This window comes from Drosophila miranda, assembly GCF_003369915.1.
Source record: "Drosophila miranda strain MSH22 chromosome Y unlocalized genomic scaffold, D.miranda_PacBio2.1 Contig_Y2_pilon, whole genome shotgun sequence".
NCBI lineage: Eukaryota > Metazoa > Arthropoda > Insecta > Diptera > Drosophilidae > Drosophila > Drosophila miranda.
Genome location: NW_022881614.1, coordinates 1,230,410 through 1,374,588, shown reverse-complemented (window position 1 = coordinate 1,374,588; position 144,179 = coordinate 1,230,410). Strand labels below are relative to the sequence as shown.

Here is a 144,179-nt window from a genome sequence, read left to right as displayed (position 1 = left end):
CGAAAAATTCTTCGATCCATCGCCATCTTAAACCGACACCACGCGTCTTCAATATGACCCCTTCTTGAATCGAGCTAGTCATCCAGCAGACTCGTCCTGCTCCCAACTAAACCCAACTAGAACCTTTCGCTATCCCTTCGACTTTGTATCGCTTTATATAACATCCCCTTCAATAAAACATATTAAACCGAACAATCGTCGACTTTTCATAAATCGATCGCACCCATACACTGCTGAAAAAGCTCAGTAGTTCCACATGCACTGTTGGTATATGCGTAGATAAAAGCCAGAACAGAAGAGCTCCAGGTTCCCGTTGATTAAGTAGTCCCCGTATCATTGAATGGCTTGTTTAAGGCAATCTTGTAATGTGTAGGATACTCGTACACTATCTTACAGAGTAGAGACGTGCAACACACTCCCCTATAAAACGCAAATCGCACAGGATAAAAAAAGCACATCTAAGTAAAGCACATAAAAGGCCATTATGATACATTCGAGGTACGAGTATTTTTAGCTCGTGAATGGATTAAATACACAGCACACACATACAGATGCAGATGCAGAAACTAATGCAAATACAGATACAGATAAAATTACACATACGAACAGATAGAGAGATAGAGTCGTAAGGGGAGAGCGAGAGATAGATTTTTGATGCTTGGTTAGTTGGTTAGTTATTATTATGTTATAATGGTTATTATTATGCGGATGGGGTTGGGATATTGATGATTGGATGATTGCAGGATTTGAGAATTGGTGACACAACAGGGAATGCACGAGAACATTGATAGGTATCATTAAAATGGATTATCAAATAGAACAGTATGCAAAATACAAATGTATTCTAAAATAATGTTACAAAAGAAATATCGAAAAGTTCATCCAAAAATAAACCCACGAGTATTCAATGATGCACACAGTCGCGCCACAGCAGTCCCCAGCAAAATGCAAAATCGCATCACACACACGCACACACACGAGAAGTACTCACTCCTTTTAGAGACCCAGTGTCGCCCCAGGGTAATCGATTATGAATGAATACAGATGCACAGACACATACTCGTACATACATACATCATACATACATACATTCATACGTACATACATGGATGCTGGTGCTTATACGAACCTGTTGTGCGGCATTCTGTAGATTCAATAGCGGCTCCGAGGAACGCTTGAGGAAGAGCCGCAGCTTGTTTTCCTTTGTGGAGGTCTCCCGCTTACGCTGCGGCGATGGCGCTGCATAAAGCATTTTTGCAAACACTCGGGAACGGGAGGCCAGCACGGCCTGTTATAGAGAGAGGAAGAAATGAGTTGTAGGTGATTAGAGACAGTAAAACTTCTTGAAAAAGAATATAGTACGAGTATATGTGTGGGTGTTTTCAGAGTTTCCCCGACTTTAATTACTTCCAAACTCAAGCCAAGAGTCAAAGTTACTTAGTTTTCGTTAAGGAAGCTCCACTGTAATATATAGGGTCGAGGCTGTGTAATGATTACGCAGTGACCTGATTTCAATACTCGGACATACAGACACGAACATAAAGGTGGTTGGGGGGGTTAGGGGATGATTATTATGATGATGATGATGTTTGGGGCATGCTACATACCTTAACGGCACAGACGGGCTCTCGGGTGTCGCCCACCAGGAAGGTTACATCACACAGCTCCGGCATGGAGGCGAGGAACTTCATGTCCTCGGCCAGTCCCGTTTTGTTCTCGAACGTCGATAGGTCCGGCATCAGCGCCTCTGGCATTTGGGTTTACTGCAATCACACAATCACAAGAGGCACACACACACGCACAGACACAGAGGATGTGCGTGCGAGAGGCAGGCTTTAGCATCATCGGCGGAAAGTACTAATTGAAAAATTCTATAAATAATTCCTCATTATATTCTCATACAGGGGGGCAGCGAGGTACTTAGATGAAAGCCCTATTGATCCTTTGAGACCAGGCCAGGCCAGGAACGGTGGCGTGGCTTGGCAGGTAATTAAATTGTAATTCTCTTCCACTTCCAAAAGTCCCCACAAATATCCGGCCTCAACACAGACACGCGTCTGCGCCCGCCATGCTCCAGCTCCTGGTCCTGGTCCTGCTCCTGGCACTTCTGCCATCGCTATTCCATCGCGCCAGCCGTTCGTGTGGCACCTGCACCGTGTGCGTCCTTGAGCATAGCTAACTCGCAAATAAAATGCAGTTACCATAAAGGCAAAAGGCAATAGGCGCCCTGCCCCCTCCCAGGCAAACGGCATGGCATCCGGAAATTCCATCGGAGAAGGACAACACCACAACAGGCCAACACAAGCTCTTGCACGAGTAAGTATTCTTCACAAAACAACATCAAATATAGGGTATGGATGGCAGCAGCAGCAGCCTTGCAAAAGATTGTTGCATACTTCGGGAAAAGTTGTTCTATATAGGGAGATGGTGCCGGTTGGTGGTGGGGCATGGCATGCACATTGAAAGGGCAAAAGTGGAATTCAAAAGGGAGAAATGTAATCAATGTCGTACCTGAATTGTCGCAATAGAAATGTTTGTTAAAGCTAAGTGGACCCTGGGCCCTGCCACATCGCCATCATCGTGTTGTACTTACCTGTTGCAATGTAAATATTCGTCTACGGGCCCCTCTCGCTCTTTTAGATAGTTATTCACAGATACATATTACAGTATATGTATCTCAGAGCGGATTGGTCATATATTGGTCCATATCCGATGCTAAATATTATACCATTACGAGAGTAGCATTACTGCAATCCCAAAATGAGCAAAGTAGGAATAAAGTACGAGTATTTACACCGAAATTGTATTTACACCAAAAATGAAGTGCCTCAAAAGTATACACTGTACAGCATGCCAATAAAGTTAAGTTTGAAAAGGAGTGGGTGGTGTCCGGATTAGTCCAAAAATTGTGCTGTGTATAGTATTTGTGTAGGTGCCCAAAAAAAAGGAAAAGGGAAAGTTGTATTAATATGTGCCACGCATAAATTTGAGAGCAAAAAGTTAGTTGGAGAAGGAGAGAGATGGAGAGGTGGAGAGATGGAGAGATGGAAAGTTGGAGAGGCAATAAATTGAATTTTATTTAGAATCCGTTTAGATTGTGGAAATTATTGGTATGAGTAAGCGAGTATTTCGCTTGGATATCCGCCAACAAAACTAACTTTTTTCTCTGCTTTTCACAAGCCGAACGCCGGCTGCCTCCGTATAGTGTTTCGCTGGGGCGTCACTTTCACTTTCACCACCCCAGAAGCGTGCTTGTACGAGTATGTGTGGGTGTACAAATGTGTGGCAACAAAGACAACAAAAGCAACACCACTTCGTGCCACGCTCTAGCACTCTATCTATCACTCTATCTTTCACTCTATCCCTCTGCCACTTTCACACAGAAATCAAATGTTTCGATGCTGACGCTGATGCTAATGCTAATGCTGATGCTAATGCTGATATTCCAGTTGCAGTGGTCGCTATTTAATTCAATGATTCAATTTTTCTCTATCTATGGCACATTCCAACATACACACACACACACTCGTTCACACACACAGAGGACAGGACCACTCGACTTGGCGAATGTCGAAACGGACACACAGGACAGCGACGGCAGAAAGCTTCTCGTTCGGCGGAAGCGAGTTTTGAAGTGAAATGAACCGTTTCGCACGAGGCACAGGAGCGTTCTGACTCGAGTCCCTGCCTCAAATATTGTGTCTACATCGAAATCGACATCGAATCCATGCACAGAGCATAGGGGATGCCTCTGCGCATGTCCTCGACCAATCGATATGTGTCCTCCGGGTGTGTGGGTGCTGTCGCCTAGCCTGGCCAGGCAACAGTTTGTCCGTTGTGGGGTGGGAGGCCCTGGGGAGGCTCGGACAACGTGGCCACGACCGTCGTCGTCGTCGTTCGACCAGACCACTTGTTTGCTTCATTCTCGGGGCACACGTCTCGTGTTGTGTTTATTTCTCCATGGCGCAGGTGCCGTGTGAGTGGCAAACGTAAACAATGTGCCTTCCCGGCTCGATAGAGATGACAGGTGCGTCCCAGAGTCCAGTTTCACAGCTAAAAAACCCAATTGAAATGCGGTGGCAACCCCGCTCATCGGCACATCGGCAGTCCACTTGAGAAGGCAAGGAAAGGGACCCGGCCACCGATGCAGGCACAGTGGGACGCGAGGCTACAGTTTGGGATTATTCATTTTTTGCTTTTTTTGTTAGTGTTGATAGCATGATGATTCTTAGGAATGATACTGGTAGATAATAAGATAATGACTGATGTTTATGGGTATACATATATGAAGAATACCTACCTATATCGTAAAGATGGCTGATGATGGATGATGGATCTTCAAACGTTTTACTATCTTAAACTCACAAAAAGGTAGATATTGTTAATTTCGTTATATTCTCAGATGTTTTTCTTCCACTGTGATCAGGAGAGATTGCCAACGTCCACTTTGACTGTTGCTGTTTCTGACTCTGGTTCCCCGTTCCCCTTTTTCTCTTGCCATGCCCCTTTCCCTTCCCATAACCGTTCCCCGCTCCGGACGACTGCCCTGTCACAGAACCATGCCATTAATTACTTTCGCAGCTTCCCTTTCCCCACATCACCAACCACAACCGAAGGAGAAACTGTCGCACTGTCTAACTGCTGCTAAAAATAGTTCTCCCTTCAGCAGAACCAGAACCACAACCAGACATCCATAGATCTTCTGGCTGATCGGTTGAGAACTCCAGGTAGTTCGGTGTTCTGTCCTGACGCCGCCATCCCGCTGTGACCCATTGAGACCCGCTGTGACCTGTGACCTGTGACCTGTGGCTAGTCAACGGTTCCAATTGTATTAGCACTTGACACAGCGCAAAGAAATCAAACGAACAAATAAACAAACGACAGAGAGAGAGAGAGAGAGTCAAGGATGCAGGCGGCAGCCGTGAGAAGCAGCAGGCCAGCAATCCCAGAGAGGTGATGGGAGCGGGAATGAGATGAGAGTTGCGCAGACCAAGACGCCTCCGCAACACTTGTGTCCGATTGTGCCCGATCACAGCTGCTGCGATTCGCATCCGCATCTCTATTCAGTCGTCGGCGAGCGGTCGTCTCTTTCAGTTCTCTGTTGCTCCGTGGAATCTCAAGAGTCGACAGTCGAGAATCTTTATCCATCTATCTAGACACTCGTGCCGTAGCAGAGCAGTACATGTGCGCGAACTTAAGTGAATTAGCCCGCAATTGAGGCTCAATTGATATCTACTATATATGTACATTTATTCGGTTCTATAGTGAGATAAACTCTTTAAAAGATACACCAAGACACGTGCCCGGCACTCTTCGATGTGACAGCTTGAGTTCCGTTCCGTTCCCTTTCGTTTCCCCCCTCTTTACTGATCTATAAATATAACGCACCCTGAGGAAAAGTTCCTCCAAATTCTTGTGTACATCTACCATATACAAGGTGCATCTAGTGATGCTTTTATGCGCCATTTTGGAATAGTTTCGGTAATTTGCGCATCTCTAAACATTTTACGACCGCGTTTACCGTCGGGTTGCAAAAAATCAGAAGAATCCGAGAGAACCGCAGAGGAATAGAGAGTGCCAGAGAGATGATACTCGGATTTTATAAATACTCGTATAGTAGATATCAAGATTTTATTTCGATCGGAACGGTCTTTCCCGAGACGTTTTGACCTCGCTTCCTAATGGTTTCACCCGAGAACTTCTTGTCTGCCGCATTCTCCTGCAGCCGCCGTCGTCTTTTACATATATATATTTATATTCATATATGTATATTCTATGGATATATATATAGTTAAATATCCGTAACTCGAAATTTAGTTTTTAAAAAAGATTTTATTTTTAATACTTAATTTCTTTGTCACAAGATTGGTTGAATTCCCCGACTTAACTTTACGTCTGCTTGTCTCAAACGGAACTGATCTCTCTGCTGCTGGCTAGTTTCCATGAGCCCTTCTCTTGGACCCCCCGACTCTGGCTTCGGGCGTTGCTTTCCTCGGCTGCATCTTCGTGTCGGTGGCGTACGTGCCTGGATCGATATTTGGGGATGCGTCGGCTGTGATGAAAGGCATCCACTGCTGGCGATCGGTGTTGCATTACATGACGGAGCTAGGAATGTGATACTCCTTGGTTTTATGTCTAGCTTTGATTGGTCCTCATGAGTGGCGTGATTCTAAAGAATCGATATCTCGAGAGTGGCGTGATTCTAATGTTGATGAAACAATGTGGTCCATTGTTTATATTATGGGGGGCCCTAGCTTGGGGTATGGGAAGAAACAGTTATTGATTCTTGAGTGGGGTCCTGTTACTTGTGTGGATGGGGTGGATGAATTGTACATAAACATAATGTGTATGGGATGTGGGGAATTATGGATATGTCACTCCCCAACGTTTGTTATTAGCCTGTCCCTAGGCGATTACCCTCGGGTATAGTGACGGGGTGTCAAGTGCGGTGGCTGAGGTTGGTTCCTCTTCTGCTTCTATTATAGGGTTAATACATTTAACCGTGACTCTTTTAGAAGTTTTCTTAAATTTAACAGCTACATAACTTAGTAGTACTAATATAATTATGACAAATGAAATTAGTAGACTTATTTGTAATAGGTTACTATATTTGGTGTATTGCATAATTATTTCATTAGTTTGGACATACGACAGTGGTTTTATTTTAGTTATGTTGTTGTTGACATAAACATTCTGGGCAAAATCTAACATTGTGTTTGATATTGTAAATTCATTTAATTGGATTGAACAGTTGTTGATTTTTATAATGGTATTTCCTTCAGCTATGATTTCTTGGCTTACACAATTCTGGTTTAGCGTTGTTTTTGGAAGATTCCATGTGATTATTGGGTTCAATAAAGTTTATTTGAAAGTTTTGAAAAGTATTGGAATATGGACATTTAGTGTGAATTTGCATTAAAATTCCTTTTATACAATTGTCATTGGTTTTCAATCTAGTTTCTTTAACAAATACTTCTTCATTTTTTATGTAGTACTTGTCGTATGTCATATCTGTTAACATGTTATTTAATTCGTCTGGATACGGAACGATTTTATAGATTGGTACTTTTGTAATGTCTTTGGGAATGTTGGAAATTATTAGAATTTCGTTGGTATCGGATTTTAGCCATGTGGAGGTTTTTATATTTAGTATTTTCTCAGAATTTATTTGTTCCAGGTAGTCTTGTTTTAATAATTTTGGATTAAATATACCGAGCCTAGTTAATTGCATACCTAGTTCTATATCTTCGATATATTCTGTGAAATGTTGTAGATTGAATATCAAAATTTCTATTTGTTGATTCCTGTCTTTTTCTTCATTTAGTTTGTTTATAACGTTTATTCCGCTATTAACTGCATCTATTACCAAATTTAGTTCATTCATTTGAATGCTATGGCTGGCTAAATTTTCTATTTTTTGTTCCAAATCGACTTTATCTTCCTGATCTAGTGTTCCAAAGAGATATTTGTAGGCTGTTCCTACTATATTGATTAGGCCTCTTTTATTTCTTTTGGTTATTTTTAGCCCGTTCATTTCTCTTTGCAATTTGTCTACTAGATATTTTATTTGGATTATGTCCTGGAATTTAGTGGCTTGCATTAATAAATTTTGGTATAGTTCTTCGGTTTTAGTTACATTAACAGTTAGATAATGGTATTGTTAAAGTTATTTTATTTGTAAGACAGCAGAAGATTAGTATACAGAATTATATGTGCTTCCGAGTAACATACGCAAGAGACAGACGCCGAAAGAAGAATATCGATATGAGAACATCGATATGAGAACATCGATATGCAGCAGGTCACATGCGCAGTGTTGTTAGAGATCAATATCTAATTATCGTGGCGGTCACTTTGAACACTCCTCCTCAACACAACGCATGTTTACAAACTTTAAATATACTTAACTAATATTCAATAACATGTCAAGCACTTATAAACGATCTTTTAAACCAAATGCGAATACAAATTTATGGTGCTTAACCTTGGCTAAGATCTTTGTGAGGACATCTGCTATCTTCTCATCGGTTGGCAGATACGCAATGTTGACTTCACCTCTCTTGAGAACCTCTCGAATATGATGTATCTTGACGTCGATGTGCTTTGTACGTGCATGAAACATGGGGTTTCTAGCAAGCTGCTGTGCTCCAATGTTGTCGCCGTACATCTGAATAGCTGACTCCTTGGACATCAGCTTCAAGTCAATCAGTAGGCTGCGAAAGTATATCGCCTCTTTTGCTGCAGATGATAAGGCTATGTACTCTGCCTCCGTGGAACTGAGGGCAACCGTCGATTGCTTTCTTGACTCCCAAGAAACCGCTCCTCCTGCCAACATGCATACATAGCCAGTGAATGACTATGCCCAATCTGCATCAACAAAACACTCAATTGCCTTTCCTTGCTTTGTGTAGCATATCTCCCAGTCGATAGTTTTGCCAAATATCGAAGGATGTGCTTGGCTGCCGCTTCATGCTCGGAATGAGGATCCTTGTTACGTTGTGCTAATTTGTTCACCGAATGCGCAATGTCCGGACGAGTCATAACGATAAGATAAGATAAGATAACTCTCCAATTAGCTTTTGGAACGATGTGATGTCGACCCTGCGGCAGTCCTCTTTGTTTCATGCCACCTGGTAACCAGCTTCAAGAGGCGTGGACGTCTGTCGACAATCTTTCAAATTGTACTGTTCGAGCAACTCTCTAATATACTTCCGTTGGCTGATTGAAATCGCACCCGTACTGCCTTCACGTTTTACCTCAATACCTAAAAAGTATTGCATAGGCCCGATGTCAACCACATCAAATTCTGCTGCGATCTTTATCTTGATATCAGATATATCATCTAGGTCCTTACACGCCAAAATAATGTCATCTACGTAGACAGCTATTAGACACATATTTTTACCTGGCTTACAATACAGACAGGGTTCGTTGACAGTCGGTATAAAACCAATGCGTTTCAGCGTTGCATCCAACGTAGAGTTCCACACTCTTCCTGATTGTTTTAGGCCATATATACTTTTGTGAAGCCTCAAAACGTGATTTGGGTGAACTTCGCTGATGAAGCCCTCAGGTTGTCTCATAAAAACCTCATTTTCCAATTCGCCGTTGAGATACGCAGTGACAACATCCATTTGATGAAGGTGGAGACCATGTTCGACTGCAAGTGCAATTATCAACCTGATAGTTGCGTGGCGTACAACTGGTGCAAATGTTTCCTTGTAGTCGATCCCGTAGCGTTGGCTACAACCTTTCGTCACCAGACGTGATTTGAGCCTGTTCACGCTTCCATCCGGATTGGACTTAACTGCATAAACCCATCTGCATCCAATGGACTTTTTCCCGCTAGGCAATTTAGTAAGCGACCACGTGCCGTTCTTCACGAGATGCTTCATGCTTCATTGATGCTTTCCATATCTCGCCTTCAGTAGACCGTTCAGCTTGTGCGTAGTTTTGTGGAACTTGTACGTCTGCTGCCAGTATCGCATTGAGCATATGATACTGCTTCCTTGGTCGTCCTAGTTTGCCCGTCCGTACTATGGTTGGGCGTCCTGGTCCTCTTATTGGTTCTGGAATTACAAGAATGTCATTACTAGACCTAATCTCCTCCTGATTTTCTGGCTCATTTTCTGGATCTTTAAATTGCTCGCTATCCATTTCGGGTTCAGAGTCCTGGTTTTGTTGAACCTCAATTGATGCCATGTCATTGGAACATGATGCATCTAGTTTGCCCCCTTCAGGCTCTACAAAAATGACATCCCTACTCTCTACGAGTTTCCTGGTTTCTTTACTGACCAAACGATATGCTTTGGCCGTATCCGAGAGCCCACCATTATATACTCTAAGCCTTTCTGTGCGAACTTTGATTTCTTTGTTTTATCTAGAGCTATCGCTACTGAGCCAAAAACTCTTAAATGCGATACCACTGGCTTTCTACCTGTACATATTTCAAAAGATGTCACCCCGCTCAAGCAGCTGCTTCCACTCTATTTCGCAAATACGTGGCAGTTCGAATCGCTTCTGCCCAATAGCATTCACTTAACCCAGCATGCAGCAGCATACTTCTTGCCATTTCTACCAGTGTTCTGTTGGCCCTTTCTGCAACTCCGTTTTGTTAAGGTGTATATGGCACTGTTAAGTTTTGCTTTATTCCATTTTGGTTTAGGTAATTATCAAAAACGTTTGATATGTATTCTCGGCCATTGTCGCTTCGTAAAACCTTGACTTTTCTCCCAGTTTGGCACTCAACTTGACTTTTAAATTCTTTAAAAGCCTCGAAAACCTGATCTTTGGTTTTTAGGAAACTTACTGATACATATCTTGAACAATCATCAATAAATGTGGCGAAATATCGATTGCCTCCCATTGACTGCTTTTGCATTGGACCGCATACATCAGTATGTATTAAGTCTAGAACGCCCTTTGACCTGTTTGTGCTCGATTGAAATGGTTGCACGCAAATTTTACTTTTTGCGCATGTTGCACACACTTCTTTTGGCTTGTATATGCCCTTGAGACCTATTACCATCTCCTTGTTAACCATTTCCTTTAATGCGTCAAAATGTACATGGCCGAACCTATTGTGCCATTTGAATGCATCTGCCTCAACATTTACAATGTTCATACACTTTTCCTGATTGTCCTGAACCATAAACAATCCATTTTCCAGATGTGCCTTTATAACTATTTTTCCGTTTTCAAAAATCATCGCTTGATTTTTCTCAAACATGTTTTAATAGTTTTGTGACCGATATAAAATTGTACTGCAAATCTGGTACCAAGATAACCTTTTCCAGCGTAACGGATCTATCACCGAACTTTACTTGAACAGTTCCATGCCCTTCAGCAATAAGTGATTTACCGCCGGCTAAAAATACTTTTTGATTATCTTCCGTGAACGACACAAAGCGTTCCTTGTCACAACATAGATGCGCCGTTGCGCCACTGTCTATGCACCATGCATTTAACATCTGGTCATTTGGCTTAGCTAAACTTAGGATTGGTACATATTTTTCTGGTTCCACTTTGGCATATTCGGTTACGCAAAGCATTGTACCCAATCTTTCCCCGCTTTTACTGTTTGCGCCCTTGTTGTTTGCTCCTTCCTGCTTGCTTTTAGCACGGCATTCCGATTTAAAATGCCCTTCCTTTCCGCACTTAAAACACTTTTTGCCCTTCTTAAAGTTTTTCTTAAAATTGTTGTTGTCATAACTGACGTGTAGTTCCGCGCTACTTGTAATTTCCTTGCTAATGCTATCTTCCTGCCTATTCGCTTCTTCAGAAATTTTTATTTTTAGCATGCTCAAGCTCGGCAAATCATCTCGCGTCTCAATCGCAACAACAAAACTTTCATACGATTTAGGCAAACCATTTAGCAACACAACTGATAAGATCTTTTCATCAACCTTTATGTTGACCTCTTCTAAAGCCTCGTGTACCACCTGGAATTTCCGCAAATATTCCTGTGCACTTATACCATCCGACATTTTTAACGTCAACAATTGTTTAATTAAAAGCACTACCCTTGCTGGTCCGCTTGGCCTGTGAATTTTATTTAGCTTTTGCCATGCCTGTGACGACGATACACAATTTTTAATATTGTTTAGTTGGGTCGATTTAACACAAAGTAAAATTGACGCCAACGCCTTTTGATCCTTTAGTTCAAAAGCTGCACGCTGCTCATTTGTTGCACTTTCACTAAGCTCAATTTTACCACTGACGATTGGCCACAAATCATTTTGTATGAGAACACTTCTCATCAAAACTTCCCATGTGCTATAATTGTTTTCGTCCAGTTTCTCAATATTGAAATTCATATTTCCACTCATTTTTTATACTTATTGTCCCACAGTGCAAAATTTGTAACTGTCGATCGTCTCATGCACAAAGCAACTACGACGACAATACTGTTGTCCGTGTCTTTCTTTTGTTTTTTCGTTTTCTTTTAAGTATCCCTCCGAGTTGCTATTTACACACACACACTCGCGATTTTCTATGCCTTGGTATACACACTTTTGGGTATACACACTCGCGGTTTTGTGCGGCTTGGCATACGCACTTTTTGGTATACACACTTGAGTCTCCGTTCGCTTTTGTGTTTCTTGATCCGTTGGGACTGCTTTATTTTGGACTTTAAACCACGGCAACGGTCCGATTCGCTGCAAAAATCTAATCAAAAAAACACAATGCGAATTTGTTCAACTTGTTCTTTTGCCTTTCTATGTACACACATACACTAATGAGTCTATGCCATTTTTTTAGCACTGCTTTTCACTAAGTACCAAACAATGTTTATTGTTTCTCACTGTTTCTGTTTTATACTGTTTCTGGGTGAATTGGTGTCTGGGCCCATAACCTGTTAAAGTTATTTTATTTGTAAGACAGCAGAAGATTAGTATACAGAATTATATGTGCTTCCGAGTAACATACGCAAGAGACAGACGCCGAAAGAAGAATATCGATATGAGTACATCGATATGCAGCAGGGCACATGCGCAGTGTTGTTAGAGATCTATATCTAATTATCGTGGCGGTCACTTTGAACAGGTATTCGTAATTGATAGGTATGTTAATCGATCCAGTTTTGAATATCATATATCCGTTTTGGGATTTTATAGGATTTATTTCTATGTTTTAGAAGAAGTTGAAGTTCGCCGATTCCATTAACTTCCTCGGTTTCTCTGGAATTATTATATTTGCTTCTATTAAATTTCTTCTTTTTCTTGAATTTTGATTTATAATGAGTTATTTTCCTACCCCTATTCTTTTCTTCATAATGTTTTTCGTCTACCTGTCTAATTTCGCCCGTCCTTTTGAAAGGATTTGTTACCTTAGACTTAACTAGAGGTGATAGTTTATAGCGGGTATCTACTTCATACTCTATGCGGTTTTTATTTAATTGAGTGATTTTATTCACTTTATTTAGTTGGGTGTCATAATCAGGTGAGCCTGCATAAATGAATATATCAGCTGGTGTCCTATTTGTGGTATTATGTTTGGTTTTATGATTATAAGTATAAAGAATTAATTCAAACTGCATGAATCTATCTTCTGGGTTATCTTCTGGTGGCAAACTTCGAGTATACGTCAATACATGATAGGAACTGTTGGTTACCAACCATATAGAAATCTATGACGTATTTCTCTCTGATGTTCAGTATTTCCGGTGTAGTTTCGAATGCCAACTTCGTATTTTTATGCTCTGTTTTGGCAATATTACAAGTAGGACATTCGTTTATGATGTTTTGGATTAGTTTTTGATAATCCGGGTAATAGTATTTTCCCCTAAACCAATTGACGGTTTTCTCTATCCCTGGATGGAGTAAGCCTTTATGATTCTTTAATATGGTTTCTTTAAATTCAGCGTAATTCTGAATATCTAGGAGTATCGTGCTTGATTTAATAGCTTTGGTTATATTGTTAGAATTAATGATTTCTAAATAGGCTTTTTGGAATGGAGGAAAATCTATTTCGTTATGGAAATATAATGCGCTCTTTTTGGTGCATAGATATTCCTTTATTATATCCTTCGCTAAGGTGTTAGTCATTTCCTTATACGTGATCTTGATGATTAGCTTGTGAAAATAACGAATTGTTTCTACCTTATCTTCATTGCCTTTTATTAGCTCAATTTGCCGATTGTAATAGTTAATTGGTCTTTCCGTGATAGCAATGTGATTTAGATTGTCTTCCTGTGCGCTATGTACAGTTGCACCAACGCTATTGGAAGCTTCTCCAAGGAGATTTTCATTAATCTTTACCCTTGATAAGGCATCAGCTACATGATTTTCTTTGCCTGGTAGATATTTCATTTTGAAATCAAACTCATTCAGTTTTATTTTCCACCTTTGTAATTTCATATTTGGCTCCTTGAGGTTGTTCAACCAAATCAAGGGTTTATGATCGCTTTGTATCTCGAATGTTCTACCGAACAGGTATGAACGGAAATACTTGGTTGCCCATACGATCGCTAATAATTCCTTTTCGATGGCTGAATAGTTTATTTCATGTTCATTTAGGGTTCTGCTAGCGTAGCAGATCGGTTTGTGTTCTTGTGACAAAACCGCTCCCAATGCTATGTTACTAGCGTCGGTTGTTACCGTGAACATTTTGTCAAAGTCTGGGAACGCAAGGATAGGGTCTGAGGTGATGAGTACTTTTAGTCTCTCAAATGCCTCGACGTACTTTTCTTCCTTGGGGTCTATGACAGCTCCTTTCTTTAGTTTGAGTGTCATGGGTTTTGCTATGTTTGCAAAATTAGGAATGAATTTCCTGTAGAACCCGCACAGACCTAAGAATGACTTTATTTGTTTAGTCGTTTCTGGTATTGGAAATTTGACAATGGCAGAGATTTTGCCTGGATTTGGTACTATTCCTTCAGTAGTGACTACATGACCTAGGAATTCAGTTTCCTTTTTCATGAATTCACATTTATCCATTTGTAGCTTCAAGTTGGCGTCTCTCAACTTTCCAAATACTCTCCTTAGTGACAACAAGTGTTCTTCCAATGAAGTGGAAAATATAATGATGTCATCTAAGTATACAAAGCAATCTTTGGAGATTAACTCTTCTAGCAGATTGTTGATACATCTTTGGAAGGTAGCTGGGGCAGTGGTTAGCCCAAAGGGCATACGAGTGAGCTCGTAATGTCCATGCTTAGTGGAGAACGCAGTTTTGGGGATTGAGCTAGGTTCCATGGGTATTTGATGGAAACCTTTTGCTAAATCGATTGTCGTAAAATACTGACATTTACCTAGTTTGTCTAGGATTTCATCCATTCGTGGAGTTGGGAATTTGTCCTTAACTGTTATTTCATTTAGACTTCTAAAGTCTACTACCATTCGAATTATTCCCTGCCTTATCATATCTTTGATTTGCTGGTTTACCTCCTGATCATGTATCTGGGCATATTTGTATGGTCGTCTGTAGACCGGGTCTTCATGTTGAGTTTTGATCTCGTGCTTGATTGTACTTGTGAAAGTCAAATTGTCACCTTCTCTGTACTGCACATCCTTAAACTCATATAAGACCTTCTTTAACTCTTCCCTCTCTTCGTCGTTTAAGTGTTCCAATCTTAATTGATTACATTCCCTTAATTCACTGTCTAGAGCGGAAGCGAAGTATTGATCTCCCTCTGGAGATGGGTCAAGGCACTTAGGTGCGATCTTCTCTTCTTTTGTAGAGGGATCAGTGCACTTCTCTGCGGTCTTGCCGGCTTCAATAGCTTCTCCACTCTGAAAGATTGGGTACGACCTAGCTCCTAGTGTTACAGTGTCATTTCTGTAATCGATGACGGCTTTACTTGCCATCAAGTATTCTCTTCCTAATAAAATATCATAATTTTCGGATAAGTTATGTATGTAGAACTTTTGTTCGGACGGACATGTTTTGTTCGCATTCCTCATTATACTCTTAGTTAAACGGACAGGTCCATTGATGGTATGGACCGTAAGGTTATCGTCTTTTATCTCGGAATTTGTATAATTTTCTTTCATGATGTTGATCGATGATCCCGAGTCAGCGATACACCTTAATATTCTTTTATTAATGGTAATGTTTATATAGGGTCCTACTCGGTTTCTTCCGAGGCGGCTTGATGAAAATTTACGTCCATCTTCGTTTGGCCACTCTGGCTCTCCCTCCCTCTTTTAGTAGGTTGGTTGGGTCCACTCCCACTAGCTTGGTTTTGAGATATTTGCTGATTGAATGGATTCTGAGCCCTACCTTGATTCAAGGAATTTTTGAACTCATTGTATAATCCAGGATTTTGGGAATTTTGATTTTGATTTGTTCGATTAGTCTGACCTGTTCCAGATGAACTCTGAGTTTGATTGTGATAGTTAGTAGTATTATAATTTGGATAATAGTTTCCAACATTCTTTCGATTTCGATTGATCTTCCTTCTTCTTGTGCTGCCTTCTTAAGATTAGACAATGTGGTAATATCTTTTCTTGCTAAGGTCATGAACATTCTGTCAGGAAGTTTTCGAGTAATGACATCTTTAATTGTGTTGTTCAAAGCGTTTTTATAAATGACATTATTTTCTGGTATGTTTTCTAAGTTTAGCTTATTGTTTATTAATAATGCTTTTATCTCAAATTCTTCTATAAACTTACGAAGACTGCCGTTGAATCTGGTGGTGTATAGTTGTCGTAAGAGTTCTTCATATGGTGTGTGATTTTTGAACTCGTTGATCAGCGCCGTCTTCAGTTCGAGCCACGTGTTGGGTTGTATCATTTGCGATATGCGTTGTGCCTCTCCTGACAGTTGGATCTCGGTCGCTCCAAATAGGATCCTTTGTTGGCGAAGATCTTCAGTTGGATATAATCCGCATACATATTCGATTCGTTTGATAAATGAGCTTAGCTGTCCCGATGAACCGTCATAGGCAGGTATTTGTCTGATCGACAGCAGTGCCTGGTTCAAGTGGATTTCGCTCAATGATAGTGGTGGTAACGCCATGTTGTTGGTGTTGATTGGGTTTTGTTTTGTTTTCAGTAGTTTTTAACTTTATTTTGGTTCACTTGTAAGTTTTTTGATTTTGTATTTAGTGTTTCACTGTTCTTGGTGGATCACTATCTCCGCTTACTTCAGTTCACTTAATTTTAGTTTTGCAAATCGTATGTGCTCGTAACACATAGGTTCTTTGGCGGATTTCACAATTTTATTAACGATTCCGGGATTACGTGATCACAGTAATTAAAAATTACACAAGCTGTCCATTACCGAAATATAGGAGTTAATTTTAAACGAAATCCTACCGACTGCGCCAGTTAAATATCCGCAACTCGAAATTTAGTTTTTAAAAAAGATTTTATTTTTAATACTTAATTTCTTTATGTCACAAGATTGGTTGAATTCCCCGACTTAACTTTACGTCTGCTTGTCTCAAACGGAACTGATCTCTCTGCTGCTGGCTAGTTTCCATGAGCCCTTCTCTTGGAACTCCCGACTCTGGCTTCGGGCGTTGCTTTCCTCGGCTGCATCTTCGTGTCGGTGGCGTACGTGCCTGGATCGATATTTGGGGATGCGTCGGCTTTGATGAAAGGCATCCACTGCTGGCGATCGGCGTTGCATTACATGACGGAGCTAGGAATGTGATACTCCTTGGTTTTATGTCTAGCTTTGATTGGTCCTCATGAGTGGCGTGATTCTAAAGAATCGATTTCTCGAGAGTGGCGTGATTCTAATGTTGATGAAACAATGTGGTCCGTTGTTTATATTATGGGGGGCCCTAGATTGGAGTATGGGAAGAAACAGTTATTGATTCTTGAGTGGGGTCCTATTACTTGTGTGGATGGGGTGGATGAATTGTACATAAACATAATGTGTATGGGATGTGGGGAATTATGGATATGTCACTATATATATGTATCTATACATACCTACTACATATAAGTATCTTGAAGTACTTTCATCTGCGCCGGTTCTATATTCATTTTTATACCCGATACTCAAAATGAGTATTGGGGTATATTAGATTTGTGGTAAAAGTGGATGTGTGTAACCTCCAGAAGGAATCGTTCCCGACCCCATAAAGTATTGTGAGGAACCGTGGTTCCCACAGGCCGAATTCGACCAAGGCATAGCCGGATAAAGGCGGTGGGACGATCGGATAAAGGCTGATGGCTGGCTGGATAAGGCGAAGGTCAGCCCAGATACCCACGGATAGCCGGATGCGGCGAAGAGGCCAAGGGCCCCGAGAGGGGAAGTGTCCCGCTCTCGGAGCAAGAGAAACGCGAGAGGCAGAGGAGACGGCGGGATCGGGCCGGCAGCGATCCGACGCATGACCAAATAGGGGCATGGGATCACGCCACCGGCCAGGCCCCGTTACGAAGGCCGTGGAAACCAGGAGACGGCGATGGAAAACTACCAACGCCGAACCGGGGCCCGTCAAGGGGCTATAAAAGGAGGCGGCGGCAACGAAGCGGCTCTCTTTTTCCGTGGAGAAGTGATCGCGCGCGCACGTTGAAACCCCGTCGAAACGTGAGAGTAATACCCGGTACGGTTCGAAGAAGTGCAGTGAAGTGAATAACAACAGGAAGACAGGCCCCGCCTGCCCCCAGAGTGAGTCTAAGTTAAGAGGTGATCCACAGTTGCCGGCGGAAGCTAAGAGGGGAGTGCGAGACGTAGAGTGCGGATTTGCGTGGCGGGCCAAAGCAATAGCGGAGGTCAAACTGCCCCAATCAACAGCCTCAACGCTGCCACACCCGACGAGAGCCCACGCGTGGTGGAGATCCATAGATAAGCTGAATTGTAGCATCTAGCCCTAAGTCCTAATATAAGTACGAATAAAGAGAGATTCGATTAAAGAAAAGGAAGGTCTAATCATTTGTCGTTGGGGGCAACAATAAAAATACGTTGCGACGAATCGGCCGACCGCTGAGCGAGCCCAGCAAACTCAAGCGAACCAAGAAGCAGGTCCGTTACAACTGGCGCCCAACGTGGGGCCTACAACGACAAATAGTAGGACAAAGGGAGGAGAAATATAGATGAGAGAATGGGGAAGGGACAATGGATCCACCGGTTGAGAAAGGAGGAGCTTGTCCAATGCGGCCACGCCTTCGGCGTGCGGCTGGAGGGCACAGTGGACGAAATGAGAAGAACATTTAAGGAGTGGATGAGGGAACACGAAGATGAGTCGGAGTGGGCCGATCTGATTGAGGTATGGGAGTGTCGGGCGGACAGGTCCTCGCCGACACCCCGGGCGGACGACAAACAAGCCGCGTACGAGCACCCGGCACCCCCACCCGGCGCAACCGCGGCGACGCTGTGGAGGTCCCCAGTCGACATACAGAGAGAATTGATAGCGAGTCTCTCAGTGCCAATACCGGAACGCTCGCACACGGGGACGCCTAGCAGGCCCCGCCACCAAGGAAGGGATCGAAGCCGAGAGACCGAAAGAGGGAGAACCGAACCAGCCACAATACGGCCAGCACACCTGGACTACGCTAGAGTGGCGAAACAGGTGAGAGAGTGGTCGTTCCGGTTCGACGGGACGACGAAGCCTCTCGAGTTCTTGGAGCAGGTCGAGTGGTCCGCCGAGACGTACGGTCTGGATCCGGATCTGGTCCCAAGGGCGATGCCGGAGCTGCTAAAAGGGCGGGCGCTGATGTGGTTCGTGGCGAACAATCGACAGTGGAGAACGTGGAAAGAGTTCTCGTCGAGCTTCCAGGCTTACTTTCTGCCGCGGGGATACTTTGAGAAGTTGCTGCAGGAAGTGAGGATGAGGAAACAGAAATGGGGCGAGCCATTCAAAGAGTATATGGTAGAGATGCAGACACTTATGCGACCCCTGAAATGTCCCCAAGAGGAGCAGACGGAGCTGATTCGTGAGAATAGCATGCCCGATCTGAGAGCGTATATGAGGCCGCACCGGTGCAAGGACCTCGACACCATGATGGAACTGGCAGACGAGTTCGAGGCGTTGGAGAGGGACCGCCTAGAGTTCCAACGGGAGAATCCAACCGTGAAAGCCCGGGCAGCGAATCCCTTCCACAAGCCAGCCGAGACGACGGCCTGTCGGCGATGCAAGGACGGCCCGCTGGACGGAGCAGCACTTGAGGAGAGGGGAGAGCGTGTCATTAGGCCGACACCGACCAACGGCAATATCGAGAACGGATATGTCAAGAATCCGGCCCAGGCGTGCCGAAGGTGTGGGAGCGCGGATCATTGGAGCCGGGAGTGCAATGGTCGACCTCTCACCTACTGCTGGAGATGGCAGGCTGACCAGCGAGGAGGAACAGTTATCCGTATTAGTGGAGGTCGCGGGCATGGAGCTGCAAGCCACGGTGGATACAGGAGCTACCAGCAGTTTCGTGAGCCGCGAGCTGGCGGACCGACTAAAGGGTGAAGGCCGGGAGGCGGCGGCAAGGAAAAGGGTGAGGTTGGCGGATGGCCATAGCCAGGAGGTCACGTGCCAGATTGAAACGAAGGTATGCTTTGGGAACAAGGAGATCCCAATGGTGCTACTCGTATTGCCGGGTGTGATTGATGAGTTAGTGTTGGGATGGGATTTTCTCCGCGCGGTCGGGGCAGTGGTGACCTGTGCAGGGCACAGGGTGGTGATCCCTGCCCAAGATCGGGAACGAGGAGACCAGGAGGAAAGACTGTCCGTGGCGAAGGCCGAAGCTGGAGACACGGCTCCGGAGTCCGACAACGAAACGGACACGACCCTAAGAATGGCCGCCAGAGGGGTGTCAGCGGGCATGAGGCAGAATAAGGGGGCGAGGGAAGAGCCAGTGGAGGAATTCTTAGCCCGAGAGTTAGAGGCATTTTCCAGGATCAAGGGGGTGTCTAATGTGGCGGTGCACACAATCACCATGAGTGACCCGCAACCGATTAAGCAAAGATATTACCCGAAGAACCCCAAAATGCAGGCCGAGATTAACCAGAAAGTGGACGAACTAGTAGAAATGAGATGCATAGAGCCGTCAAAGAGCCCCTACAGTTCGCCTATAGTGATGGTAAAGAAGAAAAATGGCAAATGGAGATTGTGCGTGGACTTTCGTCAAGTTAACGCGAGATCAGTAAAGGACGCGTACCCAATGCCCAGGATCGATTACATCCTCGATCAACTGCGGGAAGCGAAATTCATAAGTAGCCTAGATCTGAAGGATGGATATTGGCAGATCCCCCTGGCCGAGAGCAGCCGGCCGATCACGGCGTTCACGGTGCCCGGAAAGGGGCTATACCAATGGAAGGTGATGCCGTTTGGGTTACACTCGGCGTCGGCCACCTTCCAAAGAGCGTTAGACCAGGTGATTGGGCCAGAAATGATGCCGCACGCGTTCGCATACCAGGATGACATAGTGGTCATCGGGCGAACAGAGGAAGAACACCGAAGAAACCTGAAAGAGGTGTTTCGACAGCTGCGCTTGGCGAACCTGCGGCTGAACGCAGGCAAGTGCGAGTTCTTTAGGAAAGAGCTGCGGTATCTAGGCCACAAGGTGACCGGTGAGGGGATATGTACAGACCCCGAGAAAGTCGCAGCCATAGCCGAATTGAAACCGCCGACAAATGTCAAGGAGTTGAGACAGTACTTGGGAGTGGCCTCATGGTACCGGAGGTTCGTGCCCGACTTCGCCACCCTCGTGCAGCCCCTGTCCGGGCTCCTCAAGAAGAAGACGGAATGGGTCTGGACACAAGAACGGCAAGAAGCGTTCGAGGGGGGGAAAAGACGACTAGTGGCGGACCCCGTGCTGGCGTGCCCCGACTTCTCGAAGAAGTTCATTCTGCAGACCATACTTGGAAGGATATCGCTTCAAGGTGGTCACGGACCATATGGCTCTGAAATGGCTAAATAGCATAGAAAGTCCGTCGGGAAGAGTGGCGAGATGGGCATTAGAGTTACAGCAGTACGACTTTGAAGTTGCGTACAGGAAAGGACAGCTCAACGTGGTAGCCGACGAACTCTGCCGACAACCGGTGGAGGAGCGAGGCCGTCGGATAAGAAGTGAGGAGGGAACACAGCCAGTAGGCGAGCCGCCCTGCAAGTGGTTAGAGGGCATGGTAGAAAAGATCAGAAAAGAATCCCCGAAGTACCCCGACTATGTGGAGAAGGGGGGAAACTTGTACAGGCACATTCCTCACCGGGCAGGGAGCGAAGAAGTCGCCTCGTGGAAGTTATGTGTGCCGAAATATGCCCGAGAAAGGGTCTTAAAGGAAAGCCACGATAGCCCGGAAGCAGGCCACGCCGGCGGAAGGAGAACCGCGGCACGGGTGGCGGCAAGATATTACTGGCCAGGGATGTACAGGGACGTGAGGGCCTACGTGCGGAAGTGCGAACTATGTCTTCGCTTTAAGCCAAGTCAGCTACAAGCGGCAGGAGAAATGTTGACACAGGTGCCGGAAGAACCATGGGCAACGGTATGCGCGGACTTTGTGGGTCCTCTGCCGAGGTCGAAACATGGGAACTCGATGTTGTTCTGGCTGGTGGATCGATTCTCCAAGTGGACCGAGTTGGTGCCGCTGAGGAAGGCCACAGCAGAGGCACTAATAAAGGCCTGTCGAGAGCGCATAATAGCCAGTTTTGGCACGCCCAAAGTCTTCATTACGGACAATGGGGTGCAGTTTGCAGGCAGGGCATTTACAAGATTCCTGGAGCAGCTAGGAGTTCGCCACCAGTTTACGGCGCTATACACGCCGCAAGAGAATCCGACAGAGCGAACGAACAGAACGGTAAAGACCATGATAGCTCAGTTCACCGAGGGTGATCAAAGGTGTTGGGATGAAAAATGGCCGGAGCTGATGCTGGCCATGAATTCGGGGGTGTCGGATACAACGGTATATTCACCGGCGTTCGTGGTGCAAGGAAGTGAACCCCGGCTGCCAAAGGCCCTATATGACGAGGAGACGGTAGGCACGGGACAAGGCACAGAGACGCCGGATGAAAATGCGAAGAAATTAAAGGAGCTGTTTCAGTTGGTTCGACGCAACTTCGAAAGGGCAGCCCAGGATCAGGCCAGGCATTACAACCTGAGAAGAAGACCGTGGAGACCCAAAGTGGGAGAGGTCGTGTGGGCCAAACAGCACCACCTTTCCAATGCAGCGGAGGGATTCGCCGCGAAGCTGGCACCAAGGTACGATGGGCCATACCAGATAGAGGACTTTATATCCCCGGTTATCTGCAACCTAAGAAAGGAGGGCGACAGGAAGAAGAGAACGGCACACATACGAGATCTGAAACCCCAACCCGAGGAGCGAGAGACACAGGGGTGAAGGAGAATGGCTGTAATAGGTCGCCCTAAAGGGTCACGCAGGACCAGGAACGGTAGAGTGCCACGCAGGACACTGGGGAAGGGTGCCGCGCAGGACACGCACGAGACTCGTCAGCACGCAGGGTGATGGACTTGTGCACTTAGATTAAAAAAAAAAAGTCGAACAGGAAGACTGTGGTTGGAGAAATCTGAAAAAAAAGCGAAAATTAGTAAAAAGAAAGGAAAATAAAACGAGAAGAGGAAAAGCGCAGCAAACCTGAACAGGAAACGCGTCACCCAAAGCTGGGAGGCGAATCCAGGGTCGGGGAGTGTAATCTCAGACAGCGGATGACCAGGAAAAACCCAGGGGCCAGGTTCACGCCTCAACGCGGACTCACGGGGCAACTACGAGCGTCGGGCCGGAACGACGGGTGCCGCTCATGCGTGGACTACCGGGCGAGGAGTCGGATGATCCTCGGGTCCGAGCCACTGTGTGAGGGAGACACCCGTCAAAAGAGTCCGGCCGGTGGCGCAAAGGAGTTGCCCTGGGATGTGAGCCCAAGATTCCAGCCCGGGCGGAGGGTCGGATGACCCATTGTTCACGAGCGGAATCGCGGCAAGCGGCCCGCATGGAGGGCAGAGGGCGAGCTGGAAAGGGAGAAAGGATGGAGTAAAAGTCATCCGGGTCGGGAGAACTCACCCAGGCCAAGGAGGGTCCGAGCAGCACGGGATGAAGAAGACAGGTCGGCGGTAGCATGTAAGAATAAATAGCAATTTTTTTATAACAATTAAAAGTAAATAATTAGCAATCCATCAATCCATTAAATAGCAATTAAAATAAACAAGAATAAAGGGCTGAATAAAAGTTGTGAATAAGCAAAAATAAAATGGGGGAATACAAAGCAAAATAATCATGAACGGGAAGGGGGTGGGTCCATCAAAGATGGAAAAGTTTTATCCATGAGCCAACAGAGAAACGCGGCGAGAACACAACAGTATCCAAAAAAGAAGGGATAAGGCGAAATCGGCTAGAGAGCGGAGAGCGCGCCGGCACTCGCACAACCAGGGGAAAGATGCCGTTAGAGAGCGCGGCCGGCAGAGAGACGAGGCTGAGGGCCATGAGTACAGACGCAACAACCGTTAGAACCAGGCGGGAGAGACCGAGACACGCAGCACCGGCACCGGTAGAGGGAACGATTGGCAATGCAACGCGTGTATATAGGCGGGTGGAAAACGGAACAGCGAACACTTGAAGGTAGTTATCACCAGAAAGAACGCAAGAAAGGCAGCAAAAAAAATGGAGATGAAACGCGGGCTCAACCACGAGGATGGCAGGAAAAAGATGGATGATATGAGGGCCTTCCTGGAGGAGCAACAGGCGATCGTGGGAGGAGGGGGCTATCGCGCCGGTACTTCTCGTCAGCGACAAGCGTCTCTGCTCTCGCGTAGCGACGAGGAGGATTGGTGCGATGGCTCCCAGTTCCTTCAACTGCTGGCCTCGCCGTTGGTGTCACCGGCGCCATCGGGGCACGACTCGGTGTCGCCGACGGTGTCATCGGATGAGGAGGAGGAGGAAGACGACGAGGTCATATGCACCGACGGCCCGCGCGCGCCAACCGCTCAGGAGAAGGCCAGATGGAGACGGCAGCAAAGGGCGGAGCCGGAGACGAGGAATGGAAGGCCGTTGACCCTGCGCGACAAAATTGAGGCGGTGAGGCGGAGGTTTCAGGAGACGACGCCGGAGGAGAAGCGCCGGATGCACCAAGTGCTGGAGAGGGCGCGGGCGATCAGGCGGCGGAGGGACGAGCGGATGGAGGCGCGGCGGCGACAGGCGGAAAGAGCCGCCAGTACGGAGGAGCACGGCCAAGAGAGCGACGAGGCGCCGCCACCCCCACCATTCCGGGTGGTGCTGCCGCCGATGCAGCCCCGGACCGACGAGGCGGAGACCGAGGGAACGCCGCCCCAGGCCACGGGCAAGCAGGCTACGAACCCAGAGGCCGAGTGGCAGCGGCGGCTGCAGCAGGCCGAGGAGGAGGAAGGCGAGCTGTGGCAGCCTACGCCACCGGCCGAGGATGACGAGGGCCCCGAGAGGCGGCAGCCGCAGGCCGAGGAGGAGCAGCACCAGCAGCAGCAGCACCAGCAGCAGCAGCAGCAGCACCAGCACCAGCAGCACCAGCAGCCGCATCACCAGCAGCAGGGGCAGGAGCAGTGGCAGCAGCAACCACAGTGGAGGGGACCGGAGGCGGCCGTAATGGGTCCGTATTTATCGCAGGAGGTGCGGACCGCCGTGCGCCAGGATGGTGTGGCACCACCAGACCCTGCACATCACGTGGGCCTCGGGGCCCGCCCCGAGCGAAGCCCAGCCAGAGGCCGGCGCCCGGGTGTGGGAGGAGAGTCCACGCGGCAGCAACAGCAGGGACCCGCGGAGGAGGGACCCCGGACCCGCCCCCACGACCTCAGCGGCAGCAATGGCGACGGCGGAGGCAGCGATGCGGACTGCAGAAGCGGCGAAGGTGACAGCAGAGACGCAGACCGCGGAAAAGGCGACGGCGGCCCAGACGGCGACGGCCGAGGCAGCGGCAGAAGCCGAGACGCGGGCCGCGGAAACGGCGACGGCGGTCCAGACAGCGACGGCCGAGACAGCGGCAGAGGCGGCGACGGCGGCAGCAGAGACGCAGACCGCGGAAATGGCGACGGCGGCCCAGACGGCGACGGCCGAGGCAGCGGCAGAAGCAGAGACGCGGGCCGCGGAAGCGGCGACGGCGGCGACAGCACCGACGGAGGTGGAACTCGAGGCGTGGGAGCGCGGACCGTGGGTGTGGCCCGCACCGGAGAGGTCGACGGCGGCCGAGCGCCCGGCTCTGAAGCGACAGGCCTCCTGCCCGGAGCCCTGTGCAGGACCGAAGCGACCGGCCCTGCAACAGCAGAGCTCGGCACCAGCAGCCAGGAGGGCAGGAGGGCGATCCCGCGGGAGGAGTGGCCGGCGGCGGTGATCCGCGCGCAGGCCCAGATTCGCCTCGTGGGTAGGAGGGTGAAGAAGCTGGTGAGCGAGCGGGGTACCCGGTACCGCATTGCGATGTCGGCCACGCGCACGGAGGTGTTCCGCGAGCACAAGTAAGGAAAAAAAGGGGGAAAGAAAAAAAAAAGAGAAAATGAATAAAGAGAGAAGAAAAAGAGAAAAGTGGAATACGTACGGGGGAGAGATATCGAGTGGATCGCCTAAGCGCCCCCACACCTTATCGATAGGTGGGGATTCGGCCCCAGCCAGAAAATTGCAAGGGCTGGCAGCGCCGCCCGAGCAAAGGCGCCAGAGGGCGCCAGGGCGCCCGTGATCCCAGATGCCGTAAGGAGCGCGCGTAAAATGGGGCCGTTTGAATGAGGAAAGCACACTCCGTCGCAAGGTCGCGGAAAACGGGAGTATTCCGCTGCGGGAAGAAAGAGGGGGGTGTGAGGAACCGTGGTTCCCACAGGCCGAATTCGACCAAGGCATAGCCGGATAAAGGCGGTGGGACGATCGGATAAAGGCTGATGGCTGGCTGGATAAGGCGAAGGTCAGCCCAGATACCCACGGATAGCCGGATGCGGCGAAGAGGCCAAGGGCCCCGAGAGGGGAAGTGTCCCGCTCTCGGAGCAAGAGAAACGCGAGAGGCAGAGGAGACGGCGGGATCGGGCCGGCAGCGATCCGACGCATGACCAAATAGGGGCATGGGATCACGCCACCGGCCAGGCCCCGTTACGAAGGCCGTGGAAACCAGGAGACGGCGATGGAAAACTACCAACGCCGAACCGGGGCCCGTCAAGGGGCTATAAAAGGAGGCGGCGGCAACGAAGCGGCTCTCTTTTTCCGTGGAGAAGTGATCGCGCGCGCACGTTGAAACCCCGTCGAAACGTGAGAGTAATACCCGGTACGGTTCGAAGAAGTGCAGTGAAGTGAATAACAACAGGAAGACAGGCCCCGCCTGCCCCCAGAGTGAGTCTAAGTTAAGAGGTGATCCACAGTTGCCGGCGGAAGCTAAGAGGGGAGTGCGAGACGTAGAGTGCGGATTTGCGTGGCTGGCCAAAGCAATAGCGGAGGTCAAACTGCCCCAATCAACAGCCTCAACGCTGCCACACCCGACGAGAGCCCACGCGTGGTGGAGATCCATAGATAAGCTGTATTGTAGCATCTAGCCCTAAGTCCTAATATAAGTACGAATAAAGAGAGATTCGATTAAAGAAAAGGAAGGTCTAATCATTCGTCGTTGGGGGCAACAATAAAAATACGTTGCGACGAATCGGCCGACCGCTGAGCGAGCCCAGCAAACTCAAGCGAACCAAGAAGCAGGTCCGTTACAGTATATATATTCTTGATCAGCAATAATAGCCGAGTCGATTGAGCCATGTCTGTCTGTCCGTCCCCTTCAGCGCCTAGTGCTCAAAGACTATAAGAGCTAGAGCAACGATGTTTTGGATCTAGACTTCTGTGATATGTCACTGCTACAAAAATATTTCAAAACTTCGCCCCGCACACTTCCGCCCCCACAAAGGACGAAAATCTGTGGCATCCACGATAAAACCAAAAACGCAGAATCGTAGAGAATGACTATATGTTCTAGAATGTAAAATTTCAACCAGATCGTATAATTATTATAGCCAGAATCAAGAAAACAATTTCATTCTTTCTCGCTCTGTCTCTCTCTAACACACAGGTTTCATGGTCGGTTTTGCCAATTGCAAAATATGAGCTCAAGGATCTCAGAACCTATAAGAGCCAGAGCAACCAAATTTGGTATCCACACTCCTGTGATATCGGACCTTGACCGTTTAGTATCCAAATTTCGCCACACCCCCTTCCGCCCTCGCAAAGGAAGAAAATCTGGGGCATCCACAAATCTCAGAGACTATTAAGGCTAGAGTAACCAAATTTGGTATCCGCACTTCTGTTAGATCTCACTATAAAACGTATAGCTCAGAATTTCGACCCACCCCTTTCCGCCTCCACAAAGAACGAAAATCTGTTGCATCCACAATATTGCAGATTCGAGAAAACTAAAAACGCAGAATCATAGATAACGACCATATCTATCAGATTGCCGAATCTGGATCAGATCGGATCATTTTTGTAGCCAAAAGCAAGAAATCAATTTGCAGTGGCTACGCAGCGCCCGACGTCACGCTCAGACTGATTTTCTGTCTCTCTCGCACGCACTCTTTGTCGTGTCGTTTAAGATTAGCGGCGTCTGCCGGAGGAGAGCCATACTGACTAAGTATCGGGTATAACTGTAGAGTTGCGGTGTCCGCAGCAACTCACAACGTTCCCCCTCGTTTTTGCTTATATTTGTAGTGATTGCTGTGTCGCGTCGCCCATTTCCGTTTGTTGTCGTCATTATTTGCATGTTTCATATGGATTTTGCGACTGCCAGCAAATTTATTTCTTATCCCAACATAAGCAAATATTTTCTTGGTCCACGAAAGATGAAGACTAAGTACTATATAACTTTAACAACATATTTACCGATCGGTTGTACTGAGACTTCTCGCAAAAAAAAACCCCGCCATATCCCCTAAGGATCTATCTCTGTCTTCTCTGACCAACTCTCTTGCCCTCCCTCTAAAGTGCAATGTGCTTCCCCTGCACTTCTCCTACTACGAGATGACTTTACATCCTGAAAATGGCACTCAATCGAGCTCTCGCCGAAGATTATTTACTGCTTTCTTTATAGTAAGTATTCGTCAAGGTTGATTTTAAGCAAACAGGAAATTCATTTTTGCCCATATAATTACCCACGTACCTACCTGTCTATCACATGCCTTTGAAGAGAGTGCGCTGGCTTTTAATTACCAATCTAAACGACAAGCAACAGGATGCCACCTCAACAGCAGGCGGAAATATATAGTTTATAAGTGCAGAGGCTTCTCCGGCCTCAGCGGGCTTCTCCCCCAATAGAGAAGAACGTTTCACGGACCGGCTAAAACGGCAGTGGATGGAAGAGAAGCTGATAAGTGCATTAGTATCGCATCCGTTCATGTTCTGATTAGATGAAATTACAAACGCACGCGCCTGGCACCAGGGACCGGATACACCGCCAACCAGGACCCCGGAACCCAGGACTTATCCACAGAGCCGCCGCCCCCGAGAGTAGCAGCTGCAGTGCAAAATTGATAAAGGAAGCGTGGTTCAGGCCAAAACTGACTCACAACCGAGTACTCGTATATCCCACCCCTTGGCTCCTACCCTGCTGCAACGGCTGATGGAGCCAAATTGAATTTCCAGCCGTTTGCATTAATTTCCCAGAGTCCGCATACCACCAGAGTGCGCCAGTGAGCGAAGTCTCTCCTTGGAGCTCACTCTTCCTGTCAGCCCACCGAAGACCAAGCCCACTGAGCAGCAACAGCTTTCGACCCCAGCGAGTGCTGGGGTAAGCGGCGAGTGCTAAGTGGAGGCGGAAGCGAGTGATGGGAATTTCCGAGCCCGTATTCTGTGTCGTGTCTGTATCCTGAACGCAGCTCGATTTCAGCGCAGGATATTCGTTTAAACTCCAGGAGATGGCGATGCCGATGTCGATGCCCGAGCACGATGCCGCTCTGCTCCTCTGCTTCTGATGCTGGCCGGACGATGAGAATTTCCCCATTTTCAGTCTTCGTTTGACGAGCGACGTGCGCGCAAGTATTTAGCGTAAAGACGCGGATGGACGGACCGCCAGAGAAAGAGCAACAAAACAGTACAATAAACCAAGAACAGCCAGAGCCAGAGCAAGAGCACGGGCTTGGAAAAATGTTACAACAACAGCAGCATTCACGGGTGGCAGCATTCAGAAGCAAATGAAAAGCGGAGTGAAAACGTGAACATTTTCCTAGTGTAAAACGTGCAAAGTTTTGACGATTTGATTTTCATTTCGGGCGGATAATTTTTGAGAAACTTGAATTTTGTTCTGCTACAAATTTTCACAGCAGAATTGAAAATTCTCATTCACCTCATCAAAAAACGAAAACGAGAAAAAACGAATAAAAAAGTGTGAGCTATGGTAAATGCAAATAAAATATGAAACCATCGATAGATAAATAGTTGGAAAAGTGCATGCGGAAAATCGGATAAAGAAAGCCATATCAAAGGACATGCAAAATAATACGATATCGGACAAAAATTTGATGGAAAATCTAATGAAAAATTTGTTGAGCTGCAGAGAAAATTTCATTATTCTGCGTGAGTGTGTGTGTGTGGGAGCGTGTGTGTGAGTTCGGTGTGTAGTATCTTTTGTGGCTCGGCTTCTATGTATCTGTGAGATACGCAAAACAATTTGTCTGCGCCATTAGTAGCGAAACGTTCCTCAGCTTTTGCGGAGGCATGTGCCCATGTGTGTGCGCGTCTGTGACTGTATCTGTACGAGTATCTGTGTCTGTGTGTGTGCGTGTGTGTATTCTGCGCAGTCGACAAAACCGAGGCTGCGTTTCGCATTCGATGCTGCCACACAGGACACAGCAGCAGCATCCAAGCAGTGGCAGGACCAACGGCAGCGCAATATTTGCGACGTTGACGCAGCCTGCCTGCCCCACTCGCCTCTGTTGTTGCTGTGGCTGCTGCTGTGGCGGCAGCGGGGGACCCGCCGCATGTGTATCTGCAAAATACAGATACTCGTACATCGTACATACCTCTATCCAACCATCCATGTAATGTACAAGTACAAGTGCATGTGTGTTTGTCCTGCGAAATGTGGCTAAACATTTGCACTTTGATTAAAAAGTTAACGGGAAAAATGCAGGTACTTCCCACCGCACATATTTATTTTTTGGTAAATTTGTGCCCAGATTTTCGATGAAAAAACGAACGAAACGAGCTGGGGAAAGCAAAGTAATTATCCAAGCAAATAAAAGGCACATACATAGTACTCGCTTTCGTAGAAAGATTGAGAGAACTCTGGTTCGGAATCAATTAGGGAGGCATTTTGCCATGTAGGTTTCGGGGAAATTAATTCTGGAAAAGATACAAGCAGCAGAGCAGTTTGATAATTAATGTTTCAGAGTCGACAGGACCCATAGATGCAACTAAAAGAACACTACGATTCTTAAAAAATGGTCAAATTTTCGTGTTTCATGTTTTCCTTGATACTCCTTTCCATTATATACATCATTATAGGTTGATCGAATTTGTTACTCCCTACTCCTTGAGGAAACTACTCTAAAATGTTTCGTTTTCATGTGAAGACTATCTCCAACATTTGTTTGTTGAAAGATGTAGATCGAGTCCTTCTGCTATTCATTTTCTGAAATGACATGCTATTTCTGATACTTCTGACCTCAAAGGTGAAGACACACTAGTAATTCTCCAATTATAACTATATACAAAGTAGAGTGTCCCCACATCTCCGATGATTCCAATCCACTCTTATCCAGCAGCGGAAACACACCACCCGCAGTGAGTGTCACCGTATGTCCCCTCAGTGGGACACTTGTCCGTGTCTTGAACTCCCCGGCTGCTCCACTCGAGTTTTCTTAGCTTCCTTCTCCGGCGGGGGTGGGGGGCTTCCTCCAGCGGGTAGTGTAGTTTGTATTAGTTTTCTCAACTTTTGCCGCTACTCCGCTCCGCTCCGTTCCGTTCCGTTCCGCTGCAGCTGCTTCTGTGTGCCGTTCTGTCGCAGAACTTTCAGCTTCAATTGCCGTTCCGTTCTTTACTCGCTGTGGCTGCGGCCTGAAGACGGGGGGAGTACTAAAAAAACTCTCAAGATACTCGCTGGTTATTCGATTTTTTCGCATTTCTTCTCACGAGGCGTGTTCTATCCATGTGTGTGTGACTGTGTATGTGTGTGCGATTTACAATTCCGCTTTGTTGTTGGTTTCGCCGTTGTACAACTGTGCGACAGCCATTTTGTGTAGCATACTTTGCGTACACACACACACATACAAGCAGTGTCACACAAATACACATACAGACAACTAAGAGAGTTTCCCTTTTTTTTGTCGAGAAGAGAATTTCCCAACTTTTTAGCTAGCCCAATATTAATTTTTTTCCTTTTTTTCGGTGAAGGGGGAGGAAGGGCATCACTTGGCCAAAATAATAGACTAGAAAATGCGAAAAAGCGAAAGGCAAACAACAAGAAGAGGGAAAAGGCAGACTCCATCTCTTTCGCCCTCTCTCTCTCTCGCTTTAGCTACTTCCTACCACAGCTTTCAGCCATCTTTCTCTCTCTATCTTTCTCTCATTCTTTCGGTAGTCGTCTATGCCCAAGTCTAGTATCCACAAAAAACAAGAAAACAGGCAAACGAGACGAGAAAAGAGCTAAAGAAGAAAGCGAATTCTGAAAAAATCAAATACAATAAATGCAGTTGTCATTCGGCAGGCGAACATACATAAATCCCAAAGAGAAAATGCGAAAAAATACTTGGGGACATAAGAGATTATCTGTGAGATATGGATTGTGTCTTGTGTGTGTCCGAGTATATACATATATTCATATAGGGATCTGTATATGTAGGGGTTATTGTGGCCAGGCGAAATTTTAAAAGTGATTTTGTACGACGCCCATGTACGACATCCATCTAAAAGACCACAAAAATATTATTAATATATCCATTGAAATACATCTTTTTCCAGAAATAAGTATTCTAAAAAATATTGCCTATATGTACATCTATATAAATATTGAATATGAATGACAAATTGAAAGAATTTAAAGAAATTTAAAATTTTTAAAGAATTAAATCACTAAGAATTTTTTTGGAGCTAAAAAGTAGTTTTACATCTCTTATTTCAGCTTAATCCGAAGCTCCTATTATTATTCTTAGGCAGAAACTGAGTACCCATCAGACCATATACATGAATCCCAGTTGAAGTTTATTTCTTTTCTGTTTCATAGATTCAATATAAATTCGCATTGAAACTACTCCGTACTCTGCACTACAATTATATGCTTTTCATGGAAAACTACCAGTGCGCGAATCTTCAAATTAATTTTATTGCACTTCATGGGAAATAACTTTTATATTCATGAAGTTGATATAAAATTTGTTTTCCATATATTGTTTAGAAGGAAGGACTTTTCTGCTTGATTATCTTACTCCTGGGGAATTCTGGGAAGTGAAATAATCCGATTGTGTGGCTGGTTTTCTGCGAAATTTCATCAGCCAAAAACTACCATCGATGACAGCTCTTTCGTGATAGCTCCTGCAGCACACACCTCATGTTATTGATGCAAATTCGATTCAAGGTATCTTTCTGGGAAAAAACTGGAATTGGTTGGTATTAAATTATTTCCATATCAATTCCTGCTTTGATTCCATAGAAGAGCCCATACCGTGAAATTTCCAAGCTAATGTTTCTTGTTAATGCACCTTTCGATGCACATCTGATTCGAGGAATCTGATTCAGATGCCTCGACAATTAAGGACTCACTGCACATGGAATTCCCGAGCATGCCCCCAGCCATTGTGATTATGCTTCTGGCCTTTCCAATTAGTCCCAACAGTTGACCCGAATTCCCGAGCCTTTTCCGTATCCGTATTGCATTTCAAAAAACCTGAACAGCAATAATTGAAAAGAGCAGTCGGCCTGCATCAACAGCAATTCTATTGCTGTTGGTGCTGCTGCTGCCTCTGCTGTTGGCCAGATGTCAGGCAATCTGAAAGCTGTCATCGATTTTAGCCCTTGGCTGGGGGTGGATTCGAGTGGTATGTGGTCGGTGGTAGGGGCCGTGTATAGGGCCTTTTGTATGTGCCTAATACACGTTCTCTAATAAACGAAACTTTATGGCAGTTTCGGAAGCTCCTGGCTGCTTTCCGGGGGCAGCTGTTTCCTGGAATTTGACGTGAGTCTGAAGGTCTGGGGAATGCATTCGTGAAAATTATATATAGGGGAGTGTATGCATCTAAAATATACAATTATTGAAGGTCATTACGTGGGTAGAATTGTCTGCTGAAAGATCAAATACCATTTATCTCATTAATCACAGCTCACAGTTATTGTATTCCTATTAATTACAGATTTTCCCGGAAGTCACAACTCATCATCCACATCACTTGTAGGGGAGCCACAACCAACAACAACACACGGATAAGTGCCACAGCAATGTGTTGCTTGCATTTGAAGAACTTTAAATGCGGCCATCCGCGCTCATTGAAATCCACGAAAAGTTAAAAACAGATCCATCGAACAGAGTCCGGCCAGGATCCAGCCCAGATACACTCACCCCACACTCACTCTCAATCACTCAATAGAGGACTCTCGCTTCACACAGCGCCCTACTCTCCACCCACAAGAAACAGCCCCCTCCAGTAGGCGGAAACTGACACGGACACGGTCAGAGTGGGATTTGGGGGATCTGGGATCCGATTAGGATGCCCCGGCTAAAGCAACAGGGTTGGGCCTGGCTGCTGCTGGTACTGACCATTTGGGTGGGCGTGGGCCCGGGTCCGGGTCCGGGTCCAGCTCTCGCCCAACGACCACTGCTCGCCAACCACACCTTCAACGCACTGTCCAACTACAACAACAACAACTGGGGGCCGGGCGGCAAGCAGCTGCGGAATGGGAGGGTGCACGAACAGCCCCTACCTCTGCCACAGCCACAGCCCACGGTGACGGGAATCTACGATGATTACGAGGGGGAGGCTGGCTCTCGACCACCACCGGCTGGCGGGCGACGGGAGACGCGACGCCGCCAAAATCTTGCCCGACGAGGCATGGAGTCACTGCGCAAGGAGCTGATGAAGGCATCGGTGGGTGGTCCCGGTGGGGGCCTCTCCGGCAGCAGTGCCGGATATCCCTCCTACTCCGGTACTTCTTCGATAGGCCGCATTGACGGCCTCGGTCTGGGTATGGGCTCCGCGGATCGCTATGGGGAGCAGCTGCGTCAGCCGAGCGGAGCAGCAGCCATGACAGCCGGACCCGTGGTGGGACCTTACTCCACCCGCTTTCCCCTGCTGTACGCTGGCGTGGACGAGCAGCAGCCGAAGCGTATGTACTCGCGCAAGAACTCCATCAGCGAGCTCTACAAACTGAAGAAGAGCCTCAACCAGGCGGACGAGCCCGCTGGCGGAGTCACCCATGGCAACTTTGAAGGCGATCCCGTGGTCAGCCCCCAGGGGGTGCCCGTGGATCTGATACAAGAGATCAAGGATCGCATCAGGGACACGGAACCCAATGCGGTACGAATCTAAAGCTTCTTATTCTCCGGATTCTCTAATTGCCTTTTCCGTTTAGAACACATATTCAACCCACACGGAGTCCACTCCATCCTCGGAGTACGAGTACGAGCTGGGGGTGAAGTGCAACTTGGAGACGCCCTGCAGCTGGTCCTGGGTGGACTACCCGGACGGCTTCCAGGTGATGACCGGCACGGAGCTGGCCAAGCGGAACATGACGGGTCTCCTACCAGGACCAGTGGCCGACAGCATCGACGACGCCAACGGACACTTTCTGTACGCCCGCGTTCAGCCCAGCACAAAGCCCCTGAATCTCACTTCTCCGGAGTTCAGCACTACCATGGAGAAGTGCTTCCTGGAGGTGTACATGCACCAGAGCGATATGAGCCACGGCCTGTCCCGCGTGGTGGTTGAGCCGCTCCACACGCAGGAGAGCAGCTGGGTGCCGGCCGAGATCCAGGGCGACAACTTTCGCACGTGGACGCGCAAGGTGTATCGCCTGGGGCGCATCTCCCGCGACTTCCGCATAGTGTTCGAGATCGTGCCGGACTTGAAGGCCGGCCAGAAGGGTCATGTGGCGTTGGACAATCTGCGGATGGTGAACTGCTATCCAGAGGGCACCAAGTCGGAGAAATGCAGTACGTCGCAGGTCAAGTGCACAAACAACAGAGTGCCCGTTTGCATCGATCTGCCACGCGTCTGTGACATTACACGTGACTGCGACGAAGCGGAAGACGAGCATCAGTCATGCGGTGAGCGAAAAACACTTTGGAGAACACTTTATTCGGATAGGATTGGTTCGATCTTTATCAATACAGTAACCATACAGTAAATATATGTATTACCGCATAAAAGCGAAACGTCCGCACAGCACAGAACACAATATGTTCTCGTGTTGAGGGTTTACCCTATTTGAATGTATGCGTGCACACATATGCATCACGCATTTTAGCTAAGCCAGATCTTCTCTCAAAATATCCGAAAAATACTCAATAATAATGATCGTAATCACCACAGATGATCCTACATAGATCCCAAGTCACCTTTTGCTTCCCGATTTCTTTCACAGACAAAATACCTTATGGCGGTCGCTGCGATTTCGAGGAGGACTGGTGCGGCTGGCGCGACTCGGTCAAGACCACTCTCACCTGGTCGCGCCACACGGGCTCGTCGCCCACTCACGACACGGGGCCTGATGGGGATCATACCCTGCAGCACTTGTTAAACAACACCAGCGGCTACTATATGCTGGTCAACATGAATCAGCACATGAACGATACGGAGAAGAACTCGATAATCGGCTTTGCCAGCAATGCCATCATGCTGAGCAAGACGTTCAATCCGCCGCCATCGGTGCACGGAAATCCGGACTCCCCGTACCGGAACTCCTGTGTCGTGCGGTTCTTCATCCATCAGTTCGGCAAGAATCCCGGCAGCATAAACCTCTCCGTGGTGGAGATGAAGGAGAAGGAGAACATAACCACCACGCTCTGGTGGAGCACCAAAAACCAGGGCAGCGATTGGCTGAGAGCCGAGTACGTCCTGCCCAATATTACGTCCAAGTAAGAGAGAAGGGGAGAGAGAGAGAGAGAAATAGCTTATTAATGGGATATTGATTAACCTTATTTTCATCTTTCGCAGATACTATCTTCAGTTTGAGGCCCGCATGGGCATGAGAATCTACTCGGATGTGGCCGTGGATGACTTTTCCCTGAGCCCCGAGTGCTTTGGCCTCAACATTCCCGAGGAGCACCTCAATGGCTACAACTATTGGGATGTGCGACAGAACCTCAAGAGACCCACCTACCGAGACTTTGAATATACCAATTGTAAGTGTAAATCTTAGCCTCAGTGGGGGGAACCAGGAACGGTGATTAAATCTTCATTCTCCTTCCTCAGACCTGGAGCTAACCAGCTGCGATACTCGGGGCATGATAGGGCCTACTCAATCGCAGTGCGAGAGCGCCTACAAGGAGCAGCACAAGACCCACATTCTGCGAGAGGTGCATGTGGTCGAGGATCAGAGCAGCTACAAGGGCATGCAGAAGTGGAAGGTGCCCAACGAGGGGCACTACACGTAAGAACCGATCTTCAACCGATCTCCCTAAAACAATAATGCAATCCTTCCTCCATTTCCGTCCAGAATCATTGCCAAGGGAGCCAGTGGAGGACTCGGATCGGGTGGCGTGGGCAGTTCTCGCGGATCTGTTGCCGTGGCTGTGCTGGAGCTGCACAAGAACGAGGAGCTCTACTTTCTGATTGGCCAGCAAGGCGAGAACGCCTGCATCAAGTCCATGGGCGCGCTGAAGGAGGCCGGCTGTGGCACTGACCACGACCTGGATCTTGCACAGTACAACTTCCGATCCAAACAGGACATGGTCAAGAACATTTACATCGAGAACGGCGCCGGTGGTGGTGGCGGTGGGTCCTTTGTCTTCCTGTTGAATCAGGCCAAGAATGAGGCTGTGCCGCTTCTGGTGGCTGGCGGAGGGGGAGGCCTGGGCATTGGCCAGTACATAGACGAGGACTTCCAGCACGGCCAGAAGGCGAAGCCGCTGCAGGCGCCGGAGAGTGGACAGATCAATGGCGAGCCGCTGAACAAGAAGACAGCCGGACCAGGAGGCGGCTGGCGGGCCAAGGAGGATCAGGCTCTGAGTTCCACCAATGGGGCTGCCCTACTGCAAGGCGGTCGCGGCGGACACTCCTGCTATGTAGAGCTGGCTGACAATGGCACCACTGTCCATCGCCATGGCCAGGGCGGATTCGGAGGCGGTGGAGGTGGCTGCAACACGGGCGGAGGAGGCGGCGGCTATGCCGGCGGCGATGTTTACCTGAACGAGTCAAACGGTGAGGGCGGTAGCTCGTACATAAGCGCCTCCCGCAGCCTGCGGGAGATTGGTGACGTGTATGCGGGGGCCAGTAGTGGCCCGGGATCCGTCATCATCATACCGGCAATCGAGGGCTGTGGCTGCGACTACCGATGCGTGGCCATGGACGAGTTCCGGTCGAAGGTGCGCTGCATATGTCCGGACGGCTGGAGCCTGAAAAAGGACAACAACACGGCCTGCGAGATCCGCGAGGAGGCGGGCAAGTCCTCCTTCCAACACCTGGTCTCCATCCTGATATTTTCATTGGCAGTGCTCTTTCTCTGCATAGCGGCCCTCATCTTTATGCTATGTAAGTGTGGAGTCGAGTCGGGAGAATCAAGTACTAACGAGGGGGAACGTTGTGAGTTGCTGCGGACACCGCAAATCTACGGTTATACCCGATACCAAGTCAGTATAACTCTCCTCCGGCAGACGCCGCTAATATTAAACGACACGACAAAGAGTGCGTGCGAGAGAGACAGAAAATCAGTCTGAGCGTCACGTCGGGTAGCTGCGTAGCCACTGCAAATTGATTTGTTCCTATTGGCTATACAAATTATCTGATCTGATCCAGATTCAGCAGTCTGATAGATATGGTCATTATCTATGATTCTGCGTTTTTAGTTTTCTCGAATGTGCAATATTGTGAATGCAACAGATTTTCGTCCTTTGTGTGGGCAGAAGAGGGTCGGGCGAAATTTTAAGATACACGTTTTATAGTAAGATCTAACTGGAGTGCGAATACCAAATTTGGTTACTCTAGCCTTAATAGTCTCTGAGATTTTTGAATATCCCCAGATTTTCGTCCTTTGCGGGAGCGGAAGGGGGTGTGGCGAAATTTTGAAACAAACTCGTCTCGGTCCGATATATTAGGAGTGTGGATACCAAATTTGGTTGCTCTAGCTTTTGTAGTCTCTGAGATCTAGGCGCTAATGTTTTACTCTATGCAAAGCCACCTATGCTAAATGTGTGTTAGAGAGAGACAGGGCGAGAAAAAATGAAATTGTTTTCTTGATGCTGGCTATAATAATAATACGATCCAATTCAAATTCCGCAGTCTTAAAGATATGGTCATTCTCTACAATTCTACGTTTTTGGTTTTCTCATATCTTTAAAATTGTGGATGCCACAGATTTTCGTCCTTTGTGGGGGCGGAAGTGGGCGGGGTGAAGTTTTGAAATATTTTTGTAGCAGTGACATATCACAGAAGTCTGGATCCAAAACATAGTTGCTCTAGATCTTATAGTCTTTGAGCATTAGGCGATGAAGGGGACGGACAGACGGACGGACGGACGGACGGACGGACGGACGGACAGACAGACATGGCTCAATCGACTCGGCTATTGATGCTGATCAAGAATATATATACTTTATGGGGTCGGAAACGATTCCTTCTGGACGTTACACACATCCATTTTCACCACAAATCTAATATACCCCAATACTCATTTTGAGTATCGGGTATAAAAATACTAATTCCTGATTGATACCCTCCTAGACAATCGCTATCAGCGCAAGAAGCAGACCAAGAAGCGCCACAAAATGCTCGTAGAGCAGGACCTGCAGCTGACGAGACTGCGCCACAACATCGACGACTCGAACCTGAACAACTTCAATCCGAACTACGGCTGCGACGCCATCCTCAACGGCCAGATCGATGTGAACAGCCTGCCGCAGGTGGGGCGCGACAGTCTCCAGTTGGTCAAGTTAGTTCCACCACTTCTACCTCCATTTCCAGCCTTGTGCTAATCCCTCCTCCCTTTCTGATTGCAGTGCTCTGGGCAAGGGAGCCTTTGGTGAGGTCTACATGGCTCTGTACCGCCATCGCGATGGTGATGCCGTGGAGATGGGCGTGGCGGTGAAGACCCTGCGCGAGGATCCAAAGCGCGAGAAGGAGGAGGACTTCCTCAAGGAAGCGGCCATCATGGCTAAGTTTAACCACCCTAATATGGTGCACCTGATCGGTGTCTGCTTCGACCGGCAGCCTTACTACATTGTCCTGGAGCTGCTGGCCGGTGGGGATCTGCAGAAGTTCCTGCGCGAGAATCGGAACACACCGGAGAGGCCCTCGCTCCTAACCATGAAGGACCTGCTATTCTGCGCCCTGGACGTGGCCAAGGGCTGTCGCTACATGGAGAGCACGCGGTTCATCCATCGCGACATCGCCGCCCGCAACTGTTTGCTAAGCAGCAAAGGGCCAGGTCGCGTGGTGAAGATTGCGGACTTTGGGATGTCGCGGCACATCTACAGATCGGACTACTACCGGAAGGGCGGCAAGGCGATGCTGCCGATCAAGTGGATGCCCCCGGAGGCCTTTCTCGACGGCATCTTCACCTCCAAGACGGACGTGTGGTCCTTCGGCATCCTGCTGTGGGAGGTGTTCAGCCTGGGGCGCTCCCCGTATCCGGGCCAACACAACACCCAGGTGATGGAGCTCGTGGTACGAGGCGGTCGCCTGGGTACCCCAACCGAATGTCCCATCTCTATATACAAGATCATGGCCGACTGCTGGAACCCGACGCCGGAGGACCGTCCCACATTTACCAGCCTGATGGAACACCTGCCCAGCTGCTCCCAGGATCCGAGCATCATGAACGCGCCGCTACCCAATATCCTGGGATCGACGTACTCCGACCGCGACGACACCATCTTCCGCCCCCCCAATGGCGAAGAGGTCTGCCTGGCCGTACCTGATTACCTGGTCCCGCTTCCCAGCCGTCTCGCCCAGCACTTGCCCAGCGGCTCCGCCTACATCCCGCCCCAGCGCAAGCAGGCGAGCGCCAGCTCGTGCACTCCACCGGCGGTATCCTCGCCAGCGACGCCCCATCCCAAGCCGGTCGTCCTGCATGACCAGCAGTTGGAGACCTCTTTCATCTTGCCCAACTCAAAGAGTGACCAGCCCCTACTGGCCGCTGGAGCGCCCATCACCACCACGGCGCCCATTAGCGTCCCCACCCCACCCAAAGCCGCCTCTCCACTTCTACCCCCAGCAGCGAAACAGAAACCGGCCACCGAGCAAGATGCCGCAGAAGATGTCGTCGATAGTCAAACTCCCGACCATGAGGGGAAGCTTATCAGTCTGGACACGCCGCAACCGACGCCGACGAGTATCACACCGCCACAGTGCTTCGCCTCTCAGCTAGATGGGATCACGCTGGATCCATCGACCCTGGCCAAGAGCCTACCCAATGGCCTACCGCCTGGCAAGCAGTCGTACGCCAATGTCCAGGTAAAGGGCGAGCCGGAACCGAAGGCCATGACCAGTGGCAATGGCAAAGGCGCTGTTGTTAATGGGGAAAGTCCGAATGCTGCCGGGGACCAGGAGCCCCCCTTCACCATCCAGGGCTACGCAGAGCGGTACAAGGACAACAATCATTCCGAAATCAGTTGCTAGACAAAAGGTGTCTCGCCGCCGGCCACAGGGTGAAGCTGTCCGTACCGTACCACGATATCGTACGATCCCGTACGATCCACAATTTGTTTGCGTTTCACGAAACGTATTGCTTGGTCTGATTGATTCAATCGGGGAAATCTTTAACAGAAAACAGAAAACAAATCGAGTGAGAACTTCACAAAAATATTGTATTGCAATTAAAGCGTAAATTTGTATTGTAAGAAAATGGAGAACCGCTGAGGAAACTCCGTGAAAGCAAGTAAAAATACACACATTAATTAGTTGAAAAATTAGTTTAGTTTTGTACCAGACATTAGTTTGCCAAAAAAGAGAGAAAAACAAAAAGGATTTAACATAAATTTGCGAGAGGTTGTATATATCAATTGAGTATAAATTTAGTGCATATATTGTTTGATGTACCCTTAGGTTTTTTTTCCCATCTTTTTAGTTTACCCTTAGTTTCGTTTTAAGCTGATGACTGAAATGCCAAACAATATTCCTAAAATATAACAAAGCGTGACCGAGAGAGAACGAGAAGAAAGAGTTTGATTATTTTTTATACGCAGTCCAGAGGATCGGGATCCAATACAAAGCCAACTCAAAGTAGTTCAAAGTTCAAAGCAGGACACACACCACCCACACTCTCTTATAGTCTTTGATTTCTTTATGATGTTAAGTTTTATCCGAACGAACTTGTAAATACCAAACAAAAACCAACCAACAAAAGCTTCCGTCGTAGCGAATCACGTTTATTGAATGTATTTGTATTTATATTAGATTAAGAGATAAACCAAAACCAAAACCACATAGCGTGTAAACGAGTATTTTTATGAAAATTCAGTTGTATGTTTGAAAAACAGAAAATTAGCATTAACGAGGTAACAACCCCGATCGAGGAGTTGTGCGACCTTTGGTTGTGCAACATGCTCTCAGCACGGCCCTGTATTTGTTCATTATTATAAAATGGTTCTGTTCAAGATTCGAAATTCGAGATTCGAAATTTGAGATTTTGTACATTTAGTTGGAACGTAACAAACAAGCTTTAAATTATATAATTTTTATAAAGATATATAAACAGATATACAAGTGAGGCGACATTATATTAAAAAAAAAAAAAAAAACAAACAAAAAGAAAAATTTATACAATTATTCAAGATCAAGTGACATATGGATCATCATATAGAATATGTATGTGTATATCTATACCTAGATCTAAGAAAATTGAGATAAACCGAAACAAATCGAAAAACGAGAAATACATACACACATATACATAAATATGCATATATATATATGTAAGATTAATAATAATGTATCGTTTATTAATAGTGTTTTTCGAAAAAGAGTACAATGTGTATGATTTAAGATGTGCAATTAATGAGTCTGTTCTTCCGACTTTTTGTTCAACTTTCTGCTTCTACTTCCAACAACCGACTCCCGTATCGATAACCCCTTATCGGTTAGGTCTTTTAAACATCGGTTAAGTCTGGTTATATCGGTTAGGTCTTATCGATGGTATCTTAAGTTCAAATGTTAATTTAGATGGGATAGTGCTAACTGCTTGATACACTGTCCTTTACATTCGGCCCTCCTGCTCATCTTCATCTGTCCCAGATGATAATATATCATCGTTCTCTGAGACAAAACGCCATAGCTTCATATTGTCACTGCTCGTTGCTGTGATATTTGGCCCCTCGACTTGAGCAACCTTTCTGACGTCGTAGCGACCGTTCCGCTTTACCTTGGTGACTTCATATGGGCCTAGATACTCGCTGGCCAACTTGCGTCCTGCGACGAACTGCGTCCTCTTGATCGCGACCATGTCTCCTAGTCTGTAGCCGTGCTCAGGTCGTCGTTTTTTATCATAATAGCGCTTGTACACCTCTTGCGCCTTCTGAATGTTTTGTTTCGCTTGGTCACGCAGTTCTTGGCGCTCGTTGTTAAACTGCGTAACCAACTCCTCTTTGAGCACCTCTTTTATACAACTGATACAATTAGTAATCAACTTATTTACTTTCCGTTCAAGGTGCGGAATCCAGTATTGCTGCTGAACTGAGTGCATTGTCTTCGCTGTGGAGAAATGCCCAACTTCATGCGATCCTTGAATGATTTCCCTTTCCATCAGCCTTGGAACCACCAATACGTCATTGCCATTTACAGATTTGAAGAGAAGACCTCCTTTAAGCTTGTAGTCTTGATATGGGTGCTGCCTCAGGATCTCAACTGTGGCTTTGATGAAATCGTCATCCTGCTGTGCTTTCTTTATCCGAGCTATTAGCTCCGTCGTCACGAACATGCATGTCTGCGGAAAACGACTGAGACAGTCCACGTGTCTCATTCTGTCCCCTGGGCGGTGTACTGCTTTGAATGTAAAGTCCTCCATATACAGAATCCACTGGGAAACTTCTCTGGGTATATCTACTTTCGTTGTTGTCTGCTTAAACGCCGCACAGTCAGTGGCAAGATCAAATTTGATCCCCAACAGGTAGTGACGAAACTTCTTGAGTGCGAGGTATGCAGCTTTGACCTCCAAATAGTAATTGTGACGTTTGGACTCGGCTTGTGTACTCTTTTTACTCCAATAGTAAATCGGGTGGAAATTGCCATCAGACTGCTGCAACAGAACTGCTCCGAAACCTTATTTGGATGCATCCGTGTGGAATTTCGTTGGCGCTTCTCGTGAGTATAAATGTAATACAGGTGCGATTACATGCAGATTCTTTAAGGTTTGTAGCGACTGTTGCTCTGCTTCGCCAATGTTGAAAACTGCTTCCATCCTGAGTAGATTCGTGAGCGGCCGGGCAACTTGTGCATAGCCAGGGATGAACTTTCTGAAAAAGCCTGTGAGTCCCAGAAATGCTTGAACTGCTTTAATGTCTTTGGGCGTAGCAAACCGACTGACAGCTGCTGTCTTCTCTTTGCCGGGCCAGATTCTCCCGTCCTCAATGATATGGCCCAGAAAGCTAATGCGTGGCTGCATGAAGCTACATTTCTTCCACTTGATCTTTAGGCCAAACAGCGCAGCTGTCTCCAGAACCAACTTCGTCTTCCTCATGCATACCTCGGGCGACGCGGCGTAAACAATTATGTCGTCCATATAAAGCTGCATAATGTCAGAGTTGATTAATTCTTGAAAAATATAGCTTACGAACCGAATGAACGCAGCTGGCGAGTTCTTGAATCCGAAAGGCGCTTTATTAAACTCGAATAATCCCTCCTTTGTAACAAAGGCCGTATACGACTTGCTTTGCTCTTCCATAGGCACATGGAAAAATCCGGTTTCAAGGTCCATTATGGTAAACCACTTAGCCGACTGCAGCTTTTCCAAGACTTCCTCCATGATCGGGACTGGGAAGCAGTCCAGCAATACCATGCTGTTTAACTTCCTGTAGTCTACGCAAACTCTAAGTGTACCATCTTTTTTCTTCACGACGACAACTCTGCTCGCTACATTTGAAGACGACTTGCGCACGATTCCTTGCTCGATCCATTCTTCGACTTGCTTCTTTACGGCACTGGCTTCGTCTGTTGATAAACGACTCGGTGAGTGATGAAACGGCTTGATTACTCCGTCGGGAACTATCTTCAGTTGGATTGGAGACTGCTTTGCAACTTCTGTGGGCATTTGGTAACTGTTTCTTATCATCTGTTCAACGTCTTTTCGATATTGCGGCGGAGCTACAAAGGATGACTCTTCAGTTACATTATATATAAGAGCATGCTCATCTATTGGCACAGGATCTGCGTCATGCTTCAAAAACGTGTATCCTTGCATATCAGCGACGAAACGGAACTTTTTAATGAAATCATGCCCCAAAAGTGCGTCGAAATCAATCTGGCTACTGGGGACTACTAAAAACTTCTGTGTGGTCTGCAACTTATCCACGGTAACTTCTGCATTAAAGTATCCAACAGGCTTTGTTGATATCTGACCCAGACCGCGCAACATAGTTGTGCACTTCAAAAGTTTAACGTTTTTCATGGTCTTCAACATACTCTCTTTGATTAGGGTTACATCTGACCCTGTATCCACAAGACAGTCAACAACAATGCCGTTTATTTGAATTTTTTTCATGCGACTGCGATCCAAAATGACGCGAACTTTATCAACTTTATCAGCTTCATAAGGACAGTTACGCGAAATGTGACCATTCTGATTGCACTTAAAACACTTCGTTTCGGCTTTGCAGTCTTTGCGTTTGTGTTCTCCTGATCCACAGTTATAGCAATATTCTTTTTTACCGCTTTGCCCACTTTGCTGCTTGAAACTCGTTTTATGCTGTTCGTTATTGCCCTTCTTCTCCGATTTGTTCAAACGATCATAGATATCGAACTCTTCTTTCAAGGCCCTGAAGGTCTTACAGCGATACATGGCATACTTATACTCGTTTCTTATGTCCAGACCGTTCACAATATGGCTTATAACAGCCGCGTGTTCAACATGTCCGACGGCTGCTATTTTTCTCATCTGCAGCAAGTACTCGTGCATCGACTCACTACTCTTCCTCTTTCTTTCTTGCAGCAGCTTATGAATGTCTGCACTGTTATAGCTACATGTGAATTCATCCAATAATACGTTCTTGAGTTCCTCATAGGTGCACACGCATTCAGCTTCAAGGAAAAGCTTAGCTGCACCGGTCATTTTTCCTCTGGCCTGCACATACTTTTGCTTTTCAGTAAGCTCATATGCTTCGGCATTTTTTTCGAATATCTCAAACCATTTTTCTATGGGAACCGATTTTCCATCACAATCGCTCACAACTTTTGTAAAATTATCTGGAGCGATCTTCATTTCTCGTTGCTCATCGCAAAGCAGTTTCAAACTTAGCAACTTTATCATTTGATCAATCTTGTCATCAGTATTGTTTTCTGCATTTTCTAAATCTTCCATCTCGTTTGCACTCGGGCGCGACGTTCCTGGTACAGCTTCTTCCTTCTCTCTCTCTTTCCAGTGCAACGGCGGCGGTGTTTGCATCATTTTGCGGCTCTTTTCGACTTGTGTCTGTGTACCCGAATAGTGCTTGTCTTTTCTGTTTATAAGTGTGTATCACACACAACGTGTCTGTGCGTGTTTTTTCTGCTTGTGTACGTACTGCGCACGGACAAGGCGACGCTGCGGCGCGACAATGAATTTCACAATTTTCCAACCGAATTAAACGACCGATCTTTTATTAAACTCCGTGTCTACTGTTAGGCTCACAGAATTTGGATTGTTCAACTTAATGTTTATAGCCACCAACAAAAACTTTACAACTTTATGTAGCTACAAACAACAACTTTAACAACTTTTCAACAATCCTCTTCTTGCATCAGCTTCTGCTTTCTTCTGTTTTTCTTTTTCACACACTCCGAGCTCTGTATTCGACGCGGACGAGCCCCCAAATGTAAGATTAATAATAATGTATCGTTTATTAATAGTGTTTTTCGAAAAAGAGTACAAAGTGTATGATTTAAGATGTGCAATTAATGAGTCTGTTATTCCGACTTTTTGTTCAACTTTCTGCTTCTACTTCCAACAACCGACTCCCGTATCGATAACCCCTTATCGGTTAGGTCTTTTAAACATCGGTTAAGTCTGGTTATATCGGTTAGGTCTTATCGATGGTATCTTAAGTTCAAATGTTAATTTAGATGGGATAGTGCTAACTGCTTGATACACTGTCCTTTACATATATATACATATATATAGTGACATATCTATAGTCCATGCTCCGCATACCCTTGTCTATGTCTATTACCCTGCACCCACAATACTATAAACAATACGACACCCTCAGCTTCGAACCCTCATAAACAATCTCTCGCTCGAAATGGACCACGCGCAGCCGATTGCAGGCAATGTAAACAAACACCCTAAACTGGAAGTTGAACATAAAACAATAGATGCCGCCCTAGAATCCAGCCGCACTAGAATCCAGCCGCACCAGAATCACGCCACTCTTCAGAGATCAATTACGAATCGATTCTCAAGAATCACACCATCCTAGCTGACCAATCAGAGGCCCTATTCTCAGCCACCCCCAAGTAATGCAACACCGATCATACGCAGCGGAAGCCTTTCATCAAAAGCCGCCTTTCCCACATATCGATCGAGTCACGTACTCCATCTCCGAAGCCGAAGTCGAAGCCAACGCCTCCGAATCCAAATCCGAATCCCAAACCGAGCATCATAATATAAATAGTCTGCATCTAAGAAGCCAACTCAGTTCTGTTCAAGACAAACGTCAATCGCGACACCGTCGGAGAATTCAACCAAAGTTAATTCCGTTCAAGACTTCAGACCTCAGTCATCGTCGGGGAAATAACTAATCAATGTACGCTAAAGTTTAAGTGAAGAATAAAACCTTTTTTAAAAACGTAAACTGAAGTGTCGCATATTTAATTGGCGCAGCCGGTAGGATCTCAGTTAAAAGTGAATCCCTTTTTTTAAGACGATCAATTGGCGTAGTGACAGTTACAGTGCGTAATAGCCTACAGTGATCAGAGGAAAAGTAACGCTAATACTAAAGAGATCCGCCAAAGAATCTACACACGAAACTCAATTAATATTAGAAAAAATAAATAAATAAAAAGAAATCAACATGCCGCTAACAGAAATACACCTGAACCAAGCCTTGAAGTCAATCAGGCAAATTCCACCATACGACGGATGCCAAGAACGCCTAAGCTCGTTCATAAGTAGGATCGAGTACATCTCCGAATTGTACTCAACAGAAGACATCCGGCAATAAAGCATCATGTACGGAGCCACTGAGGGTCAACTGTGCGGACGAGCACAACTTTTATCACAAAGCCTTCAACCCAACACCTGGACCGATCTAAAAGCAGCCCTAATCAGCAAATTCAACAACCACACTCCATACGAGACGCTGCTACAACAATTACACGACACCAAATTCAATGGGAATATTCGTAAGTTCGTAGAAGAACTAGAAATTAAGTCAAATGTTATAGTAAGTAAACTAAATCTGGAGACTAGCCCAGAAAATAAGATAATCTTTAAAAACGCTCTGGCAAATGCCGCCAGACATACCATAGAAGATGCTCTACCCAATAAACTATTCATCATTTTAGCAAAAAAAAGACATTTCTACTATGGCTAATGTAGAAAAATCAGCTCAAGAGTTAGGAATCTACGAAAATTTCGTAACTGATAACAAGAATCACGAACATTCAAGAAACGGAAATAACAATCGTAGGAATGTTGGAACTTATTACCCTCGCTATAGTAGTAACGATTATAACAATCAAAACCCAAGTACTTCCAGAAATAATCTTGGATCGAATCGAAATAATTCAGGAAATAATGCCGTAAATAATAAAGGGTTATTTAACGAATTTAGAAATTCCTTAAACCAGGTCAGAGTCCAGAATCCCACAAACTATCAAATCAATCAGACACAGGCAGGTAGCAGTGCACCAAATCAGCCAGTCAAACGATCTAGGGAAAGCCAAAGCGGACAAATGAAAATGGATGTAAATTTTCAGCAGAGTGCCTCGGAAGAAATCGAGGAAGACCATATATAGAAATAATCGTAAATAATAAAAAATTAAGAGGTATCGCGGACTCGGGATCGTCAATAAATATAATAAAAGAAAACTATACAGATTCCAAAGTCGATAGCGACAACCTCACCGTCCATACCATCAATGGACCCGTCCGTCTGACTCAGAGCATTACACGCGATGCAACCAAAAACTGTCCGACAAAACAAAAATTTTATATTCATAATTTTTCTGAAAATTATGACATACTATTAGGCAGAGAATATTTGATGGCTAGCAAAGCCGTCATCGATTACCGAAATGAAACGGTAACGTTAGGAGAAAGGTCATACCCAATCATCCAAAGTGGAGAAGCAATTGCCGTCGGCAAGACCGCACACAAAGGTGTTAAGCCATCTTCAAAGGAAGATATATCTACACCTAAGTGCCTTGACCCATCTCCTGAAGGAGAGCAATACTTTGCTTCCGCATTAGAGAATGAATTAAGGGAATGCAACCAGCTAAGGTTGGAACATTTAAATGACGAAGAAAAGGAGAAACTAAAGAAAGTTCTCTATGAATTTAAGGACGTGCAGTATAAAGAAGGTGACATTTTGACCTTCACTAGTACTATAAAGCACGAAATAAAAACCCATCACGAAGATCCTGTATATCGTCGACCATATAAATATGCTCAAAAACACGAACAAGAAGTGACACAACAAATCAAAGATATGATTAGACAAGGAATCATTCGTAAGTCGAACTCTCCCTATTGTGCACCCATCGCTATGATACCAAAGAAAATAGATGCTTCAGGAAAGCAGAAATATCGTATGGTAGTAGATTATAGAAGTCTAAACGAGGTGACAATAAAGGATAAATTTCCTACACCCAGAATGGACGAAATACTAGATAAACTAGGTAGGTGCCAATATTTCACAACAATCGATTTAGCTAAGGGATTCCATCAAATTCCTATGGAACCTAGCTCAATCCCAAAAACAGCTTTCTCCACGAAGCATGGTCATTACGAGTTCACTCGTATGCCCTTTGGGCTAACCACTGTCCCCGCTACCTTCCAAAGATGTATGAACAATCTGCTAGAAGAGTTAATCTTCAAAGATTGCCTCGTATACTTAGACGACATCATTATATTTTCCACTTCATTGGAAGAACACCTGTTGTCACTAAGGAGAGTATTTGGAAAGTTGAGGGACGCCAACTTAAAGCTACAAATGGATAAGTGTGAATTCCTGAAGAAAGAAACGGAATTCCTAGGCCATGTAGTAACAACTAACGGCATAGTTCCTAATCCAAAGAAAATATCTGCCATAATAAACTTCCCAATACCCAATACAACCACAAAAATAAAATCATTCATAGGTTTATGTGGATTCTATAGGAAATTCATTCCCAACTTCGCTAATATAGCAAAACCTATGACACTCAAATTAAAGAAACGAGCAGTCATAGACCCAACAGAGGAAAAATACGTCGAGGCCTTCGAAAAATTGAAAGTACTTATCACCTCAGACCCCATCCTCGCATTCCCAGATTTCAACAAAATGTTCACGGTAACAACCGATGCAAGTAACATTGCATTAGGAGCAGTGTTGTCGCAAGACCACAAACCAATCTGCTATGCAAGTAGAACCTTAAACGAACACGAAATCAATTATTCAGCAATAGAAAAGGAATTACTAGCTATAGTTTGGGCAACTAAGTATTTCAGATCATACCTGTTTGGTAGAACGTTTGAGATATTAAGTGATCACAAACCCTTGATTTGCTTGAATAACCTCAAGGAACCAAATATGAAGCTACAACGATGGAAGATCAAATTAAATGAATTTGACTTCAAAATAAAATATTTACCCGGAAAGGAGAACCATGTAGCCGATGCGCTATCAAGAGTAAAGATTAACGAAAACCTACTCGGGGAAACCATTAATAGTGATTGTGCAACGGTCCATAGTGCGCAAGAAGATAATACAAATTATATTCCACTTACAGAGACACCAATCAATTACTATAATAGGCAAAAAGAACTGATTAAAGGTAATGAGGATAAGGTAGAAACATCCCACTATTTCCACAAGATACTGATAAAAATCGCATATACCGAAATGACAGAATCATTAGCAAAAGATATAATAAAGGAATATGTGTGTACCAAAAAGAGTGCACTATATTTCCATAACGAAGTAGACTTCCCACTGTTCCAAAGGGCATTCCTGGAGATAATCAGTCCAAATCACTTCACTAAACTGATTAAATCCAGTACCAAACTCATAAATATTCCCAACTACTCCGAATTCAAAGAACATATATTGAAGAATCATAAAGAGCTACTTCACCCAGGTATCGAAAAGACCACTAATTGGTTTAAAGGAAAATTCTACTACCCCGATTATCAAAAGTTAATCCAAAATATTATCAATGAATGTCCTACGTGCAACGTTGCTAAAACTGAGCATCGTAACACCAATCTAACCTTCGAAATCACCCCTGAAATACAAAATATCAGAGAAAAGTATGTCATGGATTTCTATTTGGTAGGCAATCAACAATTCCTATCATGCATTGATGTATATTCTAAATTCGCTACCCTTGTAGAAGTTAAGAGTCGCGACTGGTTAGAAACCAAGAGAGCCATCATAAAAGTCTTTAACGAAATGGGCAAGCCACAGGGAATTAAAGCCGACAAAGATTCAGCCTTTATGTGCGCAGCATTGCAAGCATGGTTGAATGCGGAAAATGTGAAAATCGAAATCACCACCAGTAAAAACGGAGTTTCTGATGTAGAACGACTACATAAAACGATCAATGAAAAATTAAGAATCATTTCAAGTGAGGATAACATAGAAATCAAGCTCACAAAATTCGAGTTAATTCTATACACTTATAACCATAAAACGGTTCATAATACTACAAAAAGATCCCCAGCTGATATCTTCCTGTACGCCGGACTACCAGATTATAACACTCAACTGAATAAAGTTAGGAAGATCAATCATTTGAATAACGATAGAATCGACTTTGAAGTAGACACACGCTTCAAGAATGCACCCCTAGTTAAAACAAAAACAACCAACCCGTTCAAAAGAACAGGGGAAATTAGGCAGGTAGACGAAAAGCACTTTGAAGAGAAAAATAGAGGGAGGAAAATCACCCACTATAAAACGAAATTCAAAAGAAAGAAAAAATCTAATAAAAGTAAATACGATAATTGCAGAGTACCCGAAGAGAGTACTGGGAATCCGGAGCTACAACATGATTAAGATTATAATCTTACTAATGTTCACCGTCCTACAGTCTTCCGGACAGAATATAGAGATAGATCCCATCAACTCAAGGAATGGATATCTCATATTCAAAACAAATACCATTAACATACCCATTAATTATGAATACCATTATCTAACAATTAATATAACAAGAACAGATGAAACATATCAGAGTTTACTAGAACAGGCAACCCAATTTAATAACGAAATCCAAGTTCAATATTTAGTCGAGAAATTGCAACGTGAATTCAACGGCATCAAAATAGCCAAAAGAAACAAAAGAGGCCTTATAAATGCAGTAGGCACAGTATATAAATATCTATTTGGAACATTAGATCAAGATGATAAAGTCGAATTAGAAGGGAAAATAAACAATCTGGCTAGCCACAGTGTTCAAGCTAACGAATTAAACTTAGTAATCCAAGCAGTAAATTCTGGCATAGAAGTTGTCAATAAATTAAACAAGGATAATGATAGAAATAAGCAACTAGAGATATTAATATTTAACCTTCAACATTTTACAGAGTACATAGAGGATATTGAATTAGGCATGCAGCTAACAAGATTAGGGATCTTTAATCCAAAATTATTGAGGCAGGATTACCTGAAACACATCGATTCAGAGAAATTATTAAATATCAAAACATCTACCTGGTTGAAAACAGACACTAACGAAATACTAATAATTTCCAACATCCCACGAGAGATCAGAAATATTCCTATACTTAAAATTGTCCCATATCCAGATGAAGATAATAACATCCTCACTGACCTAACGCAAAACAATTATTACGTTCTAGAAAACGAGGTATATGAAAAAGAATCAAAACGAAAAATAAATGACGAATGTATTTCAGGAATAGTCAAACAAGTAGAAACAAAATGTCCATACACCAAAGCACACCAAAACTTTCAAATAAGTTTCATAGAACCCAACATATTGTTAACTTGGAAATTACCAAAAACCATATTAAACCAAGATTGCCTAAACCAAGAAATAAAAGTAGAAGGTAACGCATTAATAAAAATACATAATTGCAGTGTACAGTTAAACGAATTCTTAATATCCAACTCCATACCAGAATTTGCACAAAGCATCTACATCAACAATAACGTAACAAAAATTAAACCATTGTCTTATTTGCAAACCAAAGAAATCGTAATAGAAAATACGCGATTAAATAATGTATTACATGTAAGCTTAATACTACTATTTGTCATAATCATAATAGGATTAAGCTACAAAGTGTTTAATCTAAGTAAAAGCAATAAGCCTAAAACCGACCCGCACATAGAAACACCTTCAGACGAAGACGAGGAATCCCCAGCAGGCACAGTTTTAGACGCACCCGAACTATATCCAAAAATAATCGCCTGAGGACAGGCTTAAATCTAACAATGGGGGAGTGACATATCTATAGTCCATGCTCCGCATACCCTTGTCTATGTCTATTACCCTGCACCCACAATACTATAAACAATACGACACCCTCAGCTTCGAACCCTCATAAACAATCTCACGCTCGAAATGGACCACGCGCAGCCGATTGCAGGCAATGTAAACAAACACCCTAAACTGGAAGTTGAACATAAAACAATAGATGCCGCCCTATAATACAGCCGCACCAGAATCACGCCACTCTTCACAGATCAATTACGAATCGATTCTCAAGAATCACACCATCCTAGCTGACCAATCAGAGGCCCTATTCTCAGCCACCCCCAAGTAATGCAACACCGATCATACGCAGCCAATTCAACCAAAGTTAATCCCGTTCAAGACCTCAGTCATCGTCGGGGAAATAACTAATCAATGTACGCTAAAGTTTAAGTGAAGAATAAAACCTTTTTTAAAAACGTAAACTGAAGTGTCGCATATTTAATTATATATATATATATAATTATATATATAGAAAATATACTGCTACATATAGTACTTATGTAAGACGGATAGCGTTAACGTTATCATAATCGTTAAGATGAACATTATGTCTATGTTTCGCTTTGTGTACCAGTCTCCAGTTATATATGCGCATACATTTACATATACACATGGGAAGCATACTCTCGTACTCGTACTCGTATACATAGCTAAATTAGACTTATAATTACTATACAACAACACACACATTTTACAGGAAGGGTTACTCGAAAGGATTGAAATTCCATTCCCAGTTCCCAATTCTATTGAAAAACTGTACAAAACCAAACGGAATGGAAAGGAATATCGATACAAATTGAATATCGAAATAAAAACTTACAAAACATAAACCAAATGTATCGAAGGCTCAATGGTATATGTTGTATATGAAGGGCACTTATGCATACATATACGAGTATGTATATATAATTGATCCTCAGTATCCACATCATACACTTAGTATTTAAGTTAACCTACAACCTACGAAACGAAACGGAACAGTATTCTTTCGGTTGTTGCTCATTTATCGTATACGTTGTATCGTATCGTGTGTATCTACCATGGTTGTGCCGATTACACATCTCTGGGAGATCTTTGCTGCTCAGTGAAGGAGAGTCAGTCCGATATACAAACATACACCACAGACCGTATACCCACATTATACGCATTTTTGTACCCTGATGACCTTAAGATTACCTTGTGTACCTAACGTCCAGAACCTGACACACTCACATACAGAAGAATGCTTCTCGTACATACATACTCGTATGTATAACCACGGTGCAGAACAGATAGTTATTGATTGATTTAATCGTTAATCGATTGTTTCGAAGTTGTTTGATTCTTTAGCTGATAACATTCTTGACACCAGTTTGATTCGTTGGTTCGATTCGCCGTTGATTATTGTGGAACCAAGATTAGGATGGAAAATTCTGAGCTTAGCTCAATGTTGATTGTTGGAAGATGTTGCATTCAATAGCTCGATTAATCAGATATAGATTCTTTATTTGTTTACCTCAATACCCTGGCTGACCAAGGAACTTTTATCAATACGGATAGAAATGTTCTAGTCAGGTGCGCCAAAATATGGATGATTATTTTGATAGTTGAGGTTGCTTCTTCAGGAATCCCCAAGTTCAGATCTTAAATATTCTTATTGGCTGGATGGCAATAGCACCACTTTGATTGCTTTCACCGGAAAGATTTTCCAAACAATATATCAGTAGCTTCGAACACACACACAATATATTTCTCCACAATAAAAATTCGCAACGAAATTTAGAAAAAATAAAACAAAGAACAAAAAATAAAATATTAACCCATTAAAAACAAAAACCTATTTAGGTAATGGAGTAAGCGTATAAATGTACTCAAAAAAAATCCAATAAATAATATTTTTATATATTGAAGTAAAATCAAAAAAAACGAGGGGGAACGTTGTGAGTTGCTGCGGAGACCGCAACTCTACAGTTATACCCGATACTAAGTCAGTATGGCTCTCCTCCGGCAGACGCCGCTAATATTAAACGTCACGACAAGGAGAGAGACAGAAAATCAGCCTGAGCGTGACGTCGGGGGCTGCGTAGCCAGTGCAAATTGATTTGTTCCTTTTGGCTATAAAAATTATCTGATCTGATCCAGATTCAGCAATCTGATAGACATGGTCATTATCTATGATTCTGCGTTTTTAGTTTTCTCGAATGTGCAATATTGTGGATGCAACAGATTTTCGTTCTTTGTGGGGGCGGAAAAGGGTGGGGCGAAATTCTGAGATTTACTTTTTATAGTGAGATCTAACAGAAGTGCGGATACCAAATTTGGTTACTCTAGCCTTAATAGTCTCTGAGATCTGTGGATGCCCCAGATTTTCGTCCTTTGCGGGGGCGGAACGGGGTGTGGCGAAATTTGGACACGAAACGGTCAAGGTCCGATATCACAGGAGTGTGGATACCAAATTTGGTTGCTCTGGCTCTTATAGGTTCTGAGATCCTTGAACTCATATTTTGCAATTGGCAAAGCCGACCATGAAACCTGTGTGTTAGAGAGAGACAGAGCGAGAAAGAATGAAATTGTTTTCTTGATTCTGGCTATAATAATTATACGATCTAGTTGAGATTTTACACTCTAGAACATATAGTCATCCTCTACGATTCTGCGTTTTTGGTTTTATCGTATCTTTAAAAATGTGGATGCCACAGATTTTCGTTCTTTGTGGAGGCGGAAGTGGGCGGGGCGAAGTTTTGAAATATTTTTGTAGCAGTGACATATCACAGAAGTCTGGATCCAAAACATCGTTGCTCTAGATCTTATAGTCTTTGAGCACTAGGCGCTGAAGGGGACGGACGGACGGACGGACGGACGGACGGACAGGGCTCAATCGACTCGGCTATTGATGCTGATCAAGAATATATATACTTTATGGGGTCGGAAACGATTCCTTCTGGACGTTACACACATCCACTTTTACCACAAATCTAATATACCCCAATACTCATTTTGAGTATCGGGTATAAAAAAAAAAACAAACGATAAACTTCCAAAAAACTAACTTCTCTTTTAGTAACCTATCAGAATGTAAGAGGCTTGCGTAGTAAGCTCAGCATTCTTTTCCGGGATAGTGTTGCATTTGCTTCCCACGTTATTGTGTTTACTGAAACCTGGTTAACGCCGGACATTCTTAGTTCCGAGGTTTTGGCAGGTCGGTACACAACTTTTAGAAAGGACCGTTCGTCTCGACGGGCAGGGGGGGTTCTAATTGCAGTGGACTCTTACTTCACGTCGGAACACTTCACAGTCCAAGTTCAACAGGAACTGGAATTCCTGTGTGTAAAACTGATTCTTCCCGCTTTCGCTATATTCATTACTTGCTCGTATATCCCACCTTCTTCGGATATTTCAATTTATGAGCAGCACTTGTCCGCTTTAACCGCTGTTTCTTCCTCGCTATCTGATAAAGATCGTATGATAGTTCTTGGTGACTTCAACTTGCCAGGAACTGTTTGGTCTTCGGTAAACGAGTCTAGTATCCTAGTGCCCATGTCACGACATGACTTTGTTGACGGCTTGCTTGACCTATCCCTGTCTCAAGTCAACCATGTGAAAAATTCCTTGGGTCGATTGCTTGATCTGTGCTTTGTATTGGATCCGACCATAGTGTTGTTAACCCGAGCCCTTCCGCTCACTATACCTGAAGACGCCTACCACCCTACTTTCGAGGTGTCGCTAGATATAGGACCAACTGTATTGGATCGGTCGAGTAGGCTGCCCGAACGTGTCCGCTGCTTTCGTAAAGCCGAGTTTGCGAAGCTTAATAACCTCATTAGGGATTTTGATTGGTCCGCTTTGTACTTGTGCACTGATATCATAAAAGGCACAAACATTTTTTACAATGCTCTTGGCACATTTTTCGATTCTTGTGTCCCGCTTTCTTGTCCGACTAGATCTGGAAAACCCCCTTGGTTTACCAAAGAGTTATCCAGTCTAAAAAACTTAAAATCAAGACTTTATAAAAAATTTCAAGAAGTGGGTTCTCCTACTTCTCACTCTCGCTATGTATTAGCTCGGTCAAACTTTTCAGTTCTTAATGCTCAATGCTATAAGAACTACCTATCTCGATGCAGGATACGTTTTTCTCAGGACCCTAAACAGTTATACAGCTTCGTAAACAGTAAGCGTAGAACGTCCGCCCACCCATCCTCGCTATCATTTTGTAATACGTCGGCAAATAATGATCAGGCAATTGCCGATCTTTTTGCCCAATTCTTCCAAACCACCTATTCTGAGGAAAGCTACTCTGGTCATCCGTACCCATACGGTTTACCGAGGTCGAACGGCATTTTCAGTCCCTTGTTAAATGAATGTTCCCTACTTCATGATCTTCGACTAGTTAAGCCGGTGTTTTCACCGGGTCCAGACGGGGTTCCAGGTTGTGTACTCAGCTACTGCGCCGAGGCTCTGTGTGGACCTTTGCTCAAACTATTCACCCTATCCATTGATTCTTCTTGCTTCCCCCCGATCTGGAAGGAATCGTTTATAATTCCTCTCCATAAAAAAGGTAGCAAGTCTGATGCAAAAAATTATAGAGGTATAGCAAAGTTATCCGCTATTCCTAAAATGTTTGAGAAGGTTTTAACTCCGCACTTGCAACATCTCTGCAAGTCACTTATATCTCCAACTCCTACCACCACGAACTTGTTAGAGTTTACCTCTTTCATTATTAAAGGCTTTCAAGGTAACTTACAGACGGATGTTATTTACACCGACTTTAGTAAAGCATTCGACTCTGTAAACCATTCCCTTTTAGCTCATAAACTTGACCTTTTAGGGTTTTCGCCCAACCTCCTGAGATGGATTTCTAGCTATCTGTGTTCTAGGTCTCAAAGAGTCCTCTTCAAAAACTCCCTCTCTTTCCCAGTAAAGGTTTCTTCGGGAGTACCACAAGGCAGCCATCTAGGCCCCTTACTCTTCACACTCTTTATTAATGACTTACCTTCAGTATTAACATACTCTCGAGTACTTATGTATGCGGATGATGTTAAACTCTGTGTCCAGTACAAGGACATTTCATTTCATTCTCGCTTGCAATCCGATCTCAATAACTTTCAGTCATGGTGTTGTGCAAACTTGTTACACCTTAATGCCTCGAAATGCAAAGTTATGACATTTCATCGTTCTAGCCCTTTGTTGGCTCCCTACACCCTATTTGGTGGTTCTCTTGAGAGAATTACCCTGGTGGATGATCTGGGTGTTATGTTACACCCCAAGTTAAAGTTTTCCGAACACATTTCTACCATGGTAAATAAGGCCATGTGCGTGCTTGGGTTTATAAAGAGGTGGTCAAAGGAATTTGACGACCCCTATATAACAAAGACTCTCTATACCTCGCTTGTTCGTCCGATCTTAGAATACGGCTCCTGTGTATGGTGCATTCAGTACAAAGTACACCAGGACCGTATAGAATCAGTACAGAAAAACTTTTTACTCTTTGCTCTGCCTTAACTGCCTTAACGGCCTTAACTGGGATGCGGGTGTAAGACTCCCATCTTACTCTAGTAGACTACTATTAGTAAACCTCCCATCCTTAGTTAACCGTAGAAAAATGCTTGGTGTGATATTTATGCACAACTTGATCAGGGGTGACATAGACAGCCCGATCTGTTGAGCCGCATAAACTTCACGATTCCTATTAGACTGACTAGAAATTTTATACCGTTGTTCCTTCCACTTTGTAGATCGAATTATTCCTTGCATGAACCGTTTAGGGTCTTATGCTCGGATTATAATTCCCTCTACCATATTATATCCACCACTAATTCTCTTCCTCTTATTAAATTATTAATCCTTACACACCTTTCTATTAATTAGTAACTGTAGTGGTATTTGTACTTTGATTGCATGCTTAGTTTCTTAGTAAGTTTAGTACTAATTTTCCTCGAATGTTAGTCTAATAGCTATCTTTCTTGCATGTTCACGTTTGGTTCGGCTTTGCACCGCGCGTCATGCGGCAGCGTCCCTCGGTCGGTTGGGCGGGAGGAGGGCTGCGTTTTGCCTGGGATCCGCGCGTAACAGCCTTCTGCTGGTGTCACACGGGCCACTTGACGGTGCAGTAACTGCATCGCCTCTTGAAAGATGCAGTCATTGCATGTCAACGTCCACACAAAATAAGAATAGCAAAAAGGTTGAAATGAAATGCAAGTTTAGTGCATGCGAAACAAGCTTCAACTTAGCTCTAGATATAAATGTATTAATAAAATATTACAAACAATTGATGGTTTTCATTTAAAATCGTAAATTATTTTGTTACATTAAAATCGATATAGATACAAAAACATAGGCAAAACAAATTCAAATAAATAAAAAAAAAGAAACAGAAACGCAAAGACTAGAACACACATTTTGAAAGCTGGAAAACCGACCAGTTTTTTAGCGAAAGTAGATTTAAGGATTGAAGGATTGAATGAGTGACGGATGGATGGATGGGATGCAATGGGATGGATTATTGCTGGCAAGCTATATACACATACATATATAATACGAAACAAACCATATACAATACAGGCAACAAAAGTCCACTTAGTGATTACTAAGCAGAAGATTCCAAATCAGGCACCCAAGCCCACGCCCATGCCCACGACTCCACTCGTAATATCTTTGCTCCGATGCTCCATGCTGAACAAACGGAGAACTCTTTAAACTTATATCTTTTATAATTTTAAAGTCGACTTAAGCTATATAACGAAACACTCATGCTAAGAAGATACATACACCCATCCTCGTGAACCCTTCAACTTCTCTGGTTTTTCTTTGAGCGTTTTTTTTTTTTATGTCTCGAGAACGAGTCTATACTGCGAGTATAGAATCGTAAGCACATGTCTCACAAACCAAAAAATCGAACAAATATAGTAGGTATACATATAGAAAACATCTGTATTTGGAGCAAGTGATGGGGAAGGCATTTTAAAGTTGGTAGCGTGTAAGCAGCGCTGGTAATATGAAGTAACAGAAACTGAGAAATAATAAAAATGAAAATTCATGTGTACAAAAAAGACAAAAAGAAATGTTTTAATACAGTTTTATTTAAAACGAGGGGGAACGTTGTGAGTTGCTGCGGACACCGCAACTCTACAGTTATACCCGATACTAAGTCAGTATGGCTCTCCTCCGGCAGACGCCGCTAATATTAAACGACACGACAAGGAGTGCGTGCGAGAGAGACAGAAAATCAGTCTGAGCGTGACGTCGGGTGCTGCGTAGCCAGTGCAAATTGATTTGTTCCTTTTGGCTATAAAAATGATCTGATCTGATCCAGATTCAGCAATCTGATATATATGATCATTATCTATGATTCTGCGTTTTTAGTTTTCTCGTATCCTTAATATTGTGGATGCAACAGATTTTCGTCCTTTGTGTGGGCGGAAGGGGGTCGGGCGAAATTTTGAGATACACGTTTTATAGTGAGATCTAACAGGAGTGCGGATACCAAATTTGGTTACTCTAGCCTTAATAGTCTCTGAGATTTGTGAATATCCCCAGATTTTCATCCTTTGCGGGGGCGGAAGGGGGTGTGGCGAAATTTTGAAACAAACTCGTCTCGGTCCGATATATTAGAAGTGTGGATACCAAATTTGGTTGCTCTAGCTTTTATAGTCTCGGAGATCTAGGCGCTAATGTTTTACTCTAAGCAAAGCCGGCTATGCTACGTGTGTGTTAGAGAGAGACAGGGCGAGAAAAAATGAAATTGTTTTCTTGATTCTGGCTATAATAATTATACGATCTGGTTCAGATTTTGCACTCTAGAAGATATAGTCATCTTCTACGATTCTGCGTTTTTAGTTTTCTTGTATCGTCGAAATTGTGGATGCCACAGATTTTCGCTCTTTGTGGGGGCGGAAGTGGGCGGGGCAAAGTTTTGAAATATTCTTGTAGCAGTGACATATCACAGGTCTGGATCCAAAACATCGTTGCTCTCGCTCTTATAGTCTTTGAGCACTAGGCGTTGAAGGGGACGGACAGACGGACGGACGGACAGACGGACAGACAGACATGGCTCAATCGACTCGGCTATTGATGCTGATCAAGAATATATATACTTTATGGGGTCGGAAACGATTCCTTTTGGACGTTACACATATCCACTTTTACCACAAATCTAATATACCCCAATACTCATTTTGAGTATCGGGTATAAAAATAGATAGGGATGGGATCTAATTTCAAACACTTTTCTGTAGAATTTCCTTCATAATTCTGTTTTATTGAGTTCTTTCTGTTTTTTAGATTGATTTATTACCTGTGTGGAGATAATGTTTTTTATCCCCAATCGGCCGACTAATTATTTCGAATTAAATAAAACTCGGCGCAGAAATAAAATTACGATATGCTCTTTAATGCGTGACATCCAAATTGCAAGTGTGGCTTGCCTGCCCTTTACATTGTCGCTCCGATCGCTAAGCGCAGCTTCGCTCGGCCGACGTCGGTAGGCAGACGCAAAGCGGAGATAGCTAAGAGCGAGCTGGCAGAGAGCGTTTAGCAGGGCAAGCAAGCGCAAAGCTTTAACAAACAAATGAGTGACATAGACATAAGTAACAAACAAAATAAGCGGCTGAGGGCCAAGAATTAGGTGCTATTTGGCAAGCAGCTAATCGGCTGGGTTCTGCTCCGAACATTCACCCCCCGTTGGAAGTCTAAGGCTTTCAACAGATCCATCCTGAAGGGGCAGAACCGCTATTTTTCCAACGGCCCTCTTAAAGATGCTTGCTTGGGCGCAGCTGGCGGCTACGCTGGTATGATCGTCGAATGCAGCAATCGGCGCTTCTTTACGAAGGCGCCTTGTCGTGATTACATCTTGATCATCGGGAACCTCTGTAATTGCATAGAATGGCAGGAAATTTGGCAATGTAGAAATTGTTGAAAGTTGAATTTCATTTAGCGTGGATATGTAGGTTTTTAATGTATAGAAAAGTTCGCGCTGCAGTTCCTGATTCTCCGATCGCAGTTTTTCCACTTGCACCTGGCACTCGAGCAGCTGCTTCCTGCATTGCTGCTCTAAGTTTTGGTATTCCAGCGTTGTGGGTCGAAAATCGTCAATAGAGATGCACGAGGAATTTTCAAAAGCGGCTAAAGCTGCACGCTTATTCTCCGAGCTATCAATGCTTCCTGATACTATCCAACCAAGTTTTGTCTCCTGCAATGTTGGCAATTGTGCGGATAGTCGAATCTGTCCGACGCACATTAAATCGAAGAACAAACCAGAACCTATCAACAGATCGATAGATCGAACAGATCAATGCCTGCAAAGTCCTGACCTGCACCTCTGCAATTCATGGCCTTTGTTGAGGCAGTTCAAACACAAGCGGCTCTTCTTTGCTTCTTTGTATCGTTCAAACGCAGAGAGATTCAGGAATGCCTGACATCTAGATATGTAATGCTCGGAGGAATTGCAATGGTTACATATGGGGTTAGGATGGTCGTTACTGGAGGTGATAAGGGTGACAGGTTTGTCTTCTCCCACCTGTTGACTAGGACTTGTTGCCATGGCTGATCCCAAATTCTCCAGCATCCGACATCTCGCTTCCAAAAATGAGGCCATGCTTGACCACCGAGGCAATCCTGACGTCGGCAAGTTCTCTTCCCATTTCTCCTTTGTTTTGTGGTCCAGTTTCGTGCCTATGATGAAGATCAGCAACCCATCCGAAATCTCCTGCGGGGTCGCCAAGGTCTGAAGTGCACGCAAGTGCGAGTTGATTTTGTCGCTGAGCGCGCGCAAGCCGATAGCTGAGCCCTTCTCCACCCCTTGCAGCCCGAAAATAGCCTTGACGTGTGCCTGAAGAAAGTTCCAAGGAACGAATCGTATCCAGCGCAGCACCATCTAGACATCCACGAAGATATTGGAATTTTTCGATGATTGGTATACGATGGTCTTTGTGCACCATTGTCGAGAACATCGAGTGGAATTCTGGCCAATCCATGTAGTTCCCCCGAATCGCGGAAGCTGCAACTCGGGCATTCGAGAACGGCCTATACTTTTATAGGCGAACAACGACGAATTCCCCTCGAGAGTATGCCGAGCCGTTGAATTGGCAACATTTACCGTGCGAGCAGCCATCAACTCCCGCGACAGCCTGGACCTAACCTTCACATAAACATTCGAAAAGTCCAGTCGGGCATCATGGGCTAACTGCAGGAAATCCAGCCTTTCAAGGCTCGTTTGAGCGGCATCGAAATCCGCATTCATTCGCTCGATTTGCTCTAAGCGAGGTTGAAGTTCTGCCTCATCTAACTCGGCAAGCTCTTCCTTGGTGAGAAAGCGATCCATGGCCTTTAGTTGGCGCGCGATGGACTCGGCCTTGTGCTTGCAGAAATCTACATCACTCGGCATTGCTGCGCTCGCGACATTGGTAGGCTCAGGTGCTGCCATGTTGAGGTTTTAAAAGAGTCACTCAGCACGACCGAAAAAGACACCCTGTATACGTATAAACGTGGGAACCGAAAGCAAAGGGATTACAGCTAATGCCTTTAGCTGTTCGGCTGTGCGAGCTGTCCGATTCCGCTTTGTACTCCGCTTGTGTGTATTAGTGAGTTCGCTGCACTGCCTACCGCACTGCACTGACCGAATTGTCGCGACAGAGAAATTAATAGCCAGCAATGCGTGTATGTAGGTGTATGTAAGTGTGTTTTAGCACCGAGTTGTGCTTAACCGCCGAAAATTTGCTAGGGCTAACGAATGTCGATCGCGAATGATTATTAATTGACACTGCAACTCAGAGATCACGTCGGGGTCACCAAATTTTATGTGGAGATAATGTTTTTTATCCCCAATCGGCCGACTAATTATTTCGAATTAAATAAAACTCGGCGCAGAAATAAAATTACGATATGCTCTTTAATGCGTGACATCCAAATTGCAAGTGTGGCTTGCCTGCCCTTTACATTGCCGCTCCGATCGCTAAGCGCAGCTTCGCTCGGCCGACGTCGGTAGGCAGACGCAAAGCGGAGATAGCGAAGAGCGAGCTGGCAGAAAGCGTTTAGCAGGGCAAGCAAGCGCAAAGCTTTAACAACCTGTTTTCCACACTGCTTTGTTGTCCAATAAAAACTAAGCCCCATGCATACATACATACGTATGTATACATATGTACATATATTCGTATGTATGGCAATAGTTTTCCTCTTTTTTCGTATTAGTTTTAGTTATTATGAATTTTTTTAAGTTAGTTTTGCATTATACCTTTGCATGTCTAGAGGCTAATTTAACATTTGTATAGGTAAATAATAAAAAGAACGCGCTGGTATAACTGTATTATTATTTTGGAAGTGTATTTTATTGATGCACTGCAATTTACAAATCGATTTAGACAAAAAAAAAAAACATTTAAATTCTAGGCATAACATAAAATATTCCAAATATTCAATATTCAAAATTGCACAAAGAACGGACCCGAGAACGATACGGATACGATGCATAGAACAAATCAATCAAACGAGACGGAAAGATAGGGTCCAAAGTGGAGGAAGAGATTGGTTGATGACCCGATTTTGCCTACTAACTGGATGGAATGTTCTTACTATATGTGTATCTATCTGTTTTTGTATTCTTTCTGTATTCGGTGTGTCTGCGTGTTGTGTTGGTTTTCTATAATTTAATTTATCGCCTTTATATATAAATTTTCATAATCATGTTTTCGCTAAATTGTTTCGACTCAAAAAACTTCATTTTTTTTTGGACAAACCCTTTTTTCATTTTCTTTTTGTGGTTTTTTATAACTTTTTTTTGCGGTGGCTAACCTTAGATTTAGGCTTTAGACTGCAAAATGCTATTATGTTTCTGACGATTTTTCCTATAAATATATTTCTGGTTTTCATTTTTATTAATTTATTATTATAATTACTCGTTACTCATTATCATAATCGTTATTATTTGTATATTTTTTGTTTTTGTGACGTTTCTTCCCTTCTTTCATATATATATATTCGTATATTTATATATATATATATATAATATAATATATAATATATATATAATTATGTACATACGTACATATATATCGAACATATACATACATAAATTGAATTTTGTATATATGAATTTGTTGCTCCTGCCGTATATATTTGTCGCTTTTGTTCTTTCTGTTTTGCTTTGTTTTGTTTTGCTTCGCTTTCTTTTATATAAATTGAAAACTTAATTGTAAATGTAAAAATGTTAAAACTACATTCAATTATAAATAATGTTGGTTTTCTTTTCTCTTCAATTCGCTTCGTATTATTTATATGCAATTTTCGCTCGTTACATAGTAATATTTATATTTAATATTAATTAATTAGCATAGTTTACGTTACGTGTATGTAATTTTTAAAGCAATAACAAGCCATTTCTTTAATTTCATTTATTCTCTTTACTAATCATGTTGTGGAATTAATCGCCATTGTTTCATATATATATATATATATCTATATATATATATCTTTATAGTTTGGGATGTACTAATCATGCAAATTGCTTCTCCATCGATGAGCCGCCACTCTGATCTTATAAATTCACTCGATTTCCATTCCCAATCCCCAATCCCATTCCCTCATCTCTGCATGCAAAAAGTCGGAATTCCTTATTCCTTTCCCGCATTCTCCTTTAAATATTACACAAAAACTTTATAAACTCGCTAAGACAGGAGGCTGGTAGGGTCAGAGAGAGAGAGCGAGGGACGTCTGGGATCTTCTATCATTGCACCTTATAGATGCTGAATGCTGGACGTTGGATGACGGATAATGGCTGCTGAATGCTGGGTGCTGGATGATGGTACGACAAATGCCATTTTATTACCCCGATGTGTTATCATTATTAAATCTGTTCTCTTTTTTTGTTGTGACCATGTGGCTGTTGTTGTTTTTGGGCGTGTTTTTGTGTGTTTACTCCTTGTAACATATATGTATATAAAAATTATGATTATAATTATTCGCTAAAAACCTCTAAAATGTACGCCGTGTTAAAGCATTTAGAAATTGCAAAGAAGAAGACCCACGCATCTCATCTCATCGTATCGCATCAGACCTCCTGGCCTTCCAGATCCATCCATATCCCAATACATATATCCAGAGTTGTGGCTCAATCGCGTCAGTTTATTACAAAAAGGGAATCAAGCGCGCCATCTTCAACGCGTTGTCCAGGAAGGCTCTCCACATGTCGTTCAGGCGCTTCGAGCGCGACATCAGGAAGCGCCAGGTGAGCAGCACGGCCACCAGTTTGGTCAGCTGATGCAGATAGTAGAGTCTGTCAAGGAACAATCAAAATCTATTCGTTAAGAGTTGCTCTTTTCGTGAGTTGTTTTTGAGAGCTTACCTGACCATACGCTTTCTGCTGTCTGGCAGCGACTCGGGCCGCTGCTTAAACAGGAACTCCCTGAAGCCGAGCACATATCGCTCGACGTACTTGTCCCAGTGTATGTGGCGCACGTCGAATACAAAGATCTCCCGATCTTTGGGGCTGAGCGTGTGCAGCAGACCGTGGACGTTGTCGTCCTTGAAGCGCCATTGGCGTGTGGCAAAGTACTCTAAGCACTCCACAGCTTTGGCAATTTTATTTTGTACGTTGACAACGCTGTGCCGCAAGCGAGAGCAGAGTAGAAAATGTATTAGTGGGTTGTGTTTAGGTCTTAGAGCAAGGACTTCTGTCCGTCCGGAAGCGATACTCACAATGGCTTCTTGCCCATCAGGCGCGCCACTCCATCCACTATGTAGGCCGGTAAAAAGTGTTTGACTATACAATTCAGTGTGTTCATGGGGCGATTCATGCGCAGCTCCCCAGTTGGATACCACAGGCAGCCCTCTGTTGGTGGATTAAATAAACGAATGTTGAATATCGTGCTTTATATTTTTAGAAAGATGAGCGGACTCACCCAAGGGATGCTTGCGCACACTGCACATGGCGTACTTGACAAACTCCGACCAGATGAGGGGATTGCGCTGCCCGGTGCAGCAATTGTATATGCGTAGATCATTGGATTTATGCGTCGCTGTGCGCCAGGCGGCGGCAATCATTAGATTAATCACAATATCGACAGGTACCATATCGGCCACATAGTTCTTCTCGCACATCATCGTGCGGAACATACCCTTGGCCAGAGCCGAGACCAGACCCGTCGGCCCATTAAAGTTGTCCACCCAGCCAGCAAATGGCTCATTCAGGCTGGCAGTCACTGTGCGCGGGGGCGGGGAGGGGGAGCAAAAAACAAATTATGTGTGGAACCATTAGCATTGACAGCAGTCTGGCTGCTGATCTCATCTCGTCTCATCTCATCTCATCTCGGGCAGCACTCACCAATCGATGGCCTCACAATGGCAACGGGCAGATTACCAGCCTCCTTAAGTAACATATGCTCCGCCAAGGCTTTTGTAAAGGTGTACGTATTGGGGCGCTTGCCAATCAGACGCGGTGTAACCTGCAAAAGCCATGGGTTACAGGATAGGTTCTACTTAATAAACGTATTCGATTCGGGGGAACATACCTGATCGAGTATATCCTCCGGAAGCCAATTAATTAGTGAGATGATATCGTCGGGGTTGTAGGGTCTTTCATAGATAACCTCCTCCACATCGGTTCTATCGCAATTGCAATAAGCAGTGGAGACATGGATAAGGGCCTGTAACATGGAATGAATCAACCATTAACCATTAGAGGGATCTTCCTCTTTCTAGAACTCATTCGTTAAGGGCTTACGTCCAGCGAAATCATGCGATGACACAGCTCGACCAAACGTTTCGTGCCCAGCATATTGATTGTGACAGACAGTTTGAGCTTCTCATCGAATTTCACAGTGGCAGCCGAATGAAAGACAATGGAAACGTTGCGACATAGTAGGGTCTGAGGGGAGAAGGTAAGAAGAACAGTTAGAGCACCATTAGATAACCATAATAATAGCCCCTACCCTACCCCCTGTTACCTGGTCTTTCTCTGAGATGCCCAACTCCTCGGATGTTATATCCCCCGAAATGGGTATGACTTTGCTTAGTTCCTTGGGCTTCTCGCGACGCAGTGATTCAAAGAGCTGAAAAAAGTACAAGTACAAGTCGGGGTTAGGCGGGTTAGACAGATAGTTCTTCTTTATCGATTGGCGGTACACTTACTGGTGCATTCAGTAGTTCCGTGAGACGTGCCGACACCTCCTGGCCACGTTTCGGTTGTATCAGTAGATATATATTCCTTATGTCCGGACATGAGCGCAGCAGTTTCTCCACCAGCACCTGAAAATATTTAATTATTCATTGGATAAGTTATTAATTGTCCAATAAGCATTAACCAAATAAGCGGGCGGTCATTACGCCGCCCCCAGAAGGACGACGCACTTGACCCCCAATTCAATAATGTCTGCGGTTCGGATTGATTTTACCCTCGAACGGAGCATTGCAGTGGGAGTACTGGTGGCCTCATTGACACGCCCCAACAACGATGTGAGAATTGTAACCACACAAAAGAACGGTGATGGAGGGAGGATTGTTTGCTTGGGGGCGTGCTTTGTTCTGTTCGGACGTTACAGGTACTACTAGAAAGGTTCTCCTGCCTCCCCTGTCCTTCCAACACACAAAATCGATGCACAAGCCACTGCGAACATTGAGTTCAGAGTCTGAGCGGCGCCTGCTGCGATTTCATGTCATAATGACGCCAGTCAGGAACGGAACTCAAACGAGGACATGCGAGAGCAAGGCATATGCATATGTTTAACAATAGTTTCTACGAAAATTGGCACAACAGCCGCTGGAATTACTAGAAGGGAGCGCGAGGAGCAGGGGCCCGCATAATTAGGAGAGCCTCGCAGATGCATGCCATGCGACGATGAGTCAGGCAGCACTCGAATCTCGAGCTTTTTGGAGGGGGGGGCACCTAAGCGAATGAACCCACGCGTATTGGCCATAAGTAGCCCGGGGCCAAAGTGCATCTAAAATTCAGGCTGACTGTAGCGCCCCCTCCATTCCTCGGGCCTATCTCTTGTGTTAATCAACAAAAATATTTGTGCATATTTTATGACTGAGAGACCTTCAACTTTTCAATCAAGCCGAGCCTGGGTTCAATAGTTCGATAACGAGTCAACAAATACACGCGGCGTATGCGTGATGTGAATGGAAGGGAATAGAATGGAGGCGATTCAGGGGCCCGCAAAAGTATGCAATGGGAATGGGGGCTAAAGGGAATGCGGATCTGTGTGTGTGGTTATGTGTGTGTAAGGATTTGGACAGTACTTTGTAAAGAAACAAAGAGAAACTTTACATATGGTAAGGAAAGTACCCTTGAAGATCGTTCTATTCACCGCAACTCTACAGTTATACCCGATACTTAGTCAGTATGGCTCTCCTCCGGCAGACGCCGCCAATATTAAAAGACACGACAAAGAGTGCGTGCGAGAGAGACAGAAAATCAGTCTGAGCGTGACGTCGGGCGCTGCGTAGCCAGTTCAAATTGATTTGTTCCTTTTGGGTATAAAAATGATCCGATCTGATCCAGATTCGGCAATCTGATAGATATGGTCATTATCTATGATTCTGCGTTTTTAGTTTTCTCGAATGTGCAATATTGTGGATGCAACCGATTTTCGTCCTTTGTGTGGGCGGAAGGGGGTGGGGCGAAATTTTGAGATACACGTTTTATAGTAAGATCTAACAGGAGTGCGGATACCAAATTTGGTTACTCTAGCCTTAATAGTCTCTGAGATTTTTGAATATCCCCAGATTTTCGTCCTTTGCTGGGGCGGAAGGGGGTGTGGCGAAATTTTGAAACAAACTCGTCTCGGTCCGATATATTAGGAGTGTGGATACCAAATTTGGTTGCTCTAGCTTTTGTAGTCTCTGAGATCTAGGCGCTAATGTTTTACTCTAAGCAAAGCCGCCTATGCTACGTGTGTGTTAGAGAGAGACAGGGCGAGAAAAAATGAAATTGTTTTCTTGATGCTGGCTATAATAATAATAAGATCCAATTCAGATTCCGCAGTCTTAAAGATATGGTCATTCTCTACAATTCTACGTTTTTGGTTTTCTCATATCTTTAAAATTGTGGATGCCACAGATTTTCGTACTTTATGGGGGCGGAAGTGGGCGGGGCGAAGTTTTGAAATATTTTTGTAGCAGTGACATATCACAGAAGTCTGGATCCAAAACATCGTTGCTCTAGCTCTTATAGTCTTTGAGCACTAGGCGCTGAAGGGGACGGACAGACGGACAGACGGACGGACGGACAGACAGACAGGGCTCAATCGACTCGGCTATTGATGCTGATCAAGAATATATATACTTTATGGGGTCGGAAACGATTCCTTCTGGACGTTACACACATCCACTTTTACCACAAATCTAATATACCCCAATACTCATTTTGAGTATCGGGTATGAAAAGGGGTCCGGTTCTGGAGCCCCTACTCACCTTTCCCATAAAACCAGTGCCGCCTGTGATGAAGACGCTGCGTCCCGCAAAAAACTGTCCGACGGGCACGTAGCTGCTGTCGTCTGCGCGGTAGCGCTCGTACGACGGCGACTGCTCGCCGTTGCTGTTGGGGGGCAAGGGCAGGGCCGTCGATGCTCCCGCACCCGACAGGAGGCCAGCCATGGCTGCTGCGGGGGAGAGTCCACTGCCGCCGGAACCGGCCACAGAGGCGGCTGAGGAGGCGGCTGCATGGGTTAGTCCATTGGTGCGCGGCTGCAGCTGGTGCGAGGTCAGGCTCTCGTTGAGGAGCTTGGCATCGTGGCTCTGTGCAGGATGCAGCGACTGTTTGAGGCTGCTGTTGCAGGTGTCCGTTTCTGGTTTTTTAACGACCGCGTGTGACATGTTCGATAGCTGTTCTGTTCTGTGCTGTCCGTCTTCCGTATTGAAGTGTTATTATCCTCTTGATCCTCCGCTTAAGTTAAATTTAGGAAGCAATTTTTGTCATTTGCAGTGTGCGCTCGAGTTTCCGTTTCCTTTTTCAAATATTTGGAAGTAGCTTTGCTTTGGAAGCCTTCGTTTGGATCGTGTGCGGGGGGAAATTATGCAATTAAATCTGCGGAAAATTGTCCTGAAAATTGTCGTTCTGTCGCCTTTGAGCGCTTGTCCATTTTGTCCACACAAGTCTCGCTGCTTTCGTTTCGTCCCTTACCCAGAGGGTGGAGAGGGATTGGTTTCGGATGGGATTGGATTGGATGGGGGGTTTCTTTTTACAAAACAATTCAGCAGAAGGAAGCAGAAGCTTTTGTCCTTAGGTGTGTCCTGTGTCCTGCGGGTGGGGTGTGTGGTGCGGGCAGACAAGAAGCAATCTACCAGGGCTGTCTAACTCCAGTGGTGTTCTGCAGAGCTGCAAAAACACAAGAATTGTGTGAAAATTAAATTAGAAACTTGTTAGAAATTGCATAGAAATGAGAAAAAATTATGAAATGAACACTCAGAATACCAATTATTGTCGATTCCGATTCAATTTTCTGCACCAATTGTGAAACTACGTTGAAATCAAAATTCACAGAATTAATCGAAGACTTCAAACAACTTTGTGCATATGTTGAATTTTCTTCAAGGACCAGCCCCTCCCTTGTCAGGTTTTCTGCGCAATCCATTCCTTTGCACTTTTTATACCCGATACTCAAAATGAGTTTTGGGGTATATTAGATTTGTGGTAAAAGTGGATGTGTGTAACGTCCAAAAGGAATCGTTTCCGACCCCATAAAGTATATATATTCTTGATCAGCATCAATAGCCGAGTCGATTGAGCCATGTCTGTCTGTCCGTCTGTCCGTCTGTCCGTCCGTCCGTCTGTCCGTCTGTCCGTCCCTTTCAGCGCCTAGTGCTCAAAGACTATAAGAGCGAGAGCAACGATGTTTTGGATCCAGACTTCTGTGATATGTCACTGCTACAAGAATATTTGAAAACTTTGCCCCGCCCACTTCCGCCCCCACAAAGGGCGAAAATCTGTGGCATCCACAATTTCGACGATACGAGAAAACTAAAAAAGCAGAATCGTAGAGAATGACCATAGCTTTTAGACTGCAGAATTTGAATAAGATCGTATTATTATTATAGCCAGCATCAAGCAAACAATTTAATTTTTTCTCGCGTCGTCTCTCTCTAACACACACGTAGCATAGCCGGCTTTGCTTAGAGTAAAACATTAGCGCCTAGATCTCAGAGACTACAAAAGCTAGAGCAACCAAATTTGGTATCCACACTCCTAATATATCGGACCGAGACGAGTTTGTTTCAAAATTTCGCCACACCCCTTCCGCCCCAGCAAAGGACGAAAATCTGGGGATATTCAAAAATCTCAGAGACTATTAAGGCTAGAGTAACCAAATTTGGTATCCGCACTCCTGTTAGATCTTACTATAAAACGTGTATCTCAAAATTTCGCCCCACCTCCTTCCGCCCACACAAAGGACGAAAATCTGTTGCATCCACAATATTGCACATTCGAGAAAACTAAAAACGCAGAATCATAGATAATGACCATATCTATCAGATTGCTGAATCTGGATCAGATCAGATCATTTTTATAGCCAATAGGAACAAATCAATTTGCAGTGGCTACGCAGCGCCCGACGTCACGCTCAGACTGATTCTCTGTCTCTCTCGCACGCACTCCTTGTCGTGTCGTTTAATATTAGCGGCGTCTGCCGGCGGAGAGCCATACTGACTTAGTATCGATTTGGCAGGCAGCCCAACGTCAGGCAAATAGGATATTCAAATGACGTCGAAGGATAATCGTGCACATATACATATGTGGATGAGCCTGGGCACAGCCGTTGTTGTATAACTCACACACTGGTCGGTCTCTGTCGAACCGCAATCGAATTTAACGCACAATAGAACTAAATATGCAAAAGATTCTCCATTCCCAATCGGCTTAGAAAGCGTAGCAGGAGACAGAGACAGAGACCGAGAACGTAACGGAACAGTACGGAACGTATCCGACGCTATCGATGGCACTGACAGTTGGCGAATGCTCACTCTGCGGCAGGCAACACTTCATTCTATATTAAACGATTTTCACATGAGAGACGAGCCCCGCAGCGTCGAGAGTTGCGACAGCGGCTGCGACGGTGGCGGCGGCGGCGGCTGCGACCCGCATGATCAAGTGCCACTTAAGAGAGTGTTTCACACACGTCACCGACATCTTGGGCCTAAGGTCCCACTCCCACACATGGGCAGCCACTACTCACCCTGTGGATGCCCTACGAATGCCCCCCGACATTCAATGAGGAGATTTGTCAATTGACAGGATGGATGATGGGCAGCGCACTACTCATCTGTGTTTCTTTGTTTCTGTGTTCCTGTGTCGCTGTCTAGAGTTGTAAACGAGAGGGAACGTTGTTAGTTGCTGCGGACACCGCAACTCTACAGTTATACCCGATACTTAGTCAGTATGGCTCTCCTCCGGCAGACGCCGCTAATATTAAACGACACGACAAAGAGTGCGTGCGAGAGAGACGGAAAATCAGTCTGAGCGTGTCATCGGGCGCTGCGTAGCCCCTGCAAATTGATTTGTTGCTTTTGGCTGTAAAAATTATCTGATCTGATCCAGATTCAGCAATCGGATAGATATAGTCATTATCTATGATTCTGCGTTTTAGTTTTCTCGTATCCTCAATATTGTGGATGCAACAGATTTTCGTGTGGGGGCGGAAGGGGTGGGCAAAATTTTTGAGATATACGTTTTATAGTGAGAGCTAACAGGAGTGCGGATACCAAATTTGGTTACTATATCGTGTATAGTCTTTGAGATTTGTAAATATCCCCAGATTTTCGTCCTTTGCGGGGGCGGAAGGGGGTGTGGCGAAGTTTGGACACGAAACGGTCAAGGTCCGATATCACAAGAGTGTGGATACCAAATTTGGTTGCTCTGGCTCTTATAGGTTCTGAGATCCTTGAACTCATATTTTGCAATTGGCAAAACCGATCATGAAACCTGTGTGTTAGAGATAGACAGAGCGAGAAAGAATGTAATTGTTTTCTTGATTCTGGCTATAATAATTATACGATCTGGTTGAGATTTTACGATCTAGAACATATAGTCACCCTCTACGATTCTGCGTTTTTGGTTTTATCGTATCTTTAAAAATGTAGATGCCACAGATTTTCGTCCTTTGTGGGGGCGGAAGTGGGCGGGGCGAAGTTTTGAAATATTTTTGTAGCAGTGACATATCACAGAAGTCTGGATCCAAAACATCGTTGCTCTAGCTCTTATAGTCTTTGAGCACTAGGCGCTAAAGGGGACGGACAGACGGACAGACGGAAGGACGGACGGACAGACGGACAGACAGACAGGGCTCAATCGACTCGGCTATTGATGCTGATCCAGAATATATATACTTTATGGGGTCGGAAACGATTCCTTCTGGACGTTACACACATCCACTTTTACCACAAATCTAATATACCCCAAAACTCATTTTGAGTATCGGGTATACAAAATCTAGTTCCACCTGTGGAAGATGGGAGGAAATATCTTTTGGTCATTTGCATGATGGGTTTCTTTCTCACTCGGCAAAAAATTTCTTAATGATCCTTCCCTCTGTCTTTCCTTATCTCTCCCTCTCTTTCTATCTAGGAAATGTGTTAAGAAACTGGAACATTTGCTGGATCCGATTCGATCCGAGATGTTATCAAATCGTTTGGCTATATCCGCTGTTAAAGCTCAGAAAAAAGCAAACTAGTTGGACCAGCAGCAGCAGAAGCAGCTCTATAATTAAGGTTTTAACGGACGGAGGGACAGAAGAGAGACCGAGGGGAACGGGGAACAACCAAATCAGAGCGCTCTCATCACGTAACTGTAAACTTATCAATGAAGCTTCTTCTTCTTCGTCTTCTTCAGCGGAAAGACGGGAAACTGGAGTCCACTCCGAACTCCACGACTGACTGGTCCCTCTTCATTCTAAAGTGAAATTTCTTGAAAATCAACTTCTCTCTCTCTCTCTCTCTTTCGAATCTTTCTTTTCTCTCTCTCTTTCTCTCTGTGTCTTTCCAAGTGCAACGAAAATTTGCGCGCCACAGAGACCGAGAGGCAAATAAACCTACATATCGAACCATCGCTTTGGCCCCCACCACGCCTCTTCGAAGCCCCTCCGCCCCTCTTTCTCTCTTGGCCCCCTCGCAACCCCTCTTCCCGCTGCCCTGCCTTTCTTGGTGGTTGGCGTGTTAACCAAACATTAAGACCAAAAAATTTATATGCGTGTGTGTGCTGTTAAACGGTAAACATTCAACATGCCTTGACAAGGTGCTTGCACACGGAGCCAGTCGGAGTCGGAGTCGAGTCGAGGCGGTCTTGTTGCCCGTGTGTATTGTCTGTCCCATTTCCTATAATCGTGTGCCGCATATCATCATCATTATTAACAACGAATTCAACCTCATCATCATTATTATCTTCGTCATCTTCGTCATCGTCATCGAATGGGACAACTGTCCCTTGGCGACCGCCTCTATCTCTCGGGTATTACCAATATTACATATACCCTATGCCTTTGCCTTTGCCTTTGCCTTTGCCTTGCCTTTGCCTTTGCCTTCTCCTGAGCTGAACGTATTACAACTTTCGACCAACGGCATTGAATCTCGACTCTTTCTTGTCTTGTCCCATGGCTAAAAGACCGACACGTCTTTAGCGGTCTTTCCTCTTTGAGTTTCCCTATGCCTCTTCTCTGGGTGGTGCCCTCTGATGGTGCTGGTCGCCAGATGTTTCCTCATTTGTAGCTTGTTGCTTTCGGATTACAAGTCTTACACTTGATACGAGTACTACCTACACCTATGCCTATATAGGTGTGGACCTACATATACCTCTTCCTATATCGTATGCTTCCGCATATGCTGACTGCATAAGCGTGTGTGCATAAGAGATGTGGCGATTCTTGGGCGTGGAACAAAGGCGATGTGGAATAAGGTGCAAGGTGTAAGGTGTTTTCTTGCTTGGTTGTCAACCTGTTTGTTTTAGCAATTTGGAAGCTCATTTTATCTTTCGTCTCGTCCAGTTTCGTTTCGTTTCGAATCGAATTGGATACAAACGAAAGTTCAAATATGCATTTTCACTTTTCAACAATGGGAAGGTAGGCCGAGGCCGCCGAGCTCTACCCTCCTCTCTCATTATGTAAACCCTTTAGCAGAGCCAAATTTACGGCGGATGCTGTATACTACAGAGGCACGGCACGGCACGGCACACAGTCGCTCGGATGGCTCTGCTCATGGCTGCGGCTCATAATGGGTCTGTGCCCTCTATTCTATTGAACCTTTGAGTGAGTTTGTGGCATTCAGGCATTCCACTGGCTATCCACTGGCTATCCACTGCGGTGTCCATCGCCATCGCCATCCTCGACTACATATGTCTGCTCTTACAGTTATCGTAAGTTATCTATGCTTTGTGTGTAATTGAATAAATCTGTAGAGGGTTGTGGGGCAATCTGATGGATAGAACGGCGCTCCGCCCCTCTCCGCTTCTCTGCATTCTCCGCTCTCCTCTGTGATCCCATAATTTGTGTCTTGATTAACAAACAAAAGCGATTTCGCAGTTTACAGCATAAAAGTTAAATTTAACTGTGTATAATGGGGGCCCCCCTCACCTGATGCCCCCTTCCCTCCCTCCGCAGTCCGTGCAGTCGGTCGTCAGTCTGTCCCCCATTTGACGTAGTCACCAGATTCAGATTAGCTACCCAATTTAAGCTCTCACTGATCGAGAGAGTGACATGAGAGTGAGAGATAGGCAGAGTGAGAGAGAGCTGCCTTTCCAAACATCTCTGGATATTAAATAATTCAGTTTTAGAATATATATTTGTTGTATTTATAGGCCTGCCTGCCACATGAGCTAAGATCTAAGTGTCTACGGGTCCAATTAAGAAATTTTTCCAGCTGGGTTCCATCCTGCATGTGTGATTTGTCTAATAAGGAGTACTCTTTCTCTTGCGACTAATTTGAATAATCATCAACAATTTTGGAATCGTTGCAATTATAAGATGAAGATTTATGGTCTCAAGATAGCACTCCTCTCCTTTCCTCTTCGCAAGGTTTCTTCATTGAGATTTATGGACAACAATGTTAAAGGTCAAAGAAAGGGAATTCCTAATCAAAGACTCTTCCGAGGCGATAATCTTCATTCTTATAATCTGGCCATTTCAAATTCCATTCGAAAAACTCTCCCAAAACTTGAGTTTACGTCACAGAAGTCACTGCCAGCTTTCGGTGTGCCGCGTGTGCCCAGTGTATGTGCACAATAAACAATCGATCAGAATACCAAGTGAATAGCCGTCCAGTCGTTGGTTTAATGGCTCCATAACCCATTTCCAGCAGGAACATTAGCCCATTGGCCGAGTAGAAGTAGAATCCGATCTAGCTCCGATCTAGCGAAATGTACGCGAAAGTGAAAAAGAAATTTCTGTGTGTGTGCTCAGTGTTAATCAATAATCCAGGCACGTAATCAATAGACGATACACACTCGGCGGTATGTCCCCACAGCAACTGTGCACTGTCCCTCTATATGCAGTCCGTACTATATGTATATAGTGAATATCTGAATATACGTGTAAGTGGATGGGGAGGGGATTCGTACATTTTGGCTGAGCTCAGCGCTTGCTGTCGATGCACTTGCGCATGCGTCTGGCCTGTCTCTTGCGGCACCGCCACAACCATCGCCACCACGACTGCTCCACTCCCAAAAAAATGTGGGTCAAGTGAATGTGGGTTCGCAATTATGACACATTGTACGAGACAGATATTTACCCCATAAAAGCAAAAATCGCTGTAATGATATTTGTAAATGTAAAAATTAAATAAACAATATCTCTCGCTCATTTTTTTTTCGCTTGGTTTTTGTAGGGTATGCCATAGGGGTTTTGAATCTACATGTTTCGCGCGTCTTCTTTCCTTTGCAGGCAGTGCATTTTTGGAAAAACTCTACTGGAAACTCTACTAAAACTCTATGTGTACCAACAATACCTATGTATACCTCTAAGCATTCGGACATCTTTGATTCACTGATTTATAGACATATATTTGTCGCTGTAAATAATAAAATGTTCCTCGAACTACTAGGGTATCTAATGTTCGATGCTTTAAAGACAGATTTCATAAAATATTTTTGGCTTTTTTTTGCAGTTTGAGTATTGTTGTATCTCTGTATCTTTGTAACCGCGTGTGGCCATGATCCATGTTTATTATACCCGATACTCAAAATGAGTATTGGGGTATATTAGATTAGTGGTAAAAGTGCTTGATGCTTGATCAGCACCAATAGCCGAGTCGATTGAGCCCTGTCTGTCTGTCCGTCCGTCCGTCCGTCTGTCCGTCTGTCCGTCCCCTTCAGCGCCTAGTGCTCAAAGACTATAAGAGCTAGAGCAACGATGTTTTGGATCCAGACTTCTGTGATATGTCACTGCTACAAAAATATTTCAAAACTTCGCCCCGCCCACTTCCGCCCCCACAAAGGACGAAAATCTGTGGCATCCACAATTTTAAAGATATGAGAAAACAAACGAGGGGGAACATTGTGAGTTGCTGCGGACACCGCAACTCTACGGTTATACCCGATACTAAGCCAGTATGGCTCTCCTCCGGCAGACGCCGCTAATATTAAACGACACGACAAAGAGTGCGTGCGAGAGACAGAAAATCAGTCTGAGCGTGACGTCGGGCGCTGCGTAGCCACTGCAAATTGATTTGTTTCTATTAGCTATAAAAATGATCTGATCTGATCCAGATTCAGCAATCTGATAGATATGGTCATTATCTATGATTCTGCGTTTTTAGTTTTCTCGAATGTGCCATATTGTGGATGTAACAGATTTTCGTCCTTTGTGTGGGCGGTAGGGGGTGGGGCGAAATTTTGAGATACACGTTTTATAGTAAGATCTAACAGGAGTGCGGATACCAAATTTGGTTACTCTAGCCTTAATAGTCTCTGAGATTTTTGAATATCCACAGATTTTCGCCCTTTGCGGGGGCGGAAGGGGGTGTGGCGAAATTTTGAAACAAACTCGTCTCGGTCCGATATATTAGGAGTGTGGATACCAAATTTGGTTGCTCTAGCTTTTGTAGTCTCTGAGATCTAGGCGCTAATGTTTTACTCTAAGAAAAGCCGCCTATGCTACGTGTGTGTTAGAGAGAGACAGGGCGAGAAAAAATGAAATTGTTTTCTTGATGCTGGCTATAATAATGATACGATCCAATTCAGATTCCGCAGTCTTAAAGATATGGTCATTCTCTACAATTCTACGTTTTTGGTTTTCTCATATCTTTAAAATTGTGGATGCCACAGATTTTCGTCCTTTGTGGGGGCGGAAGTGGGCGGGGCGAAGTTTTTGTAGCAGTGACGTATCACAGAAGTCTGGATCCAAAACATCGTTGCTCTAGCTCTTATAGTCTTTGAGCACTAGGCGCTGAAAGGGACGGACAGACGGACAGACAGACAGGGCTCAATCGACTCGGTATTGATGCTGATCAAGAATATATATACTTTATGGGGTCGGAAACGATTCCTTCTGGACGTTACTACACACATCCACTTTTACCACAAATCTAATATACCCCAATACTCATTTTGAGTATCGGGTATAAAAACGTAGAATTGAAGAGAATGACCATATCTTTAAGACTGCGGAATCTGAATTGGATCGTATTATTATTATAGCCAGCATCAAGAAAACAATTTCAATGCGGTGTCCGCAGCAACTCACAACGTTCCCCCTCGTTTATTATGCTTCGTCGTCTTCATCTGCCTTTTGGCTGGCGTTTCGTCTGTGTGCAAATTTTATTTGTAAATATGCAATGATTAATATTACAAACACCAACAACAAGCAAGCGAGGAGGAGCAATTCGAAAACATTTTCTGACAAAAACTTTCTCGCACCAACAGCGAAACGAAACAACAACCTCAGACGCAGCCCTCGACTAAGCCCTGACTTGAGGATGGGACTTGAATGGTTGGTTGGTGCTGGCTGGACTTTAGTCCGGCGGTCCAAGTATTATTAGCTCGCTGTGTGGCAGGCAGGCAGGCAGGCGGAGGCATAACGGTTGCATAGCCCGTCCCAAATATTTGCGAGACTGGGCCAGGCCCAGACCTCTACTCTACCCTACCCTACCGAAGCGTGCACTTACTTGTCGGTCAAACAGAGACGCAGACGATAGGTGGCGTTGGTGCGGCTATAAACGCTGACGAGATTCCGATTTTGATATTGATTGACTTGCTTTTGATTCCAAATCGACCGTACGTATCTAGGTCAATGACACGCGCTTGCAATTCCTTCGGTTTGAGCTATTTTTCGGTTTTGATTTAGATTTAGATTTTGGATTTTACCGATTCGTTTCGGGAGCACTTTTGAGGTTGTTAAACAATTTGATTGCGAGAACTAGGCCTACACTAATCAAATCACTTCGACTACTTTTGTTAGTGATTTTTATCAATTTGTTTTCTTTTGGTTTGACACTAGAGGCAGGGCATGGGCCGATCGTAAAGATACACGCATACACGCATATGTATACGTTTGTATGTATATTTATTTTAGTGGAATATACCTATACAGCTGACACACAAAACGGGGACTGAAATTCTGCTTAAGAAAATTCTATTGGCTATAAAAATGATCTGATCTGATCCAGATTCAGCAATCTGATAGATATGGTCATTATCTATGATTCTGCGTTTTTAGTTTTCTCGAATGTGCCACATTGTGGATGTAACAGATTTTCGTCCTTTGTGTGGGCGGAAGGGGGTGGGGCGAAATTTTGAGATACACGTTTTATAGTAAGATCTAACAGGAGTGCGGATACCAAATTTGGTTACTCTAGCCTTAATAGTCTCTGAGATTTTTGAATATCCACAGATTTTCGTCCTTTGCGTGGGCGGAAGGGGGTGTGGCGAAATTTTGAAACAAACTCGTCTCGGTCCGATATATTAGGAGTGTGGATACCAAATTTGGTTGCTCTAGCTTTTGTAGTCTCTGAGATCTAGGCGCTAATGTTTTACTCTAAGAAAAGCCGCCTATGCTACGTGTGTGTTAGAGAGAGACAGGGCGAGAAAAAATGAAATTGTTTTCTTGATGCTGGCTATAATAATGATACGATCCAATTCAGATTCCGCAGTCTTAAAGATATGGTCATTCTCTACAATTCTACGTTTTTGGTTTCCTCATATCTTTAAAATTGTGGATGCCACAGATTTTTGTCCTTTGTGGGGGCGGAAGTTGGCGGGGCGAAGTTTTGAAATATTTTTGTAGCAGTGACGTATCACAGAAGTCTGGATCCAAAACATCGTTGCTCTAGCTCTTATAGTCTTTGAGCACTAGGCGCTGAAAGGGACGGACAGACGGACAGACAGACAGGGCTCAATCGACTCGGCTATTGATGCTGATCAAGAATATATATACTTTATGGGGTCGGAAACGATTCCTTCTGGACGTTACACACATCCACTTTTACCACAAATCTAATATACCCCAATACTCATTTTGAGTATCGGGTATAAAAACGTAGAATTGAAGAGAATGACCATATCTTTAAGACTGCGGAATCTGAATTGGATCGTATTATTATTATAGCCAGCATCAAGAAAACAATTTCAATGCGGTGTCCGCAGCAACTCACAACGTTCCCCCTCGTTTATTATGCTTCGTCGTCTTCATCTGCCTTTTGGCTGGCGTTTCGTCTGTGTGCAAATTTTATTTGTAAATATGCAATGATTAATATTACAAACACCAACAACAAGCAAGCGAGGAGGAGCAATTCGAAAACATTTTCTGACAAAAACTTTCTCGCACCAACAGCGAAACGAAACAACAACCTCAGACGCAGCCCTCGACTAAGCCCTGACTTGAGGATGGGACTTGAATGGTTGGTTGGTGCTGGCTGGACTTTAGTCCGGCGGTCCAAGTATTATTAGCTCGGTGTGTGGCAGGCAGGCAGGCAGGCAGGCAGGCGGAGGCATAACGGTTGCATAACCCGTCCCAAATATTTGCGAGACTGGGCCAGGCCCAGACCTCTACTCTACCCTACCCTACCGAAGCGTGCACTTACTTGACGGTCAAACAGAGACGCAGACGATAGGTGGCGTTGGTGCGGCTATAAACGCTGACGAGATTCCGATTTTGATATTGATTGACTTGCTTTTGATTCCAAATCGACCGTACGTATCTAGGTCAATGACACGCGCTTGCAATTCCTTCGGTTTGAGCTATTTTTCGGTTTTGATTTAGATTTAGATTTTGGATTTTACCGATTCGTTTCGGGAGCACTTTTGAGGTTGTTAAACAATTTGATTGCGAAAGCTAGGCCTACACTAATCAAATCACTTCGACTACTTTTGTTAGTGATTTTTATCAATTTGTTTTCTTTTGGTTTGACACTAGAGGCAGGGCATGGGCCGATCGTAAAGATACACGCATACACGCATATGTATACGTTTGTATGTATATTTATTTTAGTGGAATATACCTATACAGCTGACACACAAAACGAGGACTGAAATTCTGCTTAAGAAATTTCTCCAAATATTTTCACTTTTGCGAGCTGACGCTGCTGCTGTCGGGGTTGACGTTGACGCTGACGCTGGGGCTGCGTGAGTGAGCTGCTCTTATCTTGACCGCTGCGCCTGCGCAAAGAAATCGAACGATTGCGACTGCGACCGACAGCGACACAACGAAACCGACACCGAACCAAAGGAGGAGACAGAACGATTGAGAGCGAGGGCGACGAGCGACGAGCGAGTGGCGAGGGAGTGAGAGTCGTTGCAAGGGTGTTGGGAGAGCGACAGATAGAAAGAAGAGAGAGTTCTATGCTCGCTTCGCTTCTTCTTGCGCTTCGAGCTGCTTTGTTATACCCGATACTCAAAATGAGTATTGGGGTATATTAGATTTGTGGTAAAAGTGGATGTGTGTAACGTCCAGAAGAAATCGTTTCCGACCCCATAAAGTATATATATTCTTGATCAGCATCAATAGCCGAGTCGATTGAGCCATGTCTGTCTGTCCGTCTGTCCGTCCGTCCGTCCGTCTGTCCGTCTGTCCGTCCCCTTCAGCGCCTAGTGCTCAAAGACTATAAGAGCTAGAGAAACGATGTTTTGGATCCATAATTCTGTGGTATGTCACTGCTACAAAAATATTTCAAAACTTCGCCCCGCCCACTTCCGCCCCCACAAAGGACGAAAATCTGTGGCATCCAAAATTTTAACGATACGAGGAAACCAAAAACGCAGAATCGTAGAGAATGACCATATCTTTTAGACTACAGAATCTGAATTGGATCGTATTATTATTAGAGCCAGCATCATTAAAACAATTTCATTTTTTCTCGCCCTGTCTCTCTCTAACACACACGTAGTATAGCCGGCTTTGCTTAGAGTAAAACATTAGCGCCTAGATCTCAGAGACTATAAAAGGTAGAGCAACCAAATTTGGTATCCACACTCCTAATATATCGGACCGAGACGAGTTTGTTTCAAAATTTCGCCACACCCCCTTCCGCCCACGCAAAGGACGAAAATCTGGGGATATTCACAAATCTCAGAGACAATTAACGCTAGAGTAACCAAATTTGGTATCCGCACTCCTGTTAGATCTCACTATAAAACGTATATCTCAAAATTTCGCCCCACCCCCTTCCGCCTCCACAAAGGACGAAAATCTGTTGCATCCACAATATTGAAGATACGAAAAAACTAAAAACGCAGAATCATAGATAATGATCACATCTATCAGATTGCTGAATAGCCAATAGGAACAAATCAATTTGCAGTGGCTACGCAGCGCCCGACGTCACGCTCAGACTGATTTTCTGTCTCTCGCACGCACTCTTTGTCGTGTCGTTTAATGTTAGCGGCGTCTGCCGGAGGAGAGCCATACTGACTTAGTATCGGGTATAAACGTAGAGTTTCGTTGTCCGCAGCAGCTCACAACTTTCCCTCTCGTTGTTTTTATACCCGATACTCAAAATGAGTATTGGGGTATATTAGATTTGTGGTAAAAGTGGATGTGTGTAACGTCCAGAAGGAATCGTTTCCGACCCCATAAAGTATATATATTCTTGATCAGCATCAATAGCCGACTCGATTGAGCCATGTCTGTCTGTCCGTCTGTCCGTCCGTCCGTCTGTCCGTCTGTCCGTCCGTCCGTCCCCTTCAGCGCCTAGTGCTCAAAGACTATAAGAGCTAGAGCAACGATGTTTTGGATCCAGAATTCTGTGATATGTCACTGCTACAAAAATATTTCAAAACTTCGCCCCGCCCACTTCCGCCCCCACAAAGGACGAAAATCTGTGGCATCCAAAATTTTAACGATACGAGAAAACCAAAAACGCAGAATCGTAGAGAATGACCATATCTTTTAGACTGCAGAATTTGAATAAGATCGTATTATTATTATAGCCAGCATCAAGAAAACAATTTAATTTTTTCTCGCGTCGTCTCTCTCTAACACACACGTAGCATAGCCGGCTTTGCTTAGAGTAAAACATTAGCGCCTAGATCTCAGAGACTATAAAAGCTAGAGCGAATTGGATACAAACGAAAGTTCAAATATGCATTTTCACTTTTCAACAATGGGAAGGTAGGCCGAGGCCGCCGAGCTGTACCCTCCTCTCTCATTATGTAAACCGCTTAGCAGAGCCAAATTTACGGCGGATGCTGTATACTACAGAGGCACGGCACGGCACGGCACACAGTCGCTCGGATGGCTCTGCTCTGCTCATGGCTGCGGCTCATAATGGGTCTGTGCCCTCTATTCTATTGAACCTTTGAGTGAGTTTGTGGCATTCAGGCATTCCACTGGCTATCCACTGGCTATCCACTGCGGTGTCCATCGCCATCGCCATCCTCGACTACATATGTCTGCTCTTACAGTTATCGTAAGTTATCTATGCTTTGTGTGTAATTGAATAAATCTGTAGAGGGTTGTGGGGCAATCTGATGGATAGAACGGCGCTCCGCACCTCTCCGCTCCTCTGCACTCTCCGCTCTCCTCTGTGATCCCATAATTTGTGTCTTGATTAACAAACAAAAGCGATTTCGCAGTTTACAGCATAAAAGTTAAATTTAACTGTGTATAATGGGGGCCCCCCTCACCTGATGCCCCCTTCCCTCCCTCCGCAGACCGTGCAGTCGGTCGTCAGTCTGTCCCCCATTTGACGTAGTCACCAGATTCAGATTAGCTACCCAATTTAAGCTCACTTATCGAGAGATGATGACATGAGAGTGAGAGATAGGCAGAGTGAGAGAAAGCTGCCTTTCCAAACATCTCTGGATATTAAATAATTCAGTTTTAGAATATATATTTGTTGTATTTATAGGCCTGCCTGCCACATGAGCTAAGATCTAAGTGTCTACGGGTCCAATTAAGAAATTTTTCCAGCTGGGTTCCATCCTGCATGTGTGATTTGTCTAATTAAGAGTACTCTTTCTCTTGCGACTAATTTGAATAATCATCAACAATTTTGGAATCGTTGCAATTATAAGATGAAGATTTATGGTCTCAAGATAGCACTCCTCTCCTTTCCTCTTCGCAAGGTTTCTTCATTGAGATTTATGGACAACAATGTTAAAGGTCAAAGAAAGGGAATTCCTAATCAAAGACTCTTCCGAGGCGATAATCTTCATTCTTATAATCTGGCCATTTCAAATTCCATTCGAAAAACTCTCCCAAAACTTGAGTTTACGTCACAGAAGTCACTGCCAGCTTTCGGTGTGCCGCGTGTGCCCAGTGTATGTGCACAATAAACAATCGATCAGAATACCAAGTGAATAGCCGTCCAGTCGTTGGTTTAATGGCTCCATAACCCATTTCCAGCAGGAACATTAGCCCATTGGCCGAGTAGAAGTAGAATCCGATCTAGCTCCGATCTAGCGAAATGTACGCGAAAGTGAAAAAGAAATTTCTGTGTGTGTGCTCAGCGTTAATCAATAATCCAGGCACGTAATTAATAGACGATACACACTCGGCGGTATGTCCCCACAGCAACTGTGCACTGTCCCTCTAAATGCAGTCCGTACTATATGTATATAGTGAATATCTGAATATACGTGTAAGTGGATGGGGAGGGGATTCGTACATTTTGGCTGAGCTCATCGCTTGCTGTCGATGCACTTGAGCATGCGTCTGGCCTGTCTCTTGCGGCACCGCCACAACCATCGCCACCACGACTGCTCCACTCCCAAAAAAATGTGGGTCAAGTCAATGTGGGTTCGCAATTATGACACATTGTACGAGACAGATATTTACCCCATAAAAGCAAAAATCGCTGTACTGATATTTGTAAATGTAAAAATTAAATAAACAATATCTCTCGCTCATTTTTTTTTTCGCTTGGTTTTTGTAGGGTATTTCATAGGGGTTTTGAATCTACATGTTTCGCGCGTCTTCCTTCCTTTGCAGGCAGTGCATTTTTGGAAAAACTCTACTGGAAACTCTACTAAAACTCTATGTGTACCAACAATACCTATGTATACCTCTAAGCATTCGGACATCTTTGATTCACTGATTTATAGACATATATTTGTCGCTGTAAATAATAAAATGTTCCTCGAACTACTACGGTATCTAATGTTCGCTGCTTTAAAGACAGATTTCATTAATTTAATTTTTTTTTGCTTTTTTTTGCAATTTGAGTATTGTTGTATCTCTGTATCTTTGTAACCGCGTGTGGCCATGATCCATGTTTATTTATTATGCTTCGTCGTCTTCATCTGCCTTTTGGCTGGCGTTTCGTCTGTGTGCAAATTTTATTTGTAAATATGCAATGATTAATATTACAAACACCAACAACAAGCAAGCGAGGAGGAGCATTTCGAAAACATTTTCTGACAAAAACTTTCTCGCACCAACAGCGAAACGAAACAACCTCAGACGCAGCCCTCGACTAAGCCCTGACTTGAGGATGGGACTTGAATGGTTGGTTGGTGCTGGCTGGACTTTAGTCCGGCGGTCCAAGTATTATTAGCTCGGTGTGTGGCAGGCAGGCAGGCAGGCAGGCAGGCGGAGGCATAACGGTTGCATAACCCGTCCCAAATATTTGCGAGACTGGGCCAGGCCCAGACCTCTACTCTACCCTACCCTACCGAAGCGTGCACTTACTTGTCGGTCAAACAGAGACGCAGACGATAGGTGGCGTTGGTGCGGCTATAAACGCTGACGAGATTCCGATTTTGATATTGATTGACTTGCTTTTGATTCCAAATCGACCGTACGTATCTAGGTCAATGACACGCGCTTGCAATTCCTTCGGTTTGAGCTATTTTTCGGTTTTGATTTAGATTTAGATTTTGGATTTTACCGATTCGTTTCGGGAGCACTTTTGAGGTTGTTAAACAATTTGATTGCGAGAACTAGGCCTACACTAATCAAATCACATCGACTACTTTTGTTAGTGATTTTTATCAATTTGTTTTCTTTTGGTTTGACACTAGAGGCAGGGCATGGGCCGATCGTAAAGATACACGCATACACGCATATCTATACGTTTGTATGTATATTTATTTTAGTGGAATATACCTATACAGCTGACACACAAAACGGGGACTGAAATTCTGCTTAAGAAATTTCTCCAAATATTTTCACTTTTGCGAGCTGACGCTGCTGCTGTCGGCGTTGACGTTGACGCTGACGCTGGGGCTGCGTGAGTGAGCTGCTCTTATCTTGACCGCTGCGCCTGCGCAAAGAAATCGAACGATTGCGACTGCGACCGACAGCGACACAACGACACCGACACCGAACCAAAGGAGGAGACAGAACGATTGAGAGCGAGGGCGACGAGCGACGAGCGAGTGGCGAGGGAGTGAGAGTCGTTGCAAGGGTGTTGGGAGAGCGATAGATAGCAAGAAGAGAGAGTTCTATGCTCGCTTCGCTTCTTCTTCTGCTTCGAGCTGCTTTGTTGTTTTTCTTCTTTCTGTTGTTGTTGCCTTTCTCTGCTTTTTTCTGCGGACTACGGTGGGACGCGTGCGCTACCAACGCCGGCTGAATCTGAACTAAACTTAAACGCCAAAGAAGTGAAAGACTTTATGCAGCGACAGCGACGGCAGCAGAGACGCCGGCGTGAGGCCCAACGCCAGCGCTGAAGCTGGCTTTGGCTGGGCTCGGGCTGGGGTTTTATGGTCGGACACGAAAGGCAGCCAAAAGCCAAAAGAAAGCATCGTGGAGAGGCGGACACGTAAACGGGCTGAGATTAAGATCGGAATGGAGGCAGAGGCAGAGGCAGCGATAGCGACAGCGACCGAGACTGAGACTGAGCAGCGACTGAGACAGAGGCAGCGACAGCGACATGCAACAAGCTTTAATTGAAAAAGCCGCAAAGAACAGTTCGTCTGTGGAAAAATATGTCGGGAAAAAACAACAATGGAAAAGGCAGAGAAAGAAACCCGCAGACGGCGGCCAGTGGCCACTGGCCTGGCACTGACATTGACCACCTCGCGATGACGATGACGATGACGTTGACGTTGACGCCGGCGCTGGGTTGAGCAGACACTGACGCAGACGGAGACGTTGACAGCACCGCAAAAGAGGTCAAAGTACACGCATGAGCTTCAACAGTATCAGGTATCGCAGCGAGTGCGTGTGTGCGTGTATCGTGCGTGTGTCGTCCGTGGCTTTGTGTGCATGCATAATCTTACACTTGTCCCACAGCTGGAGAGAGACATTGCCAACTACAACAGAAATAAGAGCGGCAGAGGAAGCAGCAGTAGCAATTGAGCCAACAAATTGATGGCCTGCCAAAAGAGACCCAGAAAGAGATGTTGTGCCTAAAAAAAGTAATGCGAAGTGTACGGGAATGGGGCGTGGATGAGGGAAGGGCAGGTTGCCACGATAATCTGAATTGGTTCGCTTACAATCAAATGTGTGAATGTACCCATCCCTAAATGAGTGAGGTAACAAAACATTTTCGAGTTATTTTAAATAAATAAGTAATTAAAGATTTCACTCGGATTTGAGCAAATCAAATCAATAATATCATTTTCCTTTGAAAGTCGAACAATGAAATAATCTATATAATCGATTCAGAAACCATAAACGAAAAATTGCACTTAAGATAGATACAGATAAAATATAATTAAGTAACTGCAAACAGAATAAGTGACAAACAAATAAAAGGAAAAATAACAACATTTTCCATTTACTATATATATGTATGTACATAAATCCATATGTTAATTATAGAAAATAAAGCAAGCGAGCGGGAAAATTTACACCGAATACTCGCTAGCTCTCTCTCGGTCCCCTCCGCCAAATGTCGCAGACTGATCGAGGAAGCGTGTGTGAGAGAGGGAGAAAATAAGTAAGCGCTTGCACTGGGTAGCATAGCTCTCCCATTTCATTGCTTCTTCTGGCTATAATAATGTTCCTGTATTGAACAAATTGTGGACGCCACAGAGTATCGTCCTTTGTGTGGGCAACATTTATAAATACACTTGTAAAAGTTTAATATTACAGGAGTCTGGATACAAAATTTATTAGCTTGTTAATTCCCAACTGAAAGATCAATAAAATTTCGACGTGTATATGTAAAAGCACTAGACCCACTCCCCCTCTGTGTGGGTTGGGTTTTGGGGTGTGGCCTGTGGATCTTGGCTAATCACCGAACTATCTGTCTGCCGCGTGCCCCAACACGAAACTTGCTAATTGACACCGGTCAATATTTGAGTTTTTAATTGATTTTGCATTCATCACGTTAGAAGAGCAGAGCCACTCGCACTGCCTCCAGCCTCCCCCGAAATGCGGAAACTGCCGCATTAATCGAAGAGTCAGCCAAGCGTGTCGCTCTTGGCCATGTTTGTCCGGTCCATTGTGGCAGCCTCTTTACACACAGCAGAGCCCCAATATAAATGGTTCTCTAACTTTCCGGTGGGGGGGAAATGGTTGGTTGGCTGTGGGGTGGTAAAACCGTTTGCCTACTTTCAGGCGGCGCACATGAATTCCAATATCAACCAGACCGGATGTGGGAAATGTGGCTTAGAGGAGCGCCACAGGCTTGGGCACTATCACTCACACGCTCCCAGGGGGAAATCTTTCAGCACTTTGATAACATATTTGATAAGGAGGTGGTCTAATGGATACTCTGCTTCCATGGCCATCCCTCAAAAACTTCTTCATATTTTTTTTTAATTACACAAAGTTACGGCATTAGGCCCTGTTGACAGCAGACCCTGTCCTCATTCTCGTCCTCGTCCTCGACTGGTAAATGGCAAACACTCATCCAACATTCACAGTGCAATCATAGCACTACACACACCCACACGCTGGCTCACACGGGGAAATCCCCGATAAAGTATCTATAGTAACACAAATAAGTTCCAAGTTTGCCAAAGCTCCATTCATCTTGGGGCTCACTTTCAGGCTACTGCTGCCTGTCCCCGTCCCCGTTCCTGTCCCCTACCCCAGGCACACGGCGCCCTGGCCCAAATTTTCCCCATTTTCCGGCCGGGCTGCGGCTGAGGCTGCGGCTCGACCGACCACTACTCACTCATCATTTTTTATGCAATAGACACAAGGCGGAGGGGGTCCCAAAGCTCACTTCCTTGGGTTGTTCGAGGCCGATATTTCGTATAATTTTTCACGCATTTTGGCAAACATTTTAAATCAGAAAAAATGTGATTGTATTTTATGAATTTTCGGGAAACTATGGCTGGCAGATACTGGTGGAAATGTTTTTTGTGACCAACTCGCGTAGACCGCCTTGAAAATCAATTGGAAAATGCCTGATTCAGTTCTTTTTTTTGCGCTTCTGCTCCCCAAGATTATTCACGCGCCTGCTCTCACCCAGAGAGAGAGAGAATGAGAGAGAAAGAGAGAGTAGATGGAGGAGAGTGTGCCAGAGAGACAATGCCAAAAGAGAGCAGGGTGCCTGCTCTTTGCTACTACCTTTTCTACTACCTTTTTTCTGGGATTGGCTTGGGGTCTGCCGGCTTTTGGTTGCCGCGCCGCAAGGGTTGCTGGGTTGCTGGCTGGCTGCTTATATAATGAATGGAAGAGCGGACGATAAGATAAGTTCGTATCAGCTGGCTTATCAGCCATAAAACTCCCCATTTGGATCACCGAAAATTGATTTACTTCTGGCGTTTGTTTTTTTTTCGATTCAAAGATAATTAAAAATTTCGTGCAGCATAATTTCAGGCCGCTTTCGCGCAAGCACGACCACACTGCTGCTCTGCTCTCTCTCCCGTTTGATGTACGGACCAGACCGTACTCTGCCTCTCTCTCTCTCTGGCTCGCTCTCGCGAAAAGCTTAGCTTCTCGCTAGCGGAAGCGTGAAACGGATATTTCAGATTTTCTGCTACATTTTTTACAACCGCTGTCGTCGCTGTCGCTGCTGTCGCCAGCGTTTCCAATACCGATATTCTCCGGATGAGATAATAAACCCAGCGACATACATTCTCCACACGATAGATTGGAGGAGGCGGAGGAGACACGGCACAGGCTGCAGCAGGGGCAGCTGACGAGAGGGGTCTATAAATAAATGTTCGCTCAAAATTAACAAAATTTATACATGCTCAAACAGGGCAAAAATTATGCTACAAATATCACCAACAAAAAAAAAAATGATGAGCGCACATATGTAAGTTACAAAAAGGGGGGTGTGCGCCGTCTGGCCCCTCGAGTCATGGGCGTGTACATACCGGCACAAAATAAATGTGAGGTTGGAAGCGATGCTCCTGGATGGATGCTGCTACTCCGACGACGATTTGAACTGAAGCTGAGCCGTGCTGTGGAGAGGGCGGGAGGGGCAGCGAGGTTTTGGGGGCAGTTGTAATCACGGCACTTTTTCTTTCTTCTCCGTGTTAGTCGTCGCACAAAGAGCACAAAACGGTATAATTATCAAATAAACACACCGCCAAAATCGTTTTCTGCACTTTTCTACTGAAAAAATCATCGCATGCTTCGTTTCAAACATGCGCTGGCGCTGTTACTCTCCGCAGCTGCAGCGTTGCCACACCGCCTTAAGGCAGTTCAAATTCGAATTCAAATTGAAATCAACTCGAGATTAAAATCTGTCATCAATCTCGACTCAAACCGGAAAACCCGATCTTGTCGAGCGTCCAATCCAACCTTCGAGGACAAAATATTTGGACAATGGCCACAAGGTCGCCGCACGGCCGGACGGCCGATTGCAACGAGACGCAATATGAAAATCAAAACAAAAAGATGAACAAAAAACAGAAAATGCACTGTCATTCGGGCCCCCAAACTTGTTGGTTTTAAGAGGGGAGAGGGGAGAGTGTGGACGTGCTGCTCTCCACTCTGCATAATAATCAATTTTCATGGGGCTGATGTAAGTACATTAAGAAAAATGAGTATGGAGCTGAGGAATGACGAATGCTCTTATAATATGTGAGGGGCCTCATCCATTTACATATGTCATATTTTGAGTAAAAAGTAGGGGCAGGAAACTCCAGCACAATGGAAATCTGCAGGACTCCGAAGACCTAGTAACTATTATAGACTTAGACTTAGAATATTATAGAAACTAACCAAACCTAACCTTCGCTAATTGACCAATTACCAGCCTCAAGAAGAGTATTACATGACACAAACCAGCTAAAAACGATAACAAATAGGTTAGACATCGGCAAACACACAGCAAAAAAACAATGAAAAATGAAAAACCAGGCTCATTACTCATGCGCATACCAGTACGGGATGGGTGACGTGAGCCTCTTTGGAGCTGCGACCAAGCCCATCTGTGGAGCCCTCTTTGGACACTTTACTGCAACTCCCTGCATGATGACGGAGCATTAAAAAATGTGACCAAATGTTGAAAATTCCCACCTCGTGTCGAAAGAGAGAGAGAGAGAGAGAGAGAGACGAGCAGCCAAATGGCGGTGACTAAGTGGAAATTCGATTAACTAACAAGGGCCTCCTTCCGTTGCGGTTTAGCTTAAAGCAAATGGATTTTTGAGCATGATGCCAGGCACTGGAGTTAAAATCAATGCAAATGGCTTTGCCAATGGGGCGGATCGTTTCATTTGTGGATCTATTTTGGTTACAGATTGGGTATCCATTAAGAGAGTGTGATGCCTTTATTCCAAAACGGTTGCTTAATTAATTAAATTGGTCATCTCGAAATATGCAAATGCCTTTTTATCTGGGAAATACCAGGCTGAGACTCCTCCTCTTACCACTTTCCATTGCGTGTCACAGAAATTATTGCCAATTTTAGCATTTCCTTATGTTGTAGGGCGCCGGGGGGAGTACCTCTAATTACGGCACGGCACAGCTCTGTGTGTGTATGTTTGCGGCTGGTTAGGCCTACGGCTTGAGGTTTTTTCTGTTTGTTTGTCTCTTCCCCTCCTTTATGTAGGTCACCTGCAGTTGAAGATCGCTGGAGCTTTCTAAGCTTCCGTCAGAGAAGATCATTGAAACGGACAGTTTTGTAATGTTATTTGCTTTGGTATCATCAAGGCGTCTATCAATCAATCAATTAATCAGCAAAACAAAGCATTTTTGCATAATTAATCAACGAAAACGTGGATCTGCTCCACGTCATACGATCCCCCAGAGTTTTTTTCCTTCCCGCATTGACACCGGACTCAAATTATGAACATCAGCAGTATATATATATATGTATGTACTATACCAGATATATGTAACTGTATCGTTCTTGACCAGAATAAAGTGCAATGGTCAGCGGTAAGAGACAAAGAACAGGAAGCTAGGTGACCCGCTTGAAGACCTCAAATTATTTGGAAAACTAAAATCATTTCAAGAGAATTAACGAAAATTTGTGGGAGTACGAGTAAAGTAATTCCTTGGATTCATTTTTACGTTGTTGAGTGTATTGTCTTCTAAGTCGAATCGCTTAACTCAAGCACCAGTCGCTGTCTCGCTTTCACCCGCTGGTTGCTGGTTGCGCCAAACGGCAGCCAAAGACATTGCCAGATCCACTCAAAAGATACCACGCACTCGTAATAGATCCGACCATGAGAGGGGGGCACACAGGTGGGAGAGGTAGGGGGTGGAGAGTCAGCTTTCTCAGTTACCGAAAACATTGCCGATGTTGCTGTCTTGCTGCTTCGTTAGCCTCTCAAAAGTGCTGCTCTCTCTCTACGTGCTCCGTGCTCCGTGCTCCGTGCTGCGCTCTCCACTAGTTTTGGTGTTTCTCTGCCTTCAGAAGAGTGTGCTTATTTCGCTCGCTCTTTGCACCCAGTAATGAAGGGTATATTTGATTAGTCCGGACAATAAATATTTATGATCAGTAACATTCTCAATTATATAGATGGTACAATTTCAATATAGCACGTTTCTACAATTTATGAATATTATCTGGCCAACAAACTATAAACAAAGAAACGCAACGTTTCTGCTTAATTGTCTTTAGATATTTTTTTCTAATAGTGGGTATCTCACAGTCGGAATGTCGACTCTACTGACTCTACTGTTATTTGTTTTTGGTTATTCGGTTTCGTCGCTGACTTCTGATTGTTTTCTGTTCCGATTTTCATTACTTAGCTTTGACGATCTTTGTGAGTTGAAAGCCAGAGACGAGACAGTGCCGAGGAGCTAGAAAAAGAGAGCCACAGAGACTGTGAGTGTTTCAGATTCCGATTTTGAGTGCAAGTTTGGGTTTCAGCTTAAGCTCCGGTCGCGCCATTTCCTCGGATCAGTCTGCGTTGAGCGTGCGTTGGCATTGGCAGCAAAAGAAGAAAACCTCTTAGCCTACTCCTCTCCTCCTCCTGCACCGCGTCCCAGTGTGCTCGGCCACCCCCTCCCGCTGCAGACTTTGGTCGATATAGTTTTTCGGTTAGTTTACACTTCCACATAAACAGTTAACACCCAACACTGGCCATCACGACCGTCGTGTGTCCCGGTCGTCTACGTCTGCGTCTGCCCACCCAAAATCAAATCAAGTGCAAAGTGAAACCCCCGAATCGAACCAAACCAAACCGAACAGAACCGACGCGTGGTGCAATCAATGATAAGTCATCGAAAGTACAACCGATTGCAACAAATTTCGATCGAGTCGAGAATAGATTGCCAAACACTTGGTAATCGATGACCCAGCGGAAGTGACGAAAGACCTTTGTGCTCAGTTTATCGGATATTTGTTTGCTTTCAAGGAAAACCCATTGGAATATCTGTTTGTTTTTCAATTTTCACTCGAATGTTTGTTTTTCTTTCAGCTTTACAAGTTTTACCTCTCTCTCTCGCTCGCTCGCTCGCTCGCTACCGCTCTCTTGGTTTCCATGTGTGTTTCGGTTTTCCTATCAGTGTGTGCTGGTTAAGTTTTTCGCGACTGTTTTCCACATGTTGTTTTGCTGACTTTGCTAGAAAATTCATTGGCAAACCAAAGTAATTGTATTGCCTTTAGAAATATACATATGCTTATAAGAGCATTTTTCCTGGTCTTTTCGCAAACAATTTTTAAGTTTTCTCTGGAACTGACAGCGTGGCCAAATCCAGAAACGCTTATTTCTTTCTTCTGGTTCTGGCATGGTTCTATAATTTATTACATTTTTTTTGGATGACTGACATCGTTTTTAACGCTGCCAACCGGTTTACCAAATGTTCCAGAGGAATATAAATAAATACTAATACAGTTTTTATACCCGATACTCAAAATGAGTATTGGGGTATATTAGATTTGTGGTAAAAGTGGATGTGTGTAACGTCCAGAAGGAATCGTTTCCGACCCCATAAAGTATATATATGCTTGATCAGCATCAATAGCCGAGTCGATTGAGCCGTATCGTTTTTAACGCTGCCAACCGGTTTACCAAATGTTCCAGAAGAATATAAATAAATACTAATACAGTTTTTATACCCGATGCTCAAAATGAGTATTGGGGTATATTAGATTTGTGGTAAAACTGGATGTGTGTAACGTCCAGAAGGAATCGTTTCCGACCCCATAAAGTATATATATGCTTGATCAGCATCAATAGCCGAGTCGATTGAGCCCTGTCTGTCTGTCCGTCCGTCCGTCCGTCCGTCTGTCCGTCTGTCCGTCCCCTTCAGCGCCTAGCGCTCAAAGACTATAAGAGCTAGAGCAACGATGTTTTGGATCCAGACTTCTGTGATATGTCACTGCTACAAAAATATTTCAAAACTTCGCCCCGCCCACGTAGCATAGGCGGCTTTGCTTAGAGTAAAACATTAGCGCCTAGATCTCAGAGACTACAAAAGAGCAACCAAATTTGGTATCCACACTCCTAATATATCGGACCGAGACGAGTTTGTTTCAAAATTTCGCCACACCCACTTCCGCTCCCGCAAAGGACGAAAATCTGGGGATATTCAAAAATCTCAGAGACTATTAAGGCTAGAGTAACCAAATTTGGTATCCGCACTCCTGTTAGATCTTACTATAAAACGTGTATCTCAAAATTTCGCCCCACCCCCTTCCGCACACACAAAATCACAACCACACAGACGAAAATCTGTTGCATCCACAATATTGCACATTCGAGAAAACTTAAAACGCAGAATCATAGATTATGACCATATCTATCAGATTGCTGAATCTGGATCAGATCGGATCATTTTTGTAGCCAAAAGCAAGAAATCAATTTGCAGTGGCTACGCAGCGCCCGACGTCCCGCTCAGACTGATTTTCTGTCTCTCTCGCACGCACTCTTTGTGGTGTCGTTTAATATTATCGGCGTCTGCCGGAGGAGAGCCATACTGACTTAGTATCGGGTATAACTGTAGAGTTGCGGTGTCAGCAGCAACTCACAACGTTCCACCTCGTTTTATCTTGGACGTTGACATGCAATGACTCCATCTTTCAAGAGGCGATGCAGTTACTGCACCGTCAAGTGGTGGGTGTGAAACCAGCAGAAGGCTGTTACGCGCGGATCCCAGGCAAAACGCAGCCCTCCTCCCGCCCAACCGACCGAGGGGCGCTGCCGCATGATAGATATTAGACTAACATTCGAGGAAAATTAGCACTAAACTTACTAAGAAACTAAGCATGCAATCAAAATACAAATACCACTACAATTACTAATTACTAGAAAGGTGTGTAAGGATTAGTAATTTAATAAGAGGACGATATAATATGGTAGAGGGAATTATAATCCGAACATAAGACCCTAAACGGTTCATGCAAGGAATAATTCGATCTACAAAGGGGAAGGAACAACGGTATAAAATTTCTAGTCATTCTAATAGGAATCGTGAAGTTTATGCGGCTCAACAGATCAGGGCTGTCTATGTCACCCCTGATCAAAGTGTGCATAAATATCACACCAAACATTTTTCTACGGTTAACTAAGGATGGGAGGTTTACTAATAGTAGTCTACTAAAGGAAGATGGGAGTCTTACACCCGCATCCCAGTTAAGGCCCCGCAGAGCAAAGAGTAAAAAGTTTTTCTGTACTGATTCTATACGGTCCTGGTGTACTTTGTACTGAGGGCACCATACACAGGAGCCGTATTCTAAGATCGGACGAACAAGCGAGGTATAGAGAGTCTTTGTTATATAGGGGTCGTCAAATTCCTTTGACCACCTCTTTATAAACCCAAGCACGCCCATGGTCTTATTTACCATGGTAGAAATGTGTTCGGAAAACTTTAACTTGGGGTCCAACATAACACCCAGATCATCCACCAGGGTAATTCTCTCAAAAGAACCACCAAATAGGGTATAGGGAGCCAACAAAGGGCTAGAACGATGAAATGTCATAACTTTGCATTTCGAGGCATTAAGGTGTAACAGGTTTGCACAACACCATGACTGAAAGTTATTGAGATCGGATTGCAAGCGAGAATGAAATGAGATGTACTGGACACAGAGTATAACATCATCCGCATACATAAGTACTCGAGAGTATGTTAATACTGAAGGCAAGTCATTAATAAAGAGTGTGAAGAGTAAGGGGCCTAGATGGCTGCCTTGTGGTACTCCCGGAGAAACCTTTACTGGTAAAGAAAGGGAGTTTTTGAAGAGGACTCTTTGAGACATAGAACAAAGATAGCTAGAAATCCATCTCAGGAGGTTGGGCGGAAACCCTAAAAAGACAAGTTTATGCGCTAAAAGGGAATGGTTTACAGAGTCGAATGCTTTACTAAAGTCGGTGTAAATAACATCCGTCTGTAAGTTACATTGAAAGCCTTTAATAATGAAAGAGGTAAACTCTAACAAGTTCGTGGTGGTTGATCGCCGCCTTATAAATCCATGCTGAGTTGGAGATATAAGTGAGTTGCAGAGATGTTGCAAGTGCGGAGTTAAAACATTCTCAAACATTTTAGGAATAGCGGATAACTTTGCTATACCTCTATAATTTTTTGCATCAGACTTGCTACCTTTTTTATGGAGAGGAATTATAAACGATTCCTTCCAGATCGGGGGGAAGCAAGAAGAATCAATGGACAGGGTGAATAGTTTAAGCAAAGGTCCACACAGAGCCTCGGCGCAGTACCTGAGTACACAACCTGGAACCCCGTCTGGACCCGGTGAAAACACCGGCTTAACTAGTCGAACATCATGAAGTAGGGAACATTCATTTAACAAGGGACTGAAAATGCCGTTCGACCTCGGTAAACCGTATGGGTACGGATGACCAGAGTAGCTTTCCTCAGAATAGGTGGTTTGGAAAAATTGGGCAAAAAGATCGGCAATTGCCTGATCATTATTTGCCGACGTATTACAAAATGATAGCGAGGATGGGTGTGCGTACGTTCTACGCTTACTGTTTACGAAGCTGTAAAACTGTTTAGGGTCCTGAGAAAAACGTATCCTTCATCGAGATAGGTAGTTCTTATAGCATTGAGCATTAAGAACTGAAAAGTTTGACCGAGCTATTACATAGCGAGAGTGAGAAGTAGGAGAACGCACTTCTTGAAATTTTTTATAAAGTCTTGATTTTAAGTTTTTTAGACTGGATAACTCTTTGGTAAACCAAGGGGGTTTTCCAGATCTAGTCGGACAAGAAAGCGGGACACAAGAATCGAAAAATGTGCCAAGAGCATTGTAAAAAATGTTTGTGCCTTTTATGATATCAGTGCACAAGTACAAAGCGGACCAATCAAAATCCCTAATGAGGTTATTCAGCTTCGCAAACTCGGCTTTACGAAAGCAGCGGACACGTTCGGGCAGCCTACTCGACCGATCCAATATAGTTGGTCCTATATCTAGCGACACCTCGAAAGTAGGGTGGTAGGCGTCTTCAGGTATAGTGAGCGGAAGGGCTCGGGTTAACAACACTATGGTCGGATCCGATACAAAGCACAGATCAAGCAATCGACCCAAGGAATTTTTCACATGGTTGACTTGAGACAGGGATAGGTCAAGCAAGCCGTCCACAAAGTCATGTCGTGACATGGGCACTAGGATACTAGACTCGTTTACCGAAGACCAAACAGTTCCTGGCAAGTTGAAGTCACCAAGAACTATCATACGATCTTTATCAGATAGCGAGGAAGAAACAGCGGTTAAAGCGGACAAGTGCTGCTCATAAATTGAAATATCCGAAGAAGGTGGGATATACGAGCAAGTAATGAATATAGCGAAAGCGGGAAGAATCAGTTTTACACACAGGAATTCCAGTTCCTGTTGAACTTGGACTGTGAAGTGTTCCGACGTGAAGTAAGAGTCCACTGCAATTAGAACCCCCCCTGCCCGTCGAGACAACGGTCCTTTCTAAAAGTTGTGTACCGACCTGCCAAAACCTCGGAACTAAGAATGCCCGGCTTTAACCAGGTTTCAGTAAACACAATAACGTGGGAAGCAAATGCAACACTATCCCGGAAAAGAATGCTTACTACGCAAGCCTCTTACATTCTGATAGGTTACTAAAAGAGAAGTTAGTTTTTTGGAAAGGTGGAAGCAAGACGGGAAGTTGAGGAAGAGGAAGTTGAGGTTGAGGGTGGCACACTGGAAAGATTTGGAAGGGATGCATAAACCGTTTCTGTCCCTCGCAGGGGGGGCTTGGTGAGACGTAGCAAAATTATGCAAATCTTAGGGCATATACTCGTGCAGTTAAAGCTATCTCTCAATAGCCAATAGACAATGTAGATAGCTATCAGGTATATACACCAGTATATAATAGATTCCACGTTTTTCTCAACTCAAAATACATAAAAAAATATTGTTGGTAAACATCAACAATAGAGAGGATCGGTGCAAGAAAAAAGAATTCATCTCTTGATTTCTGACCTCTACAGACACGAATCGAAAGATCATCTGTCTCCGATTATTCAAGGTTTTTCGCCTAACAAAATGTCAAGTTCAACGATCCCCCAACCTTCTCTTATACCCCATCCCCATCCATACATCAATCTGTCTGTTTCAAAGCCAACCCACGAAGAACTTTACAGAGTTCAAAAAACAAAAACTATTTCAAATACGAGATGGAGATGGAAATATGACAAAAATATGCCTCGAACGAAACTCAAATGGCGTTGGGTTGGAGCCTGTGAAGATTTTATGCAAATCATTGGTCGAGACCTCTAAAACTGTTTAGAGTAGGTGGCATTGTCTCTCGCAGATATCCCTCCATCCCATCCCATCGCAGCCACCAGCTACCAGCCACCGGCCCGTCGACCCATTTCCATCTTCTAATCCAAAATTTGCATAATTCTATCGCACGGAATCGGACCATGTGGTTGTGGCTATGGCATTTGAAAGCGAAATGCCTTGAGCAAGCGAATGTAAAGAAATAGGCAAGTCATCTGGCCAATTGGCCAAGCACAAATGTGTTGAGTCACCATTTGGAAATGGAAAAGCAAGCGAAGGTCAGTGAAGGTTAGCAAAGTGGGCCTGATCTGTCAGTTGGTCAATTATCAGGCGAATCAATTAGCGATCAGGTGATAAACCCCCAAAAAATATGTGCAACTGTAGCAGCAGCTATCGGACAAGAGCTGGAGTGTATCCATGTGATGGGATTGGATTCGAATCATCTGCATGCCCAGACATCAGAGACTTTGGAGATCAACACGACGCATGCGATGCGACCGTGACCGTGCATTTTGATTAAGTTGTTTGTCTTCGAAGTTCGAACAGAAACTCTAGCTACAAACATCTTTGGGGCCCAACTCTGGCCCAACCCAGACAGACCAGACGCTGCTTGGGCTCTGGGATCTCTGGCAGCGCGGCGGCCTTGACACAAATTTGTGTTAGCGTCAAACACGAATCCCACGAAAATGCTCAAAAAATTAATCTCTCCGCTGAAGAAATTGTTACGCATTTTGTTCATTATCTCTTCCACTTGCACAGACCTTAGCAGACCTTAGGCAATGGAAAACCCCAACCCTCCGCGTGAGTGCTAACTACAGCGGTTATACCTTGATTTGATTTCTCTGATTTTCTCATTCGCGTCTCTTTCTGTATCGCGTATATACGCCTCATTTGCCATTAATTAGTGAAGCTATTGATGGCCTCATGAGGCGAGGCGAACAAAGGCAGGCAGTGTGCCACCGATCACCGATCGGCCGTGGGAAACGGCCTTGGCTTCAATGTTTCACTTAATTGAAAGCATTGAGAATTGGAAATCGATTGAGAGTGTTGTGTCGGATACATTCCGATTACAGCGGAATGCTTAAAATGTGCGAAAGTACAGTTAATAGTGTTGAAAAGAAGACATAAAAGTCCAACAAAAATTATGTTTGAGCTCTATTTAAATACTGTATAATTCTGTGGATTGCTTTTTTGCGTCCGCTGCGAAGAAAGATTGGCTGCCGCTCGGCGGTGGGTTGGTCAGCTGTTCGAAGTAGCTGCACACGGGAGCTGGGGCGCGTTCCATCCTCGTGATGGTCATGTCAAAGGGCGGTGTCTTCCCCACATTCTCCGGTCGCTTGCGCAGAGCGGCTTGCGGCGGTTTCTCCTCCAGGACGGAATCATCCTCCAGCCTGGCATCCTCTGGGTGCTTCTGCATGAGCAGGTGGAAGCCGACAGGCTTGCGTCTGCACGTCAGGCGATCGATTACTTTCTGGTAGTTTGAGGACCTGATCGAGGGCAGCTGCAGGTGGTGAAAGCTGCGGCGACTGTCGTAGTAGCCCCCGGGGTGTCTCCCCAGGCCACTGTGACTGCCGTCGCTGGGATTGAAATCGTCGCCGGGCTCTAGATCCTCGCTGCACCGCTGACTGGGGCAAGTGTGCCAGGTGTGCCAGTGATTTGCCTCCTCAGCCTCTGCGCGCTTGCGCAGCCACTCCTTGCTGGCGCCAGAGTAATCGTCCTGATTTTGTGCCTCGTCGCGACGGCTCATGGTCACGTCCCCGTCTTGGGCCTCGGCGCGAGAATCATCCGGCCTGGGCAGATTGTAGCCCCTGCGCGACTTTTGTAGCTCGTAAGCTTGGCGCTTGACCTCCTTCTGGCGCTGGTACCGCCGCCTCTTGCTGTAGTCCTTGGCCGCTCTGTTAGGGTCCTTAGCCCTACGGCGGGGTCGACTCGACTCTCGATTCCGCCTGTCGTCGGCATCGTAGATAACGTCGGACTTGGAGATACCTGGAGCCTGTGCATCGCGTCTCGCAGGTCCCCGGGTCCACCTTCGCCTGTTTTCTTCAATGATCAGCTGCTGGCGCCGCATGTGCTCCTCGGGGTTCTGCAGGATGGTGCGCCGACCCACCTCCCACACGGACCCACTTCGCTGGCTGCTGGCCATCGGCAGCTCCATGAGCTCCCCACTGGCCACAGGGCCATCATCGAACCGGTGCAACTGGGAATGCACCCCGGAGGGCGAGTCGGGGTTGTAGTTCCGCCAGTCGAAGCGCCTGTGGCTCAGGAGCCGCACCTGCTGCAGCTTTCCCCAGCAATGGTTCAGTCCCCGAGCCACTTTCAGCGTGCAATTCATTCTAAATATTGTTACAGAAAATTTTGATTACTACCAACACGAGGCTGAATATTTCTGAAATGATTGTTTGGTTTTTTTCTGAGAACTAAATTTTGTGTAGAAATCCAAGCGGAACAAATGTATTGTTTTGTTTGGAAAACGTTGAAAATGGATGACCGAAATTTTTGTGAACTGAATACTTGGGAGGTTATGATGATTTCTTATCAAACAATTCGATTTGACAGAAAATGCCGGACTCCTACATTGGGGTGTTGTGAAGGCATTTGAAGCATTATCTGAACAGACTAAAGGTTTTTTGTAAGCGTGAATATCTTTTTCGTTGTTCATCAATCATTCATCATTGCTCATCAGAGAAAACTCTGAAGAATGGATAGTGCTGAAGTCCAAGAACCATCAAATTCCGGTCATCACTTCTTCACTTCCTCTGTATCTACTTATCATTGAATGGCCTTTGACTCGACTGCACTTCTGCCGGCAAGCGGATTTTGATCTCGCAGACAGACGGAAGCTGCCTTGAGTGGGGGACTTTTTATACCCGATACTCAAAACGAGTATTGGGGTATATTAGATTTGTGGTAAAAGTGGATGTGTGTAACGTCCAGAAGGAATCGTTTCCGACCCCATAAAGTATATATATTCTTGATCAGCATCAATAGCCGAGTCGATTGAGCCCTGTCTGTCTGTCTGTCTGTCCGTCTGTCCGTCGGTCCGTCTGTCCGTCCGTCCGTCTGTCCGTCCCCTTCAGCGCCTAGTGCTCAAAGACTATAAGAGCTAGAGCAACGACGTTTTATATGAGGACTTCTGTGATATGTCACTGCTACAAAAATATTTCAAAACTTCGCCCCGCCCACTTCCGCCCCCACAAAGGACGAAAATCTGTGGCATCCACATTTTCAAAGATACGATAAAACCATAAACGCAGAATCGTAGAGTAGAGTAGTAGTATGTTCTAGAGTGTAAAATCGTATAATTATTATAGCCAGAATCAAGAAAACAATTTCATTCTTTCTCGCTCTGTCTCTCTCTAACACACAGGTTTCATGGTCGGTTTTGCCAATTGCAAAATATGAGTTCAAGGATCTCAGAACCTATAAGAGCCAGAGCAACCAAATTTGGTATCCACACTCCTGTGATATCGGACCTTGACCGTTTCGTGTCCAATTTTCGCCACACCACCTACCGCCCCTGCAAAGGACGAAAATCTGGGGCATCCACAAATCTCAGAGACTATTAAGGCTAGAGTAACCAAATTTGGTATCCGCACTTCTGTTAGATCTCACTATAAAACGTACATATATCTCAGAATTTCGCCTCACCCCCTTCCGCCCACACAAAGGACGAAAATCTGTTGCATCCACAATATTGCACATTCGAGAAAACTAAAAACGCAGAATCATAGATAATGACCATATCTATCAGATTGCTGAATCTGGATCAGATCGGATCATTTTTGTAGCCAAAAGCAAGAAATCAATTCGCAGTGGCTACGCAGCGCCCGACGTCACGCTCAGACTGATTTTCTGTCTCTCTCGCACGCACTCTTTGTCGTGTCGTTTAATATTAGCGGCGTCTGCCGGAGGAGAGCCATACTGACTAAGTATCGGGTATAAATGTAGAGTTGCGGTGTCCGCAGCAACTCACAACGTTCCCCCTCGTTTCAATCTGTTTTATCTGCTACACCTTTTATCTAATAAACCAAGACTCGAGACTAAGTAGGTTAGGTTAGGTTATGGCGGTAGCCGGGAGGGGGGGATGCGACCCTCCCGCCACCGAGCTCACTTGGACCTATAGAAGGTCCGTTGTGTTGCCGCGTGGGCATGTGCCCCTTCTCGTTGCCTGAACCGTGAGAGCAGACTACTGCAGGATTAAGGGCAGTCCCATCCGGTAGCTTGGATGTATTTGGACAAGGTCCCTGGTTTGATTTCGGACAGGTCCAAAATGTCCGTGAGGAAAGCGGCCCCGAGAATACGAAGACGACGATTTCCAAGGGCTGGGCAATGGCAGAAGAAGTGGAGGACCGATTCCTCCTCCTCCTCGTCGCGACAACTCCTGCAGAAGTCGTTATGAGGGATTGACAGTCTGGAGGCATGAGTGCCGATCTGCCAGTGTCCCGTAATGGCTCGAGTAACTGAGTCTATACAGCTCTGCTGAGCGCTTCTTCGATCGATATGGCCATATCAATCTTGAGACTTTACAGGAGACGGTTTGCTGCCATCTCCTATTGGCATTTTGCTCGAACAATTCGTGCGTTAGGAGCCTGCACGTAGCTAAGGGCATCGCTACCTGCTCCCTCTCCGATAGGAGAGGGATCGTAGTACCCTGCCTGGCTAGCTCGTCGGCGGCGGCGTCGGCCGGGGACCCATATAAGGAAGAGATCCAACTGCTCTGCGATCTCGTGCAGAGACCTTTGCAGTCATTTACAGTCGCTGAATTCGACGATATTGAGCCTAGAGCTTTAATAGCCGCTTGGCTGTCCGAGAAGACGCACACTAAGTGCGTGTCTAGACTTAGTTTGGAGACTATAGAAATGGCCTCCTTGATGGCTTCAATCTCCGCTTCATGGAGATGGCTTCACTACAGTGGTCCGGGAGCCTGAAGCAATGACTGATTTTCAGCTCGCTGCAGTAGACTCCGCCTCCCACGCGGCCGTCTAGCTTTGAGCCATCAGTGTAGAAGTGGACCGCATTTGCAGGTCCTGGTTCGCCCATCTCCCAGTACTCCCTAGGTGGGATTGATACCTGGAAGGGCGTCGAGAGGTGATCACTAGGAATACAGTAATCTGTCCTCTCTGGTAATTGCGGGAGTCTCATCAGGAGTCCCCAGTGCCCAACCGCGGACGCCTTCCACAGTCTGGCTTCTCTCATTCTGAGGGCAGAAAGTGTTGCCACCTTCTTTCCCATGAGATTTACAGGGAGGAGGTCCAGCACAGTATCCAGGGCTACCCCTGGAGTAGTGCGTAGCCCGCCAGTGATGCATAGCTTTGCCATGCGTTGAACTCTGCTGAGTTTATTGAGGCATGTCCTTCTGTCTAAGGCTGGCCACCATACCACCACTGCATAGAGCATGATCGGTCGTATGATGGCGGTGTAGAGCCACCGGACTATATAGGGGGTCATTCCCCATTTTAGTCCGATGGCTTTCCTGCAAGTATAGAGGGCCACTGTGGCTTTCTTTACTCTGTCTCTCTATGCTCAATTTCCAGTCGAGCTTTCTGTCGAGGATTAGGCCAAGATACTTGGCGTTGCTGCTGAAAACTAGCGCTTCCCCACATAGTCTAGGAGGAATCAGTACCGGAACCTTGTACTTCCTAGTGAAAAGCACCAGTTCCGTTTTAGACGGGTTGACGCCTAACCACATTTGTCTGCCCATTTCGACATTTTCGTGAGAATACTTGTCAGAGTGCTATAGCAACATCGTCCGCATACGCCACCACACGGCAGCCACCCCCCTCTATCTCCCGCAGCAGTGTGTTCACTGCCACGTTCCATAGGAGGGGCGAGAGGACTCCGCCCTGCGGTGTGCCTCTGCAGACGAATCTGGTGCATGTTGACATCCCCAGTGATGCCTCAACCGTCCTGCATTGCAGTATCTGATCGATCAGGCTCACCGTCCTGGAGTCCTGGGCCCGCGGATTTGTAAGGTTTAAAACTTCTGATCGCCCAGGAGATGTTCTCCCGGCTTAGCAGGCTCAGGAGGGCATTTGAGACGACAGAAGGAGGCGCGAAGTAGTTGGGTCTGTTTTCATCGCAGCCAGGGAAGTGAGTATTAAGGAGAAGATTTAGCGATTCATCGCTGGACGTAGTCCACGACTGGTCGGTGTTCTTCAAGTAGCCCAGGGTGGGTGTTGTCTTCGAGAGAACTCTGCGCAAGCGCGAGGCTTCTGAGTTACTCACGATTTCGCTGCAGAACTTACGCCAGGAGGCGCGTTTGGCTTTGTTGTAGATTGACAGACTGGCATTGTATTCGGCCCAGTTTTGCTCAACGTTCTCAGCCTTAGCTTTATTGAAGAGTCTCCGGGAGGAGAATCCAGTTTCGGATTCCACCATTCAGGTTTCCTCCGGCCTCTGTTCTTGAAAGAGGGGCATGCTTTGTCGAGCGCCTTATTACAGGCGTCGGTAAAGATCTTAAGAAGACGGGTCGTTGCCTCCGTGGAGAACTCCTCCTCAGATGGGGGCTCGGGGAGAACACGACAGAGGTAATCAGAGTATCGAGACCAGTTTGTCCGCCTGATGTTCCGGAAACGAACTGGCTTCGGTACTGAGAAGGAGAAAACAGTTTCCACGTACCTGTGGTCCGAGAAGGAGTGATCTTCCAGGACCCTCCAGGAAACAATGTTACTCTGTATCTCATGAGAGGCAAGCGTGAGGTCCAGGACTTCCTTGCGGTTTTTAATAATAAAGGTGGGATCACTATCCCGGTTTAATAAGACCATCTGAGTGGTCAATAAGTAACTGAAATGGTACTCACCCCTTTCGTTTGTGTCAGTGCTTCCCCACTGACAGTGATGTGCATTGGCGTCGCACCCCACAATTAGACCGATGTCGATACCCATGCTCTGGCTCTCGGGCGGCTGGGAACATCCTCCCATCTCACGGCCTGTTTCGCCCCTGGGTAGACCTCTTTCAGAGCAGCCACCGCCTTCATGTAGAGGGCCGCAGAGCGAGCGTCTTGGCAGGCGATGGCTTTCACCTTGCCTTGATGCCACCCTGCGTCCTCACACTTTGGCGGTGGTCCGCCGTTCTCCTCCAGTTCCTGTAGGAACCGGTCCTGGAGCTCGTTCTCCACCAGGTGCCACTTATCGCGAGGGACATGGCCGTCCTCGGCGCCCCTGTCCAGGACGCCGATCAGGGTCTTGGCTTTTCTAAGTTCTTTGTTGTAGATTGACAGACTGGCATTGTATTCGGCCCAGTTTTGCTCAACGTTCTCAGCCTTAGCTTTATTGAAGAGTCTCCGGGAGGCTTTCCGGAGTTCATCCAGTTTCGGATTCCACCATTCCGGTTTCCTCCGGCCACTGTTCTTGAAAGAGGGGCATGCTTTGTCGAGCGCCTTATTACAGGCGTCGGTAAAGATCTTAAGAAGACGGGTCGTTGCCTCCGTGGAGAACTCCTCCTTAGATGGGGGCTCGGGGAGAACACGACAGAGGTAATCAGAGTATCGAGACCAGTTTGTCCGCCTGATGTTCCGGAAACGAACTGGCTTCGGTACTGAGAAGGAGAAAACAGTTTCCACGTACCTGTGGTCCGAGAAGGAGTGATCTTCCAGGACCCTCCAGGATACAATGTTACTCTGTATCTCATGAGAGGCAAGCGTGAGGGCCCGGACCTCCTTGCGGTTTTTAATAATAAAGGTGGGATCACTACCCCGGTTTAATAAGACCATCTGAGTGGTCAATAAGTAACTGAAAAGGTACTCACCCCTTTCGTTTGTGTCAGTGCGGCCCCACTGACAGTGATGTGCATTGGCGTCGCACCCCACAATTAGGCCGATGTCCTTGGCCGAACATTCTGCGATTAGAGCCCGAAGAGGCGCGTGTGGAGGGGGGTCTGGTTGATCATGCCCCATGTATGCGGAGCAGATCCTCAGAGAGCGCTCCTGGCCTTCGAGGTTCACTGCGGTGTGGTCTTCATTGCTGAAATTTGGGAGCAAAAATAAGTGCAACTCTCTTTTTGCAACGACGGCTTTCCTCCCCGTGGTGCAGAGACGCTGCTCGCCGGGGCCCCCATGGGTTCCTCGGTCCCGGTGCGCTTACCAGCCGCGATTACGCTCTGCTTGGCAGCCACCCCGGTCTCCGGTTCGCCCTTGGAGCCACCCGACTTGGAAGGACCCGATTGGCTTTTCGGGCCCCCCCTCCCTGCTGCCACTGCCTGAAGACGGTGGACCGACTCAGTCTCCTTCCCCGTCTTCTTTGGACCTGTTTTCCCAGGCGCTGGTACAGAGGGATTGGCTTGTCCCTCCGGTACTTTAAGAGGAGTACCGAGCTCCTTTGCGGTGTTTTTATACCCGATACTCAAAATGAGTATTGGGGTATATTAGATTTGTGGTAAAAGTGGATGTGTGTAACGTCCAGAAGGAATCGTTTCCGACCCAATAAAGTATATATATTCTGGATCAGCATCAATAGCCGAGTCGATTGAGCCCTGTCTGTCCGTCTGTCCGTCCGTCCGTCCGTCCGTCCGTCCGTCTGTCCGTCCCCTTCAGCGCCTAGTGCTCAAAGACTATAAGATCTAGAGCAACAATGTTTTGGATGCAGACTTCTGTGATATGTCACTGCTACAAAAATATTTCAAAACTTCGCCCCGCCCACTTCCGCCCCCACAAAAAACGAAAATCTGTGGCATCTACATTTTTAAAGATACGATAAAACCAAAAACGCAGAATCGTAGAGGATGACTATATGTTCTAGATCGTAAAATCTCAATCAGATCGTATAATTATTATAGCCAGAATCAAGAAAACAGTTTCATTCTTTCTCGCTCTGTCTCTCTCTAACACACAGGTTTCATGATCGGTTTTGACAATTGCAAAATTTGAGTTCAAGGATCTCAGAACCTATAAGAGCCAGAGCAACCAAATTTGGTATCCACACTCCTGTGATATCGGACCTTGACCGTTTCATGTCCAAATTTCGCCACACCCCCTTCCGCCCCCCAAAGGACGAAAATCTGGGGCATCCACAAATCTCAGAGACTATTAAGGCTAGAGTAACCAAATTTGGTATCCGCACTTCTGTTAGATCTCACTATAAAACGTAAATCTCAGAATTTCGCCTCCCCCCCCCTTCCGCCCCCACAAAGGACGAAAATCTGTTTCATCCACAATATTGCAGATTCGAGAAAACTAAAAACGCAGAATAATAGATAACGACCACATCTATCAGATTGCTGAATCTGGATCAGATCGGATCATTTTTTGTAGCCAAAAGCAAGAAATCAATTTGCAGTGGCTACGCAGCGCCCGACGTCACGCTCAGACTGATTTTCTGTCTCTCTCGCACGCACTCTTTGTCGTGTCGTTTAATATTAGCGGCGTCTGCCGGAGGAGAGCCATACTGACTTAGTATCGGGTATAACTGTAGAGTTGCGGTGTCCGCATCAACTCACAACGTTCCACCTCGTTATTTTGTATTTTTGATATATTTGGCATTTTTGATCCCACGAGTAGGCGGGAAGGGGTTGGTCACCCGAGGCATAGCCCGCTTGCCCCGGGAAGCCTAATTTAAGCTGGAGGTCGGCAGGTATCCAGAGTCCGCATATTAGTGACCGGGCACCCCCCCGGCCATGCATCCCTCGGCATATAACAGTGTCACCTTGGATTGGGGTAATTTCACTGAGAGTTTTCTTCTCTCCGCCCGACTACCATTCTCCAGCATCCTGGCAGAGACATGACCGTGCCAGGACCTGTTCCAGCCGCCCTTACGGGGAGAGTGTAGTCGCACTTCCACCGGTGTGTACAGTTACGGCGGGTGACGGTTCGCTCGCAACCCTCTGTGTTCTGGGTGGTGTGGGACGCAGGCCTTACCGGCTATTACTAACCGGAGCGGCTGCGCCTCAGTTCCGAGTTCACAGTTGTGCGAGCCGACCCGTCATCCGTTTGTCCCCCTGTAGCACCCGATGGCTGACGGCCGAGACTAACTAACGTAAGACTAATATTCTGTGCTGCAGCTGGGCCCAACCGATTCCAACGTTCAGCAGGAAATTGGCGCCACCGACGAATCTCGAGCCCTACACCATGGCTGTCATAACGGATCATGACAGCAGTAGCAGCACCACCGAAACCTCCACAAACTCCACCTCTAGCACCAGCACCAGCACCACCCACAACCACAGCAACAACAACAGCAGCAACCTCAGAAATGGGAAACCTCAGCACAGGAATCGTGGACCGAGCAGCCAGCGCCAACAGTTCAGCACGGCCCTGACCATTCCAGAGTTTTTTGCCCACAAAAACATCTTCGTCACCGGCGGCACGGGCTTCCTGGGGACCGTCCTGATCGAGGCCCTGCTGGACACACATCCCGAAATCGGCACCATCTATGTTCTCGTCCGGGGTAAGAAGAAGTTCGATCCCAAGGAGCGGATCAATCGCCTGCTTCAGAAGCCGGTAAGTGTGGTTACATTTGGTGTGGGTTACTCGCGAGGCCCAAGGGTCACGACCATACCCCGCCCCTTGGCACTTTCGCTGACATCATGGGTGTATCATTAAAGCCAATTACGTGCCTCTTTATGGAGCGTTAATTTGTCAGAGTCGTAACCGGTCGAAGGGAACGGGCAACGGGCCTCTCCCATCTCCCATTTCCCATTAGAGAAGCATTCCGCACTCCCTCACCGCCTATGAAAGAGTAAATTGAACCATTATCGGTAAAGTGTTAGCCAGGTTATGGCTCTGTGCTAGTGGGGATATCTGAACAATCAGTTTAATCCACAAACTTCAGTAGTTTTAGCTGATTAATTTTAGATTAAGCATTAAGAATCTCTGAGATCTATTGTAATCTTTGAACCAGTAAGAGTATCTAAGACTTCGGTACAAGCTATGTATCTTTGCCATATTTCTTTACCTTCTTTTAATGGCGCAACAAGCACATTTTTGTTGGTTTTGGAAATTACTTATTTATAAAAAAAAACCGTTCCCCCCCTGGTAGTAGTAGTAATCATAATTTGTAGACTCTCAGATACAAACAAGCAAACGGCTTATCGAAACAACGGCTTTTTCCCGCACAGATCTTCGAGAAGTACGCGGAGAAAACCCTGGCCAAGGTAGTGCCTGTCGTGGGGGAGCTGAGCGAGCCGAACTTCGGCTTCGGCGCGGATCTGCTCCAGGAGCTGATCAATCGCGTGCACGTGATCTACCACAGTGCGGCCACGATCAAGTTCAGCTCCCCGCTGCGCACTGCCATCCGCACCAATCTGACGGGCACGATGCGGACCATCGAGCTGGCCAAGCAGCTGAAGCATCTGTCAGCGTACATCTACTGCTCGACAGCCTTCTGCAACAGCAACAACCGCGGCCTGATCGCCGAGGAAGTGTACAAGTCACAGTTCGATCCTTACGACATGATGAAAATGGCCGAGGACGACGAGGCCTGGGCGGACTTCACCCAGCAGAAGTGCAAGGGCTACATCCAGGACCATCCCAACACGTACACATTCACTAAGAATCTGTCCGAGAACCTGCTGATGGCGGAGATGTCAGGACTTCCGGCGGCCATAGTCAGGCCATCGATTGGTAAGCGTTCGATTTATACATTCAAACAGAACCGACAACAATTTATAATTGATTGCTTTTCTAGTATATGGCACCTTGGAGCATCCGATGAAGGGCTGGGTGGGCAACGCCAACTCCGGCCACTTGGGCTTCCTAGCCGGCTTCGTTAAGGGAATCTTTCGGACGATGTGCGGCCAGGCTTCGGCCGTGATTGACATCATTCCATGCGATTATGTGATCAACTCCTCCCTGGTCATGGGCTGGTATGTGGGGACCCGACAGCTGGAGCAGCCGGAGATCATCCACTGCACCTCGGGCGAAGTGAATCCGCTGACGCTGTCGGAGTTCTGCACGATCATCAACGACAGCGTGGAGCGGCATCCCCCCAACAGTTTCGTGTGGAAGCCACTGACCAAGCTGCGAAACGGCTGGCGCTACAATCTATTTTTTTATCTGTTTCATTTGCTGCCTGCCATGGTATTTATAATTCCGGAGAAGCTCTTTGGCATTGGCATGCCACAGCACACGTAAGAATTCTGCTAGGACCTGCCTGAAGAATACCTCCTGCTCCCAGTTCTTAGATTGCCTCTCTTTCAGTGCCTATGAGTACATGCGCGTCTTCCAAAAAGGCACCAAGGCCTTTGACTACTTTCTGGACAAGGACTTCCGGTACTCCCTGAAGAATGCTCTCCGCATCTCCGCCATCATCCCGGAGAGCGATCGGCGGCGCTACAACTTCGATGCTAGCCAGTGTGACTGGTCGGAATTCATCGATCGCTGCCTCATAGGCATCCGACGCTTCTACTTCAAGGAGTCTGCGGTCACAACGAAATGGCACCGCAACTACTGGAAGGTGTAAGTACCCAGGACTAGTGGCCTTCTCTCCGAGCTCTCTCTCTCTGATCCAAGTCTTTCTCTCTCTCTCTTTCTCCTTCCTAACATCAGCTTCAATTTCTTCTACTATGCGGGCTATGCTGTCATCTTTGCCGTCCTGTACATTGCCCTCGTCCCCTTCCTGGGCATACAGATCGGTCTCACGCTGGCCGTGCTCATCTGGGGCTTCCTCGTCTGGCTGTAGGGGACCATCCCGCACTCCTGATCCAAATCCTGATCCTGATCTTGACTCCCTTGGACAGTGCAATATTTCTCTTTCTCCATCTTCACTCTCCCGTTCTCCTGTTCGTTTCCATCGTAGGTTGTCTTTTTAGGGTATCCATGTATTTTACTTTTAAGTCCTTTCTCTTAACACAGTCTAGTACAAGTCAATGTTCGTCGGATCGATTCTCGGATTGAAAATACGTTACAAAAAAACTGTATCATATGAAGAATAAACAAAAACAAAAGACCACACCAATCTATTCTCACACAGCAATGCAAAATGTAGCCCAAAACTTAGTCACATTAATAACTATGTAAAATTATAAAACCCATAACTAAACTGAAAATATAATGAAAACGATTGTAGATTGTTTTGTAATTATCATCCGGTATATAGTCAAATAGTCGAATAGTACGAGAACTAAACTTTAAATAATTAAATGTATAACTATTATGCAAATAAATACGACAACTTTATCAATAAGGAAAAATCTCTTGTGTACTGACTATTCCACGATACGACAGATGGCTGCTAAGTGCTATGCCCGAAAGGATTTATGATATATGTATGTACACTGCTTTCTTGCCAAAATTTCAGTTCTATTCCGTTTATTTTATGCATCAAATATATTTTTCATCTATTTATCTTATGCATTATCCTGTGATCATTGTGTTTTATTCAGGAGTCTACAAGGCTCTGTCTTATGTGCATAGGGTTAGGTTACACGTGTGGAACAGTAATCGGCACCAACACACTAAAATTTTTGTTTCATTTTGCCTACTGTCTACGCACACAAACGCACTGCAATGTGTGCGTGCCGACCGCAGCTTTAATTCCCATTTATCAAATCCTTTCAAATATTTTTCAAAAATTACATAGCATCTACATAAGCGTGACATGGATTCTACAGTGTCGTGAGTCAACATGAACAGTGGCGCCATGAATATTTTAGATATTGGTACAAACAACTTGTAGAATGTACCATTTCATTGGTACATTTGTAGCCATTAGCAATCTTCTGATGTAAAATCTTGTTCGCTGTTAACAAGGTTCTATGGGAAAAGGCCTAATGGGAAGAGCCATGCAGTGAGCGCGAGAGATATACATATATGATTCACATGGCTTTCCAGTTGAGCTGGGAACAGAGTTGCTGGCCAAGAAAATAAACCAATCCAAAACCGATTTTGTCCCAAAATTCCTATATACCCTTATCCATGGACCTCTATCTGGCCCGAGCCTTCTTAGCTGGTCTGCGTTTTTATTAAGTTTGGTATACCATCCTAAGGGTAGGGACAGCGCTAAAACCGAGAGAGAGAGCGGTTGACAAACAACTTAGGCCACCAAAGAGAGGTATGCCTAATAAAGATCACGTTATGCTTAGGCTACGATCATCATTATATCGTCATATGGTAGCGTAGCCAGCCAGCGATCATTCGTAGTTTTGCTTTTGCCGGGAGCGGAGAGCGAGCGCTCCATTCAGTTTCAAAACGAGCCGATATCGTAACTTCTCAGATACACACAAACCTGCAGATACGGTTACCAATACGCGTGCATCTGCATTTGTGTTTGTATTTTGTTTACAGTCGCATCAACATCTGGACAGGAGAAGAGAAAACATACGAAAGAAGCAAAGCAAAACGAACAACAAGCAGAAAGATTGGAAGCGAAATAAGGCTGTGTTTGGAGGAAAGAAAAATTGAACCCATTCTAGATCGATTTGCAAACGATCTTAGGCTCTAAACCCAGCGCCAGGCAACAGCAGCCGAAAGATAGATAGATATATATCTATACCCATTTCGTACACCTGCAGAAATTATGGCCAGGTAAGTAGTGTTACTCAATGTGTCTTAAACAATGCAAGACCCGATCGTGGACCCGACTTGTCAGAGGTGTGTGTGTGTGTGTGTTTTTTTGGTAGCCCGTTTGACAACTTTCGGCCAAATTTTTCTCTTTTCTCCGCTCGAAAGCTGCTATTGAGCTTAGATATTCGGTGCAAAGTTCGAAATGCGGCAGATCTGCCAAGAAACATGAATTTAAATCTATTTGTGCACGATCTTTGACATCCACTCGAATGCATTTCTTGGAATATTGTTTCTAAAAGAGCAGCCACAACGCAAATGTACAACAACTTCTCGTTATTCCATTGCATTAGCATCTCTCGACACTTTCTTCTCCATCACATAAGAGTCGACTGTGTTCTCTGAGAGAGGGAGTGTTTACAGAGAGAGCGATTGCATTCTTCAGTCTCTACTCAAACTTTGACCTGTTGACGCCTTGCCTTTTTCCTTGCTGACTAGTGGGGAAGGGAAGTGTATCCACAGATCTGTAGATCTCTGGTGCAGCAAGCCAGAGATGACGTAAGTGGTTCCGTTTTGCAGTCGTCAGAAAATCAAGCGAAAAATTACAGGTTGTCATATGTAGCTGAGGGAAGTTGAAAAACATGATCCATTGCATACAATTACATACAGACAGGCTAACAGACGATGATTGAGTCGAGGGTTTCTTAATTGCTGAGGTGGGAATAGCTTTTAAATGTATATGCACTGATACTCGTATAGTTATTAAATGTAATTAAAACGTGCACAGCCTATGGTTCCATCTACAAAACACTTTTTCCATCGAGTGTTGAGAATAGTTGAGTGGCTTCCCAGCACTGTTTCCGAACCAAAGTATAATTTGAAACAAATTTAAAGTAGCAAATCCGCAAATACAGTAAATCCCAGCAATTAATTACTGAAGATAAGCCGCGCCACTGACCAGATGGGAAATCTAATCAGAGTAACGGACAGTGCATGGTATCAGCCAGATAAGCAACGCAATTTACCACAGCACTGAATGGGATCAAAGACAGAAAAAGACAAGGCAACACATTTCTGCCTGTCTCTGGATCGTGTCACCCGCCTGCTTCGTTTCCCTTCTGTTTCGGGTAGTAGCTGCTCCAAAGTGAAAGCTCAATTTATTTTAGACAGCAATCTCTGACAAGAGGCCGCCAGGGGGCAACATGCAATCATTAACCATGACTTGACGCCTTTTTTATGGACCTGCAAAGACCTTCAGGGCCTCGCCTGTGACTGCCTGCGGAAATTTGCATTATTTTTGCATATAAATACTACAATATACATACATATAGGGAATGCTGCATTTCTTCGAGTTTCATATGGATTTGTTATGTAGAAATATATCAACGCATTTGTTGAGGGGAAAAACAGAGATTCGTCATTATAAAATCATTTGGCATAACAAAAAATTTGAGATGGCGCGGACTGTAGATCATTAAAAGAAAAAATGCGCTTGGAGTTGGCTAATTGAATGATCAAGTTGCGTGTGCCTTTCGTTGTTTGACGGGGAAAAGGTTTGGCAATACGCTGGGGACAGTTGAGAGGTGATGGGAGATGCCGAATGATATTTCAGTAGAGCTTACAGGAAAAGGCTATGGTCGATCAGTTATGTCTGTCTGTCGACGGCAACAGCCTTCAAGTAATGAATTTAAGCATTACAAAAAAATCTGTATGGAATAAAGTTCCAAAGATCTCATGACTGAATTATGCCTTTAATTCTTCAGTTTCTAAATGCATTCCTTGGCATGTTTTTTAATCAAATGACAGGTTTGAGTGCAGCCGAATACAATAGGCAATGTACCATTAGGCTAGAGTCAACTGGGACGCCCACAAATTGGATTTGAACAGTACGAGTATTGGCAGTGACCCGAAAACCGACACCCGGCACCTGCTAACAAATCATTAGCTAGATCATTATTAGAAGAGCCACAATGAGCAGAAACTTAGAACTAGCAACTCACGCGGGAAACAGGTTTTGCCTTGGAATCCAGTCGGAGATGTCCACAGAGTCGCTTGGGGTTTCGTAAGTTTGCCACGACGCGACGACAGCAGCCACTGCCATTTGAATGGGAGATGAGAGAAAGTTTGATGAGAGTTCATTTTAATTTTATGGCATCTGAAAATACATGTAGAGGCAGTTGTTATAGAAATAGAGATTGAAGGAAGAGAGACGATAACGACTGCGACTAACGTGTTCCTACAATTGCTCAGCTCTTCCATCACAGACTTCTATGCGGGGCGCAATGTGTTCATCACGGGCGCCACTGGCTTCGTGGGCGTCACCATTGTGGAGAAGCTGCTGCGCGATGTGCCCAAGGTGGGCAACCTGTATCTGCTGATGCGCGCCAAGAAGGGAAAGAGCGTGGAGGAGAGGCTCGAGGAGCTCAAGAAGAACTCTGTCTTTGATCGCTTCAAGGAGATGCAGCTGGAGTCGCGTCTCACGAAGATCGTCCCCGTTGAGGGTGATGTGGGCTTGGACAACCTGGGAATCTCGCCAAAGGACCGCCAGACGCTGATCGATAATGTAAATGTGGTGTTCCATTCGGCGGCCACCCTGGACTTCTTTCAGTCCCTCAAGGAGACAACCAACATCAATCTGAAGGGAACACGACGAGTGGTGGAACTGTGCCAGCAGCTGAAGCAACTGGATTCGCTGGTCCATGTGTCCAGCGCCTATGTGAACGCCTATCTGACAGAGGTCGAGGAGAAGCTCTATCCTTCGCCCGACGATCCCGTGAAGATCATACAGCTGGCCGAAACCCTCAACGACGAGGCGCTAAAGGCACTCGAAAAGAAGTGAGTACCTGATATTGGATTATTTTACAATTGTACGAAAATCTTTTACAGACTGCTCAAGGATCATCCGAATACGTACACTTTCACCAAGCACCTGGCCGAGCACGAGGTGGCCAATGCCGCCAGTAGCTTTCCCTGCGGCATTGTCCGCCCCAGCATGAGTGAGTGACAAACACACGGGGCTCCTACGCTTTTCGGATATAAAAACATATACTTTCAGTCACGGCGGCTTGGAAGGAACCCATTCCTGGGTGGACCATCTCGAAGAACGGCCCCCAGGGCTTCTTTATGGGCGCCTCCAAGGGAGTGCTACGCCGCCTGCCCCTAGATCCGAGCATCATCATGGACTACATTCCCATCGATGTGGTGGTCAATGGCATCATCACCACCGGCTACTATGTCAATGCGCTCAAGGCGAAGAACGCCGGCCGTCCTGCCGAGCTGCAGATCTTCCACCTGACCTCCAGCACGTACAAGCCCTTCCGCTTCGATCTGATGGCGGACAAGATCAACAGCTATCTGCACGACTATCCTTTGAACAGCGCCGTCTGGTACCCTAATCTGCGGCTGGTCAAGAGCCTCTGGGTCTTTCGGCTGAGCGCCATACTGTTCCACTTTGTGCCTGCATTCTTCCTGGATATCGTTACCCGCATCACCGGCGGCCGTCCCATGTGAGTATCACAGAGATCTCTCTTAGAATAAGAGTTTATTTTCCCCTGCTTACAGTTTGATGAGGCTGCACAAGAACGTGTGGAACTCGCTGAACACCCTGGAGCGCTTCATCTTCACGGAATGGCACTTTGACAGCAAGCGTCTACTGGCCCTTTCCAAGTCGATGGACGTGGTGGACAGGAAGAAGTTCGTCATTGACATTGGCGAGCTGACGTGGGACGAGTACTTTTCCAACACCATTCGCGGAGTGCGGCAGTACCTCAGCAAGGAGTTACCCAAGAATCTGGAGAAGGCACGTCGCAAGGATAAAATGTTAGTGATCATATAGCACCCCTATTCTATATTCCATATTCCATCGGGATACTAACGAATCTATTTGACAGTCTTCTCGGTCTGCATGTTGCCCTCCAGCTGCTGTTCTGGTTCGGAATATTCAAGCTGATCGTCTGGATCTCGGGAGTCTCCAGCGCCAAGGCGGCCCTTATCTTGCCCGTCTTCTATTATCTGTTTGGACTGCTCTAGTGCGGCCGTATTTCTAGTTGAGCATTCTCTCAATGTTATTCACGCTAAATACAATTTTTACACAAGGTTGGGTTTTACAAGAAATAAAAATACACAAAAAATAAATAATCGCGCGCAAAAGTTGGTTTTGTGCTTGTTGTTGTCAAGAATATATCGATATTGATATTACAAAAATATCATTTCATATCGTAATAAACATCGGCCAGATCTGTTGACATGAATATATTTTTTATTTTTTATTAATATTAAAGCCTACTTATATCAGAAAAATTTTCCATCGATCGAATCAGGAATGATATTCGAATGGAAACGATATAAACACAAAAACATTTCAATCTATGCAAAATTTTGTAGCAGGCGTTTTTCTGACGACTACTTAGATCAGCAAAGTAAATAGCCGATTAATACTGGAAAAGCAACGATACATATTGACAAAGCAAAAATGTGTTATGGGCGGTGTTAAGCTATTAAGCGTTTTTAACAACTGTTGCAATTTGAAGTTAATGAAAGTCGAGAGGCTGTTTATAATTCACAATTTATTTGCATATGTAAACCAACTTATCGCGTATGTACATATGGGGATGATTGGGGCGAACGATTGATGCGAGGATGTTAGTCTAATAGCTGCGACGATTAGCTCAAGACTGCCCATGCAAGGGCTGACGGGCCAAATTGCCGGACCCTATGCAGCAAGCTTAGACGCGAGCGAGAGCGTTTGATAGCCCGAGAGCGTTAGAGCTGCTCGGGGACGCTGTTAAGCCGAGTCCGAGAGTTTGCGACATAAGGAGACGAAAGAATTCCGCTGCATGCGCATATGCGGTAGCAAATGATCTTTGCAGTGGGGGCATTGGAAACGACAACACCAAAATGCATTTCCTTTAGGCCGCACCACTGGCAATAATTTAAAATATTTAAGCTGCTTGACCCGACATACTCCCCCGTTGGAAGCCTGACTTTCAACAGCATCTTTAAGGGGCAGCAGGCCCATCTTGTTGACGGCGCGCTTGGTGATTCCAGATGACGTCTTCAGCACAGCAACTCGGGCAACGCCATCTCGTCCAGGCAAAAGCTCGACCACTCTCGCCAGTGGCCACTTCATGGGAGGAAGATTCTCATCCTTGACAAGAACCAAATCTGCGACTGCTAAACTAGGCTTCGCAGTGCGCCACTTTGAGCGCTGCTGCAGTGACGTTATGTACTCCTCCTTCCACCGGGACCAAAAGAGCTGCTGCTGGTACGAAACGCGCTGCCAGCCGTCCAGGCGATCGAAGTTTAGCTGCGTGACGTCAGGCTCAGCGAACGAAGCAGGAGGGCCACCATTCAAGAAATGCGCTGGAGTTAGAACATCTAGATCGGCAGAGCTCTCTGAAATTGAAACTAAAGGTCTTGAATTAATCACTGCCGTGATGTGGCACAACAGCGTCCGCAGCTCGTCAAATCCAAGAACCGAGTTGCCTATCGCACGGTAGAAGTGGTACTTGGCCGTCTTCACTGCAGCCTCCCATAGACCACCAAAATGAGGGGAGCGCGGATGAATGAAATGCCAGTCTATAGCCTCGACCAAGCAAAAATCCAGCAGCGCCTTCTGATGGTCATCGCTGACGACCAGGCGCCTTAATTCCATCAGCTCATTCTTAGCGCCGACAAAATTGGTTGCGTTGTCTGAGTTTTTCAGTCGACCATCTACCCTGAGAAGTCCAAACTGATCCATGAATGGCGATAGCGATGCGATTGAGCTCGATGAGGAGACTGCTCCCCTTGCCCGCAGTGACTTCATGTCCTCCCATACCTGGGTTCCATGTTCAATGTCTGAGACAGTGAGTCCGGGGCGCCGAATTCGGTTGCAAAACTTGTGAATGTATCCGAAAACGCATGAATTCGCATACTTGGAATCAGCAATAATGTCCATGTAGGGCGATTTGACCAGAAGAGCCTTCCGACGAAGTTCAAGGGCTGGCTTATCAGGTAGCACAGTGGGTGGCCAGTCATCTGAGGAGCCGCAAAGAAATGGAGGACCATGAGCCCAAAGAGGTGACTCATTCATCTTAGTCGGATGAGCCCCTCGAGACAGAATGTCGGCTGTGCTTAAAGCTGTGGGAACATAGCGCCATTCCATTTTTTCGGTCATTTCCTGAATCGTTGACACTCTATTTGCAACAAAAATATTAAATCTTGACGGCTCGTCCCGAATCCAAGAGAGCGCAACGGCAGAATCACACCAACAGTAACACTTTCCCTTGAATACATTCATTCCAGCTATCTCAGATATGAGCCTAGCCAGCAACTCCGCTCCACAAAGCTCCAACTTTGGTACTGTAAGTGTCTTCAAAGGAGCCACACGAGATTTGGCACAAAGTAAGTGACTGCTGAAATGCTGACCCTTGGACACGACATAAATGCATGCACCATAAGCCTCGATGCTGGCATCGCAAAATCCGTGAATTTCCAGCGTAGAGTCTGGAAGGAGCACAAGCCGAGGAAATTCAAGTCGACGAATCTGACCAAAACTGGTGCATATTTCCTGCCACTTGGTGTTCAGTGCGACTGGAAGGCTTTCATCCCAGGACAACTTCTCTTGGCACAAACGCTGGAGAAAGATTTTGGATTTAGTAATTACGGGACCAGCTAGTCCGAGAGAATCGTAGAATCGCGCTATGGATGACAAAACAGAGCGCCTGCAGGAATTCAAAGAAGATTGAAGGGCCGAGAACGAAAATAATAGTATTTCAGAAACCGGATCCCACGCAAGTCCTAAAGTTTTAGTCACATGGCTGCCATCGTCGAACCTTAAAAAATGTTTCCTTGTCCTCTTCCGGAACTCCGTCCAGCACAGCAGGGACGTTCGAACACCATTTCCTCAATCTGAACTGACCTCTAGACAAAATTCCAGTAGTTTGCTCCCGAATCCGGATAGCCTCCTCCTGCGAGCTGGCTCCAGATATCAAGTCATCCACGTAGAAGTCACGGCGAAGGATTTCAGCTCCAACTGGAAACGCCATCTGCTCGTCTATTGCCAACTGATGCATCGCTCGCACAGATAGATAGGAGGCAGGCTTCGTCCCATAAGTAACGGTGTCCAATTGAAACACACGAAAGTCTTCTTCCCTGGAGTTTCTCCACAGAATACACTGCAAGTTGCTATCCTCGGTCGAGACTCTTACACAACGGCGTATGACCGAAATCGATCAAGAATATGAAACAGTTTGGGTTGGATTACGGGACCAGCCATTAAAACGTCGTTCAGGGAATATCCAGATGAGGTTGAAGCGGATCCATCAAAAACGACGCGAAGCTTGGTCGTAGACCTATCTTCCTTCATGACGCAATGGTGAGGCAAAGAATATCGGAAGTTGCTGATTGACTGGGTAGGAACCTGAGACATATGGCCTAAATCAAGGTACTCCTTTATAAATGCTGCATACTGAGATTTAACATCAGGGCGACGATCTAACTTTCTCTCAAGAGAAAGAGAAAGATTCTCCAAGGAGATCCCAATTATATTTTGCTGGCAGCCGAACACAATAATCGCCTTTATGTAGTCGACGGAAATGCTGCACAAAGTGTGCTTCACAATCTAGCTCTTCTTTGGTAGACTTTATTATTGGTTCGATGCAATTTTCTACCTCCCAAAACCTCCGAAGAAGCACCTCAAGCCGATCCTCTGGACTATTATCCTCAGCAGCTACGGCCCGAGCGCGAGAGACCATCAACGAGGAACCTTTTAAACGCGAACAACTTCCAGACACGACCCATCCCAAGCGCGTTTTCTAAATTGAAGGCAAACCTGGCAGTAGCTTGACCTGACCAACACACAGGAGCTCGAAAAACAGACTTGCGCCAATTAGCAGATCGACGCGCTGCGGCTTATAAAACTCCGGATCAGCTAGTGGTATGTTAGATGGAATGTTCCAGTTTTGAGTGTCAATTCCAAAGCTTGGCTGTCGATCGGTTATGCTAGAGGCTACAATGGCAGTGATGAGAGTTGAGTAATCCGATGAGCGATAGTGCAGGCTAACGTTGACCGAAAATCCATCCGTGACGAAGCTAGAGTCGCCTATTCCCGAGACTGCAGTCGATAATTTCATTTTTCGAAGCTGAAGCTGATTCGCGAAACGAGAAGTTATTAGATGCAACTGGGAGCCGGAATCCAGCAACGCTCGGCAGGGAACTAAAACTCCGGAACGATTTTTGACTAAGACCGTGGCCGTGGCAAGGAAAACAGCACCATTCCTGAGATCTTGGGCAATAAGGGCAGACGAGGTAGCCGCTGAAGTAGAGGGCGCAGTGGTATGCTCAGACGGCGTAGACTTAGACAGTGCAGACTGAGATGGAGTATACGGCGCTGATTTCCCTTGGACTGCGGTATCTTCAGGGCTACCAAAATGAAGGAGGGTATGGTGTCTACCCCCGCAGGTACGACAGTTGCTCGAGGTGCACTGAAGTAATCGATGCCCTGTTCTGAGACAATTTATATTTTTTTTATGGCGATTTGTGGGGGACAGCGCTTTAAACTTCTGGCAGTGCTGGACCTCGTGAGCACCATCGTTGCACAGCGCGCAGCGTGCTACGGTTTGGTTCGTTGTAACCTAGAATTATTATGCTTTCTACTTCTGCCCACCTGATTGCTCAACGCATAGCTTGCCATAGAAAAGTCCATCGTCTCCAATGATCTGCATCGCTGCTCCAAGAACGAGGCCATAGATTCCCACGACGGAATTAAGTTTGCGAATGCGGGGTCGTTGAATCGTTCCGCCCACTTCTCTTGGCTCGCTGGATCCAGTTTTCGGAGAATTGAATTGAATTGAACTTGTCTGAAAGCTCCCGAAGCATGACCACTGACCCAGGTTCCACAGCCTGGAGCGCCAAGATCTCATTGATGTGTGCCTGAAAGACCAATCGCCGATTATTGAATCTGTTTTCCAACAAATCTAATGCCACAGCATAATTGCCATCTGAGATTTCCAGCGACCGAACAGTCTCCAATGCCGAATCCCGCAGACATGAACGCAAATGCTGGAGCTTTTCTATGTTTGTTAAGTCCGGATGGCTGTCGATGATGGTGGCAAACATTGAATAAAAGTCCGTCCAGTTCGCATACCCGCCGCTAAACGTCGGCAATTGTATAGGAGGCAGGGATGGTACTTGTCTACGGTGAGGTAGAAATTGCGAGCCGGCAAACTCAACCGTAGTATTTCCTCCAGCCAAGGTAGAATGAAACGGCATGCGGTCGCTACTCTTAGCCATTTCCCTCATAATCGCTCCCTTCAGCGAGCTTGCAAGTGACTCAAAAATGTCACACAAGCCACTGTGAATTTCGCTTCGATCCAATTCCTCAAGCTCGCCGTGAAGCATCTCAAATTTGCTGATCAACTTCTCGACTTGCTCTTGCTTTACCACGAGCATGTAGTAGTCACAGTCTGACGACTCATTCTGCCAAGCGGTAGCTAACCTTTTCATTTTCTCGCATAATTCCGTTGACTTAAGCTTCAAAAAAGACACCCTGTTTTGCTCACTGGTCATTGGAATTTCGTTAGCAGCATTAATTTCCATGGTAGCGGCAGCGTTAGCAGAAAGACCAACGTCTCTAGCGGGAAGATGATCGCAAGGAGTAACACGAGCAATAGACGACAAGAACCGAGCCCAGCAAGCGAACAGCTATGTACGAACTGTATATACAAAGGCGACCGGTGTAAGAAACGTTTCTTGCGGGAAGATGACCGAAAAGAGAAGCGCAAGCCAACAGCTCCGTGCACTACCGAATATGCAGGGGAGGCCGGTGTACATATGTATGGATAACTTATGTGGTCGATGACACTGGTTGAGATGGCAATTAGTTAAGATCTTTGAATGCTATATTAGTTTGTGATTGCACTGATGGATTATTTATTGCACAATCACGTCGGGGTCACCAAATGTTAAGCTATTAAGCGTTTTTAACAACTGTTGCAATTTGAAGTTAATGAAAGTCGAGAGGCTGTTTATAATTCACAATTTATTTGCATATGTAAACCAACTTATCGCGTATGTACATATGGGGATGATTGGGGCGAAAGATTGATGCGAGGATGTTAGTCTAATAGCTGCGACGATTAGCTCAAGACTGCCCATGCAAGGGCTGACGGGCCAAATTGCCGGGCACTATGCAGCAAGCTTAGACGCGAGCGAGAGCGTATGATAGCCCGAGAGCGTTAGAGCTGCTCGGGGACGCAGTTAAGCCGAGTCCGAGAGATTGCGACATAAGGAGACGAAAGAATTCCGCTGCATGCGCATATGCGGTAGCAAATGATCTTTGCAGTGGGGGCATTGGAAACGACAACACCAAAATGCATTTCCTTTAGGCCGCACCAATGGCAATAATTTAAAATATTTAAGCTGCTTGACCCGACAGGCGGTTTTGGAGAGAGCCGATAGGTATCAGGGCTGGAGAAGAAAGAGACAGCGGCATCTATAGTGGATCCTGGGAAGCAGTGGCTGAGTTGCGTGGGAGAAAAGGAATCGGGACGAGGAAAAAACGAGGGGAAACGTTGTGAGTTGCAGCGGACACCGCAACTCTACAGTTATACCCGATATAAACATCGTTGCTCTAGATCTTATAGTCTTTGAGCACTAGGCGCTGAAGGGGACGGACAGACGGACGGACAGACGGACGGACAGACAGGGCTCAATCGACTCGGCTATTGATGCTGATCAAGAATATATATACTTTATGGGGTCGGAAACGATTCCTTCTGGACGTTACACACATCCACTTTTACCACAAATCTAATATACCCCAATACTCATTTTGAGTATCGGGTATAAAAATCGAAATTCGGCTATAAATATTTAAAGTATTTAGGGTACATCGTAGGCGACGGCGCACTTAGGAAAGATCCAGAGAAAGTACCAATGCCAAGGAACGTGAGACAAATCCGGAGATTTTTGGGGACAGCTGGCTGGTATCGGCGGTTTATCCGAAATTTCTCGGCACTCTCGGCTCCTCTGACAGACTGTCTGAAAGGAAAAGAGCAATTTAAGCTGACGGAGGAGGCAGGAAAATCGTTCGATGAGCTCAAAAAAGCACTTACCAGCGCCCCCGTGCTACATCACCCGGACTTTAAGAAGCACTTCTTTATCCAGTGTGATGCGAGTCACGTGGGGATTGGAGCAGTTCTCTTCCAGAGGGATGATGAAGGAGCAGAGCACCCGATCGCATTCTTTTCGGCGAAGCTAAGAGGGGCACAGCTCAACTATAGCGTACCAGAGAAGGAGTGTCTGGCGGCGGAGAGCAATAGAGAAGTTCCGTGCATACGTAGAACTCATGGCATTCACGGTGATAACAGATAACGCGAGTTTGCAGTGGCTCATGCGGTTCAAAGCACTGGATGGGAGGCTAGCCAGGTGGTCGTTGGCTCTCCAGGCTTATGACTTCGAAATCGAGCACCGCAAAGGAAAGGACAATATCGTCGCCGATATGCTGTCACGTCCCTTTGACGTTGACGCTATCGACTTCCTGGAGTTCGACACCACAGCCTTCGAGGATGAAGAATACCGAAGAAAAATCGAGTCGGTCCAGAGCGATGAGGATGATCCAGACCTGAAGGTGGATGAAGGACTGCTGCTTAAGCGCACACAATTTGGCCGGCCGGAATTAGAGGAGTTTTCGTGGAAGCTATGGATCCCGGAAGCCCTGACGAGCACACTGATCCAACAGGCTCACGACAGCGATGTGGCAATGCATGGAGGGATCGCGAGGACACTGGGACGGCTGCGACAGTTCTATTATTGGCCCCGGATGACCGTGCAGGTGAAGGCATATGTGGCTGATTGTGACACCTGCAAAGAAACAAAACATTCAACACAGGTTCACCGTCCACTCATGGTGGCCGAAACCATAACAGAGAGGCCGATTCAAAAACTGTACCTGGATTTCCTGGGTCCATATCCGAGGACTCGAAGTGGCAATGTAGTCATACTAATAGTCCTCGATCACATGTGTAGATATGTCTGGTTGAAGGCTTTGCCTAAGGCGACGTCTTCGGCAAATCCGAAGATCCGATTCTTGCACGCCGAGGTCTTCGCGCAGTTTGGCGTGCCTGAAATAGTACACACCGATAATGGAAAAAAATTTGTGTCAGCTGAATTCTCTTAATTCCTGGACAGAAGAAGCATAGCGCACCTGAAGTCGGGGAACTATGCACCGCAGGCGAAGGCGGCCGAACGAGTGAACCAGACAGTAATGGCAGCAATAAGGACGTACGCTAGTGAGGATCACACGCGCTGGGACGAGAAGCTGACGGAGATCCAGTGTGTGGCTAGGAGTGCTATACACACGGGCATCGGGACGTCGCCATACTTTGTGTTGTTTGGGCAGCACATGTTTACTAGCGGCCGAGATTATAAACTGGCACGCAGACTGGGCGCCCTAAATGATGCACAAATGTCACCCTTGGCGAGGAGTGATAAGATGGAAATAGTCCGAGATGAGGTCCGAGGAAACTCTCATGAAGCCTACAACAGAGCGAAGAACAGGTATAATCGAAAAGCTCGAGAAATTAGGTACTCACCGGGTCAGGAGATATATAAACGGAATTTCGTGTTGAGCAAATTTAAAAACAACATCAACGCAAAGTTCAGCCCAAAATACGTCAAGTGCCGAGTGATCCGGAGTATGGGCTCACGCATTGGGGTGTTTCACGCAAAGGATCTGAAACAGTAGCCCAGGCATCTCAGTCGATGGAGGCAGAGACTCTTAATCTCAGGGTGTGGGCGATGGCCTACGTTTGGGGCCCCTTAATTGAAAAAGCCCGCCTGCTTGACACTCCCGTTTCGGCGGAGTAATCCTGGAAACGGTAGTGTGGTGTTATGGGCGGTTTTGGAGAGAGCCGATAGAAATCAGGGCTGGAGAAGAAAGAGACAGCGGCATCTATAGTGGATCCTGGGAAGCAGTGGCAGAGTTGCGGGGGAGAAAAGGAAACGGGAGGAGGAAAAACGAGGGGGAACGTTGTGAGTTGCTGCGGGGACCGCAACTCTACAGTTATACCCGATACTAAGTCAGTATGGCTCTCCTCCGGCAGACGCCGATAATATTAAACGACACGACAAAGAGTGCGTGCGAGAGAGACAGAAAATCCGTCTGAGCGTAACGTCGGGCGCTGCGTAGCGTCGTAGCGCTGATCTGATCTGATCCAAATTCAGCAATCTGATAGATATGATCATTATCTATGATTCTGCGTTTTTAGTTTTCTCGTATCTTCAAAATTGTGGATGCCACAAATTTTCGTCCTTTGGGGGGGCGGAAGGGGGTGGGGCGAAATTTTGAGATAAACGTTTTATAGCGAGATCTAACAGGAGTGCGGATACCAAATTTGGTTACTCTAGCGTTAATAGTCTCTGAGATTTGTGAATATCCCCAGATTTTCGTCCTTTGCGGGGGCGGAAGGGGTTGTGGCCAAATTTTGAAATAAACTCGTCTCGGTCCAATATGTTAGGAGTGTGGATACCAAGTTTGGTTGCTCTAGCTTTTATAGTCTCTGAGATCTAGGCGCTAATGTTTTACTCTAAGCAAAGCCACCTATGCCACGTGTGTGTTAGAGAGAGACAGGGCGAGAAAAACGAAATTGTTTTCTTGATGCGGGCTATAATAATAATACGATCAAATTCAGATTCTGCAGTCTAAAAGATATGGTCATTCTCTACGATTCTGCGTTTTTGGTTTTCTCATATCTTTAAAATTGTGGATGCCACAGATTTTCGTCCTTTGTGGGGGCGGAAGTGGGCGGGGCGAAGTTTTGAAATATTTTTTTAGCAGTGACATCACAGAAGTCTGGATCCAAAACATCGTTGCTCTAGCTCTTATAGTCTTTGAGCACTAGGCGCTAATAGGGACGGACAGACGGACAGACGGACAGACGGACGGACGGACGGACGGACAGACGGACGGACAGACAGGGCTCAATCGACTCGGCTATTGATGCTGATCAAGAATATATATACTTTATGGGGTCGGAAACGATTTCTTCTGGACGTTACACACATCCACTTTTAGCACAAATCTAATATACCCCAATACTCATTTTGAGTATCGGGTATAAAAATCGAAATTCGGCTATAAATATTTAAAGTATTTAGGGTACATCGTAGGCTACGGCGTACTTAGGAAAGATCCAGAGAAAGTACCAATGCCAAGGAACGTGAGACAAATCCGGAGATTTTTGGGGACAGCTGGCTGGTATCGGCGGTTTATCCGAAATTTCTCGGCACTCTCGGCTCCTCTGACAGACTGTCTGAAAGGAAAAGAGCAATTTAAGCTGACGGAGGAGGCAGGAAAATCGTTCGATGAGCTCAAAAAAGCACTTACCAGCGCCCCCGTGCTACATCACCCGGACTTTAAGAAGCACTTCTTTATCCAGTGTGATGCGAGTCACGTGGGGATTGGAGCAGTTCTCTTCCAGAGGGATGATGAAGGAGCAGAGCACCCGATCGCATTCTTTTCGGCGAAGCTAAGAGGGGCACAGCTCAACTATAGCGTACCAGAGAAGGAGTGTCTGGCGGCGGTGAGAGCAATAGAGAAGTTCCGTGCATACGTAGAACTCATGGCATTCACGGTGATAACAGATAACGCGAGTTTGCAGTGGCTCATGCGGTTCAAAGCACTGGATGGGAGGCTAGCCAGGTGGTCGTTGGCTCTCCAGGCTTATGACTTCGAAATCGAGCACCGCAAAGGAAAGGACAATATCGTCGCCGATATGCTGTCACGTCCCTTTGACGTTGACGCTATCGACTTCCTGGAGTTCGACACCACAGCCTTCGAGGATGAAGAATACCGAAGAAAAATCGAGTCGGTCCAGAGCGATGAGGATGATCCAGACCTGAAGGTGGATGAAGGACTGCTGCTTAAGCGCACACAATTTGGCCGGCCGGAATTAGAGGAGTTTTCGTGGAAGCTATGGATCCCGGAAGCCCTGACGAGCACACTGATCCAACAGGCTCACGACAGCGATGTGGCAATGCATGGAGGGATCGCGAGGACACTGGGACGGCTGCGACAGTTCTATTATTGGCCCCGGATGACCGTGCAGGTGAAGGCATATGTGGCTGATTGTGACACCTGCAAAGAAACAAAACATTCAACACAGGTTCACCGTCCACTCATGGTGGCCGAAACCATAACAGAGAGGCCGATTCAAAAACTGTACCTGGATTTCCTGGGTCCATATCCGAGGACTCGAAGTGGCAATGTAGTCATACTAATAGTCCTCGATCACATGTGTAGATATGTCTGGTTGAAGGCTTTGCCTAAGGCGACGTCTTCGGCAAATCCGAAGATCCGATTCTTGCACGCCGAGGTCTTCGCGCAGTTTGGCGTGCCTGAAATAGTACACACCGATAATGGAAAAAAATTTGTGTCAGCTGAATTCTCTTAATTCCTGGACAGAAGAAGCATAGCGCACCTGAAGTCGGGGAACTATGCACCGCAGGCGAAGGCGGCCGAACGAGTGAACCAGACAGTACTGGCAGCAATAAGGACGTACGCTAGTGAGGATCACACGCGCTGGGACGAGAAGCTGACGGAGATCCAGTGTGTGGCTAGGAGTGCTATACACACGGGCATCGGGACGTCGCCATACTTTGTGTTGTTTGGGCAGCACATGTTTACTAGCGGCCGAGATTATAAACTGGCACGCAGACTGGGCGCCCTAAATGATGCACAAATGTCACCCTTGGCGAGGAGTGATAAGATGGAAATAGTCCGAGATGAGGTCCGAGGAAACTCTCATGAAGCCTACAACAGAGCGAAGAACAGGTATAATCGAAAAGATCGAGCAATTACGCACTGAGCGGAACAGGAGATATATAAACGGAATTGCGTATTGAGCAAATTTAAAAACAACATCAACGCAAAGTTCAGCCCAAAATACGACAAGTGCCGAGTGATCCGGAGTATGGGCTCACGCATTGGGGTGTTTCACGCAAAGGATCTGAAACAGTAGCCCAGGCATCTCAGTCGATGGAGCCAGAGACTCTTAATCTCAGGGTGTGGGCGATGGCCTACGTTTGGGGCCCCTTAATTGAAAAAGCCCGCCTACTTGACACTCCCGTTTCGGCGGAGTAATCCTGGAAACGGTAGTGTGGTGTTATGGGCGGTTTTGGAGAGAGCCGATAGAAATCAGGGCTGGAGAAGAAAGAGACAGCGGCATCTATAGTGGATCCTGGGAAGCAGTGGCAGAGTTGCGGGGGAGAAAAGGAAATGGGAGGAGGAAAAACGAGGGGGAACGTTGTGAGTTGCTGCGGGGACCGCAACTCTACAGTTATACCCGATACTAAGTCAGTATGGCTCTCCTGCGGCAGACGCCGCTAATATTAAACGACACGACAAAGAGTGCGTGCGAGAGAGACAGAAAATAAGTCTGAGCGTGACGTCGGGCGCTGCGTAGCGTCGTAGCGTTTCCAGGATGTAGGTGGTGTTGTTGGTGGCACTAGTGAATGTTACTGTTGTTGTGGTTTCTGTGCATGTAGAGCGTTCAGCCTCTGAACGATACTCAGAACGAATCTCAGAAGGTAATTTGCCTGATATTAGAAGCATTCTCTCATGATCAGTCCGCTTATTTCTAAGCCGAGAGTCAGATGAACTATTCGCATTCATTATACCGTAGCTGATAAGCGAAGTTTTTATTGCCCCTCTTGTGCGGCTGTGCGCAGACTGAGGGGAATGTCTTGCCCGAAGGGCAGTGAATACAGTTGTAAAAACGTTCACAAATGTGTTTTTTGTTTTTGTCCAATTGCCGACACCGCCCAAAGCAGCACCCGAATTTACGATGTATGCTATTTTTAGAACACAAGAGAATGCTCCGCTAAAGCAGAATAAAGAAAACAACTTTGCACAAGCGCGACACAAACGATCTCTATGAAAGTTGATTCGAGACAAGGAAAAAAGTAAATGAAGTCCTGTCCCTCAGTATTATCCGCGGGTTTTATCACCGTGAATGGCATCAGTTCTATGTATGCACGGAACTTCTCTTAAAGTCCGGTGATGTAGCACGGGGGCGCTGGTAAGTGCTTTTTTGAGCTCATCGAACGATTTTCCTGCCTCCTCCGTCAGCTTAAATTGCCCTTTTCCTTTCAGACAGTCTGTCAGAGGAGCCGAGAGTGCCGAGAAATTTCGGATAAACCGCCGATACCAGCCAGCTGTCCCCACAAATCTCCGGATTTGTCTCACGTTCCTTGGCATTGGTACTTTCTCTGGATCTGTCCTAAGTGCGCCGTCGCCTACGATGTACCCTAAATACTTTAAATATTTATAGCCGAATTTCGATTTTTACACCCGATACTCAAAATGAGTATTGGGGTATATTAGATTTGTGGTAAAAGTGGATGTGTGTAACGTCCAGAAGGAATCGTTTCCGACACCAAAAAGTATATATATTCTTGATCAGCATCAATAGCAGAGTCGATTGAGCCCTGTCTGTCTGTCCGTCCGTCTGTCCGTCTGTCCGTCCCCTTCAGCGCCTAGTGCTCAAAGACTATAAGAGCTAGAGCAACGATGTTTTGTATCCAGACTTCTGTGATTTGTCACTGCTACAAAAATATTTCAAAACTTCGCCCCGCCCACTTCCGCCCCCACAAAGGACGAAAATCTGTGGCACCTACATTTTTAAAGATACGATTAAACCAAAAACGCAGAATCGTAGAGGATGACTATATGTTCTAGAGTGTAAAATCTCAACCAGATCGTATAATTATTATAGCCAGAATCAAGAAAACAATTTCATTCTTTCTCGCTCTGTCTCTCTCTAACACACAGGTTTCATGGTCGGCTTTGCCAATTGCAAAATATGAGTTCAAGGATCTCAGAACCTTTAAGAGCCAGAGCAACCAAATTTGGTATCCACACTCCTGTGATATCGGACCTTGACCGTTTCGTGTCCAAATTTCCCCCCCCCCCCCTCCGCCCCCGCAAAGGACGAAAATCTGGGGCATCCACAAATCTCAGAGACTATTAAAGCTAGAGTAACCAAATTTGGTATCCGCACTTCTGTTAGATCTCACTATAAAACGTTTATCTCAGAAGTTCGCCCCACTCCCTTCCGCCCCCACAAAGGACGAAAATCTGTTGCATCCACAATATTGCAGATTCGAGGAAATTAAAAACGCAGAAACATAGATAATGACCATATCTATCAGACTGCTGAATCTGGATCAGATCGGATCATTTTTATACCCAAAAGGAACAAATCAATTTGCACTGGCTACGCAGCGCCCGACGTCACGCTCAGACGGATTTTCTGTCTCTCTCGCACGCACTCTTTGTCGTGTCGTTTAATATTAGCGGCGTCTGCCGGAGGAGAGCCATACTGACTAAGTATCGGGTATAACTGTAGAGTTGCGGTGTTCGCAGCAACTCCCACGGTTCCCCTCGTTTTTGCTCCTCCCGTTTCCTTTTCTCCCACGCAACTCTGCCACTGCTTCCCAGGATCCACTATAGATGCCACTGTCTCTTTCTTCTCCAGCCCTGATTTCTATCGGCTCTCTCCAAAACCGCCCATAACACCACACTACCGTTTCAAGGATTACTCCGCCGAAACGGGAGTGCCAAGCAGGCGGGCTTTTTCAATTAAGGGGCCCCAAACGTAGGCCATCGCCCACACCCTGAGAATAAGAGTCTCTGGCTCCATCGACTGAGATGCCGGGCTACTGTTTCAGATCCTTTCCGTGAAACACCCCAATGCGTGAGCCCATACTCCGGATCACTCGGCACTTGACGTATTTTGGGCTGAACTTTGCGTTGATGTTGTTTTTAAATTTGCTCAACACGAAATTCCGTTTATATATCTCCTGACCCGGTGAGTACCTAATTTCTCGAGCTTTTCGATTATACCTGTTCTTCGCTCTGTTGTAGGCTTCATGAGAGTTTCCTCGGACCTCATCTCGGACTATTTCCATCTTATCACTCCTCGCCAAGGGTGACATTTGTGTATCATTTAGGGCGCCCAGTCTGCGTGCCAGTTTATAATCTCGGCCGCTAGTAAACATGTGCTGCCCAAACAACACAAAGTATGGCGACGTCCCGACGCCCGTGTGTATAGCACTCCTAGCCACACACTGGATCTCCGTCAGCTTCTCGTCCCAGCGCGTGTGATCCTCACTAGCGTACGTCCTTATTGCTGCCAGTACTGTCTGGTTCACTCGTTCGGCCGCCTTCGCCTGCGGTGCATAGTTCCCCGACTTCAGGTGCGCTATGCTTCTTCTGTCCAGGAATTAAGAGAATTCAGCTGACACAAATTTTTTTCCATTATCGGTGTGTACTATTTCAGGCACGCCAAACTGCGCGAAGACCTCGGCGTGCAAGAATCGGATCTTCGGATTTGCCGAAGACGTCGCCTTAGGCAAAGCCTTCAACCAGACATATCTACACATGTGATCGAGGACTATTAGTATGACTACATTGCCACTTCGAGTCCTCGGATATGGACCCAGGAAATCCAGGTACAGTTTTTGAATCGGCCTCTCTGTTATGGTTTCGGCCACCATGAGTGGACGGTGAACCTGTGTTGAATGTTTTGTTTCTTTGCAGGTGTCACAATCAGCCACATATGCCTTCACCTGCACGGTCATCCGGGGCCAATAATAGAACTGTCGCAGCCGTCCCAGTGTCCTCGCGATCCCTCCATGCATTGCCACATCGCTGTCGTGAGCCTGTTGGATCAGTGTGCTCGTCAGGGCTTCCGGGATCCATAGCTTCCACGAAAACTCCTCTAATTCCGGCCGGCCAAATTGTGTGCGCTTAAGCAGCAGTCCTTCATCCACCTTCAGGTCTGGATCATCCTCATCGCTCTGGACCGACTCGATTTTTCTTCGGTATTCTTCATCCTCGAAGGCTGTGGTGTCGAACTCCAGGAAGTCGATAGCGTCAACGTCAAAGGGACGTGACAGCATATCGGCGACGATATTGTCCTTTCCTTTGCGGTGCTCGATTTCGAAGTCATAAGCCTGGAGAGCCAACGACCACCTGGCTAGCCTCCCATCCAGTGCTTTGAACCGCATAAGCCACTGCAAACTCGCGTTATCTGTTATCACCGTGAATGCCATGAGTTCTACGTATGCACGGAACTTCTCTATTGCTCTTACCGCCGCCCGAAACTCCTTCTCTGGTACGCTATAGTTGAGCTGTGCCCCTCTTAGCTTCGCCGAAAAGAATGCGATCGGGTGCTCTGCTCCTTCATCATCCCTCTGGAAGAGAACTGCTCCAATCCCCACGTGACTCGCATCACACTGGATAAAGAAGTGCTTCTTAAAGTCCGGGTGATGTAGCACGGGGGCGCTGGTAAGTGCTTTTTTGAGCTCATCGAACGATTTTCCTGCCTCCTCCGTCAGCTTAAATTGCTCTTTTCCTTTCAGACAGTCTGTCAGAGGAGCCGAGAGTGCCGAGAAATTTCGGATAAACCGCCGATACCAGCCAGCTGTCTCCAAAAATCTCCGGATTTGTCTCACGTTCCTTGGCATTGGTACTTTCTCTGGATCTTTCCTAAGTGCGCCGTCGCCTACGATGTACCCTAAATACTTTAAATATTTATAGCCGAATTTCGATTTTTATACCCGATACTCAAAATGAGTATTGGGGTATATTAGATTTGTGGTAAAAGTGGATGTGTGTAACGTCCAGAAGGAATCGTTTCCGACCCCATAAAGTATATATATTCTTGATCAGCATCAATAGCCGAGTCGATTAAGCCCTGTCTGTCCGTCCGTCTGTCCGTCTCTCCGTCCCCTTCAGCGCCTAGTGCTCAAAGCCTATAAGATCTAGAGCAACGATGTTTTGGATCCAGACTTCTGTGATATGTCACTGCTACAAAAATATTTCAAAACTTCGCCCCGCCCACTTCCGCCCCCACAAAGGACGAAAATCTGTGGTATCCTTAATTTCGACAATACGAGAAAACTAGAAACGCAGAATCGTAGAAGATGACTATATCTTCTTGAGTGCAAAATCTGAACCAGATCGTATAATTATTATAGCCATTCCGCCCCCGCAAAGGACGAAAATCTGAGGCATCCACAAATCTCAGAGACTATTAAGGCTAGAGTAACCAAATTTGGTACACACACTCCTTTAAGATGTCACTATAAAACGTATTTCTCAAAATTTCGCCCCACCCCTTCCGCCACCACAAAGGACGAAAATCTGTTGCATCCACAATATTGCACATTCAAGAAAACTAAAAACGCAGAATCATAGATAACGACCATATCTATCAGATTGCTGAATCTGGACCAGATCAGATAATTTTTATAGCCAAACGGAACAAATCAATTTGCACTGGCTACGCAGCGCCCGACGTCACGCTCAGACTGATTTTCTGTCTCTCTCGCACGCACTCTTTGTCGTGTGGTTAGTTAGTAGCGGCGTCTGCCGGAGGAGAGCCATACTGACTAAGTATCGGGTATAACTGTAGAGTTGCGGTGTCCGCAGCAACTCACAACGTTCCCCCTCGTTTTCTTTCAGGGCACGTGCGGCCTCCACTATTCTCAACCGGAAACTTCTCTTTTTATACCCGATACTCAAAATGAGTATTGGGGTATATTAGATTTGTGGTAAAAGTGGATGTGTGTAACGTCCAGAAGGAATCGTTTCCGACCCCATAAAGTATATATATTCTTGATCAGCATCAATAGCCGAGTCGATTAAGCCCTGTCTGTCCGTCCGTCTGTCCGTCTCTCCGTCCCCTTCAGCGCCTAGTGCTCAAAGACTATAAGATCTAGAGCAACGATGTTTTGGATCCAGACTTCTGTGATATGTCACTGCTACAAAAATATTTCAAAACTTCGCCCCGCCCACTTCTGCCCCCACAAAGGACGAAAATCTGTGGCACCTACATTTTTAAAGATACGATTAAACCAAAAACGCAGAATCGTAGAGGATGACTATATGTTCTAGAGTGTAAAATCTCAACCAGATCGTATAATTATTATAGCCAGAATCAAGAAAACAATTTCATTCTTTCTCGCTCTGTCTCTCTCTAACACACAGGTTTCATGGTCGGCTTTGCCAATTGCAAAATATGAGTTCAAGGATCTCAGAACCTTTAAGAGCCAGAGCAACCAAATTTGGTATCCACACTCCTGTGATATCGGACCTTGACCGTTTCGTGTCCAAATTTCGCCACACCCCCTTCCGCCCCCGCAAAGGACGAAAATCTGGGGCATCCACAAATCTCAGAGACTATTAAAGCTAGAGTAACCAAATTTGGTATCCGCACTTCTGTTAGATCTCACTATAAAACGTTTATCTCAGAAGTTCGCCCCACCCCCTTCCGCCCCCACAAAGGACGAAAATCTGTTGCATCCACAATATTGCAGATTCGAGAAAACTAAAAACGCAGAATCATAGATAATGACCATATCTATCAGATTGCTGAATCTGGATCAGATCAGATCATTTTTATAGCCAGAAGGAAGAAATCAATTTGCACTGGCTACGCAGCGCCCGACGTCACGCTCAGACTGATTTTCTGTCTCTCTCGCACGCACTCTTTGTCGTGTCGTTTAATATTAGCGGCGTCTGCCGGAGGAGAGCCATACTGACTTAGTATCGGGTATAACTGTAGAGTTGCGGTCCCCGCAGCAACTCACAACGTTCCCCCTCGTTTTTCCTCCTCCCGTTTCCTTTTCTCCCACGCAACTCTGCCACTGCTTCCCAGGATCCACTATAGATGCCACTGTCTCTTTCTTCTCCAGCCCTGATTTCTATCGGCTCTCTCCAAAACCGCCCATAACACCACACTACCGTTTCAAGGATTACTCCGCCGAAACCGGAGTGCCAAGCAGGCGGGCTTGTTCAATTAAGGGGCCCCAAACGTAGGCCATCGCCCACACCCTGAGATTAAGAGTCTCTGGCTCCATCGACTGAGATGCCTGGGCTACTGTTTCAGATCCTTTGCGTGAAACACCCCAATGCGTGAGCCTTGCAACGTCTCCAGCTCGTACAGACTGTTGCCCATACTCCGGATCACTCGGCACTTGACTTATTTTGGGCTGAACTTGCGTTGATGTTGTTTTTAAATTTTCTCAACATGAAATTCCGCTTATATATCTCCTAACCCGGTGAGTACCTAATTTCTCGAGCTTTTCGATTATACCTGTTCTTCGCTCTGTTGTAGGCTTCATGAGAGTTTCCTCGGACCTCATCTCGGACTATTTCCATCTTATCACTGCTCGCCAAGGGTGACATTTGTGCATCATTTAGGGCGCCCAGTCTGCGTGCCAGTTTATAATCTCGGCCGCTAGTAAACATGTGCTGCCCAAACAACACAAAGTATGGCGACGTCCCGATGCCTGTGTGTATAGCACTCCTAGCCACACACTGGATCTCCGTCAGCTTCTCGTCCCAGCGCGTGTGATCCTCACTAGCGTACGTCCTGTCTGGACGTACTGTGCTGCCAGTACTGTCTGGTTCACTCGTTCGGCCGCCTTCGCCTGCGGTGCATAGTTCCCCGACTTCAGGTGCGCTATGCTTCTTCTGTCCAGGAATTAAGAGAATTCAGCTGACACAAGCATCTCCCCAACTCAATTTGACACCATTTGCTCCGCCAAATTTTGGCCGGAGCATTTGGTGGTGAAGGAGTTTAAGGCTAAGAAGAAGAATAGGCCCCCATATCCCTTCCAAATCTTTCCAGTGTGCCACCCTCAACCTCAACTTCCTCTTCCTCAACTTCCCGTCTTGCTTCTACCTTTCCAAAAAACCAACTTCTCTTTTAGTAACCTATCAGAATGTAAGAGGCTTGCGTAGTAAGCTCAGCATTCTTTTCCGGGATAGTGTTGCATTTGCTTCCCACGTTATTGTGTTTACTGAAACCTGGTTAAAGCCGGGCATTCTTAGTTCCGAGGTTTTGGCAGGTCGGTACACAACTTTTAGAAAGGACCGTTCGTCTCGACGGGCAGGGGGGGTTCTAATTGCAGTGGACTCTTACTTCACGTCGGAACACTTCACAGTCCAAGTTCAACAGGAACTGGAATTCCTGTGTGTAAATCTGATTCTTCCCGCTTTCGCTAGATTCATTACTTGCTCGTATATCCCACCTTCTTCGGATATTTCAATTTATGAGCAGCACTTGTCCGCTTTAACCGCTGTTTCTTCCTCGCTATCTGATAAAGATCGTATTATAGTTCTTGGTGACTTCAACTTGCCAGGAACTGTTTGGTCTTCGGTAAACGAGTCTAGTATCCTAGTGCCCATGTCACGACATGACTTTGTTGACGGCTTGCTTGACCTATCCCTGTCTCAAGTCAACCATGTGAAAAATTTCTTTGAGTCGATTGCTTGATCTGTGCTTTGTATCGGATCCGACCATAGTGTTGTTAACCCGATCCCTTCCGCTCACTATACCTGAAGACGCCTACCACCCTACTTTCGAGGTGTCGCTAGATAAGCTTCGTAAAGCCGAGTTTGCGAAGCTTAATAACCTCATTAGGGATTTTGATTGGTCCGCTTTGTAGTTGTGCACTGATATCATAAAAGGAACAAACATTTTTTACAATGCTCTTGGCACATTTTTCGATTCTTGTGTCCCGCTTTCTTGTCCGACTAGATCTGGAAAACCCCCTTGGTTTACCAAAGAGTTATCCAGTCTAAAAAACTTAAAATCAAGACTTTATAAAAAATTTCAAGAAGTGGGTTCTCCTACTTCTCACTTTCGCTATGTATTAGCTCGGTCAAACTTTTCAGTTCTTAATGCTCGATGCTATAAGAACTACCTATCTCGATGCAGGATACGTTTTTCTCAGGACCCTAAACAGTTTTACAGCTTCATAAACAGTAAGCGTAGAACGTCCGCACACCCATCCTCGCTATCATTTTGTAATACGTCGGCAAATAATGATCAGGCAATTGCCGATCTTTTTGCCCAATTCTTCCAAACCACCTATTCTGAGGAAAGCTACTCTGGTCATCCGTACCCATACGGTTTACCGAGGTCGAACGGCATTTTCAGTCCCTTGTTAAATGAATGTTCCCTACTTCATGATCTTCGACTAGTTAAGCCTGTGTTTTCCCCGGTTCCATTCGGCGTACCATGTTGTGTACTCAGGTACTGCGCCGAGGCTCTGTTTGGACCTTTGCTTAAACTATTCACCCTGTCCATTGATTCTTCTTGCTTCCCCCCGATCTGGAAGGAATCGTTTATAATTCCTCTCCATAAAAAAGGTAGCAAGTCTGATGCAAAAAATTATAGAGGTATAGCAAAGTTATCCGCTATTCCTAAAATGTTTGAGAGGGTTTTAACTCCGCACTTGCAGCATCTCTGCAAGTCACTTATATCTCCAACTCAGCATGGATTTATAAGGCGGCGATCAACCACCACGAACTTGTTAGAGTTTACCTCTTTCATTATTAAAGGCTTTCAATGTAACTTACAGACGGATGTTATTTACACCGACTTTAGTAAAGCATTCGACTCTGTAAACCATTCCCTTTTAGCGCATAAACTTGACCTTTTAGGGTTTCCGCCCAACCTCCTGAGATGGATTTCTAGCTATCTTTGTTCTAGGTCTCAAAGAGTCCTCTTCAAAAACTCCCTCTCTTTACCAGTAAAGGTTTCTTCGGGAGTACCACAAGGCAGCCATCTAGGCCCCTTACTCTTCACACTCTTTATTAATGACTTGCCTTCAGTATTAACATACTCTCGAGTACTTATGTATGCGGATGATGTTAAACATACAAGGACATTTCATTTCATTCTCGCTTGCAATCCGATCTCAATATCTTTCAGTCATGGTGTTGTGCAAACTTGTTACACCTTAATGCCTTGAAATGCAAAGTTATGACATTTCATCGTTCTAGCCCTTTGTTGGCTCCCTACACCCTATTTGGTGGTTCTCTTGAGAAAATTACCCTGGTGGATGATCTGGGTGTTATGTTAGACCCCAAGTTAAAGTTTTCCGAACACATTTCTACCATGGTAAATAAGGCCATGGGCGTGCTTGGGTTTATAAAGAGGTGGTCAAAGGAATTTGACGACCCCTATATAACAAAGACTCTCTATACCTCGCTTGTTCGTCCGATCTTAGAATACGGCTCCTGTGTATGGTGCCCTCAGTACAAAGTACACTAGGACCGTATAGAATCAGTACAGAAAAACTTTTTACTCTTTGCTCTGCGGGGCCTTAACTGGGATGCGGGTGTAAGACTCCCATCTTACTCTAGTAGACTACTATTAGTAAACCTCCCATCCTTAGTTAACCGTAGAAAAATGCTTGGTGTGATATTTATGCACAACTTGATCAGGGGTGACATAGACAGCCCCTTCCGCCCCCACAAAGAACGAAAATCTGTTGCATCCACAATATTGCACATTCGAGAAAACTAAAAACGCAGAATCATAGATAATGACTATATCTATCAGATTGCTGAATCTGGATCAGATCGGATCATTTTTGTAGCCAAAAGCAAGAAATCAATTTGCAGTGGCCACGCAGCGCCCGACGTCACGCTCAGACTGATTTTCTGTCTCTCTCGCACGCACTCTTTGTCGTGTGGTTCAATATTAGCGGCGTCTGCCGCAGGAGAGCCATACTGACTTAGTATCGGGTATAACTGTAGAGTTGCGGTGTACGCAGCAACTCACAACGTTCCCCCTCGTTTTTTTTTTTTTTTATTAAGCGTTGAATCCGTACATTGCATATAACGTATCTTAACATCACTGGTAAATAATATTGGTGTAGCCAAACCTAATGCTAAATGCGAGAGGACTTACAAAAAATATAATATTATAATATTGGGAGGGAAACTTAGAGTTGGCCAATAGTTTTGGCAAAACCCAATCTCTTCAACCGCCTCAAAGGCCTGGCAGGTAGTAATCGTCTGGCGAGCATACTATGGTGTCTAATTAGCCTGTCACTGTATCTGCTGTGCCTTCCAATCTGCTCCTCTACTGTATGCAGATTCAAATCCCGATGTAGGGTGGAGCCGCGCACGTACCAAGGGCAGTTCGTTATTTGCCTCATGGCGCGATTCTGCAAGACCTGTATCCGTTTATAGTTCGATTTGGCAGCTAAGCCCCAAATCTGCACACCGTAGAGCCAGATCGGGGCTACACAGTGTACATAAACTGCTCTTTTGGCTCTCAGTGACATGGTGCTTCTTCTGGTAATCAGCCACCGCAATTGCTGCATTCTTTGCCCACATTTACGAGCCGTAGCTTTCAAGTGTGGACCAAAAGTAAGACGCTTATCAAGGGTGATACCGAGATACTTTGCTTGCTCTGGTTGGTCCAAAGTTACGCCTTCAAACTTTATGGGTGGGGTGTGGTCTATGAGCGCTTTCAGGGTGAAGCATGGATTGGTGGTCTTCAGTGGGTTGACTTTTAAATTCCATCTTTTGCACCAAGCTGCCAAAGAGTAGAGGTACTCTTGGAGACCATCTGCTGCCTCAAGGCGGCACTTGGAGCTGTAGAGCAGTGTTATATCGTCCGCGTAGGTAGCAAGCAGAGCCTTACGGGGGGCCTCCATATGTTGCTCGCTTGGGGAGGGTAGATCTGCAGTATAGATAGAGTAAAGCAGCGGGCCAAGGACGCTGCCCTGTGGAACTCCAGCTCTCATTTGGCAAGGTGTTGAATGTGTGTTCCTGAACCTGACCATAAACTGACGTCCTTCCAAGTATGATCGTAGGACACCGTAGTATGGTGCTGGGAACAGTTTTTTAATTTTGCTCAGTAGGCCGATATGCCAAACTCTATCGAAGGCTTGCTGCATATCAATGAAGACTGCATTGCAGTATTCTAGATCATCATAGGCCTGTAGGATGTGTCCTGCCAATCTGTGGACTTGCTCCACTGTGCCGTGTCCCTCCCGAAAGCCAAACTGGTGATCCGGCAAGATACGGCAACCTTGATTATACTCCCATACCTTAGATAAGGAAGACAAAAGACTTATTGGCCGATACGACTTAGGGTCGTCCTCCGGTTTTCCAGGCTTATGGATCATCAGGATTGTTGCTATCTTCCACTGCTTAGGGAAAAACTGCATCCTTAACATGGCGTTAAAAATGAGCACTATGTAGAGTATCGCCCGAGTAGGCAATGCTTTCAGTGTGGAATTGCACACTCTGTCAATGCCAGGAGCCTTCTTCCTCGGTAGGGACTTGATGACTTCAACAATCTCCTCAGCCCTGGCTGGTTTAATGGGTAAGGCCATTTGTAGAGGTGTTTGCAGACTATCTTTTGTCTCTTTGTACTGCGCCTCCGTGGCGAATTGGTAATGGGTGAACCTGTCCCCTAAATGATGTGCAAACGAATTGGCCTGCTCTTCTTCGTTTCTAGCAAGTTCACCGTTGGGACACCGGATGGAAATCTGTCTGAACGGTTGTCTCTTAAGAGACTTAGTGGTCTTCCAAAGCGAATATCCAGCATCCACGGTGTAATCCATGGAAGCAAGCTTTTGTTCAAAGAAGTTGCTTCGAAGTTCTCTCAGGGTGTTTCGAAGTTGCTTGGCAGCCCGGTTCCATAGAATTCGGTCCCATGGGTCTTGAGATCGGATTGCGCGTCTGCGAAGTCTCCTTTTTTGTGACAAAAGCTCTCTGGCCTCTCTTGTAAGAACTATTCCATAGGCGGCGCTTGTCGGAGGATGCGAGGGCGTTGAGGCAGCAGCAGCCATGTGTATACTCTCTGTGATGTTATCTACAGCCATCTCGATATCTTCCTCAGAGTTTAGCGTGACGTTCAGTTGAATCGACCTCTCCAAATGTTGCCTAAATGCGAGCAGATCAGTGTGCTTGGTGACTAGATGAGGGCTTGGATTTTCTATAATGCCATCTGTTTTAATGCTGATGACTAAGGCCAGATGGTCGGAGTCCAGATCCCAGCTCTGACTTATTGTTGCTCGAGAATCCGGAATACCATGATGTACTGCGAAGTCTATGCAGGACGGCGTGTGATTGAGTACATATGGGTACCTGGTTGGTGATCCAGTTGCAAGGATCTTAGCGCCAGTAGCAGAGATGGCTTCCGCTATCTCTCGCCGCCTAGGGGAATTGTAAGTGTCTCCCCACAGCCAGTGTCGGGCATTCCAGTCACCACCAACCAAATACCTTTGCCCGCAAGCACGGAGTGCATCGATGTAATGTCTTTCCTCAATCCTGACTCTGGGAGGG

General features: G+C 45.7%; 5 protein-coding genes and 1 pseudogene across 10 annotated transcripts; 3 read left to right on the top strand and 3 right to left on the bottom strand.

The window, feature by feature from the left end:
- LOC117193669 overlaps nucleotides 1–3,766 on the bottom strand; it is a 9,500-nt pseudogene extending 5,734 nt beyond the window's left edge.
- Nucleotides 3,767–29,259: 25,493 nt separating this feature from the next.
- Nucleotides 29,260–41,220, top strand: LOC117193412 (ALK tyrosine kinase receptor-like). Its single transcript, XM_033398162.1, has 9 exons — nucleotides 29,260–29,701; nucleotides 33,651–34,811; nucleotides 34,867–35,560; nucleotides 35,878–36,370; nucleotides 36,450–36,637; nucleotides 36,708–36,885; nucleotides 36,952–37,985; nucleotides 39,174–39,381; nucleotides 39,449–41,220. Exons 2-9 carry the CDS (start codon nucleotides 34,005–34,007, stop codon nucleotides 41,067–41,069), a joined length of 5,223 nt encoding a protein of 1,740 aa, XP_033254053.1. The 5' UTR covers nucleotides 29,260–29,701; nucleotides 33,651–34,004; the 3' UTR covers nucleotides 41,070–41,220.
- A 24,503-nt stretch (nucleotides 41,221–65,723) lies between these two features.
- Nucleotides 65,724–91,956, bottom strand: LOC117192624 (putative fatty acyl-CoA reductase CG5065). 6 transcript variants are annotated; one of them, XM_033397341.1, is made up of 11 exons: nucleotides 91,823–91,956; nucleotides 70,663–71,566; nucleotides 68,379–68,495; nucleotides 68,195–68,299; nucleotides 67,972–68,115; nucleotides 67,760–67,894; nucleotides 67,573–67,693; nucleotides 67,151–67,450; nucleotides 66,948–67,080; nucleotides 66,595–66,852; nucleotides 65,724–66,525 (listed from the first exon to the last, which is right to left on the bottom strand). In XM_033397341.1, the coding sequence occupies exons 2-11, from the start codon at nucleotides 71,062–71,064 to the stop codon at nucleotides 66,378–66,380; spliced, it is 1,863 nt and encodes a 620-aa protein (XP_033253232.1). In that variant the 5' UTR covers nucleotides 71,065–71,566; nucleotides 91,823–91,956; the 3' UTR covers nucleotides 65,724–66,377. The 6 variants fall into 6 exon arrangements, with proteins under 6 accessions (XP_033253232.1, XP_033253234.1, XP_033253235.1 ...); XM_033397343.1 differs by lacking the exon at nucleotides 91,823–91,956 and adding an exon at nucleotides 90,670–90,752; XM_033397344.1 differs by lacking the exon at nucleotides 91,823–91,956 and adding an exon at nucleotides 82,246–82,484.
- Nucleotides 91,957–93,823: 1,867 nt separating this feature from the next.
- LOC117192866 (putative fatty acyl-CoA reductase CG8303) lies at nucleotides 93,824–113,303 on the top strand. The gene is made up of 7 exons (XM_033397620.1): nucleotides 93,824–93,833; nucleotides 94,742–94,943; nucleotides 110,593–111,031; nucleotides 111,649–112,153; nucleotides 112,218–112,659; nucleotides 112,730–112,987; nucleotides 113,078–113,303. The coding sequence occupies exons 1-7, from the start codon at nucleotides 93,824–93,826 to the stop codon at nucleotides 113,208–113,210; spliced, it is 1,989 nt and encodes a 662-aa protein (XP_033253511.1). The 3' UTR covers nucleotides 113,211–113,303.
- On the bottom strand, nucleotides 101,742–103,139 carry LOC108159657. Its single transcript, XM_017293131.2, has one exon. It carries the CDS (start codon nucleotides 102,929–102,931, stop codon nucleotides 101,759–101,761), a length of 1,173 nt encoding a protein of 390 aa, XP_017148620.2. The 5' UTR covers nucleotides 102,932–103,139; the 3' UTR covers nucleotides 101,742–101,758.
- A 1,354-nt stretch (nucleotides 113,304–114,657) lies between the features above and the next one.
- Nucleotides 114,658–119,167, top strand: LOC117192625 (putative fatty acyl-CoA reductase CG8306). Its single transcript, XM_033397346.1, has 6 exons — nucleotides 114,658–115,054; nucleotides 117,281–117,865; nucleotides 117,917–118,026; nucleotides 118,086–118,536; nucleotides 118,592–118,849; nucleotides 118,921–119,167. The coding sequence occupies exons 1-6, from the start codon at nucleotides 115,047–115,049 to the stop codon at nucleotides 119,057–119,059; spliced, it is 1,551 nt and encodes a 516-aa protein (XP_033253237.1). The 5' UTR covers nucleotides 114,658–115,046; the 3' UTR covers nucleotides 119,060–119,167.
- Nucleotides 119,168–144,179: the final 25,012 nt, after the last annotated feature.

Excerpts from the sequence above, each read along its gene's own strand:
- LOC117193412 (XM_033398162.1), top strand. The coding sequence starts at position 34,005 with ATGCCCCGGCTAAAGCAACAGGGTTGGGCCTGGCTGCTGCTGGTACTG. Across the intron at positions 34,812-34,866 it reads GGGACACGGAACCCAATGCG|AACACATATTCAACCCACAC; the intron begins GTACGAATCTAA and ends TTTTCCGTTTAG. Across the intron at positions 36,886-36,951 it reads CCCAACGAGGGGCACTACAC|AATCATTGCCAAGGGAGCCA; the intron begins GTAAGAACCGAT and ends ATTTCCGTCCAG.
- LOC117192624 (XM_033397341.1), bottom strand. The coding sequence starts at position 71,064 with ATGTCACACGCGGTCGTTAAAAAACCAGAAACGGACACCTGCAACAGC. Across the intron at positions 68,300-68,378 it reads CGGAACTACTGAATGCACCA|CTCTTTGAATCACTGCGTCG; the intron begins GTAAGTGTACCG and ends TACTTTTTTCAG. Across the intron at positions 67,895-67,971 it reads ATCGCATGATTTCGCTGGAC|GCCCTTATCCATGTCTCCAC; the intron begins GTAAGCCCTTAA and ends TCCATGTTACAG.
- LOC117192866 (XM_033397620.1), top strand. Across the intron at positions 94,944-110,592 it reads TTGGTCGATATAGTTTTTCG|CTGGGCCCAACCGATTCCAA; the intron begins GTTAGTTTACAC and ends TCTGTGCTGCAG. Across the intron at positions 112,154-112,217 it reads CATAGTCAGGCCATCGATTG|TATATGGCACCTTGGAGCAT; the intron begins GTAAGCGTTCGA and ends TTGCTTTTCTAG.
- LOC108159657 (XM_017293131.2), bottom strand. The coding sequence starts at position 102,931 with ATGAATTGCACGCTGAAAGTGGCTCGGGGACTGAACCATTGCTGGGGA.
- LOC117192625 (XM_033397346.1), top strand. Across the intron at positions 117,866-117,916 it reads CTAAAGGCACTCGAAAAGAA|ACTGCTCAAGGATCATCCGA; the intron begins GTGAGTACCTGA and ends AATCTTTTACAG. Across the intron at positions 118,537-118,591 it reads ATCACCGGCGGCCGTCCCAT|TTTGATGAGGCTGCACAAGA; the intron begins GTGAGTATCACA and ends CCCTGCTTACAG.